This window comes from Vidua macroura, chromosome 1 (assembly GCF_024509145.1).
Source record: "Vidua macroura isolate BioBank_ID:100142 chromosome 1, ASM2450914v1, whole genome shotgun sequence".
In the NCBI taxonomy this organism is placed as follows: domain Eukaryota; kingdom Metazoa; phylum Chordata; class Aves; order Passeriformes; family Viduidae; genus Vidua; species Vidua macroura.
Genome location: NC_071571.1, coordinates 79,623,380 through 79,739,270, shown reverse-complemented (window position 1 = coordinate 79,739,270; position 115,891 = coordinate 79,623,380). Strand labels below are relative to the sequence as shown.

General features: G+C 39.2%; 2 protein-coding genes and 1 long non-coding RNA gene across 5 annotated transcripts; all 3 read right to left on the bottom strand.

Annotated features, from left to right (window-relative positions):
- Window positions 1-11,031: 11,031 nt before the first annotated feature.
- Window positions 11,032-11,443, bottom strand: LOC128817173 (uncharacterized). Its single transcript, XR_008440121.1, has 2 exons — window positions 11,304-11,443; window positions 11,032-11,217 (listed from the first exon to the last, which is right to left on the bottom strand). It is a non-coding gene; the product is annotated as an uncharacterized LOC128817173 (long non-coding RNA).
- Window positions 11,444-38,462: 27,019 nt separating this feature from the next.
- ZNF622 (zinc finger protein 622) lies at window positions 38,463-48,165 on the bottom strand. Of its 3 annotated transcripts, XM_053987564.1 has the most exons (8): window positions 47,611-47,758; window positions 47,398-47,464; window positions 45,316-45,924; window positions 43,623-43,880; window positions 42,758-42,920; window positions 41,851-41,963; window positions 40,851-40,994; window positions 38,463-40,275 (listed from the first exon to the last, which is right to left on the bottom strand). In XM_053987564.1, exons 3-8 carry the CDS (start codon window positions 45,920-45,922, stop codon window positions 40,148-40,150), a joined length of 1,413 nt encoding a protein of 470 aa, XP_053843539.1. In that variant the 5' UTR covers window positions 45,923-45,924; window positions 47,398-47,464; window positions 47,611-47,758; the 3' UTR covers window positions 38,463-40,147. The 3 variants fall into 3 exon arrangements, with proteins under 3 accessions (XP_053843539.1, XP_053843530.1, XP_053843523.1); XM_053987555.1 differs by lacking the exons at window positions 47,398-47,464; window positions 47,611-47,758 and adding an exon at window positions 48,098-48,165; XM_053987548.1 differs by lacking the exon at window positions 47,398-47,464.
- A 540-nt stretch (window positions 48,166-48,705) lies between these two features.
- On the bottom strand, window positions 48,706-113,251 carry RETREG1 (reticulophagy regulator 1). The gene is made up of 9 exons (XM_053996315.1): window positions 113,022-113,251; window positions 99,084-99,190; window positions 97,314-97,344; window positions 62,216-62,342; window positions 60,316-60,400; window positions 58,978-59,115; window positions 57,090-57,154; window positions 55,849-55,975; window positions 48,706-52,938 (listed from the first exon to the last, which is right to left on the bottom strand). Exons 1-9 carry the CDS (start codon window positions 113,249-113,251, stop codon window positions 52,427-52,429), a joined length of 1,422 nt encoding a protein of 473 aa, XP_053852290.1. The 3' UTR covers window positions 48,706-52,426.
- Window positions 113,252-115,891: the final 2,640 nt, after the last annotated feature.

The following is a 115,891-nucleotide window of genomic DNA, read 5'->3' as shown; positions in this document are numbered from 1 at the left end:
TTAAAGTTTGGCTGCTGAAGGAAAGTAGGTGTGAATTTCAGCATCAAGTATGACACCAGTGCACATTTGATCTCGTGAAGATGACAGCAACTGTCTGTGCAGGGAAGGAGAGAGAAATAAAACCTAAAAAACCCCAAAAACAATTACAAAGCCATATGCTTTTCCATAGCCACATTTAGATCCAAAGTGTGGTGAAATCACACGCCTTCCTCATTGGCCACTTATCTGTAGTCTCAAGATGAGGGAGTACCTGATGAGCTCATCCTGTGCCTTCACTGGCTGTGTTGTGATAGTAGTGGCTTTCTCGGTGTGGATGTTTTATCAGAAGACCGAAGCAGCACACAGAACCAAAGTAGCACTCCTCAGCCCATGATCTCATGGCATCACATGGCTCTCAAGCTCTTCAGAGAGACTTGCAGAATATATTCCAAACACGTGGTCCGACCTTTTGGCCTGGCTGGAGACCAGCTCAGCAATGTGCTGTTGGCAGAAAAGCATCGGCCCCGTATTGCAGGAGAGTGACATTCAAATCAGTTGGGGCAAGGTGCTGTTAAAGCAATTTCAGTCCCCCTAGAGTCTGAGTCTATTATGGAGGCCATGCAACAGATACATTAAGGACAAAGGACACCAATGCTATTTACAGTATTGCTCTAAAAAAAATGCATATTCGGAGGTTGACTTCTCATAGTGGAATAAGAAGTATCATTATAACTTTTCTCATCAGCCACTATTTCCGATTCTCATTAAAATCTGTTTTTCTGGAAGCTCTACATTAGCTAAGTCAGTGGTGGCCATTTAGCTTGGCGTTAGAACAACATGTGTCAATCCTAAAATTACGTTTGTTCACAAGGCAGTTGTTAAGTAGGTAAATAACATGGATTCGTCCAGATTTGATAATGTAAAGCAAAAAAAATGGCACATTGACAGAGACATTTTGATGAACAGCAGATGCTGTGGAGTTAGGAAATTCTCTACATATAATTTTTTTCATAGCAATGTAACACCTGAAGGGGTTGGCAGAGAGGCTAAACAAAAGTGAAGACAGAACTAATCAAATAGATTAATTCTAAAGAAGGAAGTGGTAATCACAAAAAATTATGAGAAAGAAAAGGAAGTGTCAGAACAAACAGATGAGTCAAAAATACTGGATAGAAGAGAATTAAAGCAAAACCAGAAAAGACAGTGGAACTAAAGGAGTGAAATGAGAAATGGGCGCTAAAAAGTTACTCAACCATATCTGAGTAATACAGCATGCCCTTGCCATTTGCTGTATGTGGAGGTTTATGACATTTTTCTTTCTCTTCCTTTTGTTTGTCAGCAAAAGTTCAGCAAGTGACATGGCTTTTGGAAAGGCTATAAAAAGAAGATAAAAATGTCAACACAGAAATGGAATGACTTCTTAGTGACAGAAAAAGAAAGAAAAAATGCAACTGTAGGGAATAATAGAGTGCTTTAAGAAGGTCAGTCTTTTCTACCTAATCTTGCCTGAAATAAGTGTATAACATGACTCTTGAAAGGAAATACATCTGACATGAATCAGAATCTTTTTTTTTTCACACATATGTAATTATGTTGGAGAGCTGATTGTGAGTGGGTATTTCACAGACATGAGTTTTTTAATACATCACCTGTTTGCCTGTCTACCAACAGCTATTGGCACGCTGGCTAAAACAGAATTACAAAGGCTATTGATCCCTGTGCTTCAGAGAACATTGGAGTTGTTTGGCATGCTGGGGGTGGGAGGAGATGCCAACAAAGGAGCAGAAGGGGTGGAGAACATTCTGTAACACAGCCTCCAACCAAAGCAGCATTCAGCCTTCTGCTGAGCGAGAGAGGAGGACTGGAGCCAAAATCAAAGATTGAAACATAAAGAAGAAAAATTTAAAGCAAGAAAGGATAATTCACTTCATAACAGCAGTAGTGTAGGTGGTTGGGAGAAAGCAAAAAAAGACAAGCTGAAACCAGGAATAATTAATTTGTGATTAAGACAGTGAACTGGAGCTGATGGGATGTATATTGAAGCACATTTTGCTATACATTTCTTGAAGAACCTTGAGCAAGTGACCTCAAGTGGGCTGATCAGAGGCATCTGGTTGCTTAAACACAGGCAGCTCTTTGCACTCCCACACGTGTGTCCAACAGCCTCCAGAGGACTGTGGCTGTCACGTCTGCCATCTCTTTTGGGAACAGTGGACACACATTCAAACCAGCACTAAACTCCCAGATGCGAGAACATTTCCCTTAGATTGGCTTATTCTCTACATAAAACTGAAACAATAATGTTCACTTTCTCTGTTCTTGTTCCTATCTCTTCTACTATAATATGTGACATTTTACTGGCAGATTCAGGCCATATTTGTACAGTCTTGATCTTGGCAGAAGTATCTAGGCATTAAGACAAATAATAAGGAACAGTGATACGGATAAAAATAACACCAAAGTAATAAGACTGTGGGATAGTGAAATGAATTGCATTTCCAGCAGGCAGTGGAACAGGCAGGAGAAGTACAACCCCTGAGGGAACAGAACTTGTTGCTCCTCTATTTTCCTCTGTTTTGCTCCAGGTACATTCTTTTCTCCATGACACCAGCTCAGCACTGTGCAATATTTTCCTCCAAATAAAATAATGGAAGCTCATACCAATTCTTGTACCTGAGGAGAATCAGTTCTAGGTAGAACATCCAGGAACCAAAATAATATGAGGGAAGTGTTTGAATGAATGGAAGAGAAATGTTCAGGGAATAAACAGAATAGGGAGTATTGTTTGGTTGATGTTTGTTGCTTTTTTTTTTTATTGTATATCAAGATAAACACTTTATGCAAATCTTTATGTATAGAAGAGGTTACACAGGAATAAGGTGTGCAGATAGCAAACTACTCGGGCAGTTATGGGAATGGAAGCACTGTGTTACCACATGCTGAAAAGCCAAACACCGCTCTTCTTTTTTTCTCAAAAAATTTCCATAACACATTGACCTGTACCATAAATAGAGGAACAAAACAACTCAATGATGAGTTTCTTCCTCTTTGCTGCTTCCTGTACCTCTGAGGAAAACAAGATGATACAGTCCTAAAATATTAATAAGAGAGCAAAGAGAGTAATCGCCAGTGTATTACATTCAAAACAAAATACTAATGAGACTGTAGAAAGTTAAATCTACTTAGATAATAATACAGGCACATCATTCTATTTGCTGAATACCACATGTACACCCCTTTCACAATGAAACTCAGATTGGTGGAGATCACCTGTAAACAAAAATGAGGCATTTTGGCTGTAAGAATGTGTTTAATTTTAAATACATTTTGCATGTTTAATGCAACATAAAACACGCTCCTGAGTAATAAAGCTGTTTCCCACATTTCCATGTCCAACTTTATTACACTAAAAGATCCCTGCAGATGGTTAATAGCCATGCTAGTGACAGTGGATTATTTGCTGGTTCACTGAGCGTGCCTGATTTTTGTTATAAACACACACACTCATCCTGCGGTGGAAGATTTTACAGTTATGTCAACCAATTCAAATCGCATGCAGGCAGAAACCACTTGTCCAATGACAATCTTTATTTTCACACTGCTCTCTTGCATTTTTGGAAATGCATACCTAGTTTCCTATCCAACCCAGTATTGCTCAACACTGATACATCCCTATATAGGCAGAAGCATCCATTCTCAGCAGAAGACAGGCATTTCTCAAACTTCCGTACATGTTGGGGCTCTGAGTGCATTTCTCTGTCATGAAGGAAACATGGAAATTTTTGGAAATATGAAAATATCCCCTTCCTTCTGTAGCTGGGGATGCTGGGGAAGCCACAGCCCCTTTTTGTGAAAGGGGCTTTTAAGATGAGCCTCTGCTGTTTGGCCCTGACCTGAGCCACAGCTCCCACCATGCCTGGCCAGTGCCAGCCTCACCCCAGGACTGTGGCTGCCCAAGTGACCCAGGGATGCCCTGACTGCCAGATTCAACCATCATGCACCTGGGAACCTCTTAGCACTCCTGGAACAGGAGTCTATGGTGCCCTGACTGATCTCTGTAGGGCTTTTTGTTTGCATTGTCCAAGAAATGGTGGTTGGTATTCTTTTCCTTTCCTTCCCTAACTACTGCAGCATGCTTTCAGATGCTTACATGGATGATGACATAAAAGTTCTGATTTTTCATTATAATACATTTTTCTTTTTGAAATGATATCATACTATCCATAATTGCTATGTTTTTCTGCTGGAATTCCTGTCTTAATTGCCAGTATGCTGTTTTTTTATCAAAGGTGCTGATTTTTTTTAAAACATTTGAAACTACCTAGGATTAATTTTTCTCAACCATGATCTTCCTGTGACATAGTCTCCCTTTTCATCTTTAACTGTTTGAGAGCATTTTCTTAACGTTTTCTCTTGTACCAGTTGATGCGGACAGAAAAAAGGCTTAGCATAGATTCCAGAATGAGGTAATCTTTGTTTGCAAATAAATTTAGTCACTTGGTTTATTTTGGAAATAGATCAGCTGTCACGAATTCTAGAGGGTGGCATCAGTGACTTCAGTTAATTGAAAGAGAAATGACAGAATGTCAATTAGCTTTTCCATTAGATGTTATATGAGCAAAAGCTACTGTACAAGGCCAAAGTGAATTTATTTTAGTATCAGGTGGTCAGATCCTTTTTCACATGTTCACAAAAAAAAAAAAAATCCACCTTTTTTTAAAAAAAACCCAAACATTTTCTTTTTATTTCCTTGTCTATAAGCATCAGAATGACTGTAATATGCAGTACGGGCATCTATAATATGCAGTACAGGTAACATCAAACCTTGAGAAGTAGTGATGAGACATCAAAAATAATGTAACATCTTCCCAGATCGTTGTAGTTGTCCATTAGTCCATTCAATATGCCTCCAGTCTATGTCCGACAACTTGAAAAACTTCAAACTGTCCAGTGCTTGTAGCAAAGCAGTGAAATGTGGCTTCTTCTATGGAAACACCTTCTGGGGGACCTTCTGGTTTTCTGGGCTGAACCCTGGTGTGGTCAGCTCCTCAGTACACACAGGGCAGGGTGAGAATTTCACAACAGAGACTTTGTGATGGTGGGAACTGGAGCTTGTCATACTTATACCGTGATGTCAAAACTCAAGTCAAATGAGACAAATAAGTGAGAATGATATTTTTTCTTGATAAATCAAACCACAAAGGGCAACTAAGAAGGTATTTTTGCTGACATACTTTACTGCTATTTATATGGTGAAAGGAAAAGGGCATCCACTTGGGTCTGGGATGTTCATTCCTGGCTGAAGAAGCACTGCTCTGGTTATTTCTCACACCACAGGTAGGTCTGTTTTGTCTTCAAGGGATTAGTCTCAATTAAAAATTAAAAATACAAGACCCTGTTATTTGAATAAAAGACCAAGTCCTCCACCCTTGATGCAGCAGCAATTGTTGCAGCCTGTGTGATTTCAGCCATAGAATGTGTCACAGTTAAGATGAATCAGCGTAATTTACAGAATTACCTAATCTAGCATTTTCTGAGAAACTGTGGCAGAAAAAATGCAAGCTGACAGATTTTGCTCTGGTTGGACTGAGAGTTTTCCAGCTCTGCCAGACGTGACCTGAGGAAGTTGTCAGTTATCTGTTATTTAACTCCTAAAAAAGAGAATAGCTCCTGAAGATATGAGACTTTCCTTCCTAAAAGTTCCAAAACATTAGTTAGATTCAATAGAAGAGCTGGAGATAGACTTTATAATTTCAAGGTTGCAGCTTGAGTGTGTTTTTCCATGAAATAATCTCTTGTTCTCTTTATCTTTTTACCCCCCAGCCCTCCCAAAAAATAATTAAAAAAAAGAGAAAATGCTATCTCATGAGATTGCGAGATTGCTCATGTGTACTGGGAGCCAAAGTTCTCCTTCTTGTGATAAATTTGTAGGAAAATATATAAAAGTCACCATGAGCCACATTGGATTAGATTAGGAAGGTGTTACATTACTGAAGAGGATCTTCTAGTTCTTACAAAATCCACTATATTTGCTAATTCAATTATCTTATTTCAGAAAGACTTGTTTTAGAAAGTTATATAAACCAAAAGTGACATCTTCTGTGCTTCTTAAAGGGGAAACAGTAAATACTTCATTCTCACTGATCCCAGATTCCTGCCAGATGACTGAGATGTTGGCTAAGTTGGTTATTTAGGGACATTTTTAATTCATTTTTATCCTCTGAAAAAACCTTACAAAAATGCAAGGTAATGCAGGACCATATTATCTGGTGTGGAAAAGGAAAAGAAAATGGTTGGTGGAAGCTCATGAGTGTTTAATCAATCTGTAGTAAGTAGGATTTTCTGTACCTTGCTAGGAGGTGATTCCTGGAGGTGGGTGCTGAGTAGGGGTTTATGCAAACTCAAGGATAGTTTTTAGGAAAGATTCTTTATTTATGGCTCTGTGATACTTTGCAAGCAAGGTAGGACAGGGCAGGGACAGAAAAGGGAACCATGGAAATGTCTACAGTGCCGTAAAATCGAGGGCTGGCCTGTGGCAAGTATCTCTGTCTTTCATTGACATGACATCCCAGCACACCAAGTACACAAAGGGTTGATCACACATCCATGGGGTACCTGCTTCCTTTGTTGCACACTCTGTTCACTACAGGAAGGCATGCTAGCGATGAGTGTTCTTGCTACCAGATGTAGCTTCAAACTTAAGAGTTTGCAAGGCCATTGAGCTTACTGCAAATAGTCCCCGACTATTAAAACTGCAAATTATAACTTGCCTGAGTTATACTGCAAAATATAACTTGCCTGGAAAGTGTGGAGGCACTGGGGAAGGAGCAGCTTCAGCCTCAGTGGCAGACACTTCAGTGAAAACTTAAAGTGTGCTCTTCTGAAATCTGTGTCCTCTGGATGCAAGCTAAGATTGCATTCACACTGAACTTGCAGATATGCTATAGGACCTGTAGGAAATCCGTGCCTTTTTGGGGTAGCATCTGGAGATCTGGAGATCAGGCAGGGTACCTAAGGGCATTCAAAATGGCACCAAATGTGCATGCAAATACATAAAAGCTTCATCAATCACCTCAAATATAGAAGTGGGGCAAAGTCAGACTGCATTTAAGTGCATCTCAGCCTCTCACTTTTTCTCTAGACTTCTCAAGAACTAAAGCATTACCACTCCCACTTCTGTTTTGTCACAGTTCCTCTTCTGCCTCTGTCATTTGGGGTGGTGATGGTGGAGAAACAGATACATGGAAAATGCTAACTTGGATTATCAGATCCTGGATACAGCTTCAAAATTTTCCTAGATTAAGCCTACTGCTAATCATGAATATATAATTAGTGAATTTGACCCTTGTTCTCCTGGTAACAAACTCTTCTTTCTGGAACAATTGCTTAGAACAGCAAGCAATTACTTTCTTCTGTACATTTGATTACTAATTTCTTACCAGAACAATAAAAACCAAGTAACATCTCTTCCAGTCCTCACATTATAATTTTATTCTTACTGCCAAAGTGTGCCTGGCTGCTGCTTTGTATATTTGATGTGCAGCTGTGGTAGGAAGCCACAAATAGCAGCATGGCATCTTGAGGAGCTGTGCTGCCAAGGGTAAAAGGACTCTGCAGGGCATCTCTCCTCAAGGAGCCGTCCTAACAATTTGGAAAATAGCAAATCATGTTGTGTGTGGAAGATGCAGAATTAACTAAAAAAGTGTTCTTTTTCCAGCCTTCTCCATTGCAGGAAAGAAAGTGGCTTTTGGCCAGCACACACTATAGAAATGGGTACCTTTTCTCACTGGCTTGAAAGGCTGCTACAGGCTGCTCTGGCTGTGTTACATATTTATGGAGTCATGGTGCAGGAGGGAAGTATTATAGATGACTGATTGTTTTTTTTCACCTGCTGTAGTAGATGAGGGATACTTACAAAGCAATCAATCTGTAGTGTGCCTCAGGATTAACTAAAATGCTTTTTTCATCATTTCTGGTAAGCATGTGCCTTTTGCACTCAAGAGAGGAAGGACAGCATTCTGAAATTGTGCACAGTATAAACTAATTACTACCTTTTATTGAATTAAAATGCATGAATATGTATGAGCGGCTGTATCTGTCTTCAGGTGAAACAGGGCAGCCTTTATAAAGCTTCCATGACTGGCTGTGAACTTTTAAAATTCTGCATGTCCCAGAGACTCCTAGCTTTTTTTAGCCAAGTGCTGGAACCATAGTACTACTTGAAAGATAAATCTGGGTGTTTAATTAAAATCTGAACAAAGATATTTGAATATGTTACCTTAAATTTCATCCTTGTATCTATTTTCTTTTCATAGATGCTTCTCCTTATAGCATCACCTCTTTTGAAATTGGTCTGTCCTTTATTTATAATACACATTCCCAGCTCTCTCTTTGATAATATTGCGATGAATCATTCAGAGAGTGGGGTGAGTAAGATGATCTTGTCCAAAGTAAAAAGTAATATTCAGTGATTTTTGTATTTTTATGTCTGGATCATGCTCCTCTGAATCACAGGGAAAAGGAGTTTTACCGTCTTTAATAAGAAATGTTCCCTTGCAAAGCATACCCAATTTGCAATGTTACACACCTGATACACATATGAGACGTTACCGGCTACCATTAATTAGCACTTTAAAGCTGTATGTCCTGGGAGCAAAGTTCAGCAACTAACTGATCTTTCTGCTTATTTATGTACTTTATCTTCTCATGCCCATGCATTCACTAGTAACTTTGATATCAAACAAACAAACAAACAAAAAAAAAAAAAGCATACATTCTTGTCCAATTGAATGCCATCATTGAATTTTTATCAAATTTGATATTGTGTTCTGAATAAACATGAAACTACAGCATAAAAATCCCTAGGGGATTCCGAGGCAAGCAAATAAACAGAAGCCTGTGGTAACTTCAGGTGTTCATAGGAACATAGGTCTCAACAAGACAGAAAATATCGAGTCCAAATGATGAAATGTCCTGCCTCCTGCAATGGTCTGTAATTAACTTTCAAAGAAAGTTCACATGGCCTATTTCCATACTGAGTAAAGCCTACCTGAAATTTATGTTTCAAATACTAGTCACAGGGGTGTTCAGCTTGTGCCCTAAAGCATTTGATTTGGTTTCCTAAATCATTTTAATATGAGTTTGCTCTTCTTATTGCCCCCAGACACTGCTCCTTTAACCTCATCTTTGATACTTAGGAAAGAAGTCAATCCAAAAAATGAGATTCCTTTAGCTAAGTGTTTCCACATTATTTCCCCATATTTTTTTTTTTTTCATTAATATACTGGTTTCACTATAGGACATGAAAAATTCTAGTGACATAGAGTTTAATTTCTGTACTTTTTCTCAAGGGATCTTCATTGTAATCTGTATCACTACTATTACTGCCTTAAGTAATAACTAAACGAGGTCATGTTCTAGGTTAATAGCCTGCAGCTGCAATGGAGAGAATTCTGCAGTACTAAATGCAGCTATCCAAATAAACTAGATATAGCTAATAGTGCTATCCAATGATAGGAAATATTTTCACACAGATGTTGACATTAATCTGAAGTGCCAGTTCATTTCACTCTGCTTGAGTTTATTGTATTTGCAGCTACACTGAAAAAAAGAAATAGGCTTTGGAAGCAAGTTGACCAAATAATTCTTTCAAGCTGAGGAGTTTCTGAAGGTGTCCAGCTGGAGAGAAAGGTGTCCAAAGCAATGATTTACAGTCTTCGCTTGAGATGCTTTTGCGCTTACTGTCAAAACTGACTTTGTGAAGACTTCTTCATATGTGTATTTGATGGAAAATAAATCACAAATCCTACACTGACTTCAACAATACTTTCAAATTTTTAATAGGGACACTGACAGTGTCCAAAATTATGTTATGCTCAGTACTTGTAGAGTTCAGTAGTCAGCTTCAATTCCCTTTCCTGTCAAACCTAATCATCAAATATCTGCATACAGCTGCTCAGCTATCAGGAGGGGGCTTACAGTGAGAACTTGACAAATACAAGAGATTGTCCTCCTATATCTAACATGCTCAGTCCAAACAGTCTCACAATCCCTAGCTTGCACCTTCACAATTCATTATTAAAACTCAAATACTGTTTGCAGCCAGCTGACAGGTCTGTCATGCTCTTTTTATTTCTTTACAGAAATTATTTAAGAGACACAAAAATATGATTGTCTTCCACCAAATAATATGCCAAAAAAAGACCCCAATTTTGAAATTGGCATTATCCTCTTTGGCAAATGTTGGTAAGGAGCAAAGACTACAGGAGCCTGTTTTTATGGCATACTGAGTAATCAAGCAAGCAAAGATGGGGACTAAACAATAGATGAGATTTTATTCAAGTACAGATGAGCATTCCCATTGTCTGAGAAGTTCAGAAATGTAGCAGAGAGAATAAGATATCAAGAGTATAATTTTCCTGGGCAAAGCACATACAATTGCAGTGGATTAAAATAATTTTATCTGGCACAGAAATTAACACATATGGCATTGCAAATTCCCCTTGCTCCTAACATCCTAGTGTAATCTTATTTATATAAGTACATTCTGGTTGGACAAATTAGCCTGTCAGTCTCCAGAACTTTCACCATATGGAAAGAATCACTTAGAACTACAGATGTTGCACAGAGCGCAGATGATCAGACCAGCAGAGTGGTCCTTAACTGAGTTTTTAAATAACAAACTAGGAAAAAAGCAGGCTGAAAGTATACAGGTAAGACACTGACTATGGTAATCTCTCAACATCCATTTTAAGTGTCTGCTTTGATAGTCACAGATGTGAACAAATACATCTCAGACACTCTTCAAGGTTCATTAACTCAATGCTCTGACTCTGACCATAAAAACAAGACTAATATAAACTAATGTGAAGTCTCAGTACATGCCTCTGTTGCAGTTTCCCAATTTCTATGAGCTGTTTAAGGTCTCTTTAAGGGTTTCTAGAGCTGACAGCTTCTAATGCACTCATGGATTTTCCAAGGCTCTCATCAACACGCTTGTAGTCTTAAACTGGCACCAAGCAGCATTATTGAAATCTACAGTGTAGTCATGTGTAAAAAATTATTTCTTTTTGTTTCATTTTAAACCTTCTGCCCAATACTTTCACTGAAGCAGTTTAAACCTTCTCATACAGAGTGAGCAATGGAGGCATGACTTACCTCAGGCTGAGGCACTGGAGTTACTGTTACTTATCCCAGACTGGCAAGTAGAGAAGATCCTTTGTGTTGTTTTTGTTCAACCTTTCAAGAAACATAAGTGCACACCTGATGGCAAATGTCTTGGTATCAGCTAAAATTAGCCCTAATTTTTCAATCTCACTGTTTACATTTCTTAATCTTGTGTCTCACAGTTCTTGGTCCAATGTTTGTTCAGATCAAGGAGTTACTGCTCTATGCTACCGCTCCCTTCCTGCCTGCATTCTTGGATCTTTGCAAAGGAAACCAGACATACAGGACAGGAAAGATATCACCCATGGCTCATCCTGATAGGGATGGGGTTACTCCTGAGGAGTTCACCTTATATACCTGCCCCACATCGTCAGCAGCAGTCTTTGTGATGTGATGTGATGTAAGCACTACTCGCCACATGAGACAGCACAGTCTGTATGGCTGGAAGCCTTCCAGCAGGTACAGAGAGCAGTACCTGCAATGTAGCCAGAGCCATAGCTTTTGCTCACAAGACATAGGTTTGCCACATCCACAAGGATCTCTTTGCATGTTTTGTACCTTGGTTTCATTGTACATCTAGATTAAACCAATGCGTCTCACAATGGCACAAATACTTCTGTGCATCCCCTGGGAATGCCCTGTTTCACAATGCTAAGCTGGTGCACAAAAGAGTGACTGTGCAGCTGCACATTATCATGTCTTGCAAGTAATTTCAGTAAAGCTGTACAATGGACTTCAGGCCGAGCCTCATCCCAGTGTTTTGCTGCTGTGCCAGACTACGTGAGGCAGACATTCAATCAGTAATGATTTGCCAGAGGCTGATATCACTTAATGTACTTTCATAAACCTTGAATTATGAAAATACGTGGCAGATGTAGGACTGGTCCTGTTTACATTTGCCATAACTTTTAGCTAAGCACTAACACCCACCATCATAATATAAAAATTTTACATTTCAGAAATTTTTTCCTGCTTGTAGGAATACGGTGTTATAGTAATTATAACAATATTCAGTAATGCATAAATAATCTTTATTTCTTTTTTAAAAGCTAAATTTTGCCACTACTTCAATGAGTAGATGCTTTTCTAACAGTGGTCCTCTTTGGCTTCATTTTCATGATTTTTTGTTAATACTGATGGAAAAAAATATGACTCAACAAGCTTAGGAATATAAAATCACTTGGATCACTATAACTGGTCAGAAACCTAAGTTTATTGGAAAAACTATAATCAGGATTTGGTATCAATATAGAATCTCTCCAAGCTAATATACACTGAAAATCTCAATATTACTAATATTAAGAAAAATTGCATCTTTCATTACTCCTGCATCCTTAGACACTAGTTTTGTGGAAGGGTCCCTTATAGGTAAAAGACGTTACATGTTCCTCCACACGTCTAACATGGCATGGGTGGAGTGCTGAAGATCCTGAAGTGTTGGATGGACACCCACCTCTTAGGCATTATGCCATAAAATCAGGTATTTCAGCCTAGCAGCATGAAATCATTAAAAAGACATTACATTACTTCAATTGTTTTGGATCAGCTCTCCTTGTTAATCATCATCTGACTAAACCAGGACTAGCCATGTAAGAGAGTCTGCAGGATCTGCTTTACACAGCTCCTGCAGGACTAACCCTTTGAAGGCTGCTGTTGTCAAATGCTGTTCCCAGACAACATGGAATAATTCAGGGAGAAATTATGGATGAATGCCAGATGACATAAACATGAAGTATCAATGATATTTTATTTCAGTCTTTGAACCATGTGTTAATTGCAAAAAGATGTGTAAACCTGGTGAAAATATGGAAAATGCAGTCTGATGGGCTATTCTGTACACTGATAAAATCTATATAGAACTAAGACATGTGTCTCCATTGAATCTTCTAACTGCCAAGGGCAGTTCATAGGCCCTCTCCAATTCTCTTCACTCCTCTCCCAAAATTCATGGGCTGAAAAGCCTGGCACGCTTTCTCTTCTGTCAGTTAGAGAAAGACTTGTGGAACTTTCATGTTATGACTAGCAATATAATCTCACGTTACACCAAGCTACAACAGTTATTAATGCTAGAAGAATGTTCTACTGTCAAATTTTGTCCTAATTGAACTATAGATGTTGATATGTCAAAGTGCAAGGGTGAGTTCTTCCCATTTGACACATTTGTATCAAAAGACTTGGATTTAAAAGTTACCATTCTGGCCTGGCAGTATTTTACACAGGCAGCAAGGACTGAGGTAAGCTAGGTCTGTACTCTGCATTCATAATTTTTCCACCTGGGAAGTTTTCTCCTAGTTTTAGGATAACTGGAAATTAATATGGTAATGAAGATAAAATCAGGTATCTAAGTTCAACCTGAGCAGAACAAGGTGCAGAGCAGTGAACATCTGTAGCAAAATTAAAAAACGTTTTTTGTCCTCAAATTAGTCCTCTTAATCCTCTCACTGGAAAAGGTCTTCTCACATTTGCATTTTCTTTAAGTCCCTGTACCACTGACCCTTTGAAATCCATTTTTGTTAAATATAGTTTCAGATGAGTATGAAGGATTTGCCTGGGCAAACACTGGGGGCTTTTTAATGAAAAAAAATCTTGTATCTCCCTCATCTTGCGTTTAAGTTCTATGACCTGCTGCCACCTTCTCTAGTGCTGCTTCTACAGCATCACCCAGAAGTCTATCTTTTCTCTGGCACTTGCTGCTTCCTTTAATACACTTTCATAGTCAATATAGTGAAGAAATGGCCAGTCTGAAGGCAGTGAGCCCCAGGAGATCACTAAAGTATTCAGACAGTGCTGTTTGAGAAGGTGTAGAGAAGTGGCATCTGATCTCATGAAACCACTCACATGAGGAATATTTCTCAGTAGTCCTTGTGGACAGGCTCTTTTTGTCTCCCTTTAGAGCAGCTGGCAGTAATTTTGACCTCTCACAGGCTCCTACACTTTTCATTTTCACTCCAAGAACCAGGTGATTTAGTGTCTAGTACACAAAGATGTTCTTGCAGTCTTAGATCTCCTCCTGCCTCTCATTCTGCCTCCCTTGATGGGCCCTCAAGCAGAATTCACTTGCTCAAATGAGATGGAAACCAAGGGACTGTTTTGGAATCCTAACTATGACTATGTCAGCCTGGCCTGGGATTCTCACTGAATCACTGAATGGCTGACGTTGGAAGGATCCTCTGCAGGTCCTTTGGTCAAATCCCTGCTTCTCAAGCAACTGACACTCAGAGCTGGTCGCCCAAAACTACTTTCATGATCAGCTTTTGAGTATCTCCAAGGATAGAGACTTCACAACCCTCTTGGAAATCTATGCCAGTGCTTGGGTCACCTTCATGGTGAAAAAGTGTTTCTTGATGTTCAGAGGGAACCTCCTGTATTTTAGTATATGCCCATTGCCTCTGGTTCTCTCACTGGGCACCACTGAAGAGAGCCTGGCTCTGTCATCTTTGCACCCTCCCTTTGGATACTTACCACATTGATAAAATCCCCCTGAGCCTTCTCTTTTCCAGACTGAACAGCCATAGTTCTTTCATCTTTTCCTTATAGAGAGATAGTCCAGTCCCTCTGTCATATTTGTGGCCCTTCATTAGATTCTTCCCAGTATGTCTTAGGGCCTCTTGTATAGAGGATCCCCAGACCTGGACAGAGCGCACAAGGTGAGGCCTTCCCAGTGCTAAGCAGGGGGGAGACCACTTCCCTGGACCTGCTGGCAGCACTTTTCCAGATGCAGCCCAGGATACCATTAGCTGCCCCAGTGGCAAGGACACACTGCTGGCTTGTGTTTGACCCAGGTCCTGTTCTGCAAAGCATCTTCTCAGACAGGCATCCCCCAGCAAATATTGGTGCCTGGGGCTGCTCCTTTCCAGGTGCAGGAATTTACACTTCCCCTTGTTGAACTTCATGATGTTCCCATCAGCCCGTTTCTCCAACCTGCCCAAATCCCTCTGGATGTAAACATAACCCTCTGGGTGTGTCAGCCACTCTTCCCAGTTTGTGTCATCAGCAAACTGGCTGAGGGTACCCTCTTGAGAGCACACCCTTCTGATACTCCTCACCTTATCCAGTGATGATAAAAGAACATGAAAGATATCAGAGTCCTTGAAACTGCGTGCTGTTCCCTGGTTTACATGTAATTTTGCAGCTGCTTTGATCAGTAGTTATCCTTCCTTATATTACAGCTCATTCAATCCTGACCATGGTTCCTCAAATGGAGAAAGAAATTGGGTCCTCTTTTATTACATTCTTTTATTCCCATTCAGTTTATTTAAAATGCAAAAAATACTTTTATCTACAAAAGTACAGACAGGAGTCTATATCTATGTATCTATCTAAAAATTTAGTATGTAAACATGCTCTCTGAAATGTACAAGAGTAACTTCTGAAACCTTAAGAGACAATGTTAGGGCCTCTGCTAAAGCACTTCGATTTCAGTATGCAAGATTAGAAGAATAACTGTAGAGATGGTGAAAATTATTAAATCATATTACTAGTCCTATGTATTTGCTGTATGTCACCCTGCTTAATTCACTCTAAGAGTAACATAAATACTTCTGTTAGGAAACAGTTTAGCCGGTGTCTAATCTTTTTTCTCAGAGCAATGTTTTGTAGAGGGGGTGTGTGCTTCAGAAATGAAAATCAATATTATTACTTTAAGATCTGTAGCTCTCTCTGCTACTTGGCTTTAAATTACCACTATTTTTCTGAAGAAATAAAAGCATGTGTGGCTTCCTCAGCTTTTCTTCCAAGTTTTCCTCACCCAAAGGGAGAGACCATCATCATGATCAGTTTACCCACACCCTGAGACGTGGCATCATCCTGCCAGGAAACAAACAATTTCACATTAATTATAATTGATCCCATAGCTCAGATAATAAAATCTCAAGTACTTTTCTGCAACAACTCCAAGACCAATAGGAGGAAGTAGGAAGCAGTGTAATGGACAACTCTGTCTGGATATGACCTGATGGAGCTGGTCACTCACACCTGTCCTCAAAGGTGGCTTTTTCATGGTTAGCAATGGGTGAAACACCCTCATAGGCAAACCAGTCACTTTGAGAGGAATGAGACTAAATTAATCTAGCTTGTAAGCATTAATTGTAAATAATTTGGTCTGGTCAAACCATGGTTTTACTGGTGCCTCTTGTTAAATCTATTAGAATACTGAGTTGATGAGTGCAGCATAGAGAGGAAGCAATATGCCTAGATTTGTTTGTAAAATAAATGCTTTCCAAAGCTCTGTATGTGAATACTGGAAAAGAATGGTTTTGATTTTCCCTCGAGAAATGGGCTGATGCATTTTTGTCAATAGGCATCCTTTTCAGATATAAACCAAATTAATTCTGGCCCTGCTGAATGGTTTCAGAGCCATATACCCTGGCAGCAAAAATACTGTCAGCTTTCTCTCATATTAAATTCACACTTGAGCTGTAGATGATGAATTTTAGATTTCTCTAATCTTTGATGCTGCTTTCAGGTTTTGAGAATACTAATACAAAATCTGCTTTCCAAAGAAAAGTGAATAAAGAGTCTGTAAATAAGGGTCTGAGCCTTGAGGTCATACAGTGAAACATTAAAAAAAAACCAACTTTTTTTTTAATATATGTATTTCAGAAATCCTTGAAGAGAGCTGATGTTAGGACCTATTAAATAAGCCAAGTAGAGATCAAGACAACTAAGGTATTGAACTTAGTTGAACTAAGGTATTAAACTTCAGTTATAACTGTAAATTTTGGAAAAACTGTATCTTTCTCTAGTCTCATATGTATTGATCTTGGGAGGTAGGGGACAGGCAGACAATTTTAGTGCTATGCATGTTTTTACAATATAATGAACATTTAAAGAAGAAGATGTGCCCATTCAAGATGCAAGCATTATTGCTTCACACAGTGGCCTTAAGCTCTGCATTTAGTTTTATGGAGAGAGCATCAGAATGAAAATCAACAGAGGCTTGTGATCCAAGTAGGAACTAGCATGGGAAGCACAGCATTTCTGGAAGGAGACAGAAAACCAAGGAAGGGGCAATTCTGGAGGAAAAAAAAAGGATCAAGCCTAGTTCAGAAAAAGGTATTTCAGAGAGGAATTGGTATCCTGTTTGATGTTTTTTTTCTAGAGAGTATTGGCATGGCACTACTAGCCTGTACACAGCTTTTCTAGCCCAGCTCGTACAAATACTCTCTCTTGAGTGTAACTAGGGTGTGAAAACAGATAATCCCATTCACCAAGGCAAACAGAAAGAAAAGACACATTGAAAACATATGGCTACTTTAGGTCCTGCTCAGCAATGTGTTTCTGTGTCCATTCTCAATACATGCCACAAACTCTCCCAAATATTTACTGTATGACTTCAGCTCATCTGTCCACCAGAGATTTTTTTTAGAATGGAGCATTGCAATTTATTACTGGCCTCAACATAGGAACATAGCTGGATCTCAAGCAGGTTCTACCTAGATGTTTTACTTTCCTCCTTAGGAGTCTTAATTTTCCTAGAGCTATACTCTGTTCCTGATTTACTGGATCCAGAGTTTAGGCAGAGTACACTTTAAAGTCATGATGAATGGGAAAAAAATGGTAGGCTTCAGATTGCCAATTAAGTCTAAATTGAAAAACCTTATAATAGCCACTATTTAATATGGCTTGTACAAGAGAAGATAAAAATAATTATGACAACATAATTGCAGCATGATCGTGGAGAGAGTTATATGATTTGTTTCAGTTTTGAGGAAATTAGACTCAGTGGGAGAAGAAAAAAGCATCAGGCATAAGAATCAGCTGTAGCACTAAAACACAGACAGTAATATTAAATCCTGATTTAAAAAATATCCTGAAGTATGTGGAGAGATGTTCCTTTGTTGTTCAGGAAGTGAGAGTTCTACACATTCATTTGTATATCAGGAACTCCTCTGAAACTATCCACTTTGAATCTGAAATAGGCAGAGTGGATGCTCCACACGATGTTCTGGACATCAATCTGCATCTTTCCTTTTACAATACTCAGTCCAAGGTAGGGCGCTACCTCCAGAGTCACAAATCCAACATGTATCTACCCATTTTAGCCCTGACACCATAGAAGCTGTCTCCTCACCAGGGTGTCAGAAATATCTGCAAGTACTGATGAAAGATGCAATTATTATTTGTATAACACATGAAAATGGAAAACATTGCAATTCACTCAGTAGAATGTAAAAGGTACATAGAGAAGACTTTCCTCAAAATACCAGATGCAGGTAACCCCAAGCTAACCCCAAGCACTGAACAATGTCTTAAATGTGGGAGCAGCCAGGTTCATCTATACACCACAGGTGTAAAGATGCAGAGAGTAGAATCAGGTAGTCATGTACATGCTGCACTTACCAATCCAATAGAAGTCCTTCCCACACCCAATAAGGAAAAAGTTGCAGGGGAAAAGAAACCACAAAAGAAAAAAAACAGAATGGGTTTCTGTTCACTGAGATGGCCGCAAGTAGCACCACATGTAGGGAACTTTCAAATTCATTTTAACACTTGAGTGCTCAGGTTTGTCACTGGTATTTTTAGTACTTGGACATCAAAAAGATGAAAGAATTTCCTGTCACTGAAATAATTCTAATTCATGGATGTCTGAGATACTCCTAAGAAGCAGTGGCATATAGGTACCCTGGACTCAACTGGTGAAATGCAGCATTCCAGGATCAGCCATCACTACTGCACAGTGATAAAGATTACAAACACACTGCATCATAGCCCCTGCTGGGCATTTTACAACATGCTCACTCATTCCCTCTTTTCAGCCTGGCGAGAGACAGACATATTTTAGCAGTATGTGTTTTTTTCTATTATTTCCTGATCTGAGTCCCGTGTGTGTGTGGAGATTTTGCTAATGGCTAATTGTACTCATGAAATTCTAGAAGGGAATGCATTTCAGCATGAAATACACTGTATATCCTGCATTTATTCTTAATCAGGAAGCTCAGCTTCTAAGGAAGTGTGCTGATACATCTTCTTTATTTTTACGTCTGGCACCTTAAAAAAAAAAAAAGGAAAAAAGATAAAAGATTGACAAGACCACAATCTTTACTAGACTGAGTATTTAACTCCTTCAGAGCCTTGTGTTAAGGAAGGATGAATGAGTCTGAATAGGAAAGGCATCCTCATCCTTCATGCTGTTCTTGTGGAGGAATTTGGCAGCTCTCTGGAGGTGGAATTTCAGAGCGATGTTATTCTTGATTTCAAATGCTAGCAGGAATTTGAAAATGCAGATATCACCAGCCCACTCAAAATGGAAAGCCTGTATTGAAAGATTTCATAATGTGCCAGCTAGATTCCTGATCACAAGAACGTCAGTTGCCATGCTGAATTTGATCCAAATCTCTACATCTCTTGGGGTAGAGTGATGCACATGGGAGACATGCACATGAACTGAGGAAACCCATTTAACTGCCTTCTCAAGTCATTGAATCAAGAATTTCACTGAAGCTATGCCACCATATACCAGTTTGGAGGCATCTGCTGAGAGGAGTGTTTCAATACCAGCAGATGTTGTTATGGATGATGACATTGCATGTCATTGTTGCCTGGTAAATAACTTAAAAACAAGCGAAGAAATACCCAAGCATATACAAAAATGTACCCTGCATCCAGAGTTAAAACAAACACTTAACTCATCCTGATCACAAAGAATGTTCCATTAGAGTGAATTTCTTAAGGTTACTCTATTGCTCAACAGGTAACCAGTTACCAAAGAGGGACCAAAAGGTAAAAATGTGCATTGGAATAGAGGGTCACAAATATTAGGCTGAAAAACCTGAAGAGTCTTGTTTATGTTTCTCAGAAAGGAAAACTCTCATTCCATAAAATCATGCATAGTGGCAGCCAGAAGGGTTTTGAGGATTATATGCTAATTTTTTAAGACTTTCTTTAAAAAATTATGGAAAATGTTCTTTTCAAATCTTGTATATACTACATTTAAATGCCAAGCAAACTGGTTTGGGAACAGTAAATTTCTGCAGAATGATGGAGACAACTCAGAAAATGACCTAGTTTGTTCTGTAGTTCGAACTGTAAATCAGACCTGGAATGTGCATGGGAATACATATGCAACTCTACCTGTACACACAGCTGCATATAGTGCTGACCCAGAGATGTAAGCTGACTGAAAACCTTTAGGGACTGAAAAGGGGGAGCTGGAACATACAGTGTTCCAGTGGAGGCCACTCCCTCAGCTGAGAAAATGCAAGAAGGACATCAAGGCTCTGTCTGCCCCAGAAAGACCCTACAAAACTTACCCTGAGATCCTTCAACACATAGAAGAAAATAATGGGAGATGTAGGAAGCAACAGCTAGTTCCCTTCCACTCAATTATGGCAGAAGAATATCTGAGCTGTTCCCTTCTGACTACCCAACAGTGCCATTTCCACTGGGTGATTTGTCATGCTCCACTAAAATAGTCACCTTGGCTATATAGGATGAGGCATTGTCACCAGCTTTTCTCAAGGCACAGATTTTGGGGTGGTAGGCGGGGGGGACATATAGACTGGACAAGTACCTACACACAGTACAAACTGTTCTCATAGCTACTCCTTAAAGACAACCACAGCTCAAGATAATCTATGCTTTGGCTGATAATCTTAGTAGTATTTATGGGAATTGCTGTGTAAAGTTACACATGGTGTTCCTTGCCAAAGGATCAATTTAATGTTCTGCCCTGAAGGTGCATCAGTTGTCTGAATAGTTTCCTCTTTATGGATTTAGGCAATATGAGACTGCATTTGCAGATATTCCTGGCTGGGAGCCAATCCACAATTCACAAATAACATTGCTTCAGAGAAGGAAATGAAGGAGATGGGGAGGAATGGGGGTACAGACCTTGATAGTCTGTGTCAGACAGACTGAATCACTCTTCTGTTACCTGCATTGGAGGGGCTGTATAAAACAAAGATTGGTTTAAGAAATGGCTGTGAATCACTGAGCTCTGTTTCTAAGTAACCTAACTTACATTTCTGTGATGTTCATTGACCTTTTCAAATTCTTCTTTAGAAATATGATTGTGTTTACTACTCACCAGATTAGCACTTGTCAAAGTGAATCTAGTTTGGGTATTGGAGCAGGCTCCCTTCTTCTCTTCATCCCACCCTTTCCAAGTATTGGTTTCATTCCTTAGTATTTTGGATCAGATAATGTATTTGTAACTTCTTCCTCAGGATCTGGAATGCTGGGTTTTACAATTGCTCTACCTGAGGTGGTGCCCAGCTTGTATGTCCCCACTGAAGCCAATTTACCGTCTTCACTTTTCCCCTGTAAGTCTTTATTCAGCTAAGGTTGGGATTTCCAGTCTGATTTCCATCATTTGCACAGTGCCCACAGAGCTGAAACCAGAACAACAAAATTATTGGCAAGTTAATAAAAGGAGGAGATATGCTGTTATGTGCAAGATAGTGGCAGGGATGGGAGACAATTAAGAGCTACTAGATCATAAACAAGTCCAACTAGGTGTGCTCAGAGAAAGACATGATTTTATCAGATTTGTCTATTCTTTCAGATAGAAATAATTTCGGCAGATTATTTGACTAGAATTTGTTAGGAATTCTGCTAGAAACCTGTCTAATTTCTCATTGTTCTTCTGCCCAGCTTCTGTGTCAACCTTTTTTTGGTAGGCATGGAAAGAATGGAAATGCCTGATTCTCAGTGTCCTGAGATCCAGAGTAAATTTTATGTCCATGAATCTAGCTTTCCTTTCACAAAAGGAAAAACAGCATTTAATGAAGGGATACTGATGATGTTCATCTCTGTACAGGGCCACTCAGATTCACTGTAACTCAGATCCCCATCAGATACAGAAAATAATTCTCTCAGCTCAGTTCCCCACTGTGTCTCATGTCTAGCTCTTCAAAATGTGGGGAGAAAAGCAGAATTTGATGCTTTTAGCTTAGAAAGATGGGAATTCACAGCCAACCCACTCAAGAATTTTGTATTAGTAAGGGGGAAAAAAAGTAAAAATCCAACATGCCAGCTGTTGCGATGTGGCATGTGGAAAAATGAAACTTTAAGACATGTTTATGAGATGCAACTCAGCTATCTGTAATATATACCACACACTGCCTGACATGGTGTCAAGGTTTTAAGGAGTCCTCTGAAAATTTAAGATGATGCTTTTCTGTTCTCCTAATTCTTTTCTCACCCTGTTTCATAGCAGATCAGTTGCTCAACTTTATCCACAGTATTTGCTCCCTTGCATCTGCTTACATCTGTGTTGATGTTGCTTAACAAAAAAAAAAAAAAAAAAAAAGGCACCTTGCAGATGAACACATGCATATTTCTTCTCTTCTTCTCTGACTAACTGTTGTTTCCACCAGAGCAGTATATCTACCTTCTTTTGAAAACGGAACTGTTTCCTCCTTCTGAAAACTGAACTGTCATTAGATTTCATATTGTGGCACTTAATCCACACTATGGCTTCTGGGAGGAAAGAAACAGCTATAGGTTGGAAAGGAGAGCACAATGATAAATAAAAATACTTATAAAATCAAGGTCTACCTTCAGCCAGATGGTCACAAAGCAGAAAGAAAGTGTTCTTCTTTCAGAAAATAAATTACAGAATCCTCTCTTTGAATGTGGTTGTTACATGTATCTACCATCAACTAGAATTAGCAGAATGGGAAGAGTTATATAAATTCTGTGCACTGATTGCACAGCACCCCAGAAGCCAGCCATTGGGGTAGAGAAGCTGGCAGGGGGTGTGGGTGGAGGGTAGGGAAATGTGGTAAAGGAGAAAGAGAACTAGAAAAGTTATTCTTGAATAAAAATGTTCCTATCTGTTGTTGGAGGCTCCATTTCTGGCCTGTTGTTACTGAATTTCATGAATGTAGATGTGTACTTTCACATGTTGCTGAGTGTCATGTCTGTCAGTCCAAAAGAACTTGTTCCCTCAGGGATGATGGGCAGTCTCAGGGAGACTGCAATAGGTCTATGCTAATCTCTTCAGTAAGTAACAAGCTCAACTCAAGACATTTGAAACCCATCTCTGAAAGTGCGAATAATTTAGTGATTCACTAACTTGGCCACATTGTCAGTGATAGTTGAATCCACTAAAGCATCTGATAATGTCTTCAGGGTGAACAAATGCTTTCAGGTTTGTTTCAACTAGCAGCACTACTGCATGCAGAAATGCTTTCTGGGCTATTTTCCTATTCCCAGCCGTCTGTTACAGTGGCATCCAGGCAGCTTAGAAATCCTTGGGTTTGTTTCATTGATGCATGTATGCCAATGTAATACTAATAATACTAACAGGTTGACACAGGCAGGGTGTCAAAATCCTTCAAGGGCCACTTCTGTTGAAAGTCTCAAGGAAAAGACTGCCAACCACCTGTCTTATTTCTCTGTAAGGCACTTTGGTACCATGGTGATGAATGCACAGAGAGGATTAAACATTGTTTTGTTATCAGATGAGAAATCAGAACTCTTTAAAGAAGGGAAAATGAAAGTTCCATACTATTAAAACACTTATAAAGTGCAAGAACATATTTTCATTTCACAGTCTGACTATGAAGCCCATTTACTCTTATTCCTTGTTTTATTTGCCAGATTAACATCTCTAAAATCTATAGTTGCAGTAAAAAACCCACAAAACTCCTGCCAACACTTCTCTCTCTGCATGAGCAGGATATCAAGGACAATGATCACAGGAAAAGCATTTAATAAAGTATCAGTCAAGGAGTACTTTGTATGTACTGTGTTGGTAAAATAAAACCTCCTCTGAGGTAGGCCCCAGTTGCTGTTGAGCTGCGCAGGTTAGGAACACATAACAGTGGAAACACCATGGTGTTTCCATCCAAACCAGAAAGCCTGCACAGAGCCCTTTATTTGAAGTCAGCTCTCATCACCTGGTCATGAAAGACAATGGGTGAACTGTGCTGGTTGTTTGTTAATTGTAGGACAGATAAAGATGCTCTCTCTTCACTCTCCTGCACACCTCTGGTCTGGGCAAGATTTTAAGAATTTTTTTCCAAGAAGACCAGTGTCCTAGTGGAAGGAAAGTGCTATTGTCACTGACAAGATTTGGCTTTCAGCTCATATTAATGTCTTTTTGCACCAAATATAATCCATTGGTAAAGGGGACCTTAAAGAACAGGAAGAAGAAAGTGGTGATAGTGGATTTCTGACTGAAAACAAGCAGCTGGGTTTGCGGTGGCTGAGAGGGCAGCATGGACACTTGCTTGCTGGGCAGCAAGGCAGTGAGGTTTGATGCCTAGGGAGGGTACTTAAGGGTACCAGAATAGGACCCCAGGAGTGCAGGAATGCTGGCACTAAATGGTAGGGAAGGGTAGGATGGTAAACTTAAGATCAGGTCTGCTGTTAAGAACAAGACTGTAGTCCAAGACCTCTATCCTGACTTTTTCAGAATACTTCCAGTTTCTTGTGAGAAACCATGGGGGCAAGTAGAAGTCCTGAGTGCCAGTAGGTGATTGAGTCTTTGGGTAGAAAGGAGGGATTTATGCGTGTTAAGACTAGGAGACAAGAATAATCTGTAAAGAATGGATGCAATGTATATTAATAGAAGCCTATGCTTAAAAATGGTAATGCTCAAATAAGAACAAGAATGGCCATAAAGTAATTTGGGTCAATTATAAACAGGAAATTAAGAGGGTGAAATAAGAACTAGTGGAGCACTTTGGAATGGATTCTTATATTGACAGCAAGGATGTATACTCAAAAGTGGGAAGCAGTAGGAATTGTGAGATGGTTGGATGACCAAGGTGTAGAAAGGACATTCAGGAATAAAAAAGTCATGGCAGAGAAGCTCAGTTAGATCTTTTCTTTTGTTTTTGCCTATGAAGATGATGAGGAGACATCTGCTCCCAACCCAGTGGAAATGTGGCTGTGCAACATATCCCATATCTTGGCCAGCAATGCTGCAACACCAAAACAGCACATACACAGAGCTGCCTGCCAGGGTTGGTTCCATCCCAAAGTATAGCTCAGAGGAGGTTCTGAGAATCAGATGTGTGACCCTCCCTCCCACCCCTGATAAGAAGGACTCTGCTTTATAAAATAAGTTCTCAGAGTACAGGATGAACACAACCAGCTGGGAAAGAACCAGCAAAGCTTCCATAATTAATAAGCGTACATAAAATAAGCTTTCCAAGGAAAACCTCTGGTCCAGCCTTCTGGACATCTGTGGGGATGTCAATAAGCACATGAATACAGGAGATCCAGTCAGCCTCATTCACCTGGGTTTTCAAAAATTGTTTCATAATGTTTCATGTGAATGGTATTTAGGGGTGTCCTGAAGAAAAGCTCATTCTTTGGATTTAAAAGCTAGAAAGCAGATGGTTGCCTTAATGGCAACTTCTTAGGATGTGGACTACTGAAGGGCTCACCTAAGAACTGGTCCTGAAATCAGTAGTTTTCAATGTCTTCATCAATTCCCTGGAAAAGGAACACTGAAATCTCCACAATGGTGGAGGTAGTTGGAATCTTTCCAGCAGAAAAATGCCCACCGGATGTCAAGGAACTTGTTAAAATGTGTGTCTGTGTGGTGGAAGTGGGGATACATGAACTCCAGGATCAGAAAATACATGTTATGCATTTTGGAGGGAAAAAATCTAATCCTACATGTACATGATGCTGAAATTAGAACCTGCAGTTGTAACTCAAGAGGGGTTTTGGAGTTACCACTGACAGCTCACTGAAACTGTTTTTCACTGACTGCTGCACATTTAACCAACAAAATGTGGGGAATCATCATGAAAGAACAAGACTTTTGGCCCTAAAAAGACTTTGCACAACCACAATGATCTTAAGTACTGTCTACAGTCCTGTTCATTGGATCTAAAGAAAGGGAGTAAAGCTGGAGAAGGTTTAGTAAAAAGTCAGGTGAATAAGCACCCGCCTTTGTAAGAAGACAATTACAGAGCCTGGACCTTCAGTTTGGAGATGTGGAGGTTATTCCCAGGTAACCTCTAGAACTCACTACAGGCAGCTTTTGGAGGCACACTGGATCAGGAGGCTCAAGGACAAACTCCTTGACTATGGAGAGATGCTAAAGGAAATAAGCTGGAATGCATCTTCAGTGCTGCTATTAAAAGAGATATGACTGCTGAGGATAGATGAGGAAGGATAATTGAAAAAGGCCAGGTTCAGAGACTCCTGATAGTGTCTCCTTTTGCCTTTGCTGGCTCTATGGGCAATTTGTTCAAGTGGATTTTCCACAGCATTGTGGCTGCTACTGGAAACAGGATATTAAATTAAGTGCCTTTTCATAAGACCCAGTACAGATATTCTCATGTTCTTAGAGAGCTGAAAATCAAGAAAAAACATGTAAAAGACCTTGTCCAGGTAAGATAGATCTGAACAAATCTAATTATTTCTTTCTGCGGACTCCCAGAAAGAAATGCTGTGATTTACTGTTCTGAGGAGATGAGGAGCTGAAGAAAAACTCAGCAGAGGAGAATGTGCACTGTTTGTTTGCGAGACACTAATTCTACAGCCAACCTCACTGAGTTAAGCTAGGTTGGAGGGCAGACTCAAAAAACCCATCAGTGGATGAAAACAATTGCCCCAACTTTATGAAGGAGCCTGCAGTCAAACTCAACTCAACCACAGTCAGACAACAGAGGATGTAACACCTGAATCCTCTGCCTAAGGCCATCATCATTATTCAGCTGCTTCTAATACAGACTTTGGACACCGAGGTAGGGTGCTGAGGAAGGGAAGGAGGAACCAGACTCACAGGGCTGATCTGCATTACAGAGTGTGAACTAAATGACTTCTTTGCCTTAGTAAGCAGGAGTCTAAAACAAGACACAGCAAGAAGCAACACAGGTGCTGTAGTCTAGCACAAACAGTTGGGCTTAGAAAACTAGCCTTAGAAACCTCAAAAAAATTGACCTTGGAGATGTAACCTGCTTATAGGATACAGCCTAAACTATTGAGCTGAGGGAAGGGAAATCTCTGCTGAGCAGCTGCAGGGGAACTCACTTTCTTGAAAACAAAATAAGAAAAGTATATGAAATACACTTAAGAAGCTGTAGACAAAGACAACTGGAGTCTAGTGATGCTCAAGGCTTGCGGGACACTAGGAAGGAAGGCTAGTGAGAATCTGGCAATGCTAATTTGGGAGTAGGATAAGGAAAAATGAGTCAAAGTCATATACAAAGATTGCATGTTGTTTATACAAACAACTGCTCAGCTTTTTTGTGGTACCCATGGAGCAGTGCTGCCAGAAGTTAAAGCCTTGAGGCTTTTAAAAGGTTTTCCATTAATTCTGTTCTCTCCTTCAATGTCTTGTGGAATCCATCCTTACCTTACAAGATGATGCCATTTCCCGTTATAAACTTTTGGACTGAGGAGGAAAGCTGGCGGAACTGATGGAGTCAGCTGTTAGAGCTTTGGGAGGGCATGGAGGTAGGGAGAGAAGAGAGTAGGGTCTGTTCCTTAGCTGCTCCTTAAAGCTGAAGATTCATGGACTGTTTCAGCTCCAGGAAAACATCAGCATCTTCACAGAATCATAAAATACCATGTTGGAAGGGATCTCAAGGATCATCTGGTCCAAACTTTTTTGGCAAAAGCACAGTCTAGACAAGATAGCCCAGCACCCTGTCCAGCTGGATCTTAAAAGTGTCCAATGCTGGGGAATCCACTGCTTTCCTGGGGGGGTTATTCCAATGGTTGATTTTTCTCATAATGAAAAATGTTCATGTCCAATTGGAATCTCCCCAGGAGTGACTTGTACCCATTATCTCTTGTGTTTTCCATATGACTACTTGTAAAAAGAGAGTCTCTATCTTCTTTGTAGGCACCCTGTAAATACTGGAATGTAGAGCCTTCCTATTCTGACGAGGCTGTAATCTGATCTTAAGACTCCTCCCATGGGACATCTGATAAAACCCCAGGCACTGGGTCTGCTCCCTCTCTGCTCTCGGCTCTGGGCTTTGTTTGGGCTCTTGGGCCTCTGGCCCCTGCTCCCCCTGGCACTGGCAAAAGGGAACACCTGAGCACTCAGTCCACAATATTCTGCTTATTCTGATCAGGTATTTAGCACAATTCCCATTTACAAATAATACATGCTTATCAGCTGTATCAGCATCAATATTAATTTTCTGCATACTGCTCCTCCATTCAGTCATTAACTTCTTTAAGGTTGTTTAACCAAGCTAACAATATGCAAAAAAGATTTTGATTAACAGTGCAGCCCACTTTAAGGTTCACGTTAACTTAAAGAATGTGGCTCCAAGTGAAATAAAAAGTCCAGGTCATGAACAGTGTAAATAGAGCTCTCTATGCTGATGAGTTGGGCTCCTGCCATTAGGAGCCAAATAAAATGCAGGCCTAGGTAAATTAACATATGCTATACTACTGAGCTATCTACATCTCACACTGTGATGCTATGGACCCTCATTTAATCAGAGAAGATGACTATTAAAGGAGATAAAAAAGTGAAAAGAGAAGCTGTGAACTGGCACCAAGTTAAGAAGCCGTTGGTTTTAAGCTGGGAGGCTGCCATTTCCTTTAAGATTACACAGAATTTATGACTATTGAATTTGAACCACAAGGTCCAGTTTGTTACTTCTCTGACCCTGCATGCAGGTCAGCTTGGAATGCAAAGGCTAACCCTTGTTTTCTCTTGGCTGGAAATCCTGGGGGCTTGCCATGGAGCTGGAGCTGAAGTGTAGCTGTGGATGGGCCATAGGAGCAGAAGTGGAGTGGGGCAGATGGAGATGCAGTACGTGAAAGCAGGAGAGTGCTGGGCAGCGGTGGGGAGAGAGCTTCATGGCTGTGGAAGGTTCCACAGAGCAGGTGCCAGAGGGAACACATGAGCCACCTAAGGCATGTTCCTCCAGGTCCCGGCAGGAAGACTCCACACTTCCCACCCATATGGTGCCTGAGCTAACATTAGAAGCATTCAGCTTGAGTGAAGTACCAGCTCAGGGAAAGGCAACAAGGCTGCTCCTAACAATGCCCCCACATGCCATCTGCCCAGTTCATCAAGCAAGGGAAAGCTGGAAGAAGTTCCAGGGTGAATAGCCTAGTGAAAGCAGAGGGAACAGAGGGCAGACTGTGTCTTCAGGAGTCCTGCCAGCATTGTTTGCCATGGTGTCTGTATTTTCTGAAATACCCATAGTGACACTATTTATCAAAGACTGGTTTTCTGTTATGGTGGCAAATAGTTTGGTCTGTAAGTGGAGCTACAAGAGGTAGTGCAAGTGAACAGAAATCTTGGCTGTGTCTCTCTACTAGGCAGAAATGCAATTGCCTTAGATGAATAAAGGTGAAGTGGTCTTTGCTGCAGTGCACAGACTTGTTATTTTCTAGCGTGATTGTTTCTTTGCATCTTTTGCTCCATTCTCTCTCTCTCTCTCTTTTTTTTTTTTTTTTTTTTTTTAACCTGCTTACCTCAGGGCTCTGAGGGAAAAATTTCCCTTCTCAAAATATTTCATGACTGTCTTAGGTTGAAAATGGGTGTGTGTATTCTATTCCTATCGGATGGGGCACTTATCTTCTGTTAATTGGGCAATTTTCTTTATCTCTTCCACAACCCATCCTCCTTCTGGGGAGATATCTTCTGTTAATGGGCCATTGAGTCCCACTGCATGACTGATAAAACTACATCGCCCCATTGTGAGAAGCTCTTCCCAGAGGGAGGAGACAAGCATTCTTAACTGGATGTAATCAGAGATTTAGAAGACCACAGCAGCTTTTTCCACTGGATTCCCAGAGGAGCAGCCCTTTCCCACTGCATTCTGAGGAAAACCAGGCCCATCTACACCACCACTGGATCTTCAGAGTAAGACTACACTCTTCTACAGGATCACTGCTTCAACAGAACCACATTTGTCACTCCAGGAGGACTGCAGCCACCATTTCAGTTGGACTGCTACCAACACCCTGACCAACAGGGTGTCAGGTCTTATTCTGACTCTGTCAGTGTTGTTTTGTATTACTGCATTGGTTGGGGTTTTTTTGTTTGTTTGTTTTTTGTTGTTTTTTTGTTTGTTTTTGCTTTTTTTTTACTTCCCTAATAAAGAACTGTTCTTCCCACTCCCATATCTTTGCCTGAAAGCCCCCTTAATCACAAAATTATAGCATTTCAGAGGGAGTGTTTTACATTTCCATTTCAGGGAAATGTAGCAGACACCTGTCTTTTCAAACCAAGACAATGACTCGATGATATCTCCAAGCACAGGTTCAGGGAAGTCAGTTCTGGTCTTTTTTCCTTTCAGCACAAAGAACTGAAACCAAACATATCACGTATTAGGCCACAGCCTCCACTGGACTCTCAATGCACATGCCAGTTGGGAAGCAGAGGTGGGATCTCCTATGCAAGCCCCTTAGTTTCACAGGATGCATCAGGTTTTCCCCAGGGCTATAGGAGACAGCATTTTCCCTCTCAGGCAGACACTGCAGTATAACGGGTTCTGATAAATCTGGATTGTGGTGAAAGCTGTCAAGGTACAGCACAGGAGCTCTTACACTCCCGGTAGCTGGAGTCCGTTGCTTACAGTCAGCTGGCTGAGGTTCACATTGTGGTGGTTTCCTTCTGGAGGCAATTTCTCCCTGCATCAGAAATAGTTTTGCTTTTTAATGGATGTACTACGGCAACTGTATGACGAGAAGTAATGGCCTACCCTGTCCTCTTGTGGCTAGCATGGGCTGTATTTGACTCCAAGGCAATTTGTGTTTGCTGTTGAATGTAGACAACAGTTTGCATTTCCGATCAGGCTGGTGTACTGTCTTTGAAGTTCTACACCTCTGGTGAAGACTGTAACAAAATTCTAATGTAAGATAGCAAGTTCTGTCTCCAAAGACAGAAGAAACCACATGCAATGGTTTGTCTGTTTGATTCCGAATGTGCTGGGTCCTTGCAAAGATGAGCTCTTTCCACAAGTGACTGGATAGGAGACATTGCTGGAAGGAAGCTTAGAGATCACTGCCCAGGGGGCTGATCTGATGACTGAATCAGCAGCATTTCTCTGTATTTTAGTCTCAAAATTCAGGACAAGCAGACATCAGACATCAGGAAGAGGAAAGCAATCAGATTAACACATCCCATGTTAGCCAAAGAAACTGAACAACTAAAATCATGTTTGTAAGTAATGAAAATTATGTTATGCCAAAACATCAGCTGGACTCAGAGCCCATACAAAAAGCTACATTTTGTGGGAAAACATCCCCCATGTTGTGTGGCTCTCCATAGAAGAGACCTTGGTGCCTACTGCAAGATTTCCTTTTCCTTCTGTCTGAATACACTTACCTTTTTCTTGCTGTAACCTTGATCTGTACTTGTACTCCATATTGGGCACATCACAGAGAAAGATGAACAGATGTGTGGGAATGCTGAGGCTTTTTGCAATATCATTACCTTGGCCAAGGAGGAAGATGGCCTTTCAAAACCTGCTGGGTACTCATTCATAAATTGATGCTGTTGCATTAATGAAGGAATTCCAGTATAGTCTTCAATGGCTCAAAAAATTACTAATTGTAGTACAGTACAGAGAAAAAAGCAAAAGCCCTGTGTACATGACTGAAAAAAAAAAAAAAAAAAGAGGCAAAAAGGTTAAAATGGAACTAAATGAAATAAATTACATCTACCTGAGAACCAGTCACCTGTTCTGTATCTGAAAAATGCTGAAGTGGCCATATTTCATATTTTTCTGAAGCATTTGGTTAGTTTATAAGAATAGCTCATCTACTTCTTCAATGGACTTTTAAAACATTAAGTAACTACTCTGTAAATACTATCCCCTAAAAGTCCATTGAGATTCCTTTATTGCAGGCTGCAAAATTTTACACATTCAGCATGCAGAGGTCTTGGACTGCACAAACCCTTTTCCCCTTATCATACTACTTTATTCTTTTCCTCCAAACCCTTTAAGCTGTGCTGCAGATTTCATTTTTTGCTCTGATAACCTTGAGAGTTGCTGGTAGGTGACTAATGAATTAAAACAGGGAAGTTCAGGGTGCATATATTCAGAATTCTCAAGAGTTTCCCTCTGATACAATATCTAATAGGAATGCATGCCTTGGTCACACAAGAAGACCCCACAGCATTTAAAATGTAACTGGTACACAGTAAACCCTAAGAAGCAAAGATTTATTAAAGGTGGAAGGCCCTAGCAGGAATGGAATGCTGAGGAGGGAAGAAAGCCCATAAACTGCTCTCATAATGATTTTACACAAAAACACTGAGAGAGATCTGATTAAGTACATCAAGGTTATGACATTTTTTTGTGCGTTTGAAGGTTTGAAAAGCCTATGGTAAAACTGCTCCTAAGAGCTACTGCTCATGTAGGCAGGAGGGGCACCATTTACCTGGATGGTCCTGACACATGACTCAGTACATTTGTATGACTTTCAGCCCTAGGCATGGCTACTTCCTGCACTTGCCACTGGGCATCAAACCATCCCTTAGCCAGTCAGAAGGGGATTATTTCCCCACAGTCAGTGAGCCAGTATAACATTACACAGAATAACAGAGGATTTATTTATTTATTTATTCTCTCTGCTTGACTGCTTTGTTGTTAATATCTCCTGCTGTCACAGATAGGCATATATATGGGCTTGGAAGTTCAGGAGCCTTAATACTGGAATGCCTCACTTAGGTGAGCGTGGAAGCTGTGATCTGCTCCTGCTGACACAAAATGCATGAAGAATAAAATGTAAAATGTTATTTTGCTATCTGAGTTCCTTTGGTTGCTTGCTAGAGTTACCAAGCAGCTTCTTTTGCTTTACTCAGAGCTCAAATTCCTAACTGAAGGCTGGTGTCAAGGAACAATGCATGGATTTGGGGCTACTCTACTGAGCCCTGTGAGCTCCCAGCCAGCTTGAGATGACTCAGGAACAAGAGGAACAGCAGCAAAACAAGGACACAGTGCAAGGGTATCTAACCATGGAAAGAACAGGTGGATTTCCAAATGATTCAATGCTTCGTGACCTTCTGAGTCTGGGTGATCTCGCAGTTGGGACATGATAAATGTTCAAGGTGGGCTGACTGCAGTTTCTGGCACTGATTCCTGACCCTGAGTAACTTCGGAACGCACGTACAGCTTTGGCTGTAATCCTGCCCAAAGTACCTCAGCTATTCTTAATGGCTGTGCTGGGATTGCTTCTTGGAGCCATGCCACAGTACAGAAAAAAATGGATGATTCATGGGGCCAAAAGACCAAGTCATTTAAAATAAAACTTCAAAGGCATCTGTCTGATTTCTATATTTAGCTGCCTAGTAACAAGAATTTGAACACCTGGCCTATTAATTAAGAAGAGGGCACCCTCCTGCATGCACTTAAACCTTCAAGTCAGTTCTGGTCAGCTCTCTGAAAGCATCTGCCCTCAGGAGAGGACTCTCTGCTTCAGATTACAACTCAGGACAAGTGCCCAGACCTGGGGGAAAGGCAAGATGTTGCATTAGATCCTGCTGATTAATTCCTGATAGCTCCTTGCTGGAGAACTGTGTGGGCACAGCTGAGCCACCTAATCCTCTCTGTGCTCTGTAAATGCCTATGAAACTGTGCCATGATTGCACTGCTCCTCCCCTCTTCTATAAAAGGCCATTTTTCTGTCAGGAACTGTGTTGCAGGAAGAACCACGATGGCTTTAGGTGGCAAAGAGTCAAGGACAAACCTAAGCACAGTGTGTTCTCTCATGCAGCTACGTCAGGCATGGCTGAGTTCAGCAAACAAGGAAGGAAACCAAGACAGACTCTATGATGAATTATGGGGCTTCTACTGACACCTGTCGGCAAAACTCTCACATATCCAAGGGTGATGGACACAGCTCCACACCTCACAGGTCTTCCCTTCTCTGTGGGACAATGAACCTTCCACTGGCAGGAAAGCAGAGGTAACTGCCATGTCCTGTACTGAAAATGAAGAAAGGCAATGCCATTTACCAGTCATTTACCTGGATGTGGGATCAATGTAACACATTATTAGAGTAAAAGTCTGGGTTTATTGTTGGCCTATGGCCATTTTAAGGTAATATCAGTTGGTAAAGCTTAGCACTTAGTGAGGAAAATCTCTTGAAACAATTCTTCATTTTTAAATGCCTTATTTTGAAAGCCTGCACGGTATAGTTTAGTTAAAATATGGCAACTTGAATGGCAGGATCTACTGAAACACTGTGATTGCAAGGAATTAAGTAAACTAGGTATGACTGCTCCTATGAAAGATGTTAGAAAATACCTGGATTTTGGAACACTTCAGTGAATATTTTATCAAGATTTTCAGTGCATATATCATGAACAAACACACAGCTGCCCTATTTGTTAAGACATTAGTGTTAGTGCAGCAGAACAGTGAAAGACCAGAGAGTTAGTGCAGATCTTGCCTAGGAAAGCCAGGCTGCTTTCATGTCTGAAAAGTGCAGAAATTTAAGGGTGGAAAGCTACCCAAGCCAGAAAAAGAGAAGCCAACATATCTGTAGATGACTGTATAAACCTTGCAAACCATTAACAGGGATTGGCAGGGGTAGGAAATGCAAAATTGTTTTAGCATGGGGGATTTGGTTGAGCAGTGCAAGGCAAATTTGCCCTGAGGTTTACAAGCATGGCCTCTTTTCTAGCTTAAAAGAGACACAAATAACAAAGGAAGCTGAGGCATAGACAGCACACTCCAGCTTCAGCTGAAGTTGAGGGCTGCACCTCCATGTGCTGCAGAGCCTGATGTGAGCGTGCTGCAGAGGCCAAAAGCTCTGGAGCACTGCAACCCATGTGACACAGGGAGAAGGCTCAGGAAGACTCCTTCCACCTCAGCTTGCTGGAAAATGTTGCCAGAGCTGGCTAACAGGTTATCCTGCTGCACTGCTCTTACACATCTGAAGTCCTTGGTTTACCCATTTGTTTCAGAAATGCAACTTGTGTTGGTCTTGTGACTATTTAGTGAGGCGCTCAGTTTTGTAAACTTCTTGCAGGGACATGCTTTAAATATTAAAGTACTCACTGAGCTGGCAGAATAAACAAAGAAATGTTCCAAGGAGAAGTGTATCTTGCTACAAATTTAATTTTTGTAAAACATCAGGTTATTCTTTATGGCCTCTAGAGCTCATACAAAATGTAAAGATTTTCCTTTTGACCTTCTGTAATCAATAGCATTTGCTGCTGCTGCTAAGTCTGTTATTTGGGTTATTGATTGCCAGTCATTCCTACCCAGACCTGTTTCCTGAAGATCCTTCAGGAAAGGAATACTAAGATATGAGGTTATCTGATGTGAATGTGCAGTTCCTCTGAGTCCTGATACACATTCTCTTTTGCCTATTAATATGATGCAGGAGAAGCAAGCCTCTTACTTCGACATGAAATGTTATGGAATTTATCACTGTAAATTGCTGGCAAATATGAATACATAAATACAGTAAAAAAAAAAAAAAATCCACAACAGCAAATGTAAGGAACGACAGAAAATATGTCTCAATGTTAGATGACCCTTTTCCTTGCATCAGAGAACTGTATGAAGAAATACATGCTTGGTAATGCCATTATTAAAAAACCTGCTTACACATCACTTTTTGCTTTTGGGAAGAGTCAGGTAACTTTACACTGGGAAGCACTTTCAGAGTGATTCTGATTCCCTTCCTAGCCCAGCTAGAATTTATCACTCTGCCTTTTAGTCTGCTACAGTAGACGTGCAGAAATCCTTAACACAAAACCAGTTACAGGTGTCCTGTCACCACTTCTATGGCTCCTGAAGTGCCTGGCTGCTGCATCTTACACAGTTTGGGATGCAGTGGGAGACAACAGAAACTTCCTTTGGGTCAGAAGTGCCTTTAGATGGTCATTTTAAATATTCAGGCTCTGACAGCTGCTGAGGATTTGATGATAGTCTGGTGACTGCTGTTCTGCAACTGCAGCATGGTAAACTGTTGGATTAAAGCAATCAAACATTAAGACTCAAGCAGTTAAAGATATGTTTTTAATTTTCAGTCAGATGTGTCCTAAAGCTTATTTATAACCTTCCATCCATTGTGGTCATGATAGTATAAACCCACTCAAGTCCCTGCAGTGCAGTGTCCCACCAGCAGCACTGAGCTGATAACGTGGAGGAGATGACCAAAGCCTGAGCAGTTGAAGCCCTTTAGCACAGGATGCTTCAGTTTTAACAGATCAAAAGTAACTCCTAAGAGCTGCAGTGGAGAATCTCCCTGAGATGCCCCTCCAGCATCAGCTGTCAGCTGGGTAACAGTCCAACACCTTTACATGTCAGGCCCTTTGCACTGAAGAAACCAATCAGGGGTCAGTAGTAGACTCTTAAAGGGGCTTGTTGACTTGCAGCTTCAGCATAATTAGCTGTTAATTTGTTTTACATTTCTGAGTCCCCTGTGTCTCTGCTACACTGCATTCATATGCTTCTCTCTCATTCCTAGCCCCTTCCTTTCAGATGACAGGTACATGCTTTTCCCACTAGTAGAATTTGGTTGTTTTTAGGTAACTAAAATGTACAAAACAGAAGAACTATTTCCAAAAGGAGATGTCAGATGTACAGATGTGCTCCACCAGCTTCACCAGTGCTTTCATTCTGCTGCTTCATTCTGCAGTGCCTGATGCAGCACTGGGATCACTTCAATATCCAGCTGTTAATGGATGGACAGGCAGGAAGAACCCCAGTCTGGTCCAAAATGAGGTACCTTTGCTGTGCTTCTTACCAGCCTTTCCTATAATGAATGCACCAATTGAGAAGGGATGATCTCCTGCTCTGGGAACAGTATACCCACAGAATTACACTCATACCAGGAAATTCTTGCTCCAGAGTATCCACTGTACTCTGACACAGAGACACTCAAATCTACTCATTGTAAGAGCCAGAAAATGCAAGGTTAGAGGAGGGGAGCACAAGTGCAAGGCTGGATCATAGCTGGAAATACAGCTTCCTGATAGGAACAAACATAATTTGGAATTTTCTTAGGAAACAAAAAAATTGCCCTCAGCTATCCTTTGTACAGGGAGGTAAAAGACTAAATACTGAGAAGTGTGTTTAATAAAAATATGCTCAAGTACTTGGACATAGCTTGAATTACCTACAAGTTGTGCAGACTGTAGCACTGTCACTTAACCCTGCTGACAATCCCCATATATTTGCTCCAGCCATCCTGTGCCAGCAATACTCTCCCAGTACCTACATAAAGATATTAATAGCAATTCATCTCACAGAAGCCTGCTGCTGATCTTGACTCATGGTAGTGGTGAGCTTTGAAGCCTCACCCTACCTCTATTCTGCATGAATGCACTCTTATTAGGCTTTATTTATTTTCATAGTAAACACAATTCTGGGAAAACCTTTCCTACGCCCTCTGCTGGTTTTCCAAGACAGCCATTTTCACCCGAGTATTACAACTCTTCCTGTAAAATACCAGTAGGTTCCCATACCTCTCTTCCATTTTCTTCTGACTAAACTGCAGCAAGATGTATAGGGCAGAATCATAGGTGCAAATTATAGCAATTACTTCCTCCTGCTTCCCTGTGACCTGCAAAACGACTACCAATTTTCATGTTTACTTACCAGCATTTTTTCTGAACTAGACTATTCAGGAAATTCAGGCAATCCCCATCTCTTCATAAACAGCAGGCTTCTTTAAGCAAGTCTGCACAGAGAACAGGAGCTGCCTTTGGTTCCCTTTCATGTTGAGGAGAGTGGCAAACTCCATGCACCTTCAGCCTCAACCCTGTGGTCGTACAAAGTAATTTGTCAGTGGATGAATTATCTCCTTGTATTTCTGCCTTCACTGCCAAGCCTCCTTAAACACTTAACCACTAAGACTGAAGCAATTGTACTAGGTTATTCCCAAAACTCTTCCAGAATAATTATTTAATCTAAGTTTTGTATATTCCATGAATATATTTTACAAAAGCTCGACTGCATACTGTTCTGATTCTCACTGGTGACTTATTCTGGCATTCAAAGCCAGTTCTCCAGGTTTCAATACTCAGGTTAGTAAGTCTTAACCCTTCTACTTCTGTATTTTTGTGTATTTACGTATAAAGACAATCTAACTTATCCATAAACGTAAGACCCTTTGATAGTAATTCTCCGAAGGAAAAAAACACGTCCAGCTCCCAATGGCCAGATGGTGAGACTTGTCAGATACAAGCAGGGTATATTCTCAGTGCTAGAAATCCATACCATAATCACAGGCTGGGGCAGGTCATGACTGTAATAAGGGATATGGTGTCTGAAGATTCACACAGCTTGAGTCACGTAGCTGAGACCAGGTGTCTTACCTCTAACTTTGAGAATTAATAACCCAGAGTGAACCCTCTACAGTAAATTCAAATGTGCACCAGATCCAGCTAGGGATATACAATTGCAGTAACTTTATTTTGTCAAGAAAAAGGAGGTACTTATTAATAAATCCAACTTTAGTTTAAGGTTTTGGATATGAACCTAGCCTTTCTTGAAAATTCTCTCTGCTTCAGTTTTCCCTTCACTCTAATCTACACCTTTTCTAAATGTATTAGCCAGTTTACTTACTAAATGTTGTGCCAAACTTGTAGCCTCCATTACTGCTCAAGCTCTTTCCTCTCAGTAAATACAGGAACAGCAAAAAAATTTCCAAGGCAGCAGAACTTTCACTGAAGAACCAGAAAATGAGCACTTGCACTAATGAGCAAGACACCACAGACAAATCCACTAAATCAAAACTCCCACACAGCATGCACCTCCACAATGAAATTATCACTTTCCTGAGAGTCGCATAAATCCACTGCTCTCTCAGAAGTGCTGACATGTCAATGGTGCCGCTACTTCTGAACTTACCTCTTAGGGAGACTAGAAAACTACTTTAAATCAAAATACAGCATTAACAGACAAATCGCTCTCTACTATTCTCAGTGATATCATGCACATACCACTCATAAGAAAGAAAGAAAACTTTTATCAAAACCACACAGTGAAAGCCACTTCTTGGGAATCCAGAGCAATCCTAAATGCAGAAGTGAAACCTGGCTGTAGCCAGCTGCTGTCCCAAAGAACTGACTGGCAAGGAAACAGCTATGTTCCTGTGGCATATGCTCAGTGTCCAGCACACAACTCAGGGCATCAGGAGGCAGCCCATGACTCTGAAGCTGTCCACCTCCTAAAAGGAAGGTCAGAACAGGTAAAGTCATGGAAACATTTAACATCTCCACCAGCAGGACCAATACAGTGCTGCTGCCTCAGCTCTAACACACAGGTTTTCTCTGCACCAGCCTGCAACAGTTCACCTGCTTAAGTGGGACAGCCTACCTGTTCCATCCAATGCATGTCTTGGGTCACTGCATGATGATAACCGAACACCAGTACTGAGTGGGAACAACAAACATTGTCATCCACAGTATCTTCAGAGTTTTAAGCAGGAAATGCAAAATTTTGATTGACATTCATCTAAATGTTAGGATAATTTTGAGCAGTTTTCAGGAAATGAAAATTTATTACATTAAATGTAAAACAACTACGCTGCAGATTATTAATCCAGCCCTGAGCTGGAGCATTAGGCAGGTACAGTCAGCTTCTGAGCACAGTATTAATCCTGGAGTTGTGTTTTCCATCAGTGCATTTATTCAAACAATTATTACTTAACCTTCCATGAAACTTTGCTCTTAAATTTTCACCTCAATAGTGCCAGCTAGAACTCCAAAACAACCAGCTAATATGTCTGGCACCACAACTGAAAACATTCAATACACTCCATCTTAAGAATTTAGATCTAGGATCTCCTCTTGGCTTCAACCAGTTAGTAGAATTGGAAACTGAAGATATTCAGACAAATGACAATGTCAACTGCCCCCCAGAAATGGGCTGCACAAAGATGGGCAACAAGACTATGCATGTACCTTCAGTCATAGCCATCACTACTCTGACACGTTCCACTGAAGATACTTTATTTTTAAGTTAGGCCCACCATTAGTTCAGAAAAGACAAGTTCCCTGTCATTCTTCTTTTTACAGAGGAAGACACACCAGCAAACTCGATCAGCATTTCATAGGTACCAAGTCCATTTTAATAAGAGAATCCACAACCCAGAAACCATTAAATCCCCCTTCCCATAACCAGTTGTAGGCAGTTCTCTTTGGAACTCAGAATCTGACTTGCATCCGGAAATGCATCTGCTTTGTAGCATTGTTACTCATTCCTGTCTTGAGCATCCATTTTGACTTCATCCTCTGCAGGTACTGCATGTCACACTGCTGAGCAGAGATGGCCCCTGCAGGGAGAGAGAAGGAAGAGAGATGGATCACTGTCTGCCACCTTACTTACCAGCTGACTTGCCCACGTACTTCAGCAGTTACCCATAGGTTTTCCTTCCCATACTGGTACACTTCTTTCCACTTTTCTCTGGGGAAAGCCCAGTTCCCTCTACAAATACCCATGTCTGTGTTTAATGCAAAAGGTTGTATTGCATTCCAAGTGTGATTCTTGTATTTCAAAAGTGGATACAGACCACAACTCTGTTCCCCAACTGGAAAAGCATTCTGTTAAAGCATGACTTATGTTACATTATTAAATAGCAAGAGTAGTGACTTGGACAGGCAGAAACCAAGAAATCTCAGGAAGTCACCAAGTATCACAAACAATGGAATGAAAAGCTTGCACAGAAGCTGCACTGGATTTTAGAAACAAACTTCATATATCTGCTTGGATGTCAGGAATTAAAATGAAACTAATGGAAGACTAACTACTGTGTAAAACCCACGTGTAGAGCAAAGCTGACCTCTGCAATTGTAGAGTGATGACATCCCAGAGCCTCCTCCTCTGCAAAGCCCTCCCATCGTCACTCACCTGCCTGCCCTGTCCAGCCCAAGGCTCGGTACTGCTGCAGCACCCGACCCACGGCTTTCTTGTTCTTCACAACAGCCACGTCTCTTGTCACACCAAAACGCTGCTTGTAGTACCTCATCAAGGAACGGTGACCCACTCTGGCACCTGTTCACAGGAGGGGACATCTTATTATCCACCATGAAACAGCTTCTGAAATGGAGTACTCAAGCACCTTGTGAGAACTATGGAAAACCTCTCTGCTGAAAAATGTTTTTTAGGGTCCAGAACCTTAAGAATGTTAGGATTATTAGGAACTCAATGTAATTACTGTAAGAGCAGCTTGAAGTAAAAACACAAAATGGGCTGCTATTCTAGAGGGCCTTAGCTCAGATAATAAACACACAGATATCAGAAAAGAAAATCTTAATTAGTGGAATGAGCAGAGAGGCAATGCTCTTTCAAGTAAACAGTGAAGCCACTTGCTGACATTCAGGGAAACTTGTGTAACTGAAGAGTTGGCAGCACTTTTCAGAATGAAAGGGCTGAGGTCCCCTCATACAAAACCATCAAAAAAAAAAAAAAAAAAAAAAGCTAGAGTGACAACTGCTGAACTAGATAAAGACTATTTAATAATTTAATTTACTGAACTAGTTTACTGAATTAGGTGGGAGCTGGCTCTCTACAAAAAACTCCTATACTAGATAACCTAAGTTATAGCCTCTCCAAGTTGCACTCAAACAAATATGGAAACTCTTGATAGAGTAAACCATGAGAGTCACATGACAATGAAGATGTAAAATGGGCAAAGCAACCCACTGCCCCAGTCCACATATCCATCAGTGCTGAAGAAGCTAAACTATTTGGCCATGAAATAATGGAAAGTGAGGATATAACCCCAAAATGCAAAACTACCTTCTCCCTTCCCAGAGGAAAACACAACAATGGCCAGTCCTGCAGGTACTGGAGGCAGATATGGGAAGTGCAGGGGAAGTAAGTTGTAACACAAAAACCCTGTGCCCACCTGATGGAAGGATCAGCTCCATGGTGTCATCATCATAATCCAACTCTTTCTCTGCAGAGTGCTTTCCAAGACCCTCCATATCTTTCCCATCCTCATGATCAGGATAACTGCTCCTGTGGAAGAGCAGCAATACATGGTTTAAACATGGTGAGTAGTCACAACTATCCAGACCCACTCTACAAAAGTACCACAATGCACGGCTACAGCAAGGCACAGACATTGTCATGTTTCACCTGCCTTGGTCTTAAGAGTTCCTAATGTCAGAACTTTGCCCTGAACAGAGCCTGGAGACAAGGAACCCCTCTCCTCCACCCTGTTCTGCAACTCAGCACAGTTCTGCTGCTGCACACTTAACAGTGACTTAATGGTGAAAGCCCACCACAATGCACATCACCAGCTCTGCACAGCTCCCAGAAGCTCCACCTGTCACCATAATGTGAGGTATTTCTGACTAAAATGAACACAGCTTAGGATAAGTTGCAGGAAGTTTAACAAGAGACCTCTAAATCAAAGCAGTCCTGTTCAACTCCAGCTATACAATGAAACTGATGTAAGAAACCCACAGTAGGTCTTAAGTCCACAGTCTGTTTATAAGGTAGTGGGAAAGACAGTTATGACCTTTTATAGCCTTTGCTGGGGCACTGAAATCTCAATTCAGTAACAGCAAACATACAAAACAGAATTCAAAATGTACTTTGATGTAGGACTGGTAATAATGGGCACAGAAGAAGACCACCAATCTTCTTGTTACCATTACCTAAAAGAATGGGGAACTAGCAATGCAAAATACGTACTGGAACCCAAAACACCATTAAATTTTAAGAATTAATAATAGTTTCTAATGTAATAATTAACTGTTCTTTTGTCTGTCCCCATCTGTGTCCCACTCAAAGAGAAATGACCTCACCTAAAATCATAGAAATCTGCAAATTCCAGGGCAGCATCTCCATCTGTGAAGAGTTTGCAGTGGCTTTTATCATTCATATGAGCCTGGACTGCTTCCGTAGAGTAGAAGGATTTCCCCTTTTCATTGCACCAGATGCAGATTTTCCCAACGCCGACTTTCTCTCCTGCAGAAAACACTGGCATTTCTAATGGTCTGAACAAAATCTCCCTAGTCAGTAATTAACATTTCTGTGACAAAGCCTTCACAGCTTGCAGACAGAAAGACTTAAGAGGAGGCTCAAGCCCTTAATTTCCAGGATAGCTCTGCTGTTCCTATGCCTTGACCATATGGCCCCACCAGGGACAAGTCTGGCCATTTAAAGATTTCTTGTGACAAGGTCATTCAGTATTCTCAGTAACAAATTTCACACTTCCAACACATTTTTCTATCCAATACTCCAAAATTATTTTATTCTCATTATTATTTTTAGACTTGAAGGATGATACATTATTTTCCTTTTTAGCTCTCTCACAACTATTGTAAACCAAAGAGACAAATACTTGTGACTCACTGGTAGGACAACACAGTTCATATGCACACTTTAGCAACAGAATTCTGCCCCAAATTTCACGTTATCTGAACAACTTTCTCATCATCAGAAAACTATGTGAGACCTACAGGCTACATGGCCATGTTTGCTCTTCCAAGTTTTCTCTCATTCTCCCTGGAAAGCCTGTGGTCCTGCTCATGATCAAAATATTGACAGCACTCGGACAAAAAAAATAAAGGAACCCAAACCAAAACATTTGGTGTCATATCCAAAAGAAAATAAGCACTATCAGAATATAATTATCCTGACAAAAAATTAGAGAACATTCAGTCATACCAAGATACTTGATTAGTCCTCTGAGATCCACAAGGTACTCTATGTCTGGAATAAAGAAGCTGTGGATTTTTGTCATATGCGCCACATTTTTTGTGAGAGATCTTGAGTGATGGGGACAGAACAAGCAGTCTGTGACTGGTATGGCCCCAACAGCAGGAATGCTTTCAGCCTCTGCCTGCTGTTCCTCTTCTTCTTCTTCCACACTTTCCATCTCTTCATCAGAGCCAATGTCTTCATCAGAATCCATATCTTCCCAGTCTTTTAAAGGAAGTTTAAAAAAAACATGTTTATTTTATACTTTTCCCAAGCAAAGTAAGTCCCAAATAAATCAGAAAAAGCCATCATAGAACATATTGCATTTTTTGTTCTTACAGCTAGGTGCCACACAGTCACTTCCAGGTGCAAGGATTTACCATTGCCAGTAAAAGACATTTCTTTTTAAGATGTACAGCAAAGCAAAAGGTCGCTCATAAAAACTGCTGGCAGATCTGATACTTTCCCCCCTCAATTTTCTCAACTATTAACACTTTACTGCTGTTTCTAGGCCTTAAATTTAATTCACCACAGTGCAAGAACACAAGCATGGCTCATTGAAAAAAAGACAACTCTGGTGACATCAGGAAAATACTCATTTCCAGCAGTGAAGAAAACACACTCCTGTTCACACACTTAAAAGAACAGTTAACATTCAGAAACCTACTAAGATTTTCACAATACAATTTATGACTAACACATTAACACTAGAGAGGTGTAAGCTGGCTTCTTGTTTAGGTATTACAATGTATGTTCAGAGGTAAATGTTTCTTCTCATGTAGAACAGATTCACTAAACTGCAACTGAAATTTCAAGAGCACAAAACTGCTGTAATAGATGCAGTAATGTGACACACGGCTTTCAGAAGCTGGAATGAAGTTCCATCTCATTCATACCTGTCCCCTTGCTACAGCTCAATCACCCCATTCAACTGCTCCAACAGATGCGTTTGGAACTGCACTGTCAACTACAGCACTGAAATAAAAGGTTAAAAATAACTCTTTTCTGGAAATTCTGAAGCTATGATCTTTTCAGCTGTCTTCTTTCCAGGCTGACCTCTAACACAGAGCTGTATTCATAGAAAAAGGCCACTGGGGTGGCAACTCTTAAACCCGTTTTAACACAGACATCAAAATGCTGAGAAGTGATGACACACAGTCAGGTTAAAGAGCAAACTTTCTCCTCCAGTCTTGGTGGGCAGAGGGAAACAAAATCAAGCACAGTCCCACCTCCCATCAACAGATCAGGAAGTGAGTTGGAACAATAGCAAGTGATTGTAATTGGATTTTTGTTCATTTATTTTTCAGAAGTAGTTTTAGAGTAACCTGTTACATTAGCCTTCTTTAAAGGAAACTTCCTCTGACGTTTTATGTGGGAAATAGTGCTCTATTATATAGATATACTAGTGACTATTTATACTCAATCTTTACATGCACTAATGTCTGTCTGTACGTTGAACAGCTGGCAGTACAGACACTAACACAGAGTCCTTGACTGCAAACATGGGCCAACATTAACTCCTTTGTTAAACTGAAAATTTCAGCAACAGCAAGACCTTCTGTGATGGAAAATGCTACACTTCACAGAAGTTAGGAGGAAGCTTTGGCTGAAACCATAGCTTACCCCAAGCTATCTTCTGTCAGTGTGTTTACTGCCTTACCTTCCTCATTACCCTCTTCTTCCTCTGCTTGTTGCTTGGCCAGCTTCCTTGCTTGCTGTTCAAACCACTGCAGCCGTGGAGGTATTTCTGGTCGTTCTCTGCTCTGGGACAAGCTGGTGCTTTCCCTGGAAACTGGAGAGCTACTCTCATTACTAGGAGGTAGAGGTGTCTTCTTTGGAGACGAAGATGGCTGGGCTCTGATGGCTTGCTGAATAGCTGTGTTCATTTCATCTTTATTTAGACTCTCTGGGGCCAGCCCCTTTTCCAGATTCTTCTCATTTAATATTTTCACCTTCTTGCTGACAGCTTGGACAGCTTTCTTCTCCAGCTCCAGGTGCTTCTTGGACTTCAGGTGATTCTCATAAGCATTGAAGGTGGAGAACCTCTTGCTGCACACTGTGCAGTACGTGGCAGTGATTTTGTTCTGCTCCTCTGCTACTGCTCTCTGTGCCAGGACTCTCTCTTGGAAATTCTCAGCAGTAACAGGAGGCATGTCAGCAACTTTACGCTTCAGGTTGTACCTGTGCCAGTCGGTTTTGTAATGGGCACGCTGAATGTCACCATCCTTGAAAGCCACACGGCAAGTGATGCAAGTGTAGGTGGCCATTACTAGAAAATGGCAAAAAAATAAAATCATGCTAAAAACATTAAGTATCAGACACAAAAAAGCCCCAACACAACATCCTGACAACCTTCTTTTAAGGCAGTGTTAGACACACAGTTCTTGCACAGAATTAAATTTATTAGACACCAGCATCAGCAATGAGCGCGGTATTCACGGGCAGGAGCACAACAGGAAACTTAAAAACAAAAGACTTTGAGTTTACTTGTACCACAACAGCAGCTGAGCATCCCAGCCCTGGATGCAGAACCTGTTGTGCCTGCTGGGATTGGGATGCATGAGAGGGCCCCCACACACAGCAACAGTATTTCAAAAGCTCTATGCTTTTCACTGAAGATCAGTGACTAGAGGTTCTTAACAAGCTCATGTTCTGCCAACTGTAAGACTTCAAGGAAACCAGTGATTCCTCAGAAACAAGGATAAAAAGGGAAAACCTGCCTACAGGCTATTATCTATTTTCCACAGCCTTTTTAAATGGCAAAAAAAAAGTTACTGCATTCAAAAATAATACTTTCTTAGCTACTTTGGAGGAATGTAGTGTTGACAACACTTTACCCTGCAGACCTGTTCATCTGGAGATGCAGTCAGTCATACCTAGATCTAGCACTTGAAGCCACTGCTAACCCTGGTCTCCCTCCACTGTCCACTGATGCTGCCTTTCCAAACCCACACATTTCCTTCCTTCTCAGTGCTTAATGAAACTTAGTTTTTCAATTTTTTTAAAACAAAGTTGATGGAATCTACTGAATGCTCCAAAAGCAAAGAGCTAAAAAAGCAAATGCTCCTAAACCAAAAAAATTCTCAAAAATTCATTTCCCACATTGGAGATCACAGAAAGCACCCATATTGTTTAACTCATTTAGAAAAACTATGGCTTAAACTGCAGAAAGATGAAATAATACATCAGACTGAGGGGGTCTGAAAGCAGGGAGAGGAAAAGCAGCCCCTCCCTGAAGCTAATAACAGGGAGAAGCAGTGAATATAGTCAAAACACATGTTATTAAATGCTCATTCCCTGGAACCACTGGGCTCTTTACTTACTATTGCTTGTGCTATCTACAGTGTGATAGTGACAGGGGGGATGCAGAAAATAAAGGCCATATCATCTGGAGTACTATAAGCATCTACTCAGTGTAACAGATGCTTTTTGTGTTTCAGAGAAAAATGTGTTCTCTGCTCACTGACAGATCCCAAGTATTCCCTGAGGCGTTCCCCTGCCACCTGCAGCGCTCCCTGCCCTTCTCCCCGCCCAAGCACCAACCTTTGCCATAAACCACTGACTCAGAGTCACGCTGGCTGTTAGTGACAAACCCCTTGCAGGACCCTGAGGCAGAACACTGTGTCCATGACGGACAGACAGAAGCTACACGCTACATTACCACGGGGGCATTTAAAAACACCCAACCTCCTCCCGCTCCGCCCCACCCAAAAGCAAGCAGCTCAGAAGAAGGGGTTTGTACCTGAGAGAAGCTAAAGCCGTAAACCTTCACCTCTGACTATTACGTGGAGACTTGTTTACAACTCAAACTGCACGAAACAGAGAAATCCCGTGTAGTTACACAACACCTTCCCATGACCCGCCTGCAATTTCCCCTCCCGCTTTAAGCCCCAGGGCTGAAGCCCCGAGTCCTTCCTTGTGTGGGGCTCAGGAAAACCAAACCCCAGGCACTCACAGGCCCGCAGCACAGCCAAGCCCTTCCAGCCAAGTCGCGATCTCCCCTGAGGCTCCTTATTACGGCTGATTTTTGGCTGTCTTCGGTTGGATTTAAATTGAGCCCGTGTCCCGAATTCTGGCACAAGGCAGGTGTGCCAGACACAAACAACTAAAATTCGCGCAAAACCTATAGATAAAGAAATAAAAAAAAAAAAAAAACCCAAAAAAACAAACAAAAAAAAAAAAAAAACAAAAAAACAAAAAAAAAAAACAAAAAAAAAAAACACCCCAAGAGATAAGACAGGGCGCAGGCAGCAGCCGGAAGCCACCAGGCTAGGCGCGGACCAGGCCGGGATCACAGGGAGCATGCATCCCAAGGGAGCGCAGCCGGCTCGGCCGGGCCACGCCGCCTGACCCCCGCCTCTGCTACCCTCCCTGGCTCGGGCCGGTCCATCCCATCCCATCCCATCCCGTCCCATCCCGCCCGTCAGGCCCGGGACACGCACCTGCGGCCGGCGGAGCGGGCGATGCCGGGCGCGGGGCGGGGCGCGCGGACAGGAAGCGGCCGCGCGGCGTCCGGTGGGGGCGGCCCGCGCGCCCCCTGGCGGCCGGAGGGCGCGGCAGCGGCGGGAGCGCCGCCCCACGGGCCGTGCCGGGTGTGGCTTTTCGCCTTCGGTGGGTTGGGTTTGCTTTGGTTTTGTTTCTTTTTGTTTCGTTTGTTTGGTTGTTTTCACGGAATCAGTTAGGTTGGAAAAGACGTCTCCGATCATCGAGCCGAACACCGCCTCGTCAACTAGACCACGGCACTCGGAGCCACGCCCAGTCTTTCCTGAAACACCTCCAGGGACGGTGACTCCACCTCCTCCCTGGGCAGCCCATTCCAGTATCTGATCACCCTTTCCGTGAAGAAATTCTTCCCGATGACCAACCTAAACCTCCCTGGCTGCAGCTTATGACTGTCTTCTTGTCCTGTCACTGGTTACCTGGGGGAAGAAGCCAAACCCCACCTGGCTAGAACCTCCTTTCAGGTGGTTGTAGAGAGTAGTAAGGTCACCCCGTTTGTTGTTATAGGGTTTATTTCCATTTCTGGGAGCAAACGCACAATGAGATGATGAAAGATAAAAACTAACACATATTTATTAAAACAATCAATATAGTAGTTCCATGTTTACAAAACAGTGATCAGGCAGGTAAAGTGCTGCAGAATACTTAAATATGGACATTTTGTAATTCTCCAGTTTCTGGTTGCCCGGGTGGGGGGTACTCACAGACTGCGACGCTGCTCATGTGCTGAGAACAGACGTGGAGACTACAGGGATTTATTTGTTCAGAAGGCTGGGACAGCCTGGAAAAAGTGCACAATGAACACAGAACAAGTAGAACGAGTATCTCTTCAGATCCTGTTACTTTGGGTAACAATTATTTAACCTCCTCTGCATAGAACAGCATTTTTTTTCCAACTAACAAAGAGAAGAGTGGTCAGTAGGTGTGTGGTACGTATGCATGGAAACCTGTGTGATGGGAATGGGTGGTTTTGCACTGGATTTGACACACCAAAGGCCACCAATCCAATGGTGATCCTGTCACTCGTGTACTGACACAAGGGGAAATTTTCCGAGTACAAAATTTTCCGAGTGACCTGAATCCCTGCCCTGACATTCGTCCTTTTCTTCCATCAGGATGCGTGAAGAAGCCACTGCAAGGCACGAGAGGGTGAGCCCTTTGCTGCCAGGTACAAGCACACACACACACACAACACGAGCAGCACCGATCCCAGGTGCTGGGCAGGATCACACAGTGTTACCCCATGGCATTGGCTCACACTATGCCCTCTACGCTGCCCGTGTGCCTTTTGACTGGCAATTACATGCAAGGAGGCTTTCCATAGAAAGACAGCATGTATCAAAGCTATGTATTGCCTTATACCCCCTTGCCTGTCTTCCTGCCCAGGCATTCCGTTTGAAGGATGGGAAGGTGACGATAGTGCTTGGTAAAAGACGCTGCAGACCATTGTGACAGGAATTTTTAAGGAACTGCTGTTTCTTGGCTGCTGCTATAATACAGCAAAATGAAGTTTTCTCAAGGGATTTCCAACTGAGGGCAGTGTGGAGAGGATCCACAATGGAGAGAAACATTTTCTTTGTGTTTTGCTGGCGAACTGCTGGCAGTGGAATGTACTGTGTCCATGTGAAGTATTTCTTGCATGTGGTTGTGTGGAAGGGAAGAGATAATTTCCTGCAGAAAATTAGACATCTTTTTACTACCTGAGAAAGAATATTAAATGTTACAGAATTACATCCTTCCCATTACACAGTATTTAGGGGCTTGAATGTAATTTACTATCATGACAGCAGAAAAAAAAATTCTAAAGACTCTCGGATAAGTAACAGTGTCCCTAACTTTAATGATTTATTTGTTCAAGTTTTGGTTATTTTTTTTCTTTCTGAAAGAAAAAAAAAAAAAGAGTCATACTGGAGAAAAATCAATCTATTTATCAGTCTTGAAACCAGAAAATGGGTAATTTACAAAAAGTCTGAGAAACTCCTCCAACTGCTTTTCTTTCTGATCTAATCTATTATTCTAGAAGAGTTCCCCTGTGTTACATACTTCCATAACCACAAGTATTTTCCATAAAACAACAATAAAGTGCACACTATTACAATGCCACCATTGACAGCCAGCTGGTCTGTCCTGCCAATCTGCTCCAGAAAAGCCTGTGGAGGACTGCTTCCTCCCTCCTGCCTCTCCCTCTCCTGCAGCCTGTTTCCCCTTCTGGCACCAGTACTCCTGGACAAGGAAGCACACAGCTGTTTGGGCATCCCACAAAGCTTCATCAGCAACTTGGATTTGTACTCTTTTTAACTGTACAGATTGTCCTAAATGTGCGGCAAGGAAATGAGGCTTTTAAATAATCTGAGAACTTCTTAAACTCACTGATTTTCCAAAAAAATCTTTTTTAAATTTTGGTTGGGTATTTGATTTTGTTTTTAAATTTGTTTTTTCCAAATGAGAAGAACAACCTGGTGAAAGCTAAAGAAGAAACTTAACAACTAATGCTGTGGAAGTGATGTGGGCCATGTTTTCTAGTGATTTCCAGAAACTCAGGTGTGAGATATTGTAATTTGAAAGCTGCGTCTTGTGGGACCTATATCCAGCATCCACTTATTTGATAATGTATTTGATAATGAAGGCACAGGCTTACCCTTTTACTGGTAAAGGACAGCAAACACAGTCAATATGCATTACTGACACAAAAAGCACAAGCAACAATAAAGCTAGTGTCAAAACATCTCGGCATCCTTCCTTTTGCTATACTCTTTTTGGCCATCTGCCTATTCTTCCACCTCAAAAGGAAAAAAAAATACAAAATGAAGTTAATTTCAAACACAGGTTTACCTACACATATATGTTAGTGGAAGATTTTTATCATCTGTTGCTGTACTTTTTGAGGGTCCTAGATGACAGTATTTACCTCTTCAAATGCCAGCAAATGGAAATTTACTTGAGTAGTAGTAGCAGCTGACATGGTCCCTCAACTTTGCTAATGGTTTACATCACATTAAAAAAGCTAGCTTTATTTCTTACTATCTCTTGGATTGCTATTGCTTGGTATTGCAATGCAGTTTTGTCACAAGTGAACAAAAAAGCCCTAGAAAAATAAGTTATCTGCTTGAGATCCTATGCCACTCACTCAGCATGTGTGGACTTTAAACTGGCAAATAATTTAAACAAGTTATTTTTTTGTTTTAAATTACATGCCAAGAAGAAGATTCTGAGTGTCTTCTCTAGCAACTGACCTCACCAAATGCTTCTAAGTATATTAAAATAATCACCTTGCAACACAACTTTTGTTGCAAGTGGAAGCAGCTATCATGGGAAAAAAAGCCAAACCAAAACCTACAGAATCTCAAATTAAGGAAGTGGCACCTAAAAAGCCTTTTTGCTTTTTTTTTTTTTAATCTCTAATCTCTACTCCAAACAATAACTACCCTCACCTGCTCCCAAAAAGGTTGTTCCGTTTACACAATATTAACTTTTAAACATAAAGTTTCATTGGCTGACTTCACGTGGGCAATACTGCCAAGGACCAGACTCCATCAAGGAACACAGCAGGTGGTCCTATAACATGCCACTTTACAACTCTACAAGCCTATAACAGCAAAAATCTTGGAAACGCATCACCATATCCAAAATAATTCAAATGTTTTAAGTATGAAATCTAGGGGGTTTGTAGTGTTGCACACATATTTAAACTCGAGTTGTGTCAGTTAATGTGTTTCATATATAGTAGATGCACTACACATAATGCAGGGATCCATACTTTTTGGTAGGATTGAAGGAGGTGAGATACAGTTCATCTCACTGCAGCCCTCTGGTAACTTGCCCTCATAATATGAGTCATTAATTGTATTACATGATTGGAAAACTAGATTAAATAAACTGCTGATATTGGAAATTTGGCTCAGGACCCCAAAATAGATGGTTGGCAAAAAGGTAAAAGAAATCTCTCCCCCAACTATTTTGAACAACTGACTTCCACCACGCAAGTGCAACCAAACAGTGGATAGAGAATTCATTTCCATGCTATTACATTGAGGTATAACTACCAGAAACATTAAACTATCAGTATTAGCTGATACTTATCCAGTTAATTCACTCTGCATAAGGGAAATTATTACAATACATCTAAAGGGATAGTTAAAGCTTACAGCTCAGAATTTTCTTCTCTCTTTTTTTTTTGTTTTTGTTTTTTGTTTTTCTTTTGTAGTATTTGATGGTATTTTTTTTGTGTTTTATGTTTAGTTTCTTCTCTGTTACCAGCTGCAACTTCAAGGTTACTGACTTCCAAGCAGATTTGAAAGGAAGCCTGAAGACTTTTTCTTTTCCTGGGATTCTGCTTCTTGACCTTGTGAAAGTCCCAATTCTTTCTCAATCTGCTCTAGCTCAGACTGGTCAAGCAGTTCAAAATCATCAGCTTCCTCTGTGTCTGTCTCCTCACTCAAACTGGGCGCTGCCTGTGAGGGAGCTTGCTGTAGGGACTGCAGCTGGTCTTTGATGGCAGCAGACACCGCAGCTGTGATGACATCGCCAGCAATTCCACTCATTAAATTAAAGGTTTGGTCACTGGTCAAAGGCAAGGACAGCCCTGCAGTGGATGGTCTCTCTTTACTCTGTCTGGAAGCATGATCCGCCTTGACATCAGTTTGCTCTTTCCTTCGTTTTTGCTGGGTGGGCAAACCAATGCTTGAGTCATCGTCATCGTTTGTGCCGGCACCATTTTCTAAAGAGGGAAACTCTAAAAGATCTCTAGCGAAAGCTTCTTCATGATCACTAGGTCGGTCAAAATCTATTACAGGGTTAACAGAAGAAAACAGTGTTAGCACTCACAAAAGGTTTCCCCAAAAGGCAGCCACATGTAACAGTGCGAGTAGCAAGTGTTCTTCCGAATACATTTACTAGTCCCTACTCTAGTAGTTCGCTACTAGAAGGAGCTTTGTGTGACATCTAAAACAAAATGGTTTTGAGGTCATAAATCTAGCACCACAAATCAGCTGGTATCAACTTAACTATTTGAACAAAATAACTTTTTAAAGCTAACTTTTTTAGGTATCTATCTGTAATGAAACAACCCATGCAAATCTTCAACACAGCTATTTCTAAATATACCAACCACATGAAGTCCTAAAATTTATTTCTCTTCACAATATATATAAACTACAAATATGTAAACATGTAAGGATGTGTTACAAGCTTTTAACATGCATATGGAGTAATAGAAAGAATGTTTATCTATTTAAATAAAGATATAAAACCAATGTAAAGACTAATTTCTTTTTCCTCTCTTGGCCAATGCTTGTATTAAAAAGGAAACAGAAAGTGGAAACTCTACAGATGATCAGAATTGTTTCATGTTGTCAAAAGGATAAAAAGTAGGATGTAATCAACATTGGATTTTAATGGCTGCATTAATGAATGACACAGTATTTGTTATTAGAAATGTGTAAAACATACCGTGTATATTTTACATGTGGAGTACATGGCCTGTGTAAGAGCCTAAATCAGCACAAGTGAATACTTTCATCAAGTATTTGAATGAGAAGGTAAAAAGTAATCAGTTTGAACTTACTTTCTATGAAAACAAGCAATAGGAGCTTGTTGTAGGAGCATTCATAAGGGTTAAGGAAATAAATCCTAAAAATTACTCATGTCATTTTCTCCATTTTCTTTAGGAAAGACAGGCTGGGAAGGTGAGGAGGAAGGGTTGTGCTGCATGCAGAGTGGTGGCCCAAATGCACAGAGCTTTGACAGGAGATAAGCCAGTCCTTGAATGCCTCCCATTTGGTCTTGCACTTCTTTGTATGTCCCATCTGCTGAAATGCTCCATGGAGAAGAAGAGCTGATGTTATTTTTCACTTAGCAAGGCTTTGAATAGAGTTTCCCATGTGATCCTTACAGGCAAGCTGGTGAGCAAACAGGGTAAGGGAACTGTAACGTAGTTGGAAAAATGGCCGGACTGTGGAGGTCAAAGGCTTCAGCAGCGACACAAGGCACAGCTGGAGGCTGGTTATTGGTGTCTGTCACAGGGACTGAAACTAGCACTGTTTGAGGTTTATATTAATGACTTGGATTAAAGGCTGGAGTGCACTCTGCAAGTTCATGGACAGAAAGGAATTGCTGTGGGGCAGATGTATTTGATATTCTGGAGGTCAGGATGCCTTCAAAGGGACCTCAACAGGCTTGAGAAAGGAACAGGCTGAAAAGGAACATCATGACATTCAGCAAAAGCAAATGTGAAGTCTTGCATCTGAGATGGAATAACCTGTGCATCAGTACAGGCTGGGGGCAACAAGAAAAGCAGCCTTCCAGAAAAAGCTCTGTAGGCAGCAAGTCAGTGGTATCCCCTTGTAGCAAGGAAGGCCAACCACACTGAGCTCTAGTAGCAAAATTGAAGGCAGAAAGTCAGTAGAAGGGATTTTCCTCCTCTATTCAGCAACTGAGAGTATACATTGAAGTACTTTGCCCAGTTTTGACTTCTCCAGTTTTAGACAGACAATGGCATACAGGACTGAATCCCATGGAGGGCCAGCATGATTATTTAGGGGGCTAGAAAACAGGATGTATGTAGATGCTGAGAGAATGGGCCTTGTTTGGCCCCAAAAGAAGACGGCAAAGGGGGAATCAGTTTAACTGCTGAATAGGAAGGTAGAGAGAAGATGAGCCTGACTCTTCTAGTGCACAGTGAAAGGATCAGGCTAAACTGACACAAACTGGAACATGGGGAAATTTTGACTCACTATGAGAAGAAAACCTCTTCATCATAAGGGTAAGCAAATATTGAAAAAGGCTTTCCAGGGAAGTTGCTGAATCTCTACCACTAGAGGTGTTCAGAATTCAAGTGGTCACAGCCCTGAGAAACTTCATAAAGCTTTAATGAAGAGCTTTGAACCTGCTTTAGATAGGAAGATAGATGAGATGAATGACAATTGCTTTTTACAGCTTACAGTCCTGTGATCATACAATGCTGCCTATTTACAACTTGAAATATTAGGAAAATAACTGAAATTATTAATTTGGCCTGTAGTATCATCCTGCTTGCCATTTACAAAGAACTTTTCCTAGGAGAAATGCAAGATGAGCAGAGCAACAGATCCACAGGTAAGATTACATCAAACTACTGTTGTTCTTAATCTTTATTCCAGCAAAGTGTTTACTGATGGCTTGGTCCGTAAAAAGTAAGAACTTTATTCTGGTCAAGATCTAGCCAAGTGCTTGAGAATCTTTTCTAGTCTAAGTCTTCATAGGCTCATTGCTGGCTGTCTTAATTTCTAGTAATAAAACCTGATAAGACTTTCTTTAATTGGCTGTTTAACAAGTCAGTGTATTCACTGTTTCTTTCTCAGCTTTTATTTGCTTAGCTTACCCACAAAAGCAATAGTAGTAATTTTAAAAGGTTTATTTGCTTAAAAGGTTTGGTAGAAGAGAGTGCTACACCTGGCATGTATTGAATGTGTTGGGTTTTACCAGGTGCTACTTATTTATTTTAGACACTTGCTGATGTACTTTAACATTTTTAAGATGAAGACAGTTCTTACACAAGATGTATCCAAAACTATACAAAACACTAAGATTAACCTTAAATTAATTTCACAGGGAAAAGTAACAGCCCCAAAACCTTCTGTCCTCAAATTGTCTAATAATTTTGAGGTAACCTGCATGTCTGGAATCCAGTGGTGATATAGATGAAGCTGTTACATACCATCAGATGTGTCTGTCTGTGGAGAATACCCCTCGGATAAGTTAAAGGTCCCATTATCAGTCCAGGATACTTCTGAGACATCTGTGTCAGACACTGACAGTTCTTTGGCAACAATTGCAGGACTAACCTACACAGAAAACAGTCCCATACGTGGTATTATTATAATTTTTTTAAAATCACACTACAGAAAGCCAGTGCTTAGAGACTGAAAAAAAAATCCCTAGCAACATAAAGCACCTCCTATTCAAGCCTTAATTGAAGAAACATGAAAATACTATACAATGCTTAGAAGCATCCCTCTTTGTAATAACTAAAGGCTGTATTATACTAAAGAAGCATTGAAAATTCCAGTTACTGTAATGAAAGCAAAATGAGCCTGCAAATACAAAATGGCTTAATGTAACAAAATGAGTAAACTTGAACCAGTAAAACCAGCCCAATATCTATAAGACATCAAAAATTAGCAGAACAAAAATATCATTATCCTTTACCAATTTATTGAACAATATTTAGTTATGCCAGCTACAAATTTTTATCCCATGGGATATTTTTTTTCCCCCAGCACAAAACTACTTCCAAAGAAATCCCTGTTGAAGTCAGGCTTTATACACTACTGATCAAATACTGCATAATAATTCCTATTAAGATGATTTTTTAAATATCAACTGGTATTCTGATTATAACAGAAAAAGCTTTGCCATACAGTCATTTAGAATACTAGAAGAAAAATGAGAAATTTGAGTGTTCTCATACATATCTAGAAAGATTTTATAGATAACATACCTATTTGCACCATCATTGAAAATTATTAGACAAGTGTTTACAAAAATATCTGACAAATTACATAGAACCACTACAGTTTTCTATTAATGTTTCCCGTTTGTATTTTCATTTGATAAAAATCAACTGCAATTTTAGTATTGGAAATAAAAGTAACCACCTTTGCTTTTAAATATTAATGTAATCATTCTACAGCCAATACAAAATAAACATATTCTTAGCTCAGTAGGGCAATGAAACCATTACCTTGAAGGCCAGAAGTCACAAATGCAGTAGGTTGATTAGTATAAGGCTAAAGGTGGAGACTGCGAATCACTTCTAAAACATACTGCTTAGTTCAGGAAAACAGCCTCCTGGGGAGGGCAAAGTCTTCCACAGAAGAACAGAGACAGCAATCTAGATAGCCTCCCATTATCTATTTAGATTTTAAAAGCAAGACAGGGCTGACTGAAAAAAGTCACCTTAGGACACAGAGCTGATATGTCTAATTCACTGTCATCTTCTGTGGGTTTTGTTTTTGCTGTTTCTGAAAGAAAAAAGATATATTTTTTATCCTACTCATGACAATGGATTTCCAGGTTCAGTGTGTGTTCTCTGTCACACAGCTTGTGCAGCACAATAACTCTCCACCTGCTGACACAGTACATCCTTTATGTGCTATGCTACCAGGGAAACAAGCCTGACTGAGAGACTGGCTGCTTATCAAAATACAGCAACCACAGTGGCAGAAAGAATGTTATTCTGAATATATTCCAGTAGATCTATTTACCTGCACTGTACTTCCTTCAGGAGTTTCTGTTGCTCACTAGAATGTTATCTGCCCTGGCAAATAGATGTCTCTCTTTTAGACTACACTGCTGGTAAAATGCACAGGTGTAATGTGTTGTTAGAACAGGCTGTGTAGTTATCCCACCACATTACTTTTACATGAGTACGTACAATTTTCTTGATAATTGCATGTAATCTTCATTCACAAACCCCTTCTTCTACCAACATCCAGCTACCCTGCATTCACAGTCATATGCAAATATGCATACAAAGCATCCTCTGAAGTCTGGTAGAATGTTGCTCTTTACAGATAAGCAGAGATACAAATTTTGCCTCCTCTGTCTGAGAATCTTTTAAACCAATATAAAATGAAAAACACAGTCAAAGTGTTCTTGATTGCTTCATCCTGCAACTTGCTCTTTCCTCTCTTGTGCCAACACAAGGTTTGTGAGCCCATGTGGTGAACACAAGAGGCAAAGCAAGGTAGAGAACTTGTCTGTGTTAAATTAAACGGAAGGATGAAATGCAGGAAAGAACACATCTAACCTCAACCATTTTCCCAGTGCTTATGAAGTTTATTAAACTATAGTCTGATCTTTTTCTCTGCCAGTTTCACTTAAAAACTGAACAAGTAGAATAATGCATGAGAGAAAATTTCCAATGCATTATTCCTTATTTTCAATTACTATCACCTTACATATAAGAGAAGGGGAAAAGACACATGGTGGTTCTCCTTGGGTCTAGTAACAGCACATTGTATAATGAATTGTATAATGGTTACAAGAAATGCATGTTTTAAAGCAGATATTAAGTCGACTGATGTAGCACTAATTTAAAAGGGTAGGCTACCTGCAAATAGTGGGTTTACACTGCAAAGGTTTAATTACCAAAACTGGAGCATGCACAAGAAACAAACTAACACTGTTCATATACAGATTTTCCTTGAAATAGCTTTACTATTTAAAATCTAAGTTTTCAGTATTAGAAAGATACTGGGTGAGATATGCGAGACTTTGTTTTAAATTGATTTCTCCCCTTTCCACATAGAAACTCAGATTAATTTGTAGCTGCTATCCTGTGGCAATTCTTATATGCTTTTGGAATATTTGGAGAAGAAAACAATTTTTTTTTTTGATGGAGGGAGTAAAACCAAGGCAGATTTAGATACAGGAACAGAGCTTGGTCTCTTACTGAAAATTCTGTTATGTACTTACTTTGAGACTCTTGAGTGAGTCTCTCTGCTGGGTAAGTTTGCCTTATCTAAAGAGAGATAAGCATTGCAAGCTTACAGCAAGCAGGTTTTTTTCTGAAAACTTACAAGCAGTACATCTAATCACATACAAAGAGCTTGCCTTGTTTCTTTCCATGAAGTAATAATTTTCTTATTATCATACCCAGATATTTGACATACGTTGTCCCTCCTTATAAAGCTCATAACAGTAACCAGGTTCAAAGCAGAAATATCTCTACAGTTGGCTTCTCAGGAGAAACTAAACTTTCTGCAAGGTAAATAAAATGCTCTGCATACAGAAATACAATAAAATTATATAATAATATATGGGACTATAATTAACTACTCACCAGATATTTCTTTTTTCTTCTGGTTGATATATTCCACAATTCCAAAATCTAGTTTCATCAGAACAGCCTTTATTTTGCTGCACAGTTTCTGTCCAAGTTCATTGCACTTAAGGAAGGGACATAAAAAGGCACACAATACTGTGATAAAAATGAAGACAGAGAAAAAAATGGTATTGAAATATTGCTGTACAAGAAGTTACTCAAAAAGCTTAAACAATGCTTTGCATAAGATAACTACTAACTTTACATAACATAGTTAGTTTTACATAAAAATACATTGTGAAATACCCATGTCAGACACTATTAAGGTAAACCCAATTTTCAGAAGCCATTCCTACTCATCACAGAAAATACCATTATATACATACCAACTGATATATTTTTATTATCAGTAAGACATGATTTATGGTCATTATATCTATCAATACCTTGACTTAGTCTGATTTTGATATCTCAACTTGACGAAAGTGACTGTGCAACATTGTGCCAGAATCAACATGATGAAAAAACTTGTAAGCCGACTTCCACGAGACAAAAAATTGTAAACAAATTCTTTCTTATATCTAACCTAAATTGACCCTCCTTCAGTTTAAAACCATCACCTCTTGTGCTATTGCAGCAGGCAGTGCTCAAATGTTTGTCCCCAGCTTTCTTAAAAGCTCTCTTTAGGAACGGAAAGGCCTCTCCCCAGAGTGTTCTCTTCTCCAGGCTGAACATCCCCAACTTGCTCAGCCTATTTTCATAGGAGAGGTGCTAGGGCCCTCTGATAATCTCCATGTCCTCTCCTTTGGACTCAACAGGTCCATGTCCTTCCTGTGCTGGATACTCCCAGGACTCCAGGTGGGGTGTCACCAGAGCAGAGTAGAGGAGCAGAATCCCCTCCCTCCCTCCCCTGTTGGCCACACTGCTCTAGATGCAGCCCAGGACATGTTTGGCTCTTTGGGCTGTGAGTGCACATGGCTGGGTCATGTCTAACCTCTCATGCACCAGCATCCCCAAGTCCTTCTGAGCAGGGCTGCTCTGGATCTGTTCATCCTCCAGCCTGGGTTGATACCAGGGTTTACCCCCAACCCAGGAGCAGCACCTTGCACTTGGTCTCGTTAAATCTCATGAGATTCCCATAGGCCGGCCCATTTCTCGAGCTCATCCAGGTCCCTCTGGATGGCATCCTGTCCCTCAGACTTGTCAACTGCACCACAGAGATTGGTGTCTTCTGCAAACTTGCATGAGTGCATAAACAGGTATATAAATAAATAAATAAATAGTCCCTACGCAGAGACCAAATAATGAACACTACACACATACACAAATCATGACAGGAAAAGAGACCATACTTACACAAGACATAGGAGAGGACAACTCCAGGAATGTAACTTCCCAAGACAGTGAAAAATGTACATATGCTGCAGACTAGTAGGCAAAACTGGCAAAAACATTAAAATACACAATTAACACTTTCACTTAAATGATTAGGTCATTTTGCAAAAGGAAGATGTTGCATGCTATGAAATCTAGAATGCAGTGCAAAATTGAAGTTTGTTTTTTAAAACTGGGAATTACTTTTAACACTTCTGGTGAAAATAAGCCTCAAACAGTCCATTTTGGATAATTACGGATGCATCCCCTCTTCTACCATAAAAACATGCTATTTTTATTCATTTACTGTAAAGATTTAACAAACTCATGTTTATTGTTAAAGTTATTAGAAATTATACCCTCATTGCGTGAAAATAGGCTAGATAATTTATATGCAGGAAAAAACCCAACTCACTAATTGCAATATTACAATGCATGCTTGCTGCATGTGTACAAAAGCAAAACATCCTTCCTCCAGCTACAGCTCTCTCTCCTGTTGTATTACTTTGTGAAACTCTTTTCTCTCATATGCTGGCAAGCAATCTCTTGATGCTTGTTGGCTGCTCTAGCACCCCTGTTAATGACAAGGCTGAGCCGAATTTTCAATATAAAATTTGAGATTTGGCCTTTGTGGTGACTGAGACATAGCAGTGCATTTTTTCACCGCTGCACAGTGCTCAACTGATCTGTTGAAAGTTTGCAGAAAGGAACCATTTGCTTTTGGAGCTGAATTGCAATAATATGGTTAATTCAAAGAAATTTTGCACACAGCATTACTGCCTAATTTGCTTCTAATTATAGCAGTAAAATAATGGCATGGCTTAGAGAATGAGGTCAGGGAAAAGAAGGGAAAACATGCTATCAAAATTGCATTTTCTAAACTAGTATCAGATATCTCTTAACATACAGTTACTGTCATGTTACCACATTAGTGATACCACATCTCCTTACTTCACTATAAACTTCTTTTAAGTATGACTTTATTGTCCAAATAGACAACTGCTCTTTATATAATTTATTTATTTTTTCTAGATAATTTTAATTCTTCTATAATTTTCTTTTTTTTTTTTCATCCAGTTGCTAATCTGTATTTTCAGTCTAAACTGCTAATATTTGAGTGTGGTGCTATATATGTTCTGTTTGCTAATTCTGAATGGCCTGTTTTCAGGAAAGATTTTCTGGCAAAATTAAGAGAGATTAAAAAAAGAGTCTTCTTTTAACTTGTATTTAGCAATACAAATATAAAAATGTAATCTATTATCATCATAATATACATTTATTTTATCTATATTTCTCTTTGGGAAAAAAAAAACTGCTTCATGTTTGACTAGAAGTAAATAATTATATTCTTCCAACCTGGAGGAAAATAAAAGCCTTACTCTTGTCTTGCCTCTTCATGAGCTGGGTTCTCCAGCTCATTCTTTCCAGTAAAAAAAAAGGGGAAATCACCAAGTATTAGTGTATAGAAGAAAAATTGCCACAATGAAGTATGAGGAACTCTCTTCATGCAGCTATTCCTGAAAACTACAATTATTTGAGGAAAAAAAAAAGTTTATGTTTAGGAACATGCCTATTCTTTGCTTTTTCAAGTTTTTATTAAATTATGGTGTTTTCAATTTCTTTAAAAAGTCCATGGAATAACTGGTGAAGTTCCAACAGCTGTAAGGGGATGGACTGTATTGCTTTATAAACTTTACTGTGAACAGATTTTCCCACTGACTACCTATTCATATTCTTCACAGCAAAAAGAAGCAGAAACTCATTACTGAATGTGTCAGAATGTACCTTTTTTTTTTTTCTTGTTCACTTGTTTTTTTTTCTAAATCTTTCTCACCTTTTTATTAAAAAAATCTTACTGTAAATCTTACTGGGGAGTGCTTACCTTGCCAGGGTTTTGTTCCTTAAAGTGGGACATTTCTTGCAGAAATACAAATAAATTCATCAGTGTTTCTGCAATGCACTGATTTATTCTGGGTCTGTAGTCTTGACTGGAATCGGTGACTTTCCAGCTGAGTAAAACAAACAAAAATACCTGACTTTGTTTACAGTTCATATGGAAGTTGAAATTGGTTGAAAACATCATGTAAAGTCTTAGCCTCTAGCAATCCAATGGCTGTTGCTATGCTAGAGAAACCTGTGTTTCTTTCTTTGTATTTTATGTTGAGCTAATTTGATCTTCTTAAATAAAAAGAAATTAATCTGTTCAGTAGTAGTAGTTTTCAGTCCATAAAAAATTACTGCTTATTCATTCTTGTCATATGAAGACATTGAGTTGAAGGCACAGTTGTCATCTAAATCAAGCAACTGACCCCAAACTTGATTTTAAATCCTATTTTTTCTTTTAAAAATATACCACAGTACTTTTTATTGCCACAAGATGGCAACACATATTAATGCATTTCATTTTATGCATTTAATCCTTGTGCTTTTTCTTTTCTATTTTTTATTTTGTTCTGCAAATGATGATGATGAAACCTAGAAAAAAAGAAATTGCTTTTGGAGTCTTGATGTTTACATTAATTTTCCTACTGAATTTTAGGGGTTTTTTTATTATATTGAAAGGACTGTTTCTAAAGATTATCTTATGACTGTTCAGTGCTTTTAATAAAATAACAACCCCCCCAAAAAAAACCTTCACCAAAGAATTTTCAGGAAACCATGGGACAGCATTATGTGTCTATCACATTTGGGGCTGATGAGTTTATCCAATACTGAGCTTAAATGGTCACATCATCTTTGTGGAGTAAACAGAGCATCTACAAAAAAAGTGGTTTATGAAACAACAAATAATAATAAAGACATGCACAGGCCAGTCCATGTCAAGTCAAACTGGCACAAAGAATGGACAAACCATTGTACAAACACTGAGAATCTGAAGACAATTCTACACCAGCTTTATTGAGTTACTTTTCGCAAAACACACTGCTGAGTACACACAGCTTTGATCACAGTGAACGCAAGCCAGCCATGAGCAACTCTGGTCATTTCACTGAGATTTATAACCCATTACATGTCTAATGCATTAATAGTAAACGTTTTGTCACAAGTAGATTGAATTGCAAGATAAATAAAAATCCGCATTATGAAAAAATGACTGTACATGGGTCGGTGCACAGCCACCAGGGGACACACAGACGGTCAGATCAACTCGCAAGTCCTATCAGCTACACGCGGTCTCTGAAGCCTCGCTTTTGTAAAAAAGCACAATTTCGCTCAGAAATGCTCCGCGGAGACCCTTCCCTCCCGGCTGTCCTCGTTCGCCACGAGGGGGTGGCACAACCGCGGGGACCAGCCAGGGACGGGAGGGGCGGGGGGGACACGGCGGGGACACAGCCACACTGCCCGGGCATCGCCACCTGCATGAAACAGCGGTTTCAGCCACGGGGTAAGGCTCATTAAAGTCCGAACCCCAAAACTGGTGCCCTGTTCCTGACTGCATTATAGTATTTATGGTGTTGCAGTGATGTGATTTCCTCTTACACTACAAAATAGTCAGGGTGAGGGATTTTTCCTCCCCTTTGAGGAAAATAAACAATGAGCTGTTTAAAACAGTGTGCCCAAAATGCCCTGAAATGCACAGAGCCCTGTGTCTTGGACTAGGTGACTTTTGCAATTTCCCAGCCATGCAAGTCACTGAATGCAGATATTTGCCCACGACACAGGGTGCAAATAAAACCATAACATAACTCAGAGAGCTCACTGCAGGAACCCAGCTGGAAGGATGAGCAACATTACACAGAACTTTCTGTCTGCATCCCACCCACAGTAGAGATTTCAATTTCCATCATCTCTGATAATTAGTGGCTTCAGGAAAGTATCATACAAGGGTTTTGGCTTACGGGAACTGCAATTTTTATGGATAGGGCTACTCCCCCTAAAGAAACACTGCTTCCACCTTCTGTAAACCATTCTACAGCATTAATAATAAGTATTTTAAGAGCTGCCCATTTATTCCATTACTGAAAACTACTATTATGACAGTGCTCTGAATAATAAAATCCTTTTACAGACTTTTACTCCTACCCGTTATTTGAAATTGTTGACAATCAAAGTAGAACTTTGTGGAAGCATAAAGCAAAAATGAACAGGCCTGATGCCTGCTATCAAATTAGAGCTTTGAAATACCTAGGACAACTGTAGATATGTTAATAATTTTAAGCTGACAGCAAAAACAGACGGGGAAAGACAAAAGCAGAAAGTACAATAAAAATATAAACTATTTTCACCACTAATATAAAGACAATATAGATTAAAGAGAAGGAGCTATAACAAGGCACAATGGGATAACTAGTAACAATTCAAAAACAAAAATGCAAATTATAAAGAAAAAATGCACATTTGCAGGGAAAGTTCTCTGCAGTTGCCTCGCTTGGTGATAGTGATGCTTTCATTAGCCAAGTTTTTGAAAGCATGAGCTGCAGTGCAGATAAAATACCTTGCTATATGCTTTGGCCCTATGGTCCACATGTGGTACATGGACAAGAAGACAAGCAAGAGGAGTGGATGGTACAGGTGAAATTTGCTTCAAAACCTTGTAAAACCACTACTGAACTCCACAAAAGAGGACTTGGCAGTCGCCTCTAGGCCACAAGAAATCGTAAGACACCTTTGTTAGTTCTATAATAGCTACAATTTTCTATTTTACAAGGAACACCAGGGACTATTTTGAAGCCTTATTCTGATCTTAGGCAATTAGAGGCATAAGAAAGTCAGCTTGCTGATCTTAGGTGTGACCACCAGATGCGCATGCTGCCTCTTCTTTTTCACACCTCCCAACAACTACCAGTCTTGGTGATATCTCTCTTTCCTGTCTTTTTACCCTGAGCTGACTTAAATAGCAGTGTTACCCACAGTCCAGAGCATTGGAACAAGGGGGAAGCAACAGATCCTGGTGAAGGGGGAGTGAGAAAGAAAGGCGGTACATCATATAGTGGCAGGTACAACATATAATGTATGTACACAAAGACAGAGAGGTTATGTCATGGCCCTGTAAAAACAGAGATAATTATTAAGCCTGCATTAGATCAAAAGGAAACAGGCACACAATGATGCATACCCCAGAGAAATTAATTTTCCAGTGGTCACATTTAAAGATAAAAAGGGAAAAAGAAGACACGTGAATTCATGTAGATGACGAATGTGGAGTGCCTGACTATGACATAAGTCAACCAAGAATATAAATCTATTTCAGCATAATATTAGTACATTACTTAAATGTGAACCCTATACTTCCTGCCAAAACAGCTTTGGGGACTGGTGTCCCAGTGCTCCTTTGGGGATAAGTAGCCAACTCTGAAGACTTTCAAAGGCTTTCGTGGGTCATTTAGAAAGAATAACATTTTATGCTCCCATCACTTATCCTTAGTTTGATATACAGTGCTACACTTCCATTCTAAAACTACTGTCAATAAGGTTGAGGGCGTTCAGAAAAAATATATTACTCACATCCTTCTGACTGCCTATTGCATCATTTCTATAACTGAGCAAATATATAAACTGTTGCCTAGTAATTGTAAAAAAAACCTAGCCAAAACACTCTACCACCCAGACGCTTCCACTGATCACAGTCACAAACCCTGGCCAGAAGAGGCAGAGGCATTACATTCGCTAAAAATGACTGATGGTGTCACGCTCCCACTTCGTAGCTAGACATCTGTTCAAGCAAAGCCCCATCACATTTCTCTCAGAAAGGTCAGCAGATCTCATGTTACTGGTTTAAAGATCTCTTCGTGCTGTGCTGGATTGTTTTGAATTATGCGTACACAGTTTTCTATGTATCTTCATGCAGATACGCTACTCAGAACTGCAGCAGTGACAGGAGAACACCATGATGTGGTGGATCAGAAGGACTGCACCCACATAAACATAGAGTTTGTAATTATAGAGCTTCTAAACTCTCCTGATTTCCCAGCTGTAACCACACACATTAGAAGCCTGTGCACTCTGTAATTTTCAGGGTAACTTGGAATGTAGTAGTCAAGGTGGAAGAACCCAAAGTTACATTGCCGAAGATATGTAAATTAAAATATAGGTAATATGGCTATTTGGTAGTTTCTAAAAAGGTAGTATATAGAACCTATAGAATGGTGCAACTGTAAGGGATCTGGATATCAAAGGACAAATAGGCAACCAGGAGTTCATCATGAAACTTAATCAAATGAAATCCAGGGTATAAACTGTTAGCAAACCCCAATCAAGCAGGTCTACCCTTTCAGAGCTTTCACAGGTTTCTTCTGTAAGAAAGAAGTCATCACAGTGCAGAAGGGAGTGATTATAATGATACAGTTTTTCTCTGAAGCAAACATTTTATACCTGAAGACCTTTACAAAAAAAAGCAGGTTTTAAATTTTGTCTTCTAAATTATTAAGGTATAGAGATAAAGGGTTTAAAATAGTATCTAGACTAAAAAGGTTTGTGTTTTTATTTTACATAGAAATTTAAGGAGGACATATACTGAAAATGAAAATAAACACCCCTTTCTCTTTCCAATATATAAAATAGTGTTAAAAGGAAATTTCACAGTTAAGTATATTAAAGTACCAGTGGCAAAACCTCTAAAAGCTACTATTGAACTGTGGTGGAACACAATGCACTATTGATTAGCCTTACAAACACACAATGTAACACATTTGTGAATGTTATGTGCACTATGTAGAAAGACAGAATGGCCAGCACTACTAAACTCACAGCACAGCATCCTAATGACCTATGTGGCTAATTTTAAAGGTGACTATGTAAAACTGGGCTCTATCCTGTGCCACTTTTGGATCCTATGCAATCATTAAGTATACTAAAATAATTGTATTTGTGTCATGTGGCCATGACCAAGTTAACAAGACCTGCAATTTAAATGAATCACTGGGATACTATGTAAAATTGTCCTTGCATCAAAGACTTCCACAAAAGAAAAAGCAAAAGCAGGATGCATCTACAAATATACCCCATTCTTCAGGAAGAATTTTCATCTACCACCTTTTTGCTCCAAATATTGCAAAGCTTTTCTAACAGAAATCTCTTCAGCTTGTAGATATCCATATGTACCCTATTTCCCATTGCTAATCCACAGGTGCTGCATAGATTTAGGCTCACTAATGTGGTACTGTGGCTGACATCCTTCAACAGATCACACTTGACCATCCCTTCAATGTTGAGTATTTGGCACCTTGGAATCTCTAAGATATAGAGACAGATCTCATTTTTAAATTGAAGCTGGAGAATGTAGTTATCAACCTTAAAGAGTAGCCAACATTTCCCAATCCAAAAATCTCCTTTAATTATCATACCTCCAGTACTACAAATACATTGTTTATTAAAACAAAATGAATTGTGTAATACTGTGTATCATTGCTTCTCAAACTCTTAAAGTGTTTTGTTCCCAGCCTCGTCTATCTGCATCTGACACTTCAATTTTTATTAACAGCGCATCCATCCAATTTGCTGTTCCTGTTTTGGCTTTTTCCCAAGGGAAGGTGTGGAATAAAAGCTGGCAAAAAAATCTTATTTCACAGCTTTCTTCCTTTTATTTCCTGACCAAGATGATTTTTTGTAATATTACTGTACAAGAAATATGTTTAAATCATCAGCATTTGATGAGGCTGGATATGCCTTTCCCACTGGACTGCATAGCAGGTGGGGCCATGTGACAAATAAGCAACTTTTCATCCCTAACTCCTTATACTCCTTGCACAGAATGTTAAACCAAAGCCATAATTATATTTTCTTCTCTTCAACTGACACAGGAACATTTTACCACTGGTGTCCTGCTAAACAATATTAATTCAATAAATTAAGGTAGTTTTTTTGCTTATATTACTAGTAGAGAACAAAGTTTTCTGAAAATGAAAGCAAACTTATAAAAATACACTGAAGTGTTCTGTAAAGAGACAGGGGAATTCATCTTGTCCAACAGATTGCTTAAATGAAAACAATGACCCATTGCTAACAACATTTTACTTTAGAGGGCATGTGTTCATCTATTCAGGTATAATACATCAGTCATCTTATGAAGTCTTAATAAGGAGCTGCACTGTATTTCTTCAGCTGACTGAACACAAACTGGTTAATTCCAGCTTTTTTTGAAGGTGATTCCAATATACAAGTTCCTCAATACAGCAGATGGGATTAAATGTTGTCACTTTTTGCTGAATGTTCTGCTAAGACAAACAAAATATACTCCAGCTAAACTGGGGCGTTTCAGTGCTGAGCTCCTCTGGGCAGACTCTGGAGAGCAGACTGGCAGGCCAGCTCCCATAGGAAACCCTTCCTCTGACCTGTACTCCTCCTGCCCAGCTCCCTGAGGAGAACAACAGCTACTGCTGCAGTTCGAGGTCATTCAAAGCATGATCTGACAGTCAAGTGCCATTAGTCCAAATTAATCACTTAAGTCATTAAGGTTTTTTTAAACGTCTCTTTGCATGAGAACGGAGTGTTTCAGTGCCATGTAAATACTATTATTGACTTGCTTGCTGTTTAGCAAAGACTATAATGCTGGTAAATATGTGCTGTTGTCCTTTTACCAAGATGGTCCAAGGGCTGGGATCCTTCAGGTCAGGTTCCCATTTGCAATTGTTACAAACACAAAAGAGATATTTTTGCACAGAAAAGTAAGGAAACTCCTTGCTAAGCAACAAGACCATAAAGTTCCATTTGCAGAACTTTAAACAGATCTGCCCAGCTGTTGGAAGTAATTCTTTTGGAATTATTTTTCTCTTGAAAAGACAACTCTTTTAGTGCTTTTTCACAAAATCAATTGATTTTTCTACTTCACAGCTTCCACATTCTTCAGCTGGGATATCCCTAGCTCAAGGCCTTTCAAAGTCAAACAGCTAGGAAAGATGAGCTTAGTATTCCCTGAAGTGCAGAATAGCTGCACAAAATAAAAAAAAAAAAAAAAAAAAAAAAAAAGAAAAAAAAAGGAAAGCTGTATTTTCATGTGCCAAAGTGTCAAAGAATATTTTTTTTAATTACTCTCTGTGTTACCTAAAAAGATGACTGTAACTTTTTCTGTGCACAACTTCATTTTGTCTCTTTTCCATGGGTTTTAAGGTATTTTGTAGAAGTAGGTTATCACTTACTACTCTGATGCCTTACTGAAAGTTCCTAAAGACAAATGTTCCCACCACTTCAGGATCAATATTCACAGTGTCTTTTATACATTCTTGACTATAATTAGATTCCTCACAAAATGTCAATTTCAAGAAAAAAAAATTATACTGCCTTACACCAAAACTGCAGTGGACCCGATGATAAAGAATTATGGAGGGAAGATATCTCCTTTTGCTAAGTTGTTTTCAAACCTCTACCTGCGGCCATGTGTTTCCTCACTGTTCTTCATCTGTTACCAGCCATGATCACGTGCCAAAACACAAGAGAAGATAGAATGGGTACCTGCCCTTCACAACTCTTCACTTTTTGCCTAGCCATACTAAGAAGTAGTTGTGCATCTGTTCCTTTGCTTATTTTTCATTTTAATTCGCAGTATGACTAAGAGAGTATTGACCAATGCCACATATTTAACTATGATGTAACAATGGTCATGAAATACACTTGTTACACAATATTACATATTTTCTGATGTAGGACATGAACTTGGAGAGAGGACGTAAGAAGTATTTGCATCTGAGAAGGGCTTACAAGGAGAGCACTGCACTGAAACCAATCAGGGATCAAAGCTCATTCTGCACCTTCCACAAAAATACCACTGCTCTCCTTTTTTAAATGCTTACAAGTTGAAGCTTTGATTCAGTGTGCCCTTAAAATTACACCATTATCTGTACATTTACATTACAATTTCTTCCTTTGCAATTGTAAGATTAATTGCTCCTGTACAGCTCCAATAGTTCCTCCTTCTATTCCCTCTTGTTTAACTTGGACTAAAATATTCTGACGTCCACCAAGCCTCATTAGCACTTCTTTAGCAATGTTCTCCAGTTGTATCCTATTTGTTATGACCAAGACAAAAAGGCAAAATAATTTCAGGAAAAGAAATTGGAAGACACAAAAGGATGAGGGATGAACATCAGGGTCAGTTAATTTAATAGTAGCTTCAAAAATGATAAATGGCCAGAGCAGGCTCTGTTACGTTTTTCCAGGTTACTGCTTTAGAAAAGTTCATCTTTTTTCTTCCAAAACCAAAACTCTCAACTTTGATAGAAAAACAGGTCTTAGGGTCTTAGGCCTTCTGTTTAGCTGCCAAATTTTGCTGCAAGCCTTTATAGAGAAAGAATTATGAACAAAACAAATTAGATATCGTTACAAAGCTGAAAACTTTTTTTAAGGGGTCACACATATTTCTGGTTTTCTTTATTGAAAAAGAAACAATTGAACAAAGTGGAGACCTCACCAAACATTTTTTGAAGAAGAGCAATTAACACTTTGGTGGTTATCAGTAATGAGTCAACATTTCCTTAAGAGAAGAAAAAATGCTACGTGCAACTACAATTAATTGTAATCTATGTCATATATATATAGGGCACAACCCAGATATCCCTGCAAACGGAAATGTGTAGGTGACCCCACCCCTGCAGAGACCCAATTGCCCCTGGGGATCCATTCACCCACACTCATCCAGTCAGGGGGCCGTGCTTGAATGTGCTGCTCTAAAACAGACAACCAGAGCTACCTCCTGTGTTTCATCTCCCAACACACTGACAAACATACTGGAAAAACATCCACATAAATTTAAATTTTAGATTTAAATTTAACTAGTAGAAATCAAACCCAAAACCATAATGAAATGCCCAATTCTGATCCCTGTAGTTGCTTAATTTCTTAGATTTGCCTCTGTATGCTGGCATTTTGTTCACTAACTTCTAAAAAAAAGCATCTCTTTCTACATATGTGACAAATGCTCTTTTTACAACATCAAATATTTCATTAACACCATTTTGATTAGCATCAAGACTATGGAAAAACCATGTGGACTTTAAGAATTCTAGATTATAAACTCTGTCATAGCCAAACATCAATAACATCCACATTTCAAATATCTATTTTAAAAACTATTTGGTTAAATTTAATTAGGATATTTATTTCATAGGAATGTGTTGGATCATATTTGAGAAAAACTTTTTTTTTGTCCTGACTGTTGGTTTTATCAGCTAATTAAAATAAAAGCAGAACTTCAGAAACACAGGCGTACCTCAAAGGGACCCAGTGCCCTATCTCACAGAAATGAGTTAGTGTTCTGTCAGTAGCATGGCTCCAACTAAATTACTTCCATGCCTGACATATTGAGGTTTTGAAGAAAAAAGTGACCAGGTTAGAAACCACACTATTTTCTTCCCTTCACCTTCAGTTTAAGAAGTATCTCAGAACTGTTCCATTTACCCCCTACCAGACTTTAAGACTCACACTTCCCTCCTGAGAAGGTTAGCATTAGAGGCAAAGCCCTCAAGAAGCAGAAGATCGTTTACAACGCAGAGAAAACTGATCTCAGGCTGAGCACTCAGGAGCACACACAGATTAATTACATGAAGCCTCAATCCTTGCTGCACTGCACGGGAGGGCCAGCACAAGCAAAGTACAGTACCTGTCATCTTGTCCCAGATCCTCACAGTCTGGCATTTCAGATGTAAAAGGGAATTCTCAGTCTCTCTCTACCAATCTAGATAATCCAGGCAACAATCTTCTAGTCTGTTTTGTGTTTTAGGAGCCACCAGCCAGGCACCTGTGCTGCTCACTGCCAGGAAGAATGCTCCTTGCTCAGAGAGCAAATGTTTACAAGACATCCTAAGAGCTGCTGGTCTTGAATGAAGTTCAGAGCGGTCGGCTTTGATTGGCCGTGGCTATAAATAAACAAGTCGTGACTCACCTCACACACTATGACAGGGTGTTTAGTAGCAAGCACGGTCAAAAGCCAAACAGTTTGTTTTCCTTCTGGTCATGGGAGGGAGAATCACCACCCATTTAGTACTTTTATTTTTCTATTTCTACTGGAAATCTTCCTCAATATCTCCCATTTTTTTCAGGTGTAAGTAGCAACCCAAAGGATGAGAAGCTAAATCACTCAAATGTTAATAAAGTGAAAGGCTTGAAAATATGAGAGCAAAGAATTTATTCTTAAAACTATAAAAAATCCTTTTTTCTTCTCCCTGCAAAGCATCAGTCACAAGCTGTCAGAAGAAGCCAAATTATTCTCCAATTACTAAATTCACAGGTGAAAAAAATCCACAAAAACTTAGTAATTCTTTTAAATAAGGAATAGGAAGACAAGTTTTCAATAATGATTAATTGCATTGCTTTTACGTTCTGATTCCAAGCTCATCTGTGTTACTAGATGACACAAGGAAAAACGACGCACCACAGCTATGGTCATGATGAAGAGACTAATTTATTTCCTCTGACTCTAATCATTTATAGTTTTTAAAAGATGCCAGTGGATTGGAGGGTGAACGTGCCACCTTTCCAACGACACTGGACAAACTACCTGTACATCAAATTTCTCCGCCTCTATGAAAGAATGCAAAACAATAGGTTGTTTACAGAAAGTTGTGTGAGAAAGTTCTCTACAAGAATGTAAACTCAGAAGGTTTTAGAAAACTCTTAAAAATCAGGGCGACACATCTGCCACAACTAATCTTAGATAGGAATACCAGAACACTGTGTTGAAAGAGTCCTCAAAAACTGAAGTATGCTGGCAGGAGGAAGCTTTCTGCCAAAATACTTTGATTGATTCCGTGAAGGTGAATTGAATATGGATTTCCTCCTACGGCTTTTCCTCCTGTTGCTGCATGCAAGACAAGGATTCTGTCACTCCAGCTACACCAGCTACATCTCTATTAATTTTCAACACCCCCGCAACCTTATCTGTGCTGGTGAAGCTTTGCCACACAGTCCAAGACTCCAAGGATCCGTATGTCTGTTGTTCAGCACATGGCTCAGCACTGCTCCTTCACACAGCTCCCTTCCCTCACTGAACAGGCTGACCTGTTGTTCTTGATATATTTTCAAATCCACATTACATCCAGAGACCTTCAAGTAAGAAATCTGTTTTTCTAGGAAGAAACCCAGCAAGATTTACACCTGCCTGTCCTGCATGAGACAGTAAGAATTGTCCTGGGATGTCAAATGTTAAAAATAAAAAAAATAAAAAAAATAAAAAAATATAAAAAGCAAAGCTGGAAAAAAGATATGCCATGTATCTTTGATTTGCTAAGCTATATGTGGTGCATTATGAGTAATGCATAATTTCTGGAAAGCTGTTTAACTTTTAGAACAATGAAGGATTCTACCCTTTCTTCTTTTTTTTTTTCATACAAATTTCTTCAAAAGGACTAGTAAGGCCTAAAAAACCAGGAGTAAAGTCCTCTGACTAAATTATGCAATGCAATATATAAAGAAGCATTAATAAATGTCATGCCTACAACTGAGACTTTCCATGACCACTGATACCTCCATATTCCAATGTAATAATTTATTATTTTCTTTCCTTTTCTTTTTTCTTTTCTTACTTCTGATAGTTATAGATGAAATAACTAAAAGTTGAATTTCTTCAAGCTTGCCCTGAAAAAATAGAGCTGCTAAATTCAAAAATCTTAATTAATGAAATGATTCTGTATAACAATTTCATCTTCAGATTGAACTTGTGATGTCTTCTAATTAGGAAACAAAGCAAAACACATAGGAAATCTGCAAACACATAGGAGCATCAATCAAAATTTAAATGCAGCATCAAATATGAAAGCAAACAAAACTGAACCCCTTATGCAACTTGGGCTGCTTTAGTTTCCATGCACTGCAATATGCTCTTACACAATCACATAAATTTACTATGTTAAATGCCTTTTTACAAAAAGTTCCATTTTAATGCATTTGATGATTGCACTCAGAAGCTGAAAAGCTTTCAGTATCAAGTCTATCCTTGTATTTCTGCCTTGGAACTTGATGTACTCCAAACTCTTCAAGTGCAGCTTTGGACTGTTCATTTCATTGTCACACTCTCTACACAGAGCTTATTGCTACAGCAGAAAAACTGTTTACATTTACAATTCCTTACAACTCTTTTCTTGCTCTCACTGAGGCAAGGAGGATAATATCACCTTATTTACTTATTCATAAGGAAGACCTGGAAAGATTAGGTTCAAAACTGTCTACTAAATGAGTACCTATCTAAAATGTCAAGGACCTGTTAGGCTGGAATTAGAGCATTTATAAAACACTTCAATACTTTAGTATTGAAGTGGTATTCTAGTGGTATCACTGCTCATCACTTTTGAAAATCATACTTGAGAACAGCATGAGTACATAATCAGTGGAACTGCAATCACACTGAAGTATTTTGCTTGATATCACAAAGACTATATAGAAAAATCATCTAATTTTTTTCATCATTCTAAATTCTTCTGCACCCAAGGGAATTGGAGTTTGTATTGGCCCATCTGGAGGTTTCTTGCAGAACAGGTTCCAGATTATTTCACAGCAGCATGAGATGGACTGACCTCTCCAAGAACACTTGGGTGGAAACAGCAGGTAAACAGAAGTACTGTACCAAATCAGGCCAAAGGGCTTTGGCATCTTTTATTGTGTCCAAAAGGAATAGCCAAGGAAAAAATACATTGCTGCCTTCTACAGATAGTCTTCCAGACTCCAGCTTGTGGCGATTTAAGCCAGCAGTGATGCCTGTATTTTAGCTCTGAGTGGATTTCCATCCTATGGTAACACCTACAACATCTTGTGGCAAGGGCATCTGCAGCTTAACTGCATACTGTTTGGGAACAAAAACCCAGCCAACCCCCACCCAATATTGTTTGCTCTGGTCTAGCCACTTCAACTGGTTTCCAAGATGTCTGATACTGGAGCAGGCAGATGACAGTTAACTCTCTTCAGCTTTTCACAGCGATTTATTGTTTTTGCAGACCATTATAGTTTGGGGTTTTTTGATGGGACTGCAAAATTGAAAGACAAAGCTGTTTAGAAAAGAGCTTACAATTTTTTATCATTGCTAAAAATCAGTTTTAAACTTCTCCAATATGGAAAACTTAAAGTGACTAGAAATGACAGAATAAGAAAGGAAAGTATTTTCCTACCCATGTTATTTTTCAAGGAGATCCTTATTTTCTTGCTTAGTTGCAGCTAAGCCCTGCATTAACTGCAGTGGGCTTGAGTCACGCTTCTCTGTCCTTCTAAGTTCCTTCTTGCCACTTTTGAGGCCTCAACTCACATGACTAATCCATGCTTCTCTGAGCTACTTCTTTGTCTGAGCTGCTAGATTCCAGCCTTGCCGTGTCTCTCTCACTTCTTGCAGCATTTTCTGAAATTTTCCCTCCCCCTTGGCTCTGTTGGTTCTTCAACAGAAAGAACAACCCCTTCTACATTACAGTGAATTCCTCCTCCTTGTGCTATTACTTCTGAAAGAAACATGGAAGCCCTTGGTTTCATAATCAAGAGGAAGAAGATTCTATCTACAATGTCCTCCTCTTGGTCAGCTCATTCATCTTTAAAAGTCCTATTTTGCTCACCTGTTTCATTCATGTAAGTTCCTGCATGCCCTCAAACATCCTCACTATTCTTTTGTAAATTCTTCCTGTGTTTACCATAACTAATTTAAGGCAGGAGAGACCAGAAATGTAGTTATTCCCAGTGAGAGCATACTATTATTTACTCATTTTGACCTCTTTTCTCATGCTCTGTTGGCTTTCATTACCACATTTTTACACAGAGCTTTCCAGAGTACCTGATCTTCTTTATGTTATTTGGATAACTTTAGGAATAAATTCTTCTTACTTCTGCTTCTCTCCATTATCCTGTTTTCTAAGCTGACCTCTTCTAGACCTTTCTGAAAACTTCCTTGAGAGCTGTTGAGTAACAGCTCTTTATTGTCAGGTATGAAGACACCCCAAAAGATGTGCTGGCATGTATATCAGATTGACAGTCTGCCTGACATATTGCTTGATCAGGGAATCCAGGGAATCTTACCAGTTTTGCTCTAGCTGAGTACAGACTTGGACTGAACATGTATGAAAATTATCAAGTAAATGGCCTTTTCCCCAAATAGCATGGACATCTATGCAAAATTTTCCTTTTACTGGCAGGCACCAAAGACTGCACAAGCCTTCATCAAAAGAAGGGAAATAAAAGCTATGCTCTTGCCAGAGACAAGGAAGCAGCCCCACTGAAAAGCTAAAAAGGATTGGAAATAGTGTCACATACACTGTTTTACAAACTCAGATAGATACTGATGAGGCTCAAGGGTTTTAGGAGGTAGGTGGTGTGTCCCACCCAGGCTGCAAGCTTTCAAAGATTTTAATTAATCAGCCTGTGGCATGCTTTAGCTGGACAACCAGCTCCAGAACCACTCACAACCACTGCTGCCTTCTATGTCTCTCCTCACCTAAAAGGAAACACAGTGCTTTCAATGTATAACCCTGAGTCTCACTTCCAATAATGTGAATGAAAAACAATGAACTCCCTACTGTACACTTAAAGACACCCTAAAAACCCTCAACTGACATTAGAAAAATTATATATAATCTATACACACACACACACACACATATATATATATACACACACAATCCCACTCCCAAAAGAACATCTAGTTTAGTTTGAATTTCCAGAACTAATGGAAAAGTCTATCATTTTACTTTATGTAGATGGTTTGTACTGATGTTATGTTCAGAAAAAGCACGGGTTTAAAAATTACCATGATTGTCAAAGACATGTTCAGGATGAAAATTAATGTGTAATGACTTTTAATGCTATTGAAAAAAAATCATATTATTAACATACATGAAGTCCTCCAAAATGACCTATTTCCCCTCTTCTTCAATTTAGGAAACTGAGTAAAATGATCACATTTTTGTGTGTGTGCAGGCATGTGTACATTTATATATTTATAAGCACACACATATGAAAGTATCTGTTTTACCATATTTCATTAATTTGAAGGGCATGCCCGATTTTCCCGTATTTTCAGCCAAAATTTGCTAAAGGTTTCCTGTCCTGATTCTTTCTATGTAAAGCTGAATTCAAACTGCAAATACTTATTATATTTACTTAACTTTGAGGTCTCTCCATACACTGTGAGATATACAAAGGAGGCTGGTTTTAAAAGAGAAGAGACCTTTCATACAAGCATAAGTGAAAAATACTCAGACTGGACCTGCTGGACCCGCTCAGTTCTTTGCTGGGGTATTATTCCAGATGAAACCACAAGCAGTAAGCAGTGTACTAAAAAATATTAAGACACCTATTACACACAAAACATAGTCTGGTATTTAGCTGTACCAAGGTTCAGGATTGGAAATAAAATAAAAAGAAAAAAAAAAATCTTTAAACAGTTGAAGATGCATAAAAGCAAAGAATGAAAGTGCTCAGGAAAATTTTTCTTTCTTCACGGGATTCTGCATTTTATGCAGGATTCTTATTTGTACCTGGATGAAATAATTAATTGTTAAACATTTTTAAGATCACAAGCTGCATTTTCAGAAAAAAGCACCCCAAACAAACAGCATTCCATTTTGACAAAAAAAAAGTAGTGCAACATTCAAAAAGCTAAATAAGATACCACATGCAAGAAATATTCACTGGGCAGAACAAAGCACATTAATATGTATTTTTAGAGAATCATAAAAAATTGAGTATGAAAGCAAACTGACTAAACAGACACCAAAACCTGATTTGTATCAGCAACAGTGAGTTGTCACTATGAGGTTTTAGTGTTTCTCACAAAGCACACATAATAATGCTCCCTGGTGCATGACAATATTTCCAAGTTTTAAACACAAGCAGAAAGAGGAGTTAAAAGAAGTAAGAGACACGTCAACGGCAGTATTAAAAGCAGATTATTAAATTTTAGTCACATGAAGACAGCAAATCCTGCTGTTTACAAATATGACAGATCATGCTGGATTTGTGTGACAAACAGGAGCTGGAGACAGGAAGGTAGATCTTACCACTAAGGGTGAAAATCTCAACTGCTCTGTGACTTTTTGGCCATGGAATCTTGTTAAACAGCTATAAAAGAAACACATATTTGGAGGCAAAAAAAAAAAAAAAAAGACTAAACAAAAAACCCAAACCCACCTAGCAATGTCTCAACCATTTCTGAAGATAACTGAGTATTTTCTCAAAATTTTCAAGAAACCTTTTACATATTGTTTCATGAAATTATTTGATTTATTATACTGCATTTCTACCAAGGTACTAGTTCTCTCCTAGTTCTCATGATCTGTAATTCAGTCAAGTCATATTAAAATGCTTTTTTTCCCCCTAGGCATAGCATACATGCTACTCAAGATTCTGAAACCTGCCCATCTCCCTGTCTCTTTGTAGCACTCTGAATCTGTTTCTTCTCAGCAGTTGTTTTCTTCTCCTACTGACAAAAAGATGAACTATATGAAAGGCAGACCATACAGCAAGATACTCAGTGCACATTCTGAGAGCACCTATGTCTAAAAGATCTTGCTGGTATGCTCACAGTTTGCTTAGATGACACGCCATTACTTCAACGCCGCAATCATCCTATGAACATGAGGATAGGAGAAAGTTTTACACCTAATTATATAATTTCTTGTTTGGTGCAGAGTAAGAAAATCTCTCCAGAGAGAGATTAGTGCAATTTCAAGCCATAACTAGATCCAAGTCCAGGTCACCAGCTCTCAATTAGACTTTAGAAACTTAAGGATGAATAACTTCAGGACTTCAAGTACAGTGTAATGTAAACATAGCACACAGTTATATATCATTCATCATTTTCACTGACACCAACCCTATTCTTCTGTCCCAGCACAAATAGCCAAACTTTTGATTAATATTCAGAATTGCTAGCTGAGCGCTTTCATAGTAGGTATGATTCATTTTGATTCCTTAAGCTTCACAGCCTTTTTCAATGCCTGTGTAGTGGAAGTGAGACAGATAAGTAAATGGCTGCAAATTCATCAACTTACTAAGATCAACTTATCTATTTGTTTGCTTACTATGTGACAAGACATGAACTCTCAAGTGTTTACATGTCCAATGGTAAAATTGCAATCATATTCTCTCCCTTTAAATGAGCTTTTTTTCATTAGAATTGTCTTTCTTCAGTCTCAGTGTGGTAGTGCAACTGTGGCAAAAGAAAAGATTATTAAATTATCACTAACATGACTCAATTTCAAGGCTATAATTTTATGTGATGAAGAAACTGGTAATCTGTAGGCTACATCTGTATGCTACTTTCCAACTCCAACACTTATAACAGCAAGTTAGCAATTCTGATATACTATAAGAAAAACAGTAACAATTTATATAAGCAAATTTTTAAGTATTTACAAACTAAAATCATGGAGAAAATGTCAGAGTACATGCCACTTTAGAATGCATGTATTTGTGTATGCTGATCAATCAGCTGGTTTAAAAAAAATAAAGGAACCTGAACCACAGTTGATATTACATTTTGACCTCACATTATAGCACTACTAGCTGAAGAAAGAAAGCAGACATAAACTTCTTAAATGCTAACATCAAAACTTAAAGAAAATAGTTCTACCTAGTATCACTTGTGACAACATAGAACGGTAAGATAGGTAATAATGAGAAGCAGCAGCAAGAAATACATTATTTCTTTCTAGAAGCAACAGTACATTTCACACAATGGCAATTCATACACATACACAATTAGAAGCTGGGTAAGATGGTTAATTCTGAGTGCACTGATTAAAACAAAGCTAAATTTATCCTGAAGTGACTGGGTAAACCAATTGCTTCACAAAGCTTCTCTAAAGTGAATACTTGTCAAACCCAGCCATTCTGCTCTTTTAATATCCAGCCCTCCGTGAAACATCTGCAAATTTAAAGCAATGGGAAGCCATTGCAACACCACACAGCTCCATGGAAAAGGCAGAGGGGTAGCCAAGACTGCAAGAGAGAACTCAGCACTCTCCTGCAACCACATCCACCCCCAAAAAAACTACAGTCAAGTGGCGCCTGGGCTAGTAGAAGTCAAGAAGGGTTCAGACAAGGGATGATGATCAATGAGGACCTGCAGCTTAACCCGTTTGTCAGCAAGGGCACCTGCTGAGTTGTGACTGAGAGGAATCCCCCGAGTTGGCCAGGCGAGCGCTGCCAGAGCACTCAGCCAGAAGGGCAGAGCACCTGATAACCTTCACCCTGCTGGAGAGGATGACAGGACCCATGGCATTCTGCTCAAGGGCTGACAGAACCGCTGGGAAGTCAAAACTAACTTCAGTTAGCTAGGCTTTTGTCCCAGAGATAAATTTGCCATTCCCTACTCCTTTACTATTAATTTTTATTTAAATTCAGGCCATTTCAGAAGGTGGTTTAGAACACAGGTGTACACCATTTGTATTGTACAGCACAACAGCCGCTCCGGTCATCGCTAAAACTTCCTTTTCCTCACTTCTAAAGGGACATCAAAAAACGTATAAAGAATCCTTTTTTATTAAGCTGTATGAAATACACTTTAAAAGTGAAATTTGTTGCTAGAAGACTGAAAAATTAAGCTTGGGAAAACCCCTCTCTACTCAGACTTTTACTTTAATTCAGTGAGGTGGTTTTTTCATATTAAAAAACGCAAGGAAAAAAAAACACAAAAAACCCTCCTAAATCCAAAACAAAACAAAATAAACCCACAAAAAAACCTCCTGTGCATACCTGTGTTCTAAACCCCCCAAATAATTTATTTGGGAAACATTCAGAGCACTTTAAATACATAATTTTTCAACTTCTTTTCAGGTAACCTGCAGTGCTTTTCACCTCCTTTCAGTGACTAAGAAAGCCCCCAAAGACTAATTTCCTTTTAAAAGTACTCATTACAAAAGAAAGCCCCTCTTCAGTATGTTTTGAGTTTGATTATTGATTGAAGAAATAAGTATTTTCCAAGGTACATCTGCAAGAATTTTGAACAAAATATTTGAAACTTTAACAAAAAAGTTATATTTATGTGTCGTTTTCAGACACTTCTCTTTCTGTGTATCATCATATTGAGTTTCTAGCTGAATTCCCACACTTTGAGACTTTGATTATAATAAAAAATATCTGATTCAGCTAAGTGGTTAGGACAGAAGTTGTCAAGGTACACATTCTAAGAAAATTGTCTGCACACAATGGAAACAGCTTGATCCTGTACAGCCCTGATATGAGAACTCCATCCAGTAATTGTTCGGACACATCTCAATTTGTGTTCTAAGGCAAGCTACATATATTTAGAACAGTATTTTTTTAAAGATCAGACATGCAAACCTCAGATATTGTTGCTCTGATTAATTATATTACTCTGATCTCATGCCCAAATGCATAAATGCATGATGTTAAGGTACACACTGACCTTGCAACTTCCTTGGAATGTGGTGGTAGGAACAGACACTCCATCTAAAACTGAACAACAGCCATCTCACGTGCCCTTCTCGGATTTCTCAGAGTTTAACATTTATATACAATTTATATACAAATGCAGATATAAATAGTTACATTTATTTCAGTCTTACTGTATCACTTAACTGAATAAAAAGTCAATGCTTGGGTATTACCACGACCAGCTAGACTGGGCCTGCCAAAGGCACATCTAGCCCTGTGCCCTGTCTTTAACGCTTGCCAAAACTGAATACTTGGGGATACCTAAGCAACAGAATAAAAATATGGGATAATACATAATTATAGCTCCATAAAATATAACAGAGCTTCCAACACTCTTAGGAACTTCCAGAGTCACAGGTGGTGATTTTTTATTTAAAAGCCTTCCATTAATTTTCTTTTAAAAAATTGTCCTGTAATTTATATTTTAAATCCATCTATAGTTCTAATATTCACAAAAATCATGTGTCAAGGATTTCTGAAATGTATTGCATATTTTTATTTTTCCTCACCATTCTGCCTGCTGTTTTGATGTCTCCTCATTCCAAAAGAGAGAAGGCCCCTTGTCATATTTTGAGAGACCTCTACTGTATTTTTCTTTAATTATTCATTTTCTCTTTTTAAAAGTCCTACCTCATTTACTTGTTCTTTATCAGTAAATAGTTCTGTGAATTTGATCTACCTTGTTGCTGTGCTCTGGATTATTTTTTCTCCTGTATCGTTTTCTGGAAGGTAGCAGATCAGTCCCACAGAGAGTATTCAGGATTTGGACATACAATAGGTTTACGAGAGTGGCAGGTGACTGTCGTTGCTTTTTCCATGCATGTCTTTTTTAATGATACTTAAAAGCAGACTTAGTCTGTTGATTAATGCTGGTTTTGTGAGACCACATCTTATTGATGAGTGGTTACAGTCACCTTCAGACACTATTATTTTATATGTGAATTTAGTACTGGTATTTCCGCATAACTTCACAGTTATCTACACTGAATTTCAGATGCTACTTTACTGGGAAATAATCCTGTAAGGACCTTCTGGAATTCTTCATAGTTGATCCTTGTCTAAATTTTCTTGAATAATTTGGTACCTGGTCATCCCTTAGGAATGCATTTGTCAGAAAAGCTCCAGCTCAAATAGCGGATATTTTTTTATCCACTGTGAAATTCTCTTAAGCATTACCTCTTGCTATGAACTGAGCTAGAATAACCTCAATGGCCACAACTACATCAGTTACCTGTTAATCATACTACTAATCCAAGCACTTGGTAAAAAAAGGCTGAACTTCTGAAAGAGGAGCTAGGAAAAATCTAAGCTAGGGAAAGGAAATGTATGTCATATGGTGCTGTGGCCATAGCATACAGGTTGACTTGGGAGAATGTGGTTCTGCACCACAGCAAATATTTATCTCTGAAAATTTTAATTAAACTGGTCACCTCAATATGTCTGATCATCTGTATTCTTTGAGTGTGGAAACTTGCAGAACATGTAGAATATGAGCAGAAACTTTCTGTTTCCCTTATTGTAAAAATAAAATACTTATAGCTGTCTAGAATTTATCTTCACTGTTATTTAGACTTAAAACATTTGGAATATTAATTTTAAAAGTTTTTAAAGTGTGAAATATATTTTAGTAAGTAAACATATAACATCTCTTGTGTCAATAAGGAATAAGAGACGAACAGGAGACTTGGAAGGAATACCATGAAGTTTGTTTCAAAACAGCTGAGCTGTTTTACTCAACTGCATGTTGAAACACCTAAAAGAGTGTAATATGTTATTCTGCTGATAGACTCACATGCTTCAACAAAACTGTGCCAGGACATTCCTTCCTAAATTAGTGACTAATCAGATGCTGGGCTGGGAAGCACACCCTCACATGTTACAACCACCCAGACATCTGCAGCATTAAAAAAAAAAAAAAATCAAAAAAAACCCCAACTACAACTATATGTTCTTGTGTCCCCTATAAATAATTTCCATCATGCGTTTTGTAATCTAATGCTTGCATTTGGCAAACCAGATGCAGTTAAAGGTCAAAACCTGACTACTATTGAAAATACCTGACTACTCTACTACTTCTGATCTTTCTCTTGATTATCACCATTCCAAATAAGCAAGGATGTCCTCTTCCCTTCATGTCAATAACTAGTATATATTTCTTGTTTCACTGATCACAAATGTTTCTTGCTTCTTTTATCGAGTTCTCAAATTAATCAAAATTGCTTGCTTCTTTTTCTTTCTTATTACCCTCAGATTTCCATTGTCCTTTAAAAATTGTTTAGAATTTGAAAGCTTGACAGAAATTAACTCAATAGGCTGGTAGGAGACCAGCACTTTTTTGTTGTTGTTCTTGCGGCACAAACCCTACTCTTAAAAAAATATATATATAGCAAAAGCAGCATTTCTGCCTACAGGAAACAGTTAATACAGGCCAATATTAAAAGAGGATAAAAGCTACTTGTATTTGCAGGAGAAAAACATCTTTTTCACATGTTTAGCATAAGACATTCCATCTGCTTTTCACACAGTCTTTAATGATAATATAAAAACACAAAATATGGTTAAGCTTGCTACCTATTTTTATAGAGATTTTAATCAACCATCATTAGACTTACATTTAAGGAAAGCCATTCCAAAATGAAACAGTCCAATTTTCTTCTTAATCCCAAAAGGAATCTCTCTATTTAAGGTAACACTGGGAGCTCCCTGAATGCTATAGTTTATAAATACCCTTTAAGATGACAAGTCAAATGACTTCAGGATTGCAAGTTATCTCTCACAGTTGTTCAACCGTTAAAATGGAAAGTGGTAAGAATAGAATAAAAAAACGATGGCAAAAATATTACATGTGCAATGGGACAAACATAGCACACAGGACATGACCATTTTAACATTATTCTTTTCACTTAAATTTACTCGCCAGTCTTTGAAAAGGTCAGCTTTGTGAACTTCTCTCCTGATGAGCAATTTGAGGTCTGTCATTCCATTCATCAAAAATGCAGTCATCCTTTACTTATGATCAGTCTGGCACTTGTTGCAACAATATTCTGCTAGTTTAGGCACTAATTTGATGTAACCCACCTAATTCTATAATAATGTACATTTTAAAATACATTAAAAATGTGAAAAATAGCAACATTATGTTTGCAAGCAAAACAAATCTCCAAGGCAGGCAAACATATCCAGCAGCTCTGTGGCAATCTGACAGGCTGCTTCCAGACTAGGCAGTAGTTACATTTATGGTGTAAGCCTACAAAGACTTAGAAAAAGGATGTTTCAACTGTATGTCAGGTTTCTGTTCACTTTTGCAAGGCTTGGCACCTTGGTACTCTAAAAAAAGTACTATTGCTTGTTAACCAATTCAAACTTACAACAATGTGCAGCTAAGGTCTGACTGTCTAGACATCTTACTAATTCTGCCTAATCTCTTGAAGTCTTTGAACTAGAAGAGATAGCCTTGCTAACTTGGAGAATTGCCCTAGAAAACAAATGTCCTTTACAAGGAATTGACTTTTTGTGCTCTCTGCAAAGCCTTGGAGTACAGTATCTCCACTTGAAAATAAGGAATTAAAGATTGCACTCTGGTCAGTAACTTAGTGTCAGTTCTACTGTATTCATATGAAGCTACTTCTGCATAGTCACAAATTGCAAGACACATGGATTCCCACCAAAAATTAGAAAATCCCAGAATACAGAATACTCGTTCATAAATCTTTATGGATTAGGGATAAATCAGGGTGAGACCTGACAGAGGCAGTGACCAGTTGTTCTGTTCAAAATGATGCGACTGACTCCAAGGCATCTCCTTTCCCTGTCTGAGCTGGTTGGGAAGGCTGTTGCCACCCTTCAAGAGGCAATTCATGTAACTTGAACCTAGTAAGTTCAACACATGAGTTGAAGTACATGACATTATTTTTTGGCTGACATTTTGTAAGACTATGTCCAAGCCTCTTGGATCCTTCAAATGGAAGAATCTTTACTTAAGATATGAGGGGTCTTTGTCACTTTCCACCAGATACACTCAATTCCAAGTTTCACTTTCTTATTGACAACATACCTGTCAATCACATCCCTGGACAGGTTCTCCTGTAATGCTATTTAGGCTGGCAGCCAAATTAAGAGTGTATCCTCCTCCACCCTGCGCTGAAGCCTTCTATTTATATCAACAATTTGTAAATAGAAACAAGTTAAAAAAAACCCCAAAACCTAAAGCAAAGTATTTATACTGAAAGTGCAGTAATATTCAGAATTGACAACAATATGTAAATGTGCCTGCCATTACCGACAATTTCCAAGCAGCTTTGAAAAAAAAAAAAAAATAGGGAAAGAGTAACAGATGCTGTGGTTAGCATGAAAAAGCTGACCTGCTCAAGAACAGCCAGAAAACAACATTTCATTAGATTCAGGAGGTAACCAGATATTGTCCCTTTTAATTCATTTGATAGTCTCTGTGGGGTGTTGCACTCCACAACAAGATTAATTGCTTGCTTCACAAGAGGTCCCTGAAAACAGAAAAAGTAATCTGAGATGGATGGTACCAGCACAATTCCTCTGCAGTTTTTCAGATAGATTTTCTCTACAGAGATGTTCACAGACTTAAGTCAACCCATGAAGATGGGATAGGCAAGTATTTTAAGAGAAGCTTGTAGCTTTCATTGTATGACCAAAGTGTGGCCCACATCTCAAAACAGAAGAGAGTATGGTTTGTTTTCCCTGTAATTAAGATTTTAAAAGCTTTAGCTCAGCTGGTAAAAAATACTGGTCAATATTGCTGTATAAGTAAGAAATATGAATGTATTAAAAGATGAAGGACACCTCCAGACTCCCTCGCTGAAAGCTGGGAAAACTTGCCAAACAACAGGCGACCACACCTGCTGCAGACACAAGACTGCAAATTCAAATGCAGCACTTGCCATACTTGCTCTTGTCTAAGATGGAAGAGTAGATCTAAGCACTCCCTACTGAGAAAGCACAAAGCTGAGACAGGGACAAGTGGCATGGGAGACCTTCAGAGTAACACTAACTTGTTTTAGCAATTTTCTCCTTGAATCCCTGGTTTGTTTCTCCACTCACCTCCCTCTGTGCCATTTTCTGTATTTGTTTTCTAATTTTCCTTTCAACTCCATCATTTTTAAGAAGTTATTTTATTTTCAAAGTGCTAGAAAAAACTGTACTTCAAAAACCCTCAAATATCTTAAATTCTATGAATCTTCTTCCTAATGTTTGGTTAGTGCTGTGATCAAAATAAACATTCTATCATTACAATAAATATAGTGACAAAAAAAAAGATGTGAGAAAGCTGAGATGATGGCAGGCAGCAGTGGGGATGTTGCATTTTTTCCCCAGTGATGACAATATGGGTGGCACACGACATGCCAGTGAGCATGTCAGAACTGGGTCAGCTCAGAATTAGCAGCTCTCAGGTTGTTCACAACGGGCAAATCCACCTGCCTGTGCTCACAGATGCCTTTAACAGAACTTCATTTTAGACCAAGTGGATCCAGAAGCAAAACACTCACAAAAAACTGAACGGTGACTGCAGCTCCATACTTAAAAATATCAAACATGGAATAGAGCAGGCTTTACTATATGTTGAAAATTGCTGAAGGAAAAATGCACTATATTTCAACAAAAAATGATGAACAAAGGCTGGATATCCATCCTCCCATCACCACAGACTACGATCACATTTTCCAACTGAGTGTAGCATTTCATTTTTACCAATGTGTAACAAAGGAAATTAATTACTGAGCCACTTTTGCACAGGTTGCAGCACACCCTGCAGTTTGCAAAGACTGCACTTATGTCAGGTATTTATTTCACACATTTAATCATGGATACAGAGACTTCACTTGAACAAAGTATTGCAAAATTTAAAAAATAAGTATTTCAAACTTAGTTTATTTAAGTATAGTAAAAATACACATCTCACAGTACCCCAATGAACTTTTTTTACAGCATGGAGGCAAACTGACAAAATCACAGAACCTTTTGGGTTGGAAAAGGCTTTCAAGATCATCCAGTCCAACCACAATGCTAGGTATAAGGATCTTTTGAAGTCTCCACATGAAATTGCCTTGTGCTCTTTCATGAAATCAATCCTTCTGGCTTAATAGACTAATAATATTTGTTTATCCTTGACAAGATACAAACAGAACATACACACACCCCAAAAGACTTTCAAACATTATGCTTAGAAATTATAACTGAAATCACCTGTTTGTGAGATTAGCAAGACCAAAGTATAACTGTTAAATCAGACAATGTGAGGTGTTCTTTTGAATCTCAAAATTTTGATTAAATATTTGTGTAAGAACACTTCTGTTACCAGAACAGAAGGAAAAAAATTCACAGATGTACACTACAGCAATCTTCTAAATGATTCCTTTGTATCTCAGTACTGGAACCCCAAAATAAACAATATGGAATGCTTGCAGAGGTCTCTAAGTAGAACTAAAAGTTTAAAATAGGTCTGCATAATTTTGCTTACAACTAGCCAGTGGGGTACAGGAAAGGACAGGATTGTGAGACAAAGAATTAGAGTAATAAATTTCTCTAGGAATTGCAGTTTACAAAGTAAAACTAGGAAAAAAAAAAGGGCTATCCAAGCAATTTTAGATCAACTGCTCTCACTTGGATATTAGAAAGATACTGAGCAAGTAAGTAGCAAAGCTAAGAAGTTGTTAAAGCAGTCAAGGAGGATTATTCAGCATCCAAAAAAGTAAAAAGAAGGCACATTTCTTTTTAAAAAGTTCACAGCCTGTCCTGAAGATGAAAGCATACATCTCAACTGCTACAATGCTTTTGAAATTCAGCTATATGATACCTAAAAGCAAACTGGAAAAAATACAGCATATATGCAATCCCCATAACTTCACATTTAATTGAAAAGTTATACCAAAGGGCAAGAACAGGGTATTAGAAGTGCCTTGTTATATGAGACTGGTATGTCCTTAACATTTTCATTCAGTATTTGCCTTAATCCTTCAGAAGAGTGTGCTGCAATACCCCAGGAGGAGTGGTAGATACAGCAAAGGACAGAATCATGGTTCAAAATATATAGGAGCTCAGACTGGGAAATGGCACAAAATCAACTTCCCTAACTCATCAGGAATATGCCATATTTGACAAACCAAATCCATAAATGCAAAATGGGAAACAACTTATTAAACAAGCAGTGCAGTGGAAAAGGATAATGTTTCTGCTTGAGTTATTTACAAGTCTTAGAAGAAAAAAAAATCTATGCCTGAGATGCATTTACAAGACATTTATCATATGTACCACCAGTCATGTATTTTATATGATATTGGTAAGTGTTTTCTGATGTTGCTCAGTTTGAGCATCATGCTCAGAACAATAGAGATACTCACACATGAATAATGACAGTTTCTGTAAATATAACTGGGTTAGAATATATCCTTGTATAAAGACAGTTAAAGCAGCCCCAGTAAAATTCTGCTGGTCCTTTGTTTCTGCCCTTACTTCTTCAGAAGTTGCTCCTGCAGCCAAAATAATGCTTAACCTTTATGTTTAACTAATAGGAACAGAAGACAAGTAAGGGTTACAGAAAGAGGACTGCAGTATTTTTTTTTTTAATTGTAAAGAAATGGGACGATTCCAACATTTTCTCCTCATCTCTTCTGTGCACCCTCCATAATGAAAGGTGAGCTGAGCTTCTGGGGACAAGGAAGAGAGGAAAATGCCTTGTGATGGCTAAGACAGAATTGAGATATAACCAGAGAACCACAGAGAGTAGGCCTGACTTCAAAAGTTTGCAAACCACTTTATATGAGAAGAAATTGGTTATGTGTACTACATAATTTCTGGCAAATATAAGAAAAATAACAAGCCAAACAAGCCAACTATTTCTACTAGTGAGATACATGGCACCTACAAATGCTGTGCAAAATCCCTCATTTCCCCTCCCCTTAAACAAGAAAAGAACTAACCAACTACCAACCTTTTCCTGCAATTGTATAGAAAAAGATATTAAACAGTTTTTAGACTAAGTATGATAATTGTGTTAAAGTTACAGCCTTTCTACTGAAGTATTGGTTTTTGCTCCTGTAAGAAAATCTTTACCAGTATTTTTATTTTATCATGTATCAATATTAAAAAAAAAAAAAAAAAAAACCAAACAAATCCAGGAGAATATATTACTTGGAAAGGTAGCTAACAACTTGGAAATAACTAGCCAGAAAGGAGAAATAAGGTCACATGATATTAAAAAAAAAAAAAAAAAAAAAAAAAAAAAAGAAGCATCGAGAGGTTTTTGTACTATAGACAATTCTTTCTGCAATCTGCGGAAGATTTGATCATTCCTGCGTAAAATGCCTTTAGAAAAAACCCCACCACACATATTGCTGCCTATCTGAGTTGTAGCAACACATTCTATAAAACAAAGGATAATTACAATCTGATATTTGAACAGTACAGTGGCTACTGAAAAAGTAAGTGTTTAGGCTGCAAATAAAACTCAATTTCCATTTGCTTTCCACAAGTCTGCATTCACTTCCTGAAGGACTGCAACACCTTTTATATATTAAGAGCATTTGGGGGAACCATATTTGAAGCAGAGTTGTTTGAGGTGTGTTATCCAGCCATATATATCTTCCAACACATATGAATATATGAGGTAAAATGAACAGAACAACAACCACTATGAAATACCAAGGGTGGAAGCCTTTGAATACTCCAGATGCCTTCAGACTACATTAAAATAACTGAAGAAGCAAATATTTGCTCCCTGGAGCCTATTTGTATCTATTTATCTGTTAGACTATATTCTGCTCTCTGCCTTGCTGTAGGTCCACAGGAAGTATTTTCTTCAGTCTGTCACCAGATTGTGTAGTTGTGTAGGGCCGTGTGAGGAATGGATCCTGTCTGGATTACCAAAACAAGACAAACAGACTGTGCAACAGAAACTGGAACTGGTGGTGCCGTGTTTTGGTACTGACTGGCCCACATGACTGCCCTTGGCTCACATTACATTTTTTCCTATCTATAACATCAAGGAAATAGATTAGCAAGTGTAAAACAGAAACACTTCAGCTACAGCCTTGATCTTGTTGGAGTTCCTAACGGAAAAATTATTTCCTTATTATTTCCTTATTATTTCCTTATTATTTCCTTATTTCTTATTTCCTAACCTGCTCATCTGCAAAGAAATCTCTTTGCCACACCCTGAAGGACAGGACTTTTATATTGAGATACAGTGAAGCAGCATATCCTTGGTGTCTCAAGAGTGATCTGAATACACAATCACACCGTGCCTGAGACCATTTCAGAGAAACTTTATGTATGCAAAGAGGTAAATAAATCAAGTCCTGTGCCCTGCAGTTGTTACTGCTGAGGATTGGTATTCCTGTGTGTTGTGCCAAGGGTGCAAGAGTCAGTTTCTTATTGTAGCCACAAGCAGCAATGTATCTCCAAAACAGACAGGCCTTCAGATCAACAGGGGACAATGACACAAGGGTTGTAAATGCCCTCACTTGTCTCACCACCCTATGCTTTTATATATTCAAGGGAAACAGTCACCTTTAACACACAATATACCTGACCCATCTACAGGCATTTGTTTGGGAGGAGATAGATCAGGATATATATCTCATGTAGTATTTCAAATCTTTTTCCATTGATCATGAAATTAGACTAAGCAGACTATGTCAGAAATATTTAGGCACATGACTTGCAGATTGTCTTAAGCAAACCCAGCAGGCAAAACATATGTAAATCAGAGGTATGCAAAGCCTCTGACATCATAAACAAAGCATGGTAATTAGATGAAAGGGGCAACTGTCTCATTTCTATTTAGGGACAACATGAAGAGTTTTTTTCATTGCTCTCAGTGAAATATTAGGAATAATTTTGCACAAGTGCATTATGGAGTTATTAGAGTTATGGAGTTATTAGATTCAAAAGATCATTTTTTCTTCTTCTTGGAAAAAAAAGCCCAATAGCCACACATTACGTGAAGTCTGTCAAGCTCTGAATGGTGCTAGCACAGAATATTGTTCTTGAGAACACACTGACCATTGTAATGCATACAAACGTCTATGAGCTGGGCTGATGCAAGTGTGAAATCAGTGTAGCTCAAAAGATGAATTCAGGTCTGGAGAAGCTATGACCTGAATTTGAAGCTGATCTGTCACATCAGCTGACCCAGTAATGGAGGTTGTTACCTACCAAACAGTAATGCTTGCCCGGAAGCGGGCAGCAACTTTGATGGCTCTGAGAGTCCACAAGTCTCATCACAGCTAACTCTCATAAAAGGACTCCACAAAGAAGAGACTGGAGGAGGGAGGTGGTGAGGAACAGGAATGTCCTGGGCTTAGACAATAACCTCTGTGTGTCTGTTTGTAACCTTCTATCAGTGAAGGCTATAGCTTCAGAAATATCCCAGTTAGCTAACTACTGAGCTTCAAGAGCACTTCAGTATTAACCATGGTTTTCAACATCAAGTCCTAAAGTGTTCCAATAAAGACAGCTGCCAGTTAAAAGCTTCCACCAAGAAGTGTCCTTTTTCTCTTGTAAATGTTCTGTTTCTTCTAACAGAATTCTAAATCTTCATTGACCTGATCACATGAGCAACAGTGGATGAGACATGCTGTTCATGGTGCTGCACCTGCTTATTTTTCCCTCCTCTTGGGAGCAGAGGAGAACGTGTGCTTTGAGAATAAAAAAACCCCTTCTTTCAACCTACAAGGCCAAGAGAACCCTTTCAGGATTTATTTTCATAGCACAAAGGATTATATCCACAAAATTCAATGTTTAATAATATTGTAGGTACTACACACCTACTGCAGTCTGTGTGGCTGAAGCAGCCATTAGTGCAGCAGGGAGCCTAACACCATGACTGGTCAGGCAAAGCTCTTCCCAGAAGTCCCAGGTAGCTTTGATCTGAGAAAATGATAAAACATAACAGCGGACGGAAATCAAGTTGTGCAGAGCTTCTTCAGAGCATTAACTCCTTTCTTTCTGGCTTATTCACTTCAGTGACTCTCTGATGGCCTTTTAAAAGGACTGTTACTTAGTCCCTTCTCAGGCTGCAACTAGGTTTTTTTTAGGCTTGCTATAAAATAATAATTCTGCGTTAATATTAATTTGGCCTTCTTAAGTTTGACCACTCAAGAAATGAAGGTGTGTGACACTTCCTGTGGATATTCTAATACATCTACTAACTAGAGAAATCAAAGAAATCTCTCTAGGATAGGAAGAAATAAAACAGCTTTATAATGAGGAAGAGTAATTTAATAAGTGACCTTTTCCAGAGTTCCTTTAACAACTGTCACCCATTTTTAATAAAAAGGCAAGATACCTGTACAGCAGTTCCTCAGAAATGGAACAAGATTTAGGGGGAAAAAAAGTGCTACGGTGCTACCATCCCTAAGGAAGGTTCAGCTTATCTTCAGTTTGAAATTTTAAACTTAAAATAGTACTAAATGACTCCATTAGAAATACAATCAAAGGTCTTCTTACATAGACACATTTTACATATGAGATAACAAGCATTCTTCATTTAAGTTATGGCAATGAAAAAAGTAATGCTATATTTGCTTTGATTAGTCAGCAGTGCTCAACAAAGATGAAGGAGGACCAAAAACAAGTGCCACAAATTAACAGCATTTTCATTTAAATCCTTCAGTCTCTGATACTTGGAATGTACATGCAGCAGACGAAATACACAATGCATGTGAATGTTGAAAAAATACAAGTTTCAGAACAGTCACAATTAGTAATTCACCCTCCAACTACCAAAAGTTTACCATTTCACTATAAAACTCATCAGAAATTGGTGCCACCATTTATGAAACATTCTATTGTGTTGGTGACTGACTGATACTAATTTTCAAAACCAGAATCACATAACAAAAAGGTAGGGCAGGAAACGAGTCTGTTCAGATAATTTTGTTACTACCTACATCTGTTTTGATAAACCAAACTGTGTGTGGCAATTCTGTCAGGCACTAGAATTGGTCAGTTCTGCAGTTAAACCATTAAAATTTTTGGTGGATGCCAACAAGAACTTGCCAAAGCAAACCAGAAGAGTTTCAAAGTTGGCACAGACTAGAAATCCTTTCCTGCCTGCACAGTCATTCTGCATGGACCTTAAGGCAGTTGCAAACTATGGATGCAGGGCTGTAAGGCCATGATGCCAAAGAAAAATCATGCACACATTTAATTTATTAGAATAGACATTTATTAGAATAGGCATTGTCTCTCACTGAAAGTATCACAGATCTACCACATTTTTTTTCTCTGTAAGTTACTTAAGAGCAGGTGATTCTCTGCTGGATATGGGGATATATTTGGCATGTCTTGCTCATATATGATAACATGAAAACAGTTTTTCATATCCAATTTTGAGTAAAATAAAAAGGAACCGTGCACCCAGCCTCAACATCTTACAGCAGTTCCTTCAATTTCAACACAATCAACAGGCACATTTATAGTAGCATTCAGAAAAAGAAAAACCCACCCACAGTGCAAACAAATGCAAAGTCTTTATGTGAACTTATAAAAGCTATAAATGAAAGGTTGGGTGCAACAGTTGAAATTTCATTTCGGTTAAACAGCATCTCTTAAAGCTGCCTTAAGGCAGAGGACTGTGAAGTGTCTAGAGCAATATCTATTTTTAGGGAAGGCACACAAGAGCCAGAGAACTGCAAACCACTAAACACTCATCTCTGCTCTGTGCAAACTGTCAGGAAAATGAACAAAGGACATCCATGCCTGTCCTAATGTAAGCTGTAAAGAACATCATATCACAAACCTTCTGTTCTTTCCAGAAGTGAACCTGCTTTTAGATGAACACTGATGTCCATAAAAAGTCACCTGGATTTCTGAGAAGGCTTTCAACAAGGTCTCTCATAAAATGCTTTTATGGAGCCTAAGAAGCCATGACAAATGAGAGGAATTATTCTGGTAAGGACAGAGACCAGCTGCAAGGATTAGCAGAATTTAATCTAGTATCACATGATTTCTTGCAAAAAGGCAGATGAAATGTGGAGAAATTAAAATAGAAAAAAACTCCCAAAACTCTTAAAGTCATATGGGCTTTAAGCTGATCTTTACTACTCAGGACATTACCTTGAAGTGATTATCCATGGAAACATGGATCCATGAAAACATCTTTTCAGAGCTCAGCAGAGGTTAAAAAGCCCCCAGTCACATGTTGGGATTTATTATGAAAAGAAGAGAGGGACAATGTATAGTCCAAAGATCTCCCTGAATGCTATTTGTAATTCTGTCTCTCCAACAGAAAGAGGCACAGAAATGGAAGAAAACTGCAGAAAAGCACAATGAAGACATCAAAACTCAGAGAACCTCTATTTTAGGAACAATTAAGCAGTCATGAACTGAAGAGAACAGGTCAGGACAGAAGTTTATAAAAGTCACAGCTTCCTGGAGAATGCTAATAGAGTAATTGCTCAGTATTTCTTCCAACAAGAAAAAATGTAGGAAGAGCTTACAAACTATTATAGAGCAGTAAACAAACAGAAGACTGTTGACAAAGCATGTGGTTCATCTGTGGATCTCTGTCTACAGGATGGTGCCAACAGCAGAAGTTTCTAAGAACAAAACCAATGAGACAAATTCACAGAAGGTCCACCTAGAACAGCTTGGGAGGGGGGTGGGGGTAAGGTTCATCTGGAAGCTGCTGGGAAAATATACCAGGAGAACCTTGCAAGCTTGTCCTGCTTTAATGCAGGACATTACCCAAGGTCATGTTTCTCCAGGCTGGATCCCTTCAGAGAGCAGATGCTGGGCTAGAGGGACACATACAATGCTTGTATTATATTACCCAAAGGCATGAGCTATGGTGAGCTCATCAAATTCTCTTTTTCACTCTCTGCATTGTCTCCCTGCAGAACAGCAAATCAAGTCCAGCATTCTGAACACTGAAAACCTGAATCCAAGATATTTCAAGTACTACTTATAGCCTTTTCATTAAAATCAACTATTCTGCTTTGGTGACCTGATGAACTGGGGAGTAAGAGAAGAAAAATGTATCAGACTGCAGAATTATTTTTCATGGAAATAAAAGGCAGTCAAAAACCTATGTTTCCTTTCACTTCACAAGCAATTGAGTTTTCTTTGCCTTCCTCTTTTTGAATGTAAACAGACAGGTAAAGTCAGATTCAAAACCCTGAAAGACAGTAAATTTTATGTAAATTACTCTGGCAAATAACAGGAGGGAGAAATGAAACATAAATCACACTAATCTACTGTGCCACAGGAATGGCTTCTCAATTAAATTTTTTGAAGCACTGCTGCTCCACACAGATACATGAAGTAGCACTAGCTATGGTAAAAGCATTTTACTCTGCTCAGTTTATAAACTAAGCTGTCATCAATTCCATACAGCTCAATTTTATGCTTATGAGATTTCTTACCTGTGGAAGTTCAGAGGTATGAAACTGAACAGGAGGTGCACATCTGAGCTGCTTCCTGTAATTGCTATGACACTGGTATCTGTCTCTAGACAGAGGACAAAACCCTGCATCTTCCCTTTTTCAAGTCTGCATTACTGTTTCTTCAGTGTCAGGCTACAATACAATAGTGTACTAATGGATATGCTTTCAAATTATGTCAGATATATAATAAATCCTGGTGGTCTGTTTAGAAGAAGAATAATGCCTTAAATATGCAACCTTTTGTTCCGAAAATGAATTATCTGCAATCGTTTAGACATTGATTATTCTGCTGTTGTGCTTAAAGAATGGTGTTCCCCAGTTCAGTGTTTCCACTGAAACACTCCAAACCACACACTGCTCGCTCACTCCCCCATCACCCCCCCTCACCTGTGAAGGGCTGGACAGGAGAACTAGAGACAAAAAAGGTAAAGATCATGGGTTGAAATAAGAACAATTTATGGGAAACAGCAATGAGAAAGAACAATAAACAGTAACAGCAACAATATCAGAGTGTAGGTGGGACGTGAATGATTCACACACCAGCTGTAAATTCCCAACAACACCTGACTGTGCTGCCACACTACTTGACCTGGAAGGGACTCCTTCCCCCATCCCAGGAAAATGAGGAGAGGTGCTAGAGAATAACCTTTGAGTCCTGACCACACCCCTTCTGGCTACTGCAAAAAATTAACTCTGTCTTGGCAGGAACCAGGACAACTGCCAACAACTTAATTATATACTCTATGGTAACATGACATAAACATTTGCCTAAAACAGACAAGTCAACAGGCTTCAAAATTATTAATTTCTATTCATATGGATATCAACTGATATTTATTTGCAATTATAACGATCAATTACTTATGCTGACTTAAAGAGAAACTACAGCCATCTTACCTACTTCTAGTCAGCAGCACTGGTATAAGTTCTAAAAGTTCTATAAATTCTAATATTACCCCCTTGACCAAAACAGTAATATTCTGCTTTTCAAAGAAAGCACTAATTCCCAGAAAACACAAAGCATGATAATCCCAGTGTAACATAAAGCATTTCTAGAGGTATTCTGATATGTTACTATATACTTTAATGTTCCTCAAATCAGAAGCAATAATTTATTAAAAATCATGAACAAGCACTAATAAACTTAGAAAATATTTTAAAATCAAAATAATTCAGCAACTTATTAGAAGAAAACAGACTTTAAAAAAAATTCCAGGTCAACTATAAAAAATAAAGTAATAAATAACCACGCATTAAAAATAAAGTACCTACTTGCCAGTGATGGTCCTCCAGAACTGCGCACCTGCAATTGTAAGAACGTAAGATGAAACACAATGCACTAAATCACAAAGAATTTTATTTTTTATTCATAGAACATATTCAGAATTGGGACAAAATTACTAAGGAATTCTCTGTACCAGTCAAAGAGGAAAGCTATATCATCTTACAGTAACAGTTCTTGAATTGCTTTCTATAAACTTAATATATAGTTAAAATTATTAATGGAAAAAGTAAGGATCTTCTATGGCTACATTTCCACATGGAAGAATCTCATTAAGATGATAACATAACTTTAACATGAACATACCATCTACTTCTATACACTGACAACCACTCTACATTCCTCATGAATCTGTAATAGTCTTGCCATCTAGTGGCTGGCTGGAAGCGTGAAGCAGCTACACGGACGTGATATACTAGGAAGAAGGGAAGAATTTTTTCTGCTTCTTGTAGCAGCACTTAATTGATTTCTATTCATTACCACAAGACTCCTACAGTATTATTTCGAGGGCCTGATTTTTCTTAAACTCTGTCTACAATGGCATCAAAGGCAATAGCAGAATAAATTCATTTACTACAGTAAATAATTACTCTATAAGCTAGGAAACAGAGGTCTTCCTAGCCTCATCTCTAAAATGAATGGTTAAATAACCACACAAACGTGAGAGTGGTACATCCTGAATTTGGTCACTACAAAAATATTATTTACAGGTACGAGTGAATTTACCTAAATCATTGCCTTCCAGCTAGCAAGGTGTTCAATGTTTGTGGTGATTTATACAGCACAGAGCTTAAAAAAAATCAAATTCTGCTTAGCTTTATATGTTGGCCTCTGGGCTTGTAATACTCAAGCAGGAAACAGAAAGCTAACCAAGACTCCCAGAAAAGGGAATGACAGTAAATCATCCTTCAGAAAAGGTAGCAAATATCTGCTGTAACTAAGCAGGGAACAACTGGCTTTGGCAGTGAGAAATTAATTGTTAGTACATCACAGAGGAATACCATGCTTCTCTGACATCTATTTCCTGCTTTTGTACTATGTTCAGATGGTTTTTCAAACACTTTGCATGGGATTTAACAATAAACAAAAGGCAAAATAAGAATCTTGAAAAAAACAATCGTCATGGCAATAGAAATTAAAAACTTATGGTAAGCATTTTGTCAAAGAATTTTCAAGATGGTAATGAAATACAGGACAGGAATTGAAAAAAAAATCCAAAACAACAGACCAGCCAACAGACTCAAAATCCCTTTCAAAATTGGTTGTATTCACATAAGACTTTATACGCTCTGGAGACTAAATGCTATACAAAGTAAAAAGAAAATACTGTTCACTTCTTATTTCAACTGTGCTAAGATAGGTAATTTCTCTATCTATTTACAGATTTCACTGATATATACTGGATGTCCCAAAATTTCCAAAGATTACATGATCAATGTTGGAAGAAGTATGAATGTCTAGGAAAACATTGTATTTTAGAAAAAAATGCATTTTTAGACCTAGCAGTTGAGAAACAAGAATGACTGTCCACTCCTAACAATTACACTCATCTAAATGCTAAAACAAATCTCCTAATGCCCTCCCTACAAAATATAGCAAAATTTAATTGAAAATGGCAATAGACCATCACAGATCTACTATCACTCTCTACAATTAGCTGATCCTTTTACAATAATCATAATATTGACCTGGCTTTAGTAATGAATTAGCATGCTCCAAAGTGCAGGTGTTTAAGCACAGAAGTCTATCAGTACACTTACCTTTTATCTTTGAGAATATCAAATCCTTCATTATCTGAAGAATTAACACTCCAAGTATTATAAGGGAAGTCAGATGATACACTCTCCAAGGGGTCAATGCAACAAACCTAGAATATCAAGAAGAAATAAATGTTGAATACTTCAAAACTCATTGGAAGCATGCAAAAACTAAGAGCTGCTACTAATACTGAAAATAAATAGGAAGTAATAGACTTAGTAATTGAAATAACTGAGTTCAGTTTCTCCCCACAACCTTTCCATGAGAAGCAAGTATTGAGAGCTCTAAGCATGGCATTTAAAAATACAAAGACTAAACATTGAATTTGTAGTAGATTTTTGTCCATACTTTTATTTACACACAGAGAAAATAAAGAAAACAAAATATTTTAATTATTGCATAGAAAGTACTACTTTTAAATTAACTGTGGCTTCATTAAAACTAATTGTCTTGGCACAATGCACAAAAAAAGGTCAAAAATTTTTGTTTGCTTCCTACAGAACCTATGTTTAAGTAATATTTTTATACAAATCATTCTTTCAAACACAAAGACGAAGTAAATATATATAACAGCATAACACTAAAATTTGTCTTCATAACATGAATTTTGGTTTTAATTACATAATTTTTTTGAACATGTCTAGTCAAGTCAAACAGACCTAGACTCAGAAAGTATGAATTATAATCTCATGCACTGCTGACTTTGCTGCTGGTGTGTTTGGAGATTAGCTCTTCTATGTGTTTTAATGGCAAATATCTTAACTCACAAAAAAAGGGAGTATGAAGTAAAAAGAATTAAAATTCAACTAAACAAATAAAAAAAGCTAAAGTATTTTAATAGCTGGTTTTGAGCACTTTAAATCAGTGATCTGAACAGAAACAGTGAACAAGTTAATTTTTCAAAGTAAAAGCAATTAACTTAAAAAAAGTAGAGGTTAGCCAAAACCAGTAAGAAGCCACTGTCCAAGGCACAGAATCAAATGAGAATGCCAACAGAAAGAAAATCATACAAAGCTGGGATGTGTTCAAGAAACCTCTCAGATTTGAAAACTACCATCTTCTACTCAGTTTCTGCTTCAGAGCTTTTCTACAAAAAAGAGGGGGAAGGGGAGAGAAAATTGTAGCAAACATGGCCATTGCAGGAAGCCAAGAGGTACCCTTTGAGCACACTTGGGATTTTTTAGAAAGATAATTGACTTCACAATATTTCTTAACAAGCTCAGGACACACTGCTGCAGTAGCAAAGTGCTCCAGTTCTGTTCCTTGAAAACCTCAAAAAGAAAATCTGCATTTAAAAAATGTACATGCCACTAATTTCCACATTTAACACAAACTCATAATACCAATCACCCTGAGCAGACCAGTATATGAATTCCAATACAAACAAATAAGCTCACTCTGAAGGTTTCATCCAAACACAAAGGATTTTTATTTCTATAGAGATTTTGAATTATAAGATTATTCTATACAATAAATATATAAAGTCAGCACCTTTGTATAATTCAGCCAGCTGAAGAAAACCAACAGAGAAGTGTAGAGAAAAATTATTACAAGGCAAACTCTATCAAAACTACCCAATCATAGCTCAGTAATTCAAAACTTGTAACAGCTTTTCATCATATTGTCCTACTATTTTTCTTGGTAATATTATTCAGCATTAAAAAATCTTTGATTGTGTTTAAGTGTTAAGTTCCACTGCATGGAAGACTTTGTTTACCCTACCTACTTAATTTACTGATAATGGGCTGGGGGAGAGATGTGATGCTGTATAAAAAAAATCAAATGAAGAATTTTTCATCCAATTTCTAGGCAGCAGGAGTTTATAACAAATGCAGACCTTCAAACTGTTTGGGCTTAATACCATGTCTATTCTATAGGGTCTTCATGGTGCTTATGCATGAATGTTTATAGAATCACACAGAATGCCCTGACTTAGCAATTACCATTGCCACTCTTTGATGGTCTCAAATACATACATCAATACCAAAATTTATATGCAAGTGTGTGCATGTGTGTACATATACACACATCTTACTAGCTTTTCAAGGTAAGATCAGATGCTTACTAAGAAGCTTAGTGTGTCTTTCAAAAAATGCACAGAATATGTTTGACCTACTTTATGCTCACAACTAAACCACACTGTTAGTTTCACTGCAATCACAGCTGTCACCTGCTGTTAAAAACAATTGCACTAATGCAGACTAGGATTAGCAAGCAAGGATTAACAAGGTAGCATCCTTCTGAAAGATGCTTCCAAGTCGTGTCATTCCACCTTCTCAATACTGCAGTGTCCCTGCTCCAATGTTTGAGGAAAAAAAACTGTAATCCAGTTGAAGCAGCTAATGTAGTCACCAAACAAGGACTCTTAACTTCTTTGGAGAGCTTTGAATCATTCTGACTGAACTTCCCATATCTTAACATTATTAGCTCTTTATCTAGACTGTGATGTTTGCAAGAAAGACCATCCCTTGTGAATTCACTCAGCCAGCTTGTGTCAGCCCTCAGGTGCCAGAGCAACATAGATTAGAAAAACTATTTGTGAGCTATATGTCAGAGATCTGTGTCCTTGAAGCTCTTCCTGGTGGAAAGCTGCTATGGCTGCCTTGCATTCTTTTGGCATATATCTATCAAACATAAGCTTATCAAACAGTTAGTTCAACATGCAGGGAGGGATCTGAAAACCACTTAATATGCTACTACCACTGTCAGGATTCATAATTCTTCTAGGAATTATCAACGTGATGGATAGCAACCAGACTAACAGTTTCTGTGCTACTTTTGCTTATTAATGAAAGTTAGGGCATTTTTGCCCCTTCTTTAAAAAAAAAAATAACAGATTGTACTCTTAAGCATTTCTAACACACACAGATCTGACAAAAATTAAAGGCTCCAGAATGAAATCTTCATATACTGCACTCCTTCTGTATTGTAGAAGAATGCCATGTAAGAGAAGCTTACTGAACATGCTTTCCTTTTTAAGCAATAAACAAAACACACTGGAGTTCAAATTGTTTAATTTCTTCTACAAATAGTGCGGAAGTAAAAACCATTACTGGAGACATAACCAAGATTTGTTCCCCCCTTGAGTTCTGCAGCACTTTGTGAATGTTTTTTTGGGGGAACAGAGGGGTTAAGAAACAGTGTACAGAATAATGCATTCCAGATAACTACTTCAGCAGTTACTAGGACAGCTTGCACAACAAGGGGACAAGAAATTCTGCTGTAGGCAGTGCAGGACTGCAAAAAAACCCAGACATGTGGTGCCCAGGACTCAGTCCCTGTCACTGGCTGAAACAGGCACTCCTTGCACAGTGAAGCCCTCACTCAGACACAGCCCCAGGGGTGGGATACGGCCACCTGGCTTTGAGGCTGCAAGAAGGAACAGTGGCCTCACTGTGAAGGATGTCCTCTGGTCCAGAGCACTCAACTGAAAGAGCTAATGGAGGTGCTAAGCAGGTGGCAGACCACAATGGAGTAGGACTTTCAAAAGCTTAGCTGTGTGAGAATCTGAGCAATGTGCTCCAAATGGAGCTCATTTGAGCAAGCCAGACTAGCTGATGTCCGACTGTCCTTCTATCCTATGTTCTTCTATGTAGGAAGAATGTAAGTGTGATAGAGCCAGCCTGCCACTCAACTCCACTGTGGAAGATTGAGAAACCATTTTTGTAAAATGAAATAGGAGCAATATCAATGGATAATTAAGCAGTGCTTGTCCACAAAGGTTGTGGAATTTCCAACCTTGATGGCTGTGAAGACAAAACCCTGAGCAATCTGATCTGAATTAAGTACTTGAACTTATTCTGAGCTGCAAGCCATTTTAGAGACCTCATGAAGCCCCTACCAACGCAAATGGTATTTTCATTCTGTGACTATTGTAGGCTATTAGAAGTGATTGGCAAATATTTTTTGGTAAGATGCTGACCTTAAAACTTAAAGGCACAAGAGTTTCTGTTTCTGGGCCTGGTTATATTGTAGCTGTTCTGAAATGATTCTAAACTGCAGAAGTAAGAATCAAAACTTGACAACTTCCACAATTAAAAGTAGAAATTCTTCAACTGCATGATGGTGAACCTAAACACAAAAAAGTATCCTAAGGTACCTTCTCCTTCTTGTCTTTTCTCCAGTTCTTTAAAATATGGGATGGTCATATGTCAATACTGTCAATTTGTTGTATCAAAAAGCAGGTATCTTACAGCACACCAGAATTGTCCCAGAGCACCTGGGACAATGAACTGCACAAACTGGATTATACAAAGTTATTCAAGTGTCGTGAGCCAGGTAAGAAATTTTGATGGTTAATGATATCATACAATATTGCAGTCAGTAAACATAATAAAACTTATAGGGCATGACAAAAGCTGTTTTCAATTGTATCATGAGATACAGGGAAGGTGCAGACCTACAAAATTGTTTCAAATGTTAAATAAATCAATTTGATTCTTTCATTTCAGCTGTTAAGGTTCTGGGTTTTTTACAACACATTCTAGAGCTATGAATGAGTTGCACTTTGTAAACACAAAACATAAGAAAACATTTAATCAAAAATTAAATTATTTAGATTATCAGCAGCCAGTGCTAGTTATTTCTGGGAAGCCTTAGCAGGTACATTTTTAATAACCATCTATCCCTAGATGAAATTCAGAGACAGTCACATAAATAAATGAAAGCTGTCAATAACACAGATGTGAACATGGAGTTTTGCTTCACCATCAGCTTTTATGGCACATTTACTGGTTGCAGGAGTGACTTGTGGACTTCAGTTCAATGTTCCACAAACTCATATTTACATCTTAAAACCAGAGGCCAAACTCTTCAGAGTAATTCCATGGAGTTCTAAGGAGTGCAGGTTCGTATATAACTGTTTCCTCATAAAATGTTTAGGTGAAAATCTACTGACAGCTTTCAGCCAGAGATTTCCATAGAACTGGTCTTCCTCCAATCAGACACTGATAAGCAAGCATGGCCTGTGACATAAACCACATAGAGAATGGCTCTCCCCTGTGGAGAGGAAATATTTCTAGTGCATTTTGAGAATACTGAACTACTAATTTCAAAGCTACGTGTACTTTGCTCTTACAGGGGACCACCTAACGCTGTTTCAGACAAACATCTACAGTGAAGGTATTTGGGTAAGGAAAAGATGTAGCACTAACTGTTTCCTGGTGGTAACTGTTTCCTGCTTGGAGCTGAATGTAGACCATTCTTCCACACTTACTGCTGGAGCAACCAACACCTGTCTGATTGCAGTGAATTCTGATGACTGTCTCAAGCAAGAATTCTGAGGAAGTGGAAGAGGACTTGTTTTCTTCTAATTACTGCATGAAGGAAATACACTGCCTGAGCAACATATTTGAAATACATAGCAAAGGAAGTATCAGAAAGTTTGTGCCCTTACTGATCAGAGGGTCAATCATTTTGTTTGCCCTCCTGTGAATCAAGAAGGAAAAAAATATATTCAACACTATTTTATTTAATGCTTAAACTCTCCTAACTGAAAAATCATCCCAAAGCAGGTTTGCGAATCCTGCTGTTTACGTCTATTAAATTTACAACTTTTATGTGAATTGATCTTTTATATAAATGATATTCATACTAAGCCTCTGTAAATATCAAAATGCTTTATCTACACATACAGAAATCCAATCCTCGAGTATTCAAAACATTGGAAGTCAGAACTCCAGTTCAGTATTTTTCCTATTGTTCCTTTAGTAATCTTGGTGTTGTGGTATAACACTAGCTGACAATTAAGGTTGCTCATTTTCTCCTGCCCTAGTGAGATGGGAGGGAAAATGGAAAGAAGTAAATGCCAGGGCTTAAGAACACTTTAATAATTGAAATAAAGTTAATAAGAGTAACAATAATAATAAATGAAATGTGATACAACAAAAAGAGAGAGGAATAAAATCCAAGAAAGCCCAGTGAAGCACAGTACCACTGCTCATCACCCACTGACTGGTGCTCAGCCCAACCTGATCAGTGATGGGCAGCTCCTGGCCAGCTCCTTCCAGGTTGTGTACTGGGCATGACACAGTGTGGTTTGGAATATCCCTTTGGCCAGCTCAGGTCATCTGTCCTGGCTGTGCTCCTTCCTGGCTTCTTGTGCACCTGCTTGCTGGCAGAGCATGGAAAACTGGAAAATCCTTGACTTAGGGTAAACACAGATCAGCAACAACTGAAATATCAGTTTCTTATCAACTTTTCTCTCATACTGAATCCAAAATATAGCACTGCAACAGTGTATCAGGAAGAAAAATAATTCCATCCCAGCTGAAACCAAGACACCTGGTCAAGAATTAAAATGCAAAAATCCCTTCCCAATTCCTACACAAAACGTATAGTTTTTCACTTAAATCAGAGTAAGTTATGCACACTTTTTGGTAGAATCTCTTTATAGAATAGAATTTCATACAATATTATTATATTTATAAGATATTTAGCTTGCATGTCTGAGAAATGCATAAAAACTGGTACAGCAGATTCCATGTTGAAGAAAGGGAATTACATGTAAAAACCACATTTGTATATGTTCTAGCAAACATTTTAGAAGGAACAAGGGCTTAAATTCAGTCTAAACAAACTCCCCATCCTTCCAAAAAGCACAATTTGTTGAATAAAATAATTTCAAAAGCATTTACTCCACATCTAATGTTAATTAAAATTTTAAATATACACACTAGCACTCTGGGTGCCTGGGATTTTGAACTTAGAAAGCTGTATATCTGTTTAGCTGAAAACCTGTGAAATGTTGTAATAGAATGCTTCTTAAAAACACGTACATTAAAAATGTTTTAGTTCATGTCTAACTTAGTGGAGAAAAACCTTCCATAAAGGCATAAATTAGAAAGAAGCACCATTTTTCACTTCAAGTTTTTCTCTAAATAAGAGAAAGACTTAGGTCTTTGAGATATTTCAAATGGAGTAAAATGAAGTACTGAAAAGCAGCTGATTTGTAACCTATGTGCCAGCTAGCAAAGAGTGTTCCATTGGATAGCAGCCAGAAATCTAAAAATTCTATCACTAGGTACACAAAAATAAACAAATAATTAAAAAAAAAATAACCCTCAAGCAGAAAGGGCATGCTTATTATTCTAAAACTTGGATCATTTTTTAAAATTCATTCTTTGTTAAGACAAAGAAAACTCAGCCATCAACCTTTTATTCAAAGAGCTCATTTGTCAGGTTTCATTGAAAAGATTAGGATTGTATTTATTCAGCCAGAAAGCACAGACCAAATCAGTTTTTCTTTAGAAAACCTTCTAGAACTTACTAGAATTCAAAAATTTTTGAATAATAAATAAACCTCTTGTCCTAAGAAACAGACTCCCAGAAATTTAAATTACTGTTACTTTGACAGCCATCTGTCGAAGGGGTACCTCTGGAAGGTCTGTGCACAGGTTTCAGGGCAAAAGCAAAGGCAGCTGGACAATGCTAACTTAACACATAGGATGGGAATTTAAATTGTGTATTTTCTCTACTCCAACTCAAGAAACCACCTCTTACCCTTAAAAGTAAGTCTAAATAAAACAAAAAATAGTATAAGTCCCTAAGAAAAAACACTGGAAAAATTGTACCAATGCTTTGCATTTAATCACCAAAGATAAACGTGCTTTTAAACTGGTACATTTGGAAGTATATTGGTGGTCTGGGAAATAGGATTAAGTCAATAACTTCACATTGCAAAATTATCTCACACTGTTTGCAAGAAAACTTCTTGAGGAATACAGCAGTTAGAATCATGTTTCAATATTTGTGCTTTTGGATCAGATTTACTGCAACCTGTTGCATTCAGACAGGCACATAATAAACAATTGAGAAGGAGAAAGTTTAAATTACCTAAACTACTTACCTTCTGAGTCTACCATGACATCAAATCCTACTGTTACATCAGTGAAAAGAGGGGATGATATTTCCATGGAAGTTAAAATTATTTTGATTTAAACACATAACATCAAATAACCTTGCTTCCTTTGTTTTAGCAGACAAATGCCCAGATGACCTTAATTAACCTGTGCTCTGGCAAAGCACAGAAGAAATCTTAATCCCATTTTCTCATACAGTAGCAGCAGTTTGAGCAGTAGCACCTCTACCGTGGTGCCCTAAATCTCCTTTTCTTTAATGCTCTCATTAGTCCTGTAACATCTACCATGGAGCATAGCATATCCCCCTAAAACATCCATTGTTCTCAAAATTCTACTTACTATTTGAAAGGTCTCATTATTTTGAAGCAATACATGAAGAAATTATAATTTCTCTCTTGAAACAACTGCTTTAGACACAGTATAAGTACATTTCAGCAAGACAGAATAAACACAAGCCATGCTGCAATTAATTTCTGTTCTCCTTTGTTCCGGATTTCCATCTTCCATAATGTTCTCATCCTAGATTTGATCCTAAATTTTTCAGTAATGCTTGCTTTTCCTCAATTATCCTACTTGATTTCTTTTCTGACTGATCCTGATTTCATCTTATTGGTTGAAAAATGCTGTCAGCTGTCCAGGTTTTTATGTAACACTGTCTGGCTCTTAAACAATGTCAATTTTCATTCCTGTAAACTAATCTCTCAGCCAGAAGTATGAAAACTGTCACTAAAAAGCTGTTAATGGCTTTTAATAATTTTTGTTAACTAAATCAAATGAATTTAACTTTCTGTTCCACTTTTCTACCTTCAAAGCCTTCAAAAGTATTCATAATTTGTATTGGAAAAGTGAACATAAGCCTAAAACTGCCTGGGTAAAAACAAGAAGACTCTAAAATTATATCACAACTTGTGCTGAAGTTGGAATTTTAGCTTTACTTGAGGAAGAGTCTTTTGGAATACCACCTTCTAGGAAGGAAAAAACAATAAACCATAAACATTTGTTTATGCTTAAAGAAATATCAGCAATTTGCTGTACTATAGCTATGCGGAATAAAATAAATTGCAATACCAGTAAGTTACAAAGACTTAGCAAAAGGCAGCAAATTAAACAAGTTAAGGACTATCAGACTAGAAGAAACAAACTAGCAACCATATAAGAAACCCATTCATGTGAATGCACAGTGAATTTCAAAACTGTCTATGCCAGATTTTTTTTTCTATTTTCTGATAATGAAGGTATTAACATTACAAAATAATAATGTCAATAGTTAACCTACTCTACTATTCCTACTTGAGTGGTCAGAGACCTAAACTCTTATTAGAATTTAAGGCAGGAGTATTCACTTGTGTGCTATCCTGATACTTTGGATTTTGGAAAAGTAATTGGTAAAGTTAAGACAACTACGAATGTAGTTCTAAGATTTCCTGTAACAAAGATAGACAAAGACCAAAATTTCCCACATTCAAAACCATATTTAGCATCTGGGTGCTATAATGAAAAATCCATATGTGTTCTACTGACTTGGAAGATATTATAAATTTAATTAAGTGATCTGAAAACCAGCATACTACAAACTGGCCTCAGAATATCAATACCCTGCCTTAGTCCAACTCACTTAATTTTCATGTATTTTCTTTATGCTTTGATTTCAAAGATTTCTTTTATTCCAATTCTCACTTAATTTGACATTTTGTCACCAAGAATGTCTGAGTAGGTCCCCTAGACTACATTTCCACAGTCAGTGCCAACAGTGAACAAAAACATACAGTCCACAAATACATAAAACAGGGCTGCTGCATGTCTTTCTTCTTGATTTATAGACAAGTGAGGTATAGTAGTGGTATCATTTACAAGTTGTGTGCAAATACATGAAAGAAATGCTTAGCTTAGTACTGCTTTCTTACATTGAGAGAATAAATTACTGAATGAAAAGTATTTTGAGATCTTTTAATGGTATACTTTATCATTGCCAAGCACAGATTTCAAGTAAGAAACACTTTAAGAACAAATCCTAAAGAGAACTGGATACTTTAAAACAAAACAAACACTTCAATAACACCTCCTAAAACAAACTGGATGCTTATAAACAAAACACACCAAGCTGCTAAACTCTGAATGTGTTTTGTTCTAATATTTAAAGAGCAATTAGATTTTCTGTCTGGAAAACACACAATCTTTACCTGATGCAATGCACACAGACAATTCAGATATAAGCAATATTGTTTTCTCTCTTGATTGTTTATCTCAGACAATGGAAATATTCACTAGATCTGAGACCAAACAAACAAACAAAAAGTATGGGTATGGATGGTGACAAAAGATACTTTTAATGGAAAATTAGGCCTGCCTGCACCCCTGTCTAAATCAAGGACTGATACTTGTATTTTACGCAGCTGGTCAGTTACTTTGTTGAGTCAGTAAAATAACATAATGTAACATTGTTAAAAACAGACCAGCAGTAACATGCAGATATACCTTCTGAGGTCAGAAGGTGTATTAAAATCCTCAAAGAAAAATGTGGATTTGGGCTGGTGAAGAGAATAGCAAATAGTGTAATGCAATAAATTTGTTCCACAAGGAGATGGGAAAAGAAAAAAGATCTATTACATCTTAGTCTTTTTGATGCCTCCCTTCACAAAAAATCCTAGGAAATCAGGAAATTGGACAATTGGTGAACAGATGCAACTGGTGTATATAGGGATGACCTTGCAGACAAGAATGCTCTTTAGTTTGAAAGATTTATCTGCAGATAGAAAACATGTATTTGAGATAGATATCTGTAAACTACAAAACACATGGAATAGTACAGAATTACTGAAAATAAACTTGTCCCTCTGAACTTGTAGAAATTTAAAATTACAGATTGGGAGAACAAAAAGCTGCCACTATCCCCTCTATTCCATGCACACAGAGAATAATAATTAGGATAGAATTCTAGCTTAAAAGTCTAGGACTGAATGTTAATATTTGGATAAGATTAAACCCAAGACTGGAAGATATCAGTCAACAGCCTAACACTCACAACACCTGGAGTGAACTTCTGGCACCAGCACAGAGTTTCTCTGTTCGTGGCCCAATCGCTCACTTTTTCAGTACAATGGGTATAAAACAGAGGGAAAAAACAGCCTTGTTTTCCTGTTATTTTGACTTCAGTCTGCAAATTACATACAGCACAAGAATCTAAATCTTATTTCAGATGGTTAGGTGCAAAATAATATATATATATATTTAACCCTTGTTCATTTAAAAGATTTTTGGTCAGGTTCATTTAGGGCAAGAGGCTTAAAGCTGTTCACGGTGAAAAAACAATGGAGGTGGTAACTGAAAAATGCTTTTTCAGTAGCCAGATTTGTGTCTACTTTTACTATTCTCTTGTTAAAGAGTCCACAATAATTTGTCAGGAATATTATGAAAATCAAGGAAATCAGAATGAAATTAAGTTAGTAATTTTCTTGTACTTACAAGAACAATATTTTAGTAGTAACCATCAAAAATGCATTTATATACAGTACAATGGCCAAGAGATTTTTTTAACACAAAAGAGGCTACAGTGGAATATATTAAAAAAAAAATAATAAAATCTGGTGACACCAGAGAAACAGTTCACTCTCAGCAGCTCCTACTCCAACAGTTTACACCTGAAATATTTTGATGGGTGAACATACAAGAACTAAACTAACCATGAGGAAAACAGTCCCAACAAAATTAAATGGATGGGAGGAAGGACCTGGTGTTGCTTTTCCAAAATTCAGAAAACTGTAAAATTAAACCTCACCTCCCCTTTCTCCTTCTTCCACCAATGCTGTTGCTGCTATAGTGGGAGAAGTCTCCCATCCAGCAATACAGACTTCTGAACTCAGAGATACCCTGATTAGAGGCCACATGCACTGGGAGTCCCCCTATGGGGCATGGATACTTGTAGGCACACGACAAAGAAAGAAAAGGCACATGAAACAGCAACTAGGAAATGTCCCTTCTACCTGGCTCCAGCCAGCACAAAGCCCTGCCAGAAGAGACTTCACAGGCAGCAGGGGTGGACACTTGTTCCAAGTCCTGAAACAGTTGTGACTGTCTGAGTCATCACAAACCAGGCTGACCAGCTGGATCTCAAACAAGAAAAGGAGAAGCAGCAAACATTGCGCTGCAAACACTGACAATCCCAACACCAAAGGAGGGAAATATGATCTTAGATTTAAATTTTAATATTTAATTTTCAAAGTGTCAGATTTCATAGGTTTGTTAATGAGATCTTTCTTTATGTTCTCAAACCACAGAAGTTTACTGGTCATCGTCCCTGCTACACATTTCCTTGTTTGTCTACACCTCTCAAAACTCCCTGGCACTAGGATAGCGAGCTTCCTTCTGAGGTACAATACCACCAAATTAAAATGAGCAATCTGTGCCCTGACTTTTGCTGTTCCAACTCATCTTGAAAGTAACAAAGTAGAGTGAGCTATGACTTTTGATAAAATAACTTCAAACACTGGTCACCATAAGAAATTGCCAGTAAGACTACCCAAGGAGACTTCTTACAGGTATTGAATAATGCAGGCATTTTATACCTTGCTTGGGTCAAATCTGGAAAGAAAATAGCAAACAAGTTGCCCGGCAGCTATTCCTTGAGACATGGAAATGTATTCTGCTAGATTTTGTCCCTGAAAGTTTTATCAGAGCCACACTGCAAAGAAATATAAAGCATTATGACTCTTCCAAATGGCTGAAAGAACAGGTGACCTCTGAAGTATGCAGAAAATGAGAGCAAAACCATGTAACTTCCTCAATGAAAGGATTTACCATGGATACTTAAGAGCAAGATGGAAAATAAAAGTCAACCTAAATGAGACGTCATGCACACTCGGCTCCTGGAATCAAAGAGGATAAAATGATTTCGAAAATATTTGCTGAGATTTTCTTGTGCAGCACAAAGCTCCAGAAAGTCTTCCTTCTATGACTTAGATCTCATGTTTAAACATCTCACTGCTAGGGTTATAGAGAACCAAGAGGAGTTTGCTGTTAATTCACTGCACTGCTTGTTTACCTCTTATTTGCTTAAGAGGAAAGGAGGCAGTTCTAGCCACAAGAAAGGAAACACTATTCAGTTGTAAGAGCCTCTGCAGCATTGTTAGACAGTGCACTAACTTATAAATTGCTCTACATGATCAAGCAGGCATACAACAACATTTTAGATCAGAAAGCAAAAAAAAAAAAAAAACCATAGGCATTGGCAAAACCTAAGATCATGGGAAAGCTCTGAAGAAGTTTCACATAGACAACTTTTTTCCTACAGAAATTAACAGAAGAGACATGACAAACACAACAATGAACACATCCCTATGTTAATCTCTGGGGCTTATTCAACTAAACTGTCTCCGACTACAAAAAGCTTAGTCCAAAAAGAGAACTGGTGCACTGCAGTAACATTCCGGCTGTGCCCACTTCACAAAGACTCCACTAAGTAGGCCACCAATTTGGAAAAGCACATATACCCAAAGTGAACTCTAAAGTACTGGACCAGGGCATCAGCACAGCACAACCGTTGGGCTCGGGACCTGATTTCAGCAGGTTTCAAAACTCTGCCCAGAAATGCGGGCTCGCGGCTCCTTTCGGCTGTGACAAACGCGAGATCTCGGCGGGGTGTCCTGCAGCCGCCCTGCTCAGCTTCCATGCGAGACTCCTCCTCATCATCATCGCGCATCAGGCTGTGGGATACGGGGGCAGAACGTGTATGTGTGTGAGGCTGGGGCAGAAACCGAGGGTGAAAGAACCCGACCAAGCAGATGCACTCAGCGCGAGGGCCATGGCCAGACCCGAAGCAGCGGCTGGGGGCAGGGAATGCCGTGGCGCAGGTGAAGCGAAGAGCAGGACCTTCCTTCGCTGGGGGCGCGGGTCAGCTCCCCGCCAGGGGCGGTCGGGAGAGCAGGGCAGGGGGCGAACGCTCTTCCCGGGGGCCGAGGGAAGCGCGGGGCGGGGGCAGGAGACGCCCGCTGCGGGCGGGGCGGCGCGGGCCGGGCGGGGGCTCTCCCGTCCCGGGGGGCGGTCCCGACCCCGGCCCCGGCGCCCACCCGGGCCCGGCTGGCTCACCAGAAGAGCAGGTTGGCGCAGACGAAGCCGCCCAGGCTGCGGAGGGGCCGCTCCCAGCTCAGCGCCGCCGCGATGCAGCAGCCCACGGCCAGTCCCGTCTCTCCCAGCACCGCCGCCGCCCCGGCCCCGCCTGACACCTCCGTCGGCTCCGTCTCCCCGGGCGCCACCGCGCCTCGCTCCTGCGCGGCCTCCGGTTCCCGGGGCTGCGCGGGGAGCGCCGCGCTCGCCATGGCTCGGTGCGGCCGCCGGGCTGCGGCTGGGCCGGGCGGAGCCGGGGCTGGGGCCGGGGCCGTGCCGGCGCGGTGGAGGCGGGCCCGGGGCGGAGCGCGGCGCTGCCCCCGCGTTACTCCGCGCCCGCCTCCGCGCAGGTGCCGCGGGGGCGGTGCCCGGCGGGCGCGGACGGGGGCAGGCGCCGGGAGCGGGCGGGCCCGAGGCTGCCACCCCTGGCGGGAGCTTTCCCCGGCTGCAGGAGAGACCGGCGTGAGCATTCCGGTTCCCTGCCGGGGGAAAGCTGGGCAGCCGAGTCGCGTTCTAGATTTGGGAAGGTGAAGCCCAGCGGAAGGTGTTGCCAGTGAGACTTGTCCTTCATCTGCTCCTCGCGTATATATATGTGCCACAGCCAAGCACAGCTGGGGCACGTCCAGAGGAGGGCCACCAAGTTGATAGGAGTACTGGAGCACCTCCCCTACGAAGACAGGCTGAGGAAGCTGTTCAGCCTGGATAAGAGGAGGTTGTGTGCAGACCTCATAGCAACCTCCCTGTATCTGATGGGAGTCTACAGGGAAGCTGGAGAGGGATTCTTTGTCAGGGACTACAGTGATAGGACAAGGGGTAATGGGTTCAAATTGAAAGAGAGGAAATTTAGGTTAGACATTAAGAAGGAATTCTTTGCTGTGAGGGTGGTTAGACACTGGAAGAGGTTGTCCAGGGACGTTGTGGATGCCCCATCCCTGGCAGCATTCAAAGTCAGGCTGGATAAAGCATGGAGCAGCTTGGTCTAGTGGGAGGTATCCCTGCCCCTGGCAGGAGAGGTGAGAATAGATGATCTTTAAGGTCTATTCTAACTCCTTGACATTCTGTGATTCCATGATTCTAAGATAACAGTCCCCAAAATCCTAAAAAAACTAAATGGAAGTAAGTTGCTATTGTCATAATACTGGAAGCTTCTAAGACCACAAAGGAGCCTATGGGAGTTTGATGGCTTACATCTGCATCTTAAATATCCAAAAAACATACCTAAAATGCTGTCCTGTCCTCTGCACTGCTACCTATCTGGCCAGCCATCCAGGCTCCAGATGGAAGCGTGGCACTATGTTCAAGCTGGTGATGTGTGTAATACCTGATGTGACTGCTGGGAATCTGAATTCTGGGGAGCATGCCTGGTGAGAATTGTCACTTGAGCATCTGTTGCTGCATAAGAAGAGCCAAAAATTGGAATCATTGGAAGTGTTTCACAGGATAAAGTATGTAAAATAAAATATTTTTTACTGCAAGAGCAAGAATAATAATTTTGGATTGGGAATCGACGTCTATTTCAAGCTTGAGCTACCCCATTAGAATGTTTTTTTTAATGGAATAGGAGTCACACTCACTTGAAGGTCAATGTGTCATTTTTTTTTCTCTGAGACAAAATAAAATTACAGCATTAAGTTGTAACATTGGCTGTGGATTGCAAGTCTACTGTGTGTTTTCACCAAATAGCCTTGGGAAGGAGTTTATTTTTCTTATTCCACATGCTCTCTCTAGCACCTGAGAGGAAACATACAGAATGTTATTCTAAATAGGCAATAAACATTTTTCTAAAGAACATTTTAGTTTTATGCTAATTAGTTTTACTTCCATGCTCTTATGTCTAAAAACCCAGAGCCAGGCAGACCTACCTAATAAGCCCAGCTAAAATGCGATTAAGTGTTGTCTCTGAAAGTCTGGGAGAGCAAAAGGAAAGAGACAGGCTCCTCTAGCAACCTGAAACACACGTGAAAAAGAAAGGGAAGTAGTTGCAGCAAGGCTGGAGTAATACTTTGTTCTCTTGCTTCAGTTTTGTGCTGATGAATAAAAATTTGTCCTAAAAAGACTTGGTCAAAGCAGGGTGTTCTGGAAAGCAGGCAGCTGTCTCCTATGTGTACAGCTGCTCACAGTTACTGAGCACTCCTCCTGCTGTCACTTGGGCATCTCATGCTTTCCTAGGCTGAGTAGTAGTTGTTTGCTTCCCTGGTTTTGAAATAGGGAGCAGAGGAAATCCTAATAGAAAATCTTAACAGTCCACAGGAGTAAAGCCAGCCTTTTTGCAAGGAAAATGAGGTAGAGAGATAGGCACAAATGAGAGAATTTCTCCTATACTCACCCTTTTTCCCGGTCATTGCAGGATGCCAAGCTGCTGCTCTAGTGAACACCGCCCATAACTTGCAAAAACCATCTCCAGCTTAGCCAGTGGCAATTTGCTTTCCCTTGCTAGCATTCAGTTATTTCAGTAATGTGGGTGGTTCTCTCCAGCACCCAAATCTAGCTGACTCCAAATAGTTAATAGGTAAGCCTGGGAAGGAGTCAGATGTTCCTCACGGACTTTTAAAGTGACCATGGGATAATTAGACATTGGGGTTAAAATGTTAAAATTTGGGTTTAACCAGCTATAGGATAATAGCAATGTAATCCCACTGCCCTAAGGATCATAACCATGGCAGGTTTCAGGCAATCCTCCCTTACCAATATTTCACTTCTTTTTTTAAACATTTGAGGACGATTGTATGTTCCCCCTCCCCCAAATTTTTACTCTCTGTCACACTCCCTTCAGTCACTGGTGTTCAAAATTCCCCCCTCTCCTCAGAAAAGGGGGAATGGAATCTGGGTGAGGGAGGATGAGGTGAGGTTTC

Excerpts from the sequence above, each read along its gene's own strand:
- ZNF622 (XM_053987555.1), bottom strand. The coding sequence starts at position 45,922 with ATGGCCACCTACACTTGCATCACTTGCCGTGTGGCTTTCAAGGATGGT. Across the intron at positions 43,881-45,315 it reads AGAAGAGGGTAATGAGGAAG|ACTGGGAAGATATGGATTCT; the intron begins GTAAGGCAGTAA and ends TTCCTTTAAAAG. Across the intron at positions 40,995-41,850 it reads GGAGCTGATCCTTCCATCAG|GTGCCAGAGTGGGTCACCGT; the intron begins GTGGGCACAGGG and ends TCCTGTGAACAG.
- RETREG1 (XM_053996315.1), bottom strand. The coding sequence starts at position 113,251 with ATGGCGAGCGCGGCGCTCCCCGCGCAGCCCCGGGAACCGGAGGCCGCG. Across the intron at positions 99,191-113,021 it reads TGCGCCAACCTGCTCTTCTG|GTTTGTTGCATTGACCCCTT; the intron begins GTGAGCCAGCCG and ends TTGATATTCTAG. Across the intron at positions 59,116-60,315 it reads TGTCCTCTCCTATGTCTTGT|TATTGTGTGCCTTTTTATGT; the intron begins GTAAGTATGGTC and ends TTTTTATCACAG.